Here is a 113564-nt window from a genome sequence, read left to right as displayed (position 1 = left end):
TCATGTTGTAATAGGGGGTATAGGGGGCCCCAAACCACACCACTAATATGCCACCCCCATAGCTGATCATAAAAGGTAGAGTTGGGCAGATGGTGACTATATTGGCCACTTGACTTCCTGTCCCTGACTCTCTTCACTCCTTTTGTGATGAGGTAGAGGGAACCAGGGCCAGAGGGAGCCCCTTATGCCTGAATCCTGTGTTCCTGGCCAAACTGACTGATGTCATGTGACTTTTTTTGGGGGGGGGGGTGCAATTAGGTATTCATTCAAAGCTTTAGTGATAGATATGTATATGGACAGTGAACAAATCATTTGATTGGACTGCCTGTGTCACATGAGCAATTAAGCAGTGTCTCTCAATGGGCACTTCCTGTTTCTCTGTGGCATTTCAGGCCTCAGGTATGAGACCGCAGAATGTGGACTGGCTGCTTAATCACATGACTGCAGTCTCAAACTGTGCTTTGTTCTCTGTTGGACAGGGACAGGCTCAACCCCTTCACTGCTGGAAATGATAAAATGGCCATGGCTACTTAAATAAATGCAGCAATATGGCATCTGTACATGTCTCAAACAGAAGTACAGGGGTTTGGGTCTGTGTTTCAGATCAGATGATTTGACCAACAACATGAAGGGCCAAATCAGCATTATCTAATCATCTGGCACCCAGGCCAACACCTGAACCATAATGATGGCCGCCACAAACCCATCGGGAGAAGATCATATCAACAAACTGATGCGGTACACATGGCCAAATGGGGGTGTAACAAGAGGGTGGTGATGTCAAAAGGGGCGGTGCTATGATGCAACATACTGCTAGAGAGGGTGGATTGAGTGGAGATTAGGAAGAGGTAGGATTTGGGTGGGTCCAGGGCTTAGATAGGCTGGCCAGGGACTACATTTAAGAATATTACAAATTTACAGGCAACTACATTGCCATGAATTTTGCAATACTGGCCCCAGCCTTGGCAGGTGTTTTACCATCTTGGCCGGTAACCCCTACAATCTGCCCAAACTGACTTAACCTGAAATGTTAAAAAGAGATACTCCATCCCTCTCAGCCTGCGCCCTAAAGCTGCTGCCCTAAGCTGGACCCACGGGGTACAATGCAACTCCAGTGCAGCAATGCAACTCTTCCCTCACCTGGTGCTTTCCAAGGGATCTGTGTACCACCCACAATGAACAACAAAGGGTGTCCAAGTCCCAGAATCCCCCACTTCACAATGGAACAAGGTGAGGAAGGGTATGGATGACTCTGTCAGCCTGGGGGGAGGTCTTTGAGAGCAGATGTGGACTATCATGGCTGCCCTTCTATCTGTGGAGTCAGCTATGTCCGTGTAAAAAATATTTATATTTTTGGCAGATCAGATTTCATTTAGTTGACCCGCTAACCTGAAACGAATGGAGTCACCAGCGAGTCTATAGTTCTTTGCTCCAATAGCTATTTTTACTACTTAAACCAGTTGAAAAGGGGGCATTTTGGATTAAAAGGACAGTATACCCATTTGTCCAACATGAGTGCAATAAGTAGGGCTTGTGCTGCACATACTTTTTGCCTATAGTTTTAGTCACAAAAAACATATGGTTTTTATTTCTTTATCTAAACAAAGCAAACACGGAAAATGAAACTGCTCCATGTTTGGTTCTTGTGAGGACCTCAGCCCGCCCCCTTTTCCCTGTGATTGGTGCACACACAGTTGGTTTGTCTGTCCTACACATGCACCAATCAGTACAGAGCGGTACTTCCCCTCCCTCTCAGCTCTGGCGCTGGATATAGCAGTGAGTATCAGACAGCAGGGCTGGAGTATTCATGTAGTTACCGTATAGGCACTAGTGGGCGCCCTCTCAAGCTGCTACTATAGGCACAATCCTACAGGGAGGTGCCTATATGGTAGTATTGTATAGAGAGACCTCTTCTAAATAACTTTTAATTTGGTCTTCACAATTTATTTTGTATGTTTCTTTCATTATTAGCCTTTCCATTTTGACTTTTTCCCTCCGCAGCTGCTATTTGGCAGATGGAGGTCACTGACCCTGGCTACAAAAAAAAAGATGATTGTGAGGCTTTCATTTATTGTTATCCTTATTTTATAATGGCTTAATTGTCTTTACAGACTATTTACCATGTACATTCAATTTTGTTTTTAAAGCTGCTCCTTGGTTGCTGGGGAAATTAACCCTTAGCAACTAGATAACAGAATATATTCCAGGCCTAAGAGCTGCAGAAGAAAACATTTAAACAGTGCAGCAAAACCCCCACTGCTGTTTGCAACATAATTTTGTAATGAGCAATCCCCTTTGGAAGTCGGTAAATGACAGGCGAATCAGACAAGGGAAGTCGCCCTTAAAGGGGTACTCCACCCAAACACAACTTAAGCTTTTTAAAAAGAAAACATAGTAACTTTGCAATATACATCAATTAAAAAAATATGCAGCCTTTTCATGGCTAGTCATGGCTGACTACTTTGAGACTTATATAAAATATAACAGTAGTCGACCATCCTTACCCTGCCTTCAGCCTGCATCCTACCAATCCCACAATTCCCTGCACACGTGATGTCAATAAGGAAAGGAACATCACAGTGCAATGCATTGTGGGTTATGTAGTTCCTGCATGCTGTCTGTAAGCTGGGGAGAAGTTGTTACAATTTGTAACATCAATGTTTTAGTCCCTCCTCCCCTGCCAGGATTCAAATGAAGCAGAAAGAGTAGAACTGTTTTGCAGCTGGATTTCAGCATATAACAATGGTATTTATTCATACTTTTAAAGGAGCAGATTACAGTGGTAGGTATATTAGGGGTTTCTGTGTTGTGTGGGGCTCTATAACAATTTTTGGTTCTGAAGCTGAAGTCTCCTGACCTGAAAATGCATAGCAACTATTTTAAGAGAAAATTCTTTGTGGCTTACAGCAGAAAAAAGGTTAATATTAACAAGGTCTAAAGGAACAGTTTGAATAACATAGGCACAAAGCCCTAAAGGGGTTTCACTATTTTGGCATCAGTTGCACAAAGACACATCAGTTTCCACGTCTCTGATCCCTTAAGATTAGAGTTCCAGTGCCTTTGTCATCACAGCCCCCTTTGTCCTTCCCTGCTCTGTCCTCTCTTTACCAACAAACACATCAAAGTGGCTCGTGATGTTGGTCCCTGCTCCTTCCCGACACAGGGGAGATCGGACCGGTTTGTCGCCCTGCCGGTACTTGTGCTACCTGAGTTGATCAAGAAAGCTGAAGTCTCCCATCCCCTCTGCTGCTCGGATCCACCTATATCAAAGAACAAGTGTTTGGATGAATAACATTGCGTCTAGAAACATCCAGCTCGGAGTAATAACTGAGCGAATGACCTCTGTTCAATTCCCAGCAGGGCTAGGTCATACGCCTTTCAGCAGCCAAGGCCATGTTGCCCCAAACTGCTGTATCCAGGGGCAGGAGAGTGGTCTCAGGAGCACTCATGGACTCTATTTCTGCTAGGGGCATGGACCAACCTCTCTAACTATTCTTCCAGAAGTCTCATTATATTAAAGGGGTTGTAAACCCCACTGCAACACTGTGGCCTGAATTATCTATAGAAGTTGTCTAAAATGTAACTATAGATGCAAAAAAAGTCACCAACTGGAATTCTACTAATATGTCAGGCATCTTGCTGGTACCTTACATATAGAGATAATTATGTAATTTTCTTCATTATATGACACAGGAATCAGACATGGGGATAAAGAACAGACTTGTTCAGTGCTGTGAAACTGTGCTTATTGCTCCCAACTCCAATTGCAGGAATAAAGAACAGGGAGCCTTATTTACACAGATCAGCTGGGATTCTCATTGGAGGATTTTTTTGCCAGTCAATGGCTGCGGAGATTTGGGGAAAAATGTTTTCAAAAAGTTTTATTGTGCAATATTATTTATTGTGCAATATTACATTAGGCATACAACCCTGATTTTGCTGGACTACAGCTCCCAGCATGCCTCAACCTTATTATATGTTACATTATGGTTGAGCAGTGCAGCAGGGTTTACAACCCCTTTAAATAAGTGCTAATTCCGACACAGTGCTCACACAACTCATGACTTGGAAAGAGAGAGAGGTACTGCTATAACTAGCTTCTAACCAAAACGGTGCCACCCCCAAGTCTTAGTGACTTTACAAAGCCATCCTGGGTAAGCCAAGCAACGTATCCACGTCTCCTGTTTGCTGAGCAACTGGAGAACACATAGGACATTACTGTTAATTCGCTACAAAGAAGTGTTTCTGCTGGCTCCTCCAATTTCCCCAAAAATATTGTGTAATATTTCTCAGAGAAGCACTTTGCTGCACTTCCCCTCACCCCCAAAACGTACAGAAATGTATCATAGTATCATACTTCTCCATTGGTACATTGGTCTTTAAACCTCAGCAAATGTCCCACTTGTTTGAATTTAACAGTTCAAACAGAAGCTCAATGATTTTTACTGGAGGAGCCAAATCTATTTTAGGTGAGTTTGGGTGACCGAACAACCAACCCACACTTTTAAGATGATGGATTCTCAGGAGAAGGTCCACGAGACACCACTCCAAGCCCTTTGTTAGGGGCCCACTCATAATTCCTAAAAATAAAGTTCAAGGGGATGGAGAGAAGAGAGAGGAGCAGTTATAGGGTATCTCACAGATAGCTTTTTGGGAGTTGCATAGCAATATTTATAATATTAATTATTTATTAATAATATAACTCTTGTCTTGGCTTCCCTTGCATGGGTCTAGCAAGGATTAGATGGGTCATTGCAAGTCCTTTAAAGCAGGGGTCCCCAACCTTTTTAGCACCACGGCCCGGTAGGAGGCAAAACATTTTTTCCACGGACCGGAGGGAGAGGGGCGGGCGCGGCACAAACTTTAGGCGCGTAATACATGCAACACGCTGGGGGGGTGCGCTCTGGCCCACTGCCATGCCGTCCATGGCCTGGAACTGGTCCGCGGCCCAGCGGTTGGGCACCCCTGCTTTAAAGGAATGGCAATATCCCACCACTTAAGGCGCTATGTCCTGCTATAGGAGCACTAAGGTTGTGTATCAATTGATCCAGTTTGATTGTTAGCTCTGCTAAACCGTGTCCTCTTTACCTTCGGCACTGGTCAGTAGTTGTATGTTTAATGTTTACACCCTGTCATTGCACGGCATTGCGGAATTTATCAGTGCTCTATAAATACAAATAATGATTGTCAATTAGAGTGGCAGATAGTAAAAAGGTTCTCTAGTTATAAAACAGCGTGTCAGTATTTGGCACAACACTACGGCACTGTTTCTGGAGATTTTCCAGTCTGATTAAAGGCATTCTTTCATGATTTTTATGGTATGCTTTTTATTTTTTAAATTACACTGTTTACATAGCAAATAACTCACTTCACCATTTACATTTTTTTTTAGCTGTAATATCGGTGTGTAGGCGCCATCTCAGTGCATTGTGCCTGAGTCTGAGCTTTCAGAAGGAGCCAGCGCTACACATTAGAACTGCTTTCAGGTAAACTGTTTCTCCTACTCCCATGTAACTGGAGGAGTCCCAACCTGGACTTGGATTTCTTACTATTGAGTGCTATTCTGATACCTACTGGGAGCTGCTATCTTGCCCCCTTCCCATTATTCTGCTGATCGGCTGCTGGGAGGGGGGGGGTAGCACTCCAACTTGCAGCTCAGCAGTAAAGTGTGACTGAAGTTTATCAGAGCACAAATCACATGGCTGTGGCACCCTGGGAAATGAAGAATATGGCTAGCCCCATGTAAAATTTTGAAATTAAATATAAAAAAAATCTGTTTGAGTTTTTGAAAAATGGATTTCAATGCAGGATTCTGCTCGAGAAGCTCTAACTGATGTGTTTAAAAACAAAAAAAACATGTATTCCCATGACAGTATTCCTTTAAAGTATCTCCCATTTGATATACAGTAGGTGTGAAGGCACACGTGATGGGCACAAGGTGTCCCTTTTCCCGCTGAGGAACGTGGATACTAGAAGACTGTGTTCTCCTGTGTCCTTATACCTGTGCCATCCAGCTCCATGCTTACAGTACACAAACGGCACAACTGGTGTATACACAGGAAACACACCAATGGCTGCTTCTGCTGAATATTGCTGACACTGTAACCCCTTTGGCACTGGAGAGGAACAAAATATTTGACCTGTACTGGATGTTCCCAGCTGTGTGAGAGTTAAACCAAATGACTGACATAGGCCCCCCCCTCCCCATCTCAATCTGTTGCCAAAAACTAGTTCCCCATTATGTGACATTGCCAGGAATCCTTGCCTTAAATGGGGAGTTTACATGCAATTAGGGTTGTAGCCTCACCTCTTTAATACCAGCCACATATTGGATCCACATCTTGCATGGCTAGTTAGCAATTACTTTAGATACATGCTGCAGTCTAAATCAGTTTATGTGCGGCCATGCAGCATGCATATAAATGAATTGCTAACTAGCCATGCAGGATGAGGATTTAATATGTGGCCAGTATTAGGCTGATGCCACACGTGGCGTTTTTCCGCTGCGTATTTTCTAATTCTCTCGGCGGCTGTAAAACGCCCGATATCATCATCCATAGAAATAACTTGAAAAGACTCGAAGCAAACCACACAATGCGGAAATACGCTAGAAAACGCCTTAGCATGGATTTTTCAAGCGTTGGCCGAAATACGCCAGTATTTGCAAAGCAAGCTATTCCTATGTATACGCAAAGGCAGCTGCCAGACCTAGCGGAAATACGCGGCGTTTTTTCCTATTTCGCACTATTAGCTCCATGGAAACGGGATTTGCTTACGTCACCAGTACTAGGCTGAAAAACGCCATAGTCAGGGGCTGTGTGGCTTGTGCGGCGTTTTTAGGCTGAGAAAAAACGCAGAGGAAAAACGCCATGTGTGGCATCAGCCTTAAAGGGGTGAGGTGGCCACCCTACCTGAAATTAAAAATTTAGCATGTTTCAGAATCACCTCTTCTCAGCCGCTTTTCTATTGGTCGTCATTATTTATTTTGTATGCTTTTTGAATGGTTAGCTTTTCTGTCTATTTCCAGTCTGCAACGAGGTCCCTGACCCCAGTAACCCAAAATCCCATGGTCTGTAGTGCTTTAAATTCAAAGGAATCAAAGAAAAATGTGTTGTGACTTCCAAACTGCTGTCTGGTTGCCAGGAGAAGCCCTAGCAACTGTTGAAATTACAAATCTGAGGGCTGCATAACAAAAAGTGTTTATATTTAAATAAAAAAAAATAAAACTATGAAGACTTATTTACAATAATGCTGTCTTTGCCACATAGCCCAGAATAGTGCTGGGTACAGGGGCTAATGTTGCACAGACAGCACCACCCCGAGCAACGGTTGAGGGTTAAACATTTCGTCTGTGTCCTCATGTGATTCTGAATGTGATTAATTACTTCTCTTTTTAGTTTTTCCTTCAACCGCCACTTACTCACCGTGCTTCCCTATTCATATTGGGAGGAAATTAGGGAGTGATTGGAATAGCAGGAATAGCAGAAATAGGCAACCTTGGTTCCTTTGCAATGATCAAGACTAACAAAGCTTTAGGGCGATCACCCATCAATCAAACTTCGTGCCCTTGTCTGTGCTTGTTTACCAATTACTTTAGGGACTTCACTGCTAGTGTTGCCACCCCCATCCTATAGTATAAATACCCTGCACGGCAGATTAACATGCATCCCAAGATTCTGCTTCAAAGCAAGAGATTACTAAGAAATATTACATACAAGGTGGTCATAAAACCTGTGCAGATGCATTTTAGCCCTATTTTCACAATTGTGATCTGTCACAACAAGCAGGCCTGGACCCCCCCACCAGCCCAATAAATAGTGAGTGTCTATGGCATCTTACAGCAGCCCCTCTGGCATTTCCCAGAACCCACAGATTGCCAGGGTGGGTCTGCCCACAGGAATAAATGAATGGAGTGATGCACATGGCAAACGCAGTTAAATGGCTCTTGGGTGCTATTTTGTAACTGAGCACCTATCTCTCAGAGGAAACCTTGTTCTTCAGAGAAGCCTTGATGCACTGATGCTGAAGAGCATTTCTCTGCTTCTCTAGAGGCAGTTAATGGGCAAGAAGAGATGAAGAAGAGTATTTTTCCTGGTTCTGTTGGAAGAACACCTGCATCCTCTCCATCTATGGTATTATCCCATGTGTTAGAAGCACAGAACCTCCCCACACCTCCAGCAACACAAACAAAAACAGCAATAAGTGTAAAGGTGGCCATACACGGGCCGATTGTAGCTGCCGATATCGGCAGGGGCAGAGACGACGGCCATACCAGACCGATATCTGGCCTGAAATTGGCCAGATATTAATCGGGCAGGTTAAAAGATTCAGCCAGATCGGGGGCCGCATTGGCTCATTGATGCGGTCCCCAAACTGACTGTGCCATTGCGGCCATTAGAACTCGATCGTTTGGCCCCAGAGGCCACATTTTCCCGATATCGCCCACCCATAGGTGGGGATATCGGGAGAAGATCCACTCGCTTGCCGACCTCACCAAGCGAGCAGATCTTAACGTGTATGGCCACCTTAAGTTGTGGTTAAGTGGCAGATCACCTTATCAGGTCCTAGCATCTCTGAGTTAGATAGACCAACATTTTAACATAGGAATATAGGCAACTAGAAAATGTAAAATTCTACAGATATACAATTATTCTTCTAGAAAAGTGGTTGCAAACTTTCTTAGTCCAAGAACCTCTTTTGGTAAGGCCCTCCTAAGCTCCTGGAATCATTTCTGTCATTCAGTCATAGCTTCAAGTATATGTAGCACAGCAAATACATATTCAACCCAAAACCCACCCTAACTAACAGTCAAGCTGGGCATCTAGAAGGGTAACTGCCCATTATCCATCACTCTTTACTTTAAGTATAGGGTGACCACATCACGTGAATATTCACATCTAAAAAATCCAGCTAGAAGGGTTGATTGCAGTTAAATGCAATCAGTGCTGCTCTGCAATATGTATTTATTAGTCGTGCCCCTGAATTTTCGAGTGATCTGGTCACCCTACCCTAGCTTTCAGGGTGAGCCCACCACCTCCCAAAACTGCTACAAGTACCCCCAGGGGGGCCAGACCCACAACTTGAATAATGGAATACAGAAACCCAGAAAAACTGGCTAAGAAGATGGGGGCAGAGGTGGTCAAACCCAGACTGCCTCTTCACCCCCTGCATGTGCGGTGACATTGCGGAGGGGGGGAGGGCAGCATCGGCGGTGGCAAGAGAGCCTGGACTAGGGGTAGGCAGAAAAAGTACCTGCCTAGCTGCCCCCCAATATTTGCACCCTATGTAGGTGTCTCTTCTTCCTACCCCTAGTTCTGGTCCTGGAGGGGGAACATAACTAAGAATGTTTAGAAAAAACAGTGTATAATAATTCATATTGCAAAGCCAAATGCACCATGCAAAGTGCAAAACAAAGCCACAATCAGCCATTTTTTTGCATTTTCTATGCTGTGTTCAGCTGCATGCCAATATCTGCAGGCCTTGCTGCTCCATTTTGAAGCACAAAGACCTGCTGCTCCCCTCACTAATACAGAGCTGGCCCAGTTATTCATTAGGAAGAACAAATGAAAAGTTACCTTAGGACTAGAGCACGTGTGGCATTAGGACTGAAGTAGGGCTCTCGGGCAGAACAAGGGTTCCTGAACAGTGCCCATGTGTCACCATCAGTGTTTGCCATAGACAAAAAAAACTCCCATTATTATAAATGGGGCGATCAAAGGCATTTTGACCAGTGGTTCTCCATGACACCACTGTGGTGGTCAAAATATTACATTACCATAGATGGAGGAGGCTAACACTGAACTTAAAGGACCAGTAGCACCAAATTAGGTTAACACTTAATTCTCCCCAAAGCTGTTATAGTAGTAGGTAAGGCTTACTTCCCCTTGCATTTTTTAAATGTTCAGCTTGCAAAATTGTACTTGCAAAATGCCCCATAGCAGAAAGTAAAAAAGGCCACAGGCAGCTTCAATTCCGATATGCACTGAACCTGATTCAGTTTCTATTTCTTTGGACAGCTTTGGGGGTAATGTTGTGAGCATACATTTAAACTGTGTCTTTCTGATTTGGGATATTTTGCAAGTAAAATTCAAGTTGAAGATTTACAAAATAAGTTGAAGTAAGTATTTCTTATCATTATAGCTCTTTGGGGGGGGGGGGGGGGGGAGATTTAGTATTAAAACATTTTGGTGTTACTATTCCTTTAAAGCTGAGAATGCCTCCTATACAAACCATATATATGCACTTAGGTACAAGCACACACTGCCCTATGTTATGTAAAAATACAGTTCTATGTTTAGTGTAAACAATGCACATTGTACTCTGATGGCCCTATCCATAGGATATACTCAGTCTATTCCCTGCAGAACAAGAAGAAAACCAGATCACCTGTAGAAGCATATATATGCAGTGCTGGTAATAAAGCATTGGTGTAGCCCAGCACCCAGTATAAGAAGCAAACAGAAATAGCATCAGTATGTCCCATTAGGGTCGCTTTCCAAACCTTCATTCACCAGTCTACAACCAGATCCTTCATTCAGGGGTCAAGAAGCAGAGAGGAATTGTGGAGGGTCCCATAGCACATTTGAGACACTGTTAAACAGAAAGTTCCATTAATAATTTAACATTATTTATTAAAGGCAATAGTGTTTTATGTGTTTCTGCAGCACACATTAGCTGCTAATATACAGTATTGTTTTATTGGGATTTTATTCAAGAAGCTTGTGTTCTTTTTACCATTCCTTTAACCCTTGGCTAGGAAGGTTACATACAAGGTAATTCAGGTGGGCCCATCACTTCACATAAATACTGGCGCCAGCAATGCATTCCGGACCCCTAGTGCTCCACTATACAGCCTGTCTGGGTGCTTGGGCCAGTGGGGCCCAACAGGAATGGAGCACACCTGGTATTCTCCAGTACACCGGTGGGTCAGTCTGACCCTGAATAAGGGCTCATTTAAGTGTAAACTGGGAACTATAAATGAAGATGGGCCTGGACCAAGGGGTCTTTCTCTATAGTTCTGTAAATCCCCCGTCCCCAGCCACATTCTTACCTACACCGGTGCAAGTGGTCGGGGAGTGGGGAACGCAAGAGGGAGGGCTAGGTAGGGGCTGCTGGACCCCTCTGAAGATTTTGTTGTGGAGGGGTACCCAGTATGTTGTTGTTATGCCACTAAGCAGGACCTTGCATTAGTCATTTCCTTGTATTTCCTATGATTTCTGGCCAGATCAGCAGTACTTCTATTACCTTGTACAAAGGTATAAAGCATTGTGTATCAGAATGTAAAATGTGCTCTCATTTCCTCTTATCTCTCTATGGCAGGGGCATGTGCCGTATAACCCATTTATTTGCTCATCTATGGGAAGCGAAGATAGGCAACACCCTTGTATACACTCACACCGTTTATTTAACTTAATGGGAAAAAACATTGCAGAGACACAAAATGCTGAGTTTATAGCTGGCAGCGTGTTTTATGGCTACTTGTGTATAAAGATGAACAAATAATAATATAACTGTTCTTTTTCACAAAGGGCTCTCATCTTTCTCAGCTTATTATTTTCAGTGTCATGGACTCAACCACATATACATTATAGGGGTCATTTACAAAATTCAGGGTGCAAAAATGCAAAAAATGGTGCAAAGGGAAGAACACTCCCCCTTGCCCTGCACTCTTTTGAATTGCAACAGATCTCTGCACTCCAAAATAGAGTGCTGGGACCTGTGTGCGTGCCCCATAAATACAGAGCTGCCTGCTTTCAGTAGCACTGCATTCATGGGGCACAAATAGGCATCCTGCTTCTATGCCCTATTAACTTGTGTCATTTAAACAAAACATTTGGGGAGTGACGATGCAATCAGGGCCGGAAGTAGGGGTAGGCAGAAGAGGCACGTGCCTGTGGTGTAATGATGGGGGAACACTTCCACATACTTCTTTTATGACTTATCCCTAATCCAGGCCTTGTCCCTTGCCCATTGACCACTCGCTAGTCACTTTAAGCCATCATTGCGCGTGCGTAGGTTGGCCAGCCGGGTTTCCTAGGATACCAGGCCAACTGGCTGCAATGGCTCCCTGTACTTTTTGCATGCTTTTGTGGCTCATAGCACTTTAGCACTTATTTATAGGGTCATAGTAAATTACCCCTTATATATTGTCTGGCTATCTAAGAACACTTGTGGCCTCAATTTATACTAACCCAACAGACATAGCCAGACAAACTCACCGAGTACATGTGAGCGTAGAGAGCATTGTGCTTTTGTTTTATTGTTGCTCTTTTGTTTTATTGTTGCTCTTGTATAATGCTGTTGACATTGAGAAGGTCTAGTGGTTTCCAAATGAAAAATATAAAAGGCTCTGGGGGATCAAGAAGCCAATACTACTACTATATGGATATGCAGTAACCACTGGAACATTGTGACAGAGTAAGACTAATGGAACCTACATTGTGTTTTGAACAGGAACTCCACCCAAACACAACTGTTCCAAACCATATTATTACATTAAAAATCATGAAAAGGCTGCATATTTTTAATTGATGTATATTGAAAAGTTGCTTAAAATTATGTTTACCTTTTTAAAAAGCTTTGATTTTTAATATAATAATATGGTTTAGAACAGTTGCCTAAGCTTGGACCCCTGTTCTCTTGATCTGGCTGGCTACTTTGAGAAGAAATGTAACAGCAGTCGACTGTCCTCAGTCAGCCTTCAGCCTGCATCCTCCCAATCCCACAATCCCCTGCTCAGTGATGTCAATAAGCAAAGGAACATCACAGTGCAATGCATTGTGGGTTATGTAGTTCCTGCATGCTATCTGTAAGCTGTGGAGAAGTTGTTACTATTTGTAACACCAATGTTTTAGTCCCTCCTCCCCTGCCAGGATTTCAAATGATGCAGAAAGAGAAGAACTGTTTTCCAGCTGGAATTCAGCAAATAAAAATGGTATTTATTCCTACTTTTTAAAAGAACAGATTACAGTGATATGTATATTAGAGGTTTATGTGTTGCGTGGGGCTCTTGAACAAATTAGAGTTTGGAAGCCGGAGTTCCCCTTTAATGTTTATTGGGTTTTAATGTACTCAGAATGAAATATTTGCACATAGAAATTATTTAGTGAAATATATAACTGCACGCTCTATACCTAATATTCTAACTGCTTTCCCACAAGTGCAATGTGAGATTAGACCCAACCTGCAGGCAGCATTAGAATAGGAGTATTAGAATGTCCATAACACAGTAATTAACGGAGCCAACTGGCAAATAAAATAGAAACAATTACAATAGCTGTGTGTGTAACCAGCCTCTTTATACAACAAGCCTCATTCTTCTGACTTGTTTTACAGGTTTTACCTATGCCAAAATCCAACTCTGGCTTCAAAGGACATTACCCTGTACAGACAATGTATATGATCATTCCAGGCTCATTTACTAATAGTGGGTGCTGTGGTGCATACATGCTACTTCAACGTAAAGGAAGTGGGTAAAAGCACAACAAATAAATGGAGCACCCTACATTCACCATGCTGCATATAAGAAAGCTCACATCCTCTGCACTTAGCTGATACTATATAAGCTCAGCCGCTGCCTGGAAACCTGAATGGCCTGGATGTGGGCTGGCAGGTAGCACAGTTTTAGTTTCAAAAGGCTTTAATATGCTATTTCTAGTCATGACACACTGAAAATTGCGAAATAAAGTTTGTTTCCCACTATGAAGAAGAAACTAAAAACAAATATAAATATATAAATTAAATATAAATAATAAATTAAATTTATAAAATAAATAAATAAATGTAAATATAAGTATTTTAAATGCAATAGCTTGCTTTGGTGTTTTACATAACATAGGGTTTCATTAATTAAAAAAGTGAATTAATCTTACTATATATCTGTATATATAATTATGCATCAGGAGAGAGCCGGCACTCACGTCAATCGGGTCACAATAGCCTGAGTGCAGGTCCAAGTGAAGAATTAGATACAGCAGTGAAGAGATCCGCACTCACAGGACTTATAGAATTAATCTGGTGTTTATTGAGAAGACTAACGTTTCGGCTACCTCAGTAGCCGAAACGTTAGTCTTCTCAATAAACACCAGATTAATTCTATAAGTCCTGTGAGTGCGGATCTCTTCACTGCTGTATATATAATTATATATACAGTATAATAGTATGCCTAGGAAGCATGATGGTGCAGAAGTTAGCAGTGCTGGGACCCTGTCATTCCCTAATGTTACTGTGCCTCCTTCTCTGTTCCACCGGTGCATTCCCTAATGTTACTGTGCCTCTTTCTCTGTTCCACCGGCGCATTCCCTAATGTTACTGTGCCTCCTTCTCTGTTCCACCGGCGCATTCCCTAATGTTACTGTGCCTCCTTCTCTGTTCCACCGGCGCATTCCCTAATGTTACTGTGCCTCCTTCTCTGTTCCACCGGTGCATTCCCTAATGTTACCGTGCCTCCTTCTCTGTTCCACCGGCGCATTCCCTTATGTTACTGTGCCTCCTTCTCTGTTCCACCGGCGCATTCCCTAATGTTACTGTGCCTCCTTCTCTGTTCCACCGGCGCATTCCCTAATGTTACTGTGCCTCCTTCTCTGTTCCACCGGTGCATTCCCTAATGTTACTGTGCCTCCTTCTCTGTTCCACCGGCGCATTCCCTAATGTTACTGTGCCTCCTTCTCTGTTCCACCGGCGCATTCCCTAATGTTACTGTGCCTCCTTCTCTGTTCCACCAGTACATTCCCTAATGTTACTGTGCCTTCTTCTCTGTTCCACCGGTGCATTCCCTAATGTTACTGTGCCTCCTCCTCTGTTCCATCAGTACATTCCCTAATGTTACTGTGCCTCCTCCTCTGTTCCATCAGTACATTCCCTAATGTTACTGTGCCTCCTTCTCTGTTCCACCGGTGCATTCCCTAATGTTACTGTGCCTCCTCCTCTGTTCCATCAGTACATTCCCTAATGTTACTGTGCCTCCTTCTCTGTTCCACCGGTTCATTCCCTAATGTTACTGTGCCTCCTCCTCTGTTCCATCAGTACATTCCCTAATGTTACTGTGCCTTCTTCTCTGTTCCACCGGTGCATTCCCTAATGTTACTGTGCCTCCTCCTCTGTTCCATCAGTACATTCCCTAATGTTACTGTGCCTTCTTCTCTGTTCCACCGGTGCATTCCCTAATGTTACTGTGCCTCCTCCTCTGTTCCATCAGTACATTCCCTAATGTTACTGTGCCTTCTTCTCTGTTCCACCGGTGCATTCCCTAATGTTACTGTGCCTCCTCCTCTGTTCCATCAGTACATTCCCTAATGTTACTGTGCCTTCTTCTCTGTTCCACCGGTGCATTCCCTAATGTTACTGTGCCTCCTCCTCTGTTCCACCAGTGCATTCTCTAATGTTACTGTGCCTCCTCCTCTGTTCCACCGGTGCATTCCCTAATGTTACTGTGCCTCCTCCTCTGTTCCACCGGTGCATTCCCTAATGTTACTGTGCCTCCTCCTCTGTTCCATCAGTACATTCCCTAATGTTACTGTGCCTCCTTCTCTGTTCCACCGGTGCATTCCCTAATGTTACTGTGCCTCCTCCTCTGTTCCACCGGTGCATTCTCTAATGTTACTGTGCCTCCTTCTCTGTTCCACCGGTGCATTCCCTAATGTTACTGTGCCTCCTTCTCTGTTCCACCGGTGCATTCTCTAATGTTACTGTGCCTCCTCCTCTGTTCCACCGGTGCATTCCCTAATGTTACTGTGCCTCCTCCTCTGTTCCACCGGTGCATTCCCTAATGTTACTGTGCCTCCTTCTCTGTTCCACCGGTGCATTCTCTAATGTTACTGTGCCTCCTCCTCTGTTCCACCGGTGCATTCCCTAATGTTACTGTGCCTCCTCCTCTGTTCCACCAGTGCATTCTCTAATGTTACTGTGCCTCCTTCTCTGTTCCACCGGTGCATTCCCTAATGTTACTGTGCATCCTTCTCTGTTCCACCAGTACATTCCCTAATGCTTTGTAGCTTTTTGTAGCCTAAAATTCCTGCCCTCGGAACCACAGTTGGACAGCACTGCTGTATAGCATTCAACTAATCGGCCTGGGAGGCAAATGGAGAGACACTGTATTGCTATTGTTACTCTCGGTTAGGCTGATAGCCCCAACAATCACTATAGCATCATCGGGTGCATCCTGGGGCATTGGTAGAATAAATTTTCTATGGAGCATAGATACCCTAGTCAGTATCATCCCCCTAGCTTACAAGTAACAGAAATAGTACAGAAATTCAGTACAAATATGGCCATCTTTGCTGTGTATCCTGCTTCTTTTCATCACTGCATTCCCCACTGTTACTGCGTATCTCACTACATTATTTTGTATTCTTTGTGGTTTAACACTGCATATCTTCATTTTCTGATGTGAAACTGCATAACATTACTGCCTGCTTTAATCTGTAGCCTAATGCATTTCCATTCTTTGATCAGTATACATGCTGTACCATCTTATTACATTGTTCAGTGGGTTACATCTGTATGCTGTGATCATATTCCTTAAATTATCTTTATTTATATTTATACATAGTATTTGTATAGTATATATGGTGCAGCATGCTGCTTTCCTTTTCCTTGTTCACTATAATGTGCCGCCATGCTGTGTATAAGGCATTTTGTGTGACTGCATTTCCTCATTGCTGAATGCATTGCAGCACAAGCCTCCCTCTCTTTACTGCTCTTTTTTGTGACCTCTGTGGGTCAATGTGATCCTGTCCTAGGACAATCTAGTCTATCCGTGCTGAATGGGAGTGGTACCTCGGTCTTACAAGGATAGTCATTTTTAAACTGTTAACAGTCGGAGTCAGGGATGGCTGGGTTCAATTCCTGCTGAGAACCCGTGTCCTTACTGCCCTGAAGAGCTGACCATCTAAGTCTGATGAGCCACTGAATGCAATAAGAGGCACTGAATTAAAAACATAGTGCCAGAGATTCTACATTTTTACCTTGAAATATCTGCATCAGTGTTTCATTTGAAAATTGAAATTAGAAATATTTCGGGTGAAAAACGCTTATTGTCACGTGACAATTTTGTAGAATTCTACAAATACTATGATTTTATATATATATATGTGTGTGTGTGTGTATTTACGTTTGTATATTTCTACACCTCTGTGTTTGTTTACAGTATAGTGTATGTATGTTTGTACTTTTCCATCCGTTAATATTTTATTATAGTGCTTTATCATGTACTGTATTTCTCACATATGTACCCTCATCCATTTGGTGGGGCTGGCACCACCCACCTTAGATATATGTTCAGAGGTGCCTTTGAAGTTAGGGATCTTTAGCAATTGACACACGGCTGTGGATTTTCCCCTCACGCCGCGCATTGATGCCTGGATTACACACATGTAGTTGTCAGATGATCCCTAAGTGGCTTATACTGCAGGGAAAGCCATTGATAAAAGAGTGGCAATGGTAGCATCTAGGCTGCTCAAGGCAAGCAGACATCCCCCTGCCCTCCCATTGGTTCCTCTGCCTCCTGTCTCTTTGCAGCCTCCGCCTCCCCTGCCCCCATCTCTATTCCCTCCATGTCACTCTCATTCTTTTTCCTCCATCCTGTTGTGTTTCCTTTTCAGTTCTATTTCCCATTGCTATCGGCAACCTTTCCTCTTCTCATCTCTCTCCTTGGATTATTAATGCCCTCTTGTCTGTCATTCCCAGAGCTCAATGCATGGAGTCTCACATAGGTTTTCCCATATCTCTTCCTTGACCTCAATTCGGGATGAGCAGCTTCTCCCATTTTATTCACTTGTTTAGCAGCCCCTCCCTCGCCTTCCAGCCTCTCCTTCCATTCTAATCTTGTTTCTGATGCCTCTCCTGGCCAGTTATATGGCCTCCTCCTCCCTTCGTCATTTTTCTTATTCCTCCCTAATATACAATGTTCTACTCTTTATCATTTATTTTTCAGTTGATTTTTTATTTGGCGGGGGTTAAGCCTTCCTAAATGTGTATTATTCTCTGCATATGATTTTATGTGCCTCATATATTAAGGGTTTCTGTGATGGGTCTTGGTATCAAAAAATAATTTATATGACACCAAGATGTTCCTGATAGAGGTCAGGCCCAGACTGGCAATCTGGAGATTCTGGCAAATGCCAGAGCAGCTGCTTTAAGATACCAGAGACTGTCACTTTTTATTGGGCCCGTGGGGGCATTTGTGTATTTGAAATTTTAGGGCCTGCTATGAATCTTAAGCTCCCCACACGGGCAGATTGTAGCTGCCGATATCGGTCCCTTGGACTGATTCGGCAGCTTAGCGGCCCGTGTAGGGGCAGAAACGAGGGGCCTGGCCGACCGATATCTGGCCTGAAATTGGCCAGATATCGATCAGCCAGGTTAGAAAATTCAGTGAGATCGGGGGCCGCATCGGCCTGTTGATGTGGTCCCCGAACCGACTGCCCCTTGCCGCCAATATAATTCGAGCCCCAGGGCCAAACGATCTAATTATTTTTTTTTTAACTACACGCTCCCCAATATCGCCCACCCATAGGTGGGGATATCAGGTGCAGATCCGCTCGCTTGTCGATCTCGCCATCGAGCGGATCTCAGCGTGTATGGGGACCTTTAGTCCAGACTTGATGGAGGTTGAGGGTCATCAACAGCTAAGACACCCCCGGCATAATGAGGTCTGTCAAAGTGTAACCAATAAAAAAATGCATCATTAATTGGCAACTATCCCTACCTTTTAACCTGAGCTAGTGTGCCACTGATATAGGGGATCACTTACTAACAAAAGTGCTAAATTGCACCATTAGTTGCAGTTTAAAATTTCAGTAGTTAACTGGTTGCTATGGTCTTGTATACCTTAGCAACTAGGCAGTAGTTGCACCAGGCAAGAGACCGGAATATGAATAGGAGATGGACAGAAAAGAAAGATAAGGAATAACTCCTCGTGGAGTCGGTGATCCCAGTTTGAAATACAAAAACTATAAAAAAATAATAAACACCAATTGCAAAGTTGCTAAAAATAGGATTCTATAACATACTAAAGGGTTAACTTAAAGGTGAACCACCCCTTTAAGAATAATGCATATTTGCTCACCTAGATACCCTTGAAAACAAAGCTAGAAGGTCAACTAGAATGAGATACGGGGTGACATTTATTTGCTACCTCACAGATTCTATGGCTGAACAACTGGCACATCAACTATTTCCATTATCTGTAACCATGTTATGAGCTAGGTAGGCCCTGAACAAATTCTGTCCCTTTAAGAGACCCCAAGAGGCTTGAGGCTTGAGCTACAAAAGTTAAAGAAGCTGCTAGATAGGTAGGTGCAACTAAATAGGGTTGAGCAAAGGCTGCAATGTAGGGCTAGGATCCCAAAGTGTGTATTTAGAATTTAGAATGTGGAAAGAGTATTTGAGAGAAAGTCATTCAGTACACCAGTATGAGGTGGGAAACTCCTTTAAGGCCGTGTGGTGGTTCATCCCAACAGGTAAAATGACATTTAATAAAAACAAAATAACAAGTCCAGTCCCTGCATAAACTTATGCGCTTACACACTGGTAGCTCCTCTAATACAAACAGAATTAAACTGATTCCCATCGGCACTCTTTATGGATTCCAATGTGAGGAGTAACCGTTTTGGGGCAGTATCTAATTCCTCAAGTGCAACGTAGAGTGTGGTAGTGCACAACAGTCCCTTGGGGACAACACTTACTGGGACTTCCTTGGGGCTTATTACAATTAAGGGGGAACTCCAGCTTCCGAACCAAAATTTGTTAAAGAGCTTCACAAAACACAGAAACCACTAATATACCCATCACTGGAATCTGTTCCTTCAAAAGTATGAATAAAACCAATTTTATAACCTGCAAAACAGTTCTTTTTCTGCGTCATTTGAAATCCTGCCATGGGAGGAGTGACTAAAACACTGACGTTACAGGATTAGGTAACTGTTCCAAACCATATTATAATACAGGTATGGGATCCGGTTATCCAGAAAGTTCCGAATTATGGAAAGCCTGTCACCCCTAGACTCCATATTAATCAAATAATTCAGAATTTTAAAAATTATTTCTTTTTTCTCTGTAGAAATAAAACAGTACCTTGTAATTGATCCCAACTAAGATATAATGGATCCTTATTGGGGCAGAACAATTATATTGGGTTTAATTAATGTTTTATTAATTTTTTAATAGACTTAAGGTATGGAGTTCCAAATTACGGAAAGGCCCCTTATCCGGAATACCCTTGGTCCCGAGCATTCTGGATAACGGGTCCTATACCTGTATTAACATCATAAAAAGGCTGCATATATTTTAATTCGCGAAGTTGTTTGAAATTATGTTTTCTTTTCAAAATGCTTAAGTTGTGTTTGGGTGGAGTTCCCCTTTAACCTGTAGACACTGCATTATCTACTCATGAAAATCATATCTACTTTTAAAATGTAACACTGACATAAGGTTATTTATTTTGGAAAAAAAAAAACATCCATCAGGTTCAGACCTTTACTCACACATGTAACTTTTCATTGATCTAGAGCAGGAAGAGAAACATTCATCCCCCCCCATGATTACAGTTTTGCAGGTCTGTATTTATAAAGGGCAGGCTGGGGGTGCCATGTGGGGGGAACCCTATGGCAGGCAGTAAGGACTGGGCTACCTAGCACTGCACCAGCATAGTACAGATATTCCCCAGATGTAAGTGCATTCTAAATGTGCCCTAAGGGACAACATCTAGCACCCTTATTGCTCTAGCACAGGGGTGGCCAAAACGTTGATTGCGGTCCACCAGTTGATCCACCATGGATTTCTGGTGGACCTCGTCGAAGCCAGGAAGTGCGGCAAGTTTATTGGGTATGCCTACATACGATGCATCCCGTATGTACAAGGGGAGGAGTCAAAAAGTAAATTGTATCTTATAAGAAATGTAAAATCTAAAAATAAAAAACTTTACTTACTTTCTATGGAAGTTGACAACCACATATTGGCCCAACAATCTTACCTCAAGTATGTGCACTGGTACCTAATGAAAATACTGCAGGTAAAGCGTTTAAGCGTGAAGATGGAGCAAAGATGGTGCAAATACAATAGTCTCTATGTATAAATAAAATGAACAATCCACTGCCTGTGGAACAATCACTTATCACCAGACACACACACACTTTAGCCATAGCATCCAGTGTGACAGCAAGCTGCAGAATCTTTTTGGCAATGGGACAAGGGTTCCAAGTTTCCGACCGGGCCTCTGAAGACCAGATGCCTTTTTCCAGATCCATTGTCCCTCCATTTCCATCGTTCAGAAGTAAAAACCGTAATTATGTTAGTAAATTTTGCACCCATGGGCGCATTTGTTGTTTTGTGCTCCGTTTTATATCACAGCAAGCAGGCAGGCTCCATTTTTTGGGCACTGTTATTAAGGCAACTTTGTATAACCTCAAAATCTTGTTTATGTGCCAGAATGGGGGACGTGGTGCAAATACCCATGCACTGGCTACACAATTAGGTGTGAAGGAAGGGGGAAAGAGAGAACTGCAGTGACATCTTGTAAAGTGCTGAAGGGAAAGTTAAAGTAACTGCTGCCTCACCTCTATGCCTAAGGCTGTCCAAGTCAAAACTGCCTGCCCGGTTTTCTTAATTTGAAAACATGAGCAGGACTTTCCTAGATTGACACAGCAATTGGTCTACCATCCCCACCATGATGTCTCCATAATGCTATGTTCTAAAGGGTTAAATCCCTTACAAATGGGACTGATTTAGCCCAAAGTTATTATTTACACCACTCAAAGGAAATCTGTCATGATTTTTATGGTATACTTTTTATTTCTAAATGACAATGTTTACATAGCAAATAATTCACTCTGCCATTTAATATTTTATTCTTGAACCAAGAAATGTATTTTTTTTTAGCTGTAATATTGGTGTGTAGGCGCCATCTCAGTGCATTGTGCCTGAGTCTGAGCTTTCAGAAGGAGCCAGCACTACACATTAGAACTGCTTTCAGATAACTTATTGTTTCTCCTACTACCATATAACTAGAGGAGTCCCATTCCAGACTTGGATTTCTTACTATTGAGTGCTATTCTGATATCTACTTGGAGCTGATTTCTTGCTCCCTTCCCATTGTTCTGTTGCTGGGGTGATATCACACCAACTTGCAGCTCAGCAGTGACTGAAGTTTCAAAATTAAATATAAAAATAATCTGTTGCCATGTGTTTTGAAAAGCGGATTTCAATGCAGGATTCTGCTGGAGAAGTTCTATTAACTTATGCATTAATAATGTGTAGAATCTCATCACTTGCTGCTATAACATAAGCACCCAACCCCTTCTATTTACAGGTTTTGTGACCAAAACACAACTAGTTGACAGATTCTGACCTCTCTCTCTCCAACCACATTCAACTGGCTCTACTGGCTCTTCTGCTTTTGTCTGGGGCAGAAAATTCCAACGTCTATAAATGCTAGCCTTCAGGTTGCTGAAAGAAAGCAAATGGCACTAATCTTTTATAAACTGCCAATAAACAGGTGTGGCAGAATTACAGCTAACTACTGTGTTAGGTTTGGGTCATACTAATCTAACAACAATATCATAATTTAAGCATTACTTTTAGTAGATAATTCACCAAAAAGCGGCATAAACATTTTTTATGCCAAAGCTATTGTACAGATATAGGTTCTTTTATCCAGAATGCCCATACCTTAAGTCTAATGAACAATTACTTAAACATTATATAAGGCCAATAAGGTTATTTTGCCACCAATATGAATTCCTACAGCTTAGTTACCATCAAGTACAGGTATAGGATGTGTTATCTGGACACCCGTTATCCAGAAAGCTTCGAATAACTGGGACAGCCATCTCCCACAGACTCCATTTTAATCAAATAATTCTAATTTTTAAAAATGATTTTCTTTTTCTCAGTACCTTGTACTTGATCCCAACTAAGAATTAATTAATTATTACTTGAAGTAGAACAATCCTATTGGGTTTTATTAATGTTGCAATCATTTTTTAGTATAGAGTTCCAAATTACAGAAAGAACCCTTCTCCGGAAAACCGAGGTCCCAATGATTCTGCAAAACAGATGTAAGGTACTTGACAAACTCTAAAGCTGATATACAATGCCTTATGTTCGGTGTCAGACTAGGTCTCCTATGGTCAACCTGAGAACCTTACACCCTGGGCCAACTCTATCTAAAGATATTAGATATAGGAAGTTTTAAATTGTATGGGTTTTTTCATTCAGGCCCATAGTGGAAATAAGTATGGACTGATAGAAACTGTCATAGGCTGGGGCCCGCTAGGACCTGGGACCAACCTCTGGTAGGCCTTTCCAAATCTGTTTATGTTAGCCCCACAGTTTGTCATGCAGGCGACCCACAGAGGAGGTTGAGTTTTGACCTATAAATGGATTATAGATTATGGACATTAGCTGATTTTCTTGCAGTTCAAATTGGGTCTGGCAAAATATTCTACTCTTGGTACCTACTATTTATTGTTTCTGAATCCCATCCTCCATTTTCCTCTCCCCTCTGCATTACCTGTGATTATTTTACTTTCCCTTTCCTAAAGGAATCCAGGACATTGGTGGGCTGCACATAAGGGCTCTAGCACACGGGGACAAATCGCGACAAATCTCCCTGTTCACGGGCGACTAATCTCCCCGAGTTGCCATCCCACCGGCGAAAATACCTCGCGAGGCAACTTCGGCGATTTGCCGAAATCGCCTGCGCAGCGTGCCATCCCACCGGCGACTTACATTGTCGCCGGTGGGATGCCAATTCAGGGAGATTAGTCGCCCGCGAACAGGGAGATTTGTCGCGAGCCCTAAAAGGGTAATGGTGCAGCTTTTGGCTCCAAAGGGGCAAATAGGCAAGTTGTAATGACTTCGCATTTTGACAGACGCCCTACGGAACTTGTGTGAAGGACAAAAAGCGACTGTGATCTTCCCTGATCTTGACCAGTTAGTGTCTGTTCTTCCAATACTCTCTTACTTTATTACTTTCCCCTAAAACGCAATTACTAGTGTGTACCAAATGCACCAACAAAGGCCTGCTATTTCCAGATGAATCACAGTCAAGACAACTGGTATGCGAACCACAACAGCAAAAAGTGAAAAGAGGCAGAAAGGTTGTTCCTACCTCACATACCTTCAATGCTGTCTGACAGGTATCACTGAATGAAAGATGGCCTTTTACAACCTTTTAATGTTTATAAAAACACAGCCACCTTGATAGCATGCACTGGGTAAAAAAAAATTATTTTACAGGCATCAGACCCCTTATCCGGAAACCCATTATCCAGAAAGTTCAAAATTACAGAAAGGCCATCTCCATAGACCATAGACTCAATTTTAATGAAATAATTCACATTTTTAAAAATGATTCCTTTTTCTCTGTAATAACATAACAGTACCTTGTACTTGATCCCAACTAAGATATAATTACCCCTTATTGGGGCAGAACAGCCCTATTGGGTTTATTTCATGGTTAAATGATTCCCTTTTCTCTGTAATAATAAAACAGTACCTGTACTTGATCCCGACTAAGATATAATTACCCCTTATTGGGGGCAGAACAGCCCTATAGGGTTTATTTAATGGTTAAATGATTCCCTTTTCTCTGTAATAATAAAACAGTACCTGTACTTGATCCCAACTAAGATATAATTACCCCTTATTGGGGGCAGAACAGCCCTATTGGGTTTATTTAATGGTTAAATGATTCCCTTTTCTCTGTAATAATAAAACAGTACCTGTACTTGATCCCAACTAAGATATAATTACCCCTTATTGGGGGCAGAACAGCCCTATAGGGTTTATTTAAAGGAACAGTAACACCAAAAAATGAAAGTGTATAAAAGTAACTAAAATATAAGGTGCTGCTGCCCTGCACTGGTAAAAGTTGTGTGTTTACTTCAGAAAGTCTACTATAATTTATATAAATAAGCTGCTATGTAGCCATGGGGGCAGCCATTCAAAGGAGAAAAGGCACAGACACATAGCAGATAACAGATAAAACACCATTGTATTCTACAGAACGTATCTGTTATCTGCTATGTAACCTGTGCCTTTTCTCCTTTTTTCCAGCTTGAATGGCTGCCCCTGTGGCTACACAGCAGCTTATTATATAAATTATAGTAGACTTTCTGAAGTAAACACACAACTTTTACCAGTGCAGGGCAGCAGCACATTATATTTTAGTTACTTTTATACGCTTTCATTTTTTGGTGTTACTGTTCCTTTAAAGGAACAGTAACACCAAAAAATTGAAATGTATAAAAGAAATTCCAATATAATGTACTGTTGCCCTGCACTGGTACAACTGGTGAGTTTGCCTCAAAAACACTACTATAGTTTATATAAGTAATGCAGCTGTGTAGCCATGGGGGCAGCCATTCAAAGGAGAAAAGGCACAGGCACTTAGCAGATAACAGATAAAACACTATTGTATTCTACAGAGCTTATCCGTTATCTGCTATGTAACCTGTGCCTTTTCTCCTTTTTTCCAGCTTGAATGGCTGCCCCCAGGGCTACACACCAGCTTATTATATATAAACTATAGTAGAGTTACTGTAGCAAACACATAACTTTTTACCAGTGCAGGGCAACAGTACATTATATTTCATTTACTTTAAAACTCTTTAATTTTTTGGTGTTACTGTTCCTTTAATGGTTAAATGATTCCCTTTTCTCTGTAATAATAAAACAGTACCTGTACTTGATCCCAACTAAGATATAATTACCCCTTATTGGGGGCAGAACAGCCCTATTGGGTTTATTTCATGGTTAAATGATTCCCTTTTCCCTGTAATAATAAAACAGTACCTGTACTTGATCCCAACTAAGATATAATTACCCCTTATTGGGGGCAGAACAGCCCTATTGGGTTTATTTCATGGTTAAATGATTCCCTTTTCTCTGTAATAATAAAACAGTACCTGTACTTGATCCCAACTAAGATATAATTACCCCTTATTGGGGGCAGAACAGCCCTATTGGGTTTATTTAATGGTTAAATGATTCCCTTTTCTCTGTAATAATAAAACAGTACCTGTACTTGATCCCAACTAAGATATAATTACCCCTTATTGGGGCAGAACAGCCCTATTGGGTTTATTTCATGGTTAAATGATTCCCTTTTCCCTGTAATAATAAAACAGTACCTGTACTTGATCCCAACTAAGATATAATCAATCCTTATTGGAACCATAACACTCCTATTGGATTTAATCACCATTTAAATAATTTTTTTCTAAGTAGCCTTAAGGAAGGAGATCCGAATTACTGAAAGACCCCTTATCCGGAATACCCCAGGTCCCGAGCATTCTGGATAATGGGTCCCATACCTGTACACATAAATAAATCTATGTAATAATTACTATGCATGAAAACTATTTTCTTCTCAATGGCATTCCTTAAATTACTTTTATCTATATATTGTTTCTAAAAAATGCATCTATAAACACAATATCTGTATGTGTATGTATATATATATATATATATATATATATATATATATAATGAATAACATACACACACCTCACACCCAGACAGGCCCAACGCCACCTCTCAGTACGCTAATGACAAGTGAATGACGCACCTCTCCCCGCACCCAACCTGTCAGACACCGCCTTCCAACCACGACAGGTGCCTGAAAGTGCCATCTTCCCCTAAACCCCGCACCCCCGAAAGCACCACCGTGCAACACCATTTACACACAAGCCAGTAAATAATCATCCCTCGGGCAGCAAATGACCGCCTGCAGTCAGTGGAGCAGAACAATCTCCCATACACCACGGATAATGGAACGTTCCATCATCATCAAATGGGCGGGATCAAAAGTCACAGCTAAGGGAGACGCCGCGTCACGTGACGTGCGACCGGCAGCCATTTTGTGCTGCGGCGAAGTATTTAGAGCAGAGAGCGCTGCTTAAAGGTTTTCAGTGTGAACGCCGCAGCTAACCTGGTTGGAGTGTCCTGTCATTCCCGCTTCCCCTCCTCCTTCCCGTAGCGTCGTGTGCACTATCTCTCTCTCTTTCCCTCCCCTGAGCCCGGCGCATTTCTTTTATTTCTACCGGAGAGTTTACGGACAACTCGTCATCCAGCACCATGTCTACCGACACCGCAAGCGCGCCCGAGTACTCCGCCTTCTTCGCTGTCATGGGGGCTTCGTCTGCCATGGTTTTTAGCGGTGAGACACCCATATCTGCTATACATACACTCACCCATGGACCGCTCTGTGCTATGGGTGCGCAGTCACCTGCTGTCAATAGAGCTGCCGATAAAGAACTACATATCCCATCGGCCCCTGTGGTGCATTGGTAGAATGAGCTGCAGCTCCAGTGGTGGTTTATCCCTGTATAGAAATGTCAGAGGCTTGGCATGGGGTGCTATGGTTTAATCTGAATGACTAGAAAATGATAGTATTGCTGTATTCATTCTTCTATCTTTGTGTCTATGTATATAATACAGAGTGATCTGTATGTATGTAAATCTTTATTTATTTATATCTGCATATAGGATATGAATGCTGGGGAACTTATATATATTATTATATTATATTGCTGGGGGCATGGTGTCTGTCCCTGTATGATATGAATGTTGGGGGAAATGTCTATATAATAGTATTGTTGGGGAAACTGTCTATACAACAAGAATGCTGGGGTGTCTGTCCCTGGATGGTATGAATGCTGGGGTGTCTGTCCCTGGATGGTATGAATGCTGGGGTGTCTGTCCCTGGATGGTATGAATGCTGGGGTGTCTTTGCATATAATGCAGTGCCAGACAGCTAAAGAAGGCATTTCCATGGTGCCTTATACCATTATATAGATATATATATATATATATATATATATATATATATATATATATATATATATATATATATATATATATAATATATATATATATATATATATCTCTGCCTTAAAACCCAGATTGAGAGGCTTTAACCCTTCCTTAAGGAAATATGTATAATATGTGTATATATAATATGAATGCTGGGGTGAAACTGTAGGTGGCTGATCCTTATTCACCCATCATGTGACCGGCTCTTGCTTCCATTTTTTTTTTTTTTTTCCATCTTCTCGGATCACTGGCTCCTGCTTCCTCCTCCCTGTCAGGGTTTCTGCTGCCTTCCTATATAAAAAGCTAGTGGGGCTGGGGGGGGGGGGTTAAGTGGAATGACTAGGGTTTTACCAGTCTGCTGCTAACATGGGGGTGTTTGGCGTGGGAATGGGGGGGGCTAGTCTTTCCCGGTTGCCCAAAGGGGAGCCCGGCTTGCTGATGTCATCCCGGTGACAAGCAGCTGGTGAATGGTCACATGACTGCAGAGGGCAGGATGAGCTCTTTATTGCTGTGCTTATCGCTGGCCGTGAAGCCTCTGCTGTCGAGATGGGTGAAATGTTCCCTTTATCAATGAGTCCTGTCCTTTTTGCTATATACAATTCCTTCCCCTCCTGAAATCCCCTGTTTAATAAAAATGCCTGTATTTTTGTATTTATAATATGTTGACAAAATACATAATGCAGTAGTGTTTTAAATATGATGCTATTTGTGTACCCCTTTTGGAATCTAAGAATTATTTCCCTCTTAATGGTATTTGGAACCGGTCTCACTGGTCCGTACATGGAAGGCTGCTTCATTGTTCTGTGAGTGGCAGTGTCAGGCCGACCTGACGTGTCAAATCTGTTCCAAGCTGGAGGCGACCTCGGCATATTAGCTTCCTTATTACTGGTGTAGGTAGCATGGCCAGGGGGCTGCTGTGTGGAGCCATTCTGGCCCTGTGGGCTTGCATACTGGGCACGGCGTTAGGAGATGGGTACGGGGGTGCTCCTGCTATATCTGCTTTGTTAGCATGTTTTACCTACACTTAATCTGATTTTTGGTACTTGGTGCATCATCTCCCCCCCCCTCTTGTGTTCTTGCAGATCAGCCAAGGTCACTCAGATAAACCAGCCAGCATCATTGAAAACGCGTCTTTTATTGCCATTCAAGGCTAATCCCTCAACTGTTTTGGGGCTACTGAAATAGGGGGGTGTAAAGATGTGTAGGTGCTATTTGTGGTATAGATATGGATGGTGATTTTGCAGTATCTCAGTGCATTGAAGGTCATAGAATTCAGTAAAAAAAAATATATATATATATATTAGTGGGGAAATTTAGGTTTTTTGGTAGGCTGCTTTTTTTTTTTTTCTTGGTGCATATAATCAGGAGTCTGTACCCTTATTCGCTGCTCATGGCAGATGGTATGGTGCTACCCTTCCCCCATACTCTACGTATGGCTCTGCTGAGCAGGAATCAATGCACGGTAGTAGTAGCGATAGCTGTGTATCATTTGGAGAGGTGTATGGTGATATCCTGAGTTAGGCCCAGTGATCAGAATATACATTATTGGATGTTCTACAGATCTGTTTAGATAATGTCTTTATACATCTCTAGCTTCATCCAGAATCTCGCTCATCCAGAAGTTTCTGATGTGACCTTTCTGTGCTGCTGTGACTTGTAAAGATCATATTTATCTCTTATCCATATGAGAATATAATTCAATATATTCTAGCCCTCTGCAAGCTTATATTGGTTTTTAAAGCCATTTGGACTGTGAACCTTTTTTTGTTTAAGATGGGGGTGAGGTGAGAATCTTACAGATGTGTTAATTGGAATGCTAATATAGCAAGGTACTGTTACACCAGGCGACTGTATGAAGGAGATCTAGGCTCTCATTTCAGCACTGACTTGTAAAGAAAATGAAGGATCAGTTTGTCAGGGTGGTTGAATGCTATTTGCTAATCTGGGTAGGCTCTTCCGGCTTTCCTTCAGGCTTTCATTTTAGCAGCTTTGTGTTTTGGGGTTATGATACACATAATGAAATTAGGGCATAACTGCAAAAAGTTTCTGCAGCCCCATGCACATAACAGTTGTGACTATGAGTGGAGGCACCCTGCTCGTCACCCCCCACCCCTGTACAGGAGATGCACTGTGCTAGGCTGCAAGGAAACCTTGTACTTACACCTGCTTTGGTTTGGCTCTAGGGGCAGGGCTTCATTTATGCTCTGGGGATATAGGCACTCCATTTTATTGCCACAGTTTAAAGGGGGGGGGGGGGTTCATTTGGTACCCCTAACCTTGCTGGTGTAGCAGATAATTTTATGCTGCAATTATTAGAACATTATAATTTTTATATTTTTATTTTTTTTTCTGGTCATTTCCCAGTTCGGGAGTTATGAATAGCCGGGCTACAGACAAGATCTTGCAATTTTCTCAAATAATAAATATGCCTTGGTGGGGTAGATCACCGTTAAGTAAAGTTTAGTATTTTATGGAATGGCTTTTTTTTTTTAATTATTTGCTGCCGCCTTACACTCCAGCTTTCAAATGGGGGGTCACTGGCAGCCAAGAAACTATTGCTCTGTGAGGCCACTCTTTATTTGGGTCAACATTACTCTTTACACTGTGAACTACCTTTTTTTAGAACAGTCACTCTCAGTAACTATTATTGGAAATTATTTCTGGCAACTTCATTTTTCTGTAATAAGCTTTTGAATTTAATAAATACATGAAGAACGACTTAAAGTCGCAGTGTGCAGAGACCTGCAAGTTCTGGATCTCAATACTACATGGTTGTTGCTCTGTATAGGCACTGGAATATTTGCAGGCTACCATTAGACCTCCCAAGGCCCTAAAATGGATCATAGGTCCTCATCACATTCACTGGGGCCTTTAAAAGGGCCCAGTTAGCCTGTATGAATGTTTGGTTTCCTACCACACTCCTCCAGAGTACCCATAGGAAACACAAGGAAGAACAGGGAACCTCCTTGTATATCAATGCAGCTGGATAGATGCATTCTATGGTGGGCAAATATTGGGATATGTTGTGCAGTTTAGTGATCAGATAGGTCTGATGGTTGCTGAGTAAAGGTTTGTGTTTCACTACATGAGGTAGAGAATAATGCATGCAGGGATTTGGTGCTGTTTTCTGTTTAATGATTGTTCAGAGTTAATAAGGCTGGACTCCTGTACTTTGGTTATAACTTTATACTGATTTGGATAAAATGTAACCGTTTGTGCTTTTTGCAGCGGGAAAACTTTAATTCACTGTTACAACTTTCAGTCATTTTCTTCAGTGCTGGAAAGGCCAGTCATTATTTTTATAGCACATTAAAGGCCAAATAAACTGCAGCAAGTTGTGCCAGGGTTGAGGGTCTGCTACAGCTGGTGAAGTGCTTGAGGCCATTTCTACCACCTCCCATTGCCATGAATAGACCAACAGCACGGCAAATTATTGCTTTTCAGCCCAAACTGCTCTACTGAGTGTTTTCAGGAAGAAGTGGCTGCCAATGATTTTCAGCTCTGGGGTTTTCTCCAGTTTCCCTCATGCTTAGTAATTGGTTCCTGATAAAGTGACCATTGTGTATAATGGTGGCTGATGTGAATACGTAAAGGGCTGTGGAATATTATTGAAAATAAAGTGCCAGCACTACCTTGCCCCCCCATTAACTTTAATGAGAAGAGCAGCAGTGACTGTTGGGTGCTTCTCTGCTAGCTGAAGTGATGCTGGTGGAGAATATGCCCTGTATGATACTGAACTGAGTTGTAAATTAATCGAATGCTCCAATAATTTAGAAATGTGATTTTGACGCCTATGAAGGGCATGTATGTATTGACTTCCAAAAGCCGAAATTTGAGTGCTCAGAAGCTGGTAACATTTAATGTGGATAGAGCTATGAAGGGGTAACACCAACTCAATTGCAAGATACCTCAAACTCCACCCCCACCCCATGATAATCTGGTCCCTTCATAGCATATCAAAATACTGATTGAATGGCATTCACCCCATCCAGGGAGGCTTCCAATCCGCAAAAATGGTTGATGGTTAATTTAAAGGCTTAGTAACACTAAAATTTGAATCGAATAGTTTTCATTTCTGTGCATGTTTGGAGGGAGGGGGATAAATCTTCCTAGTTCTATTGCAGTGTTTCTTACCTGTGCTGTATTCAGCCATCCTTCATAACGAAAGCCCTACTTGGTATATTCCAAAGAGACTAACATTTTTTTAGATGAGTAGTGGTGGGACAAATTGGTCCAATCCACTTACTTCACCCAGCTCTACCCAAGCACCCATCCAATAACACAGGCTTATGCAGGCCTAATTGGGAATAGACTATATACATTAAAACTGGATAATGTCAGGCAGGCCTTATGTAATGGGGCCACAGAAGGCCATATAATTTCTGCTATAATAGCTGTAATGGGTCATCCACATGAAATGGTGGCCACTTTTTCAAGCTGCCTGCCCAGCCTGGTGTAACTTCAGCTCATTGCCCCCTGATTAATGCAGTGCCTGGGGGGTGGTTAGAAAGCTGAAGTGGCACCCTAAGTAATCTCCATATGGGGGGGGGGGGGGTTAAACTTTTTTTGGTGTTTCATTCATGCGGTGTGATTTAATAGAAATCACGGGCTTGGCGCAGGTGGCTTTCTTTGCCCTGCATGTGCGGCCAGTGTTTGTGCAAGGCTGGAGTTCCACAACTGCTTCTGCTTCCCCAATTCTACTTCAAAACCCCTTACCCTTGTGCTTTCCCACATACGCTGTGGCTTCCACTCACATTTTGCAAGCCAGATATTGTGCAACCAGCATTATTCTTAATTGATTGTGTTAAGGGTATAATATTGGGGATGGGTATATTAAACCGAGCTGTTATAAAGAGGTTTTATTTCAGTTAATTAATATAAGTCACATTTGTCAAAGCTGTGCTGTTCAAGTTTCCCAGTCTGTGTGAGTATCCCAGATTATAAGGTCATACAGAGAAATCCATGACCCTCTTGGTAAGGTATGGACTGTTATACTTCATGGAGGCATCATGCAATGTCATGGACTTCCCTTTGTTTCAATACAATATTAAGATATACAATATTGGTACATGTATGGCACAGCAGAAAATAAATTGTCCGAGGGCAGCCTGTGCACATAATTAACCCTTGGATTGCTGGCATTTTTAACACTGTTTTGTAGCCAGTGCTATGAGCATTGTGGGGAATTCATTGCTTCCATCTCTTACAATTTGGTTTGGGTAATTTACAAACTGGGAATAGTATGCTCTAGAGCTGTGACTGTTTACTCATCCACAACTCCCAACTTTGCAAAATTTAAAACTGCTGACATTTTTCTTTTTTTTTTTTTTTTTTTTAATATATTAATCTGTTTAATATTAATATGAATGTGTAACTGGCACACCCCTTATTGTTATATCCTGTCTCTGGCAGAACTGAAGGACAAGTTTATTGATCCAGGGAGCATCTCCTGTTGCTTCTTTGCTCAGTTCTCTTGCTCTTGACACATTGAATTATATATTGGAGGCATTGTCCTTTTCAGGCAATGACTGGTTACAGTTTGCTAACTTTTTAGGGTCAACACAGTAGCCCTTTTGTGCATCGTAGGTAAGGGCTACCTAAACTGAAGGCCAGATATTTATATTAATATTGGTGTACTGTATGGAATAGTTGGCAACTATTGTCCTAGTTCCATAGTGACTTTCTAAATAGTAAAACCACGAATAACTGCATAGCTTTAGCCTGTTTTAGTTTTGTTTACCTGTGTTTTTACACCCCCCTCTAACAAAGTACTATAAAAGTCTAACAAGGTTGCTGGGTGGGTGAAGGGAAAGTGCACTCCTTATTACCAGTCTGACTCACTGACTTCATTTCATAATTTTCCCCATCAGGCCATTGTCTCTGTGAAATGTTCCTTGCAGTCAGCTGACACTCATGTGCCTAAGCCATAGGCAATAGCTGCAACTTAAATTCTGCTATTGAACATCATTCAGATCACCCGTCTGACTTTACTACTAAGTCTGTCACATGGGATGAATTGTAGCCACTACCACTGTCCAAATAGCCGCTATTGTTTCCATACCAATCTGAGGGCTACTTATTAAGGATATGCATCATTAAAAGGCAGTTTTAGGGTAGTTGCATGTTACAGTCTGGGACTATGTGCCTTAGTATGCATAGAAGCTATGGGAAAATAGTGCTCTAAAATGACTACCAACTGAAATAGATGAAATGAAAATAGCCCTTTATAAGTAGGGTATGCAGTAAGATTGCCCTGTGAAAGTTAAATAACTATTGTGATAGGTTACCTGGCCAGTATGACGCTTCCCAGTTCTCGCCGCAAATGTTTTCTTGCAGTTCTTTAATTTTAAATGCGCATTATGAATCTTCTTCTTCTTTCCACAGCCTTAGGGGCGGCCTATGGCACGGCAAAAAGTGGTACAGGTATTGCCGCAATGTCTGTCATGCGGCCTGAGTTGATCATGAAGTCCATTATTCCCGTGGTCATGGCTGGTATCATTGCTATCTATGGTCTTGTAGTAGCAGTCCTTATTGCAAACTCTTTGACGTCTTCTATCACACTATACAAGTAAGTGCCCAAGTTAATTTTTCCCTTTAATATTATTCCAGGCTGTTAAATTTAGCAATGGCTGATAATTAAGCAGTAAAGGTTTTGTACAATAATATCTGTGCATGTATAGCCGGCTTATTACATAGTGTAAGACATATTAGACATATTGTGCCAATAGTTTGACGACTTCATAATGTGTCTACAGCATATTCAGATTTCTCAGGTGAAACCTGTGCTAAGATGTAGCTGTTTTCTCAAACTTATTTGCTTGTGCTGCAAGTTATCATGAATTTAAAAAAAAAAAAAATTTTTTTTTTTTTTTTAATAGAATGTGGCTTGACAGTGTAAAAATGTATCTCACATAAGCTTGATCAGGGATCCCTAACCTTTTTTACTTGTTAGCCACATTTAGATGTAAAGTGTTGATGAGCTACACAAGCATGAAAAAAAATTATTTGGGGATGCAGAGTGCAATGCTGGCCTGAAATAGACTCTGCTTGTAGTAAAAATGTCTCTGCTTCCAAAATTTGCCTCCAAGCCAGAAATGTAAAAATGGGCACCTACTTTGAGGCCACTGGGAGCAACATAAAAGGGGGGTGGGGAGCAACATGTTGGGGATCACTGAGCTAGATACTGTGCTCCATGGAGAAATAAAATCGTAAACTGACTCTGCAGCTGATGGCTGTGCTCCTAAGAAAAACCAGATCATTTACAGGTTTGCAATGGTGTATTTAGTGCAGTGTCCTTGTACATATACACCCCCCCCCCCCCCCAATAAAAAATGCAGTACTAGGTTATGTGATAAGCAGGAAGTTTCCCCTGTCTCAATACCAGGCTAAAAAATATAAAGCAAATCTGTATTCTGAAACCTCCTTATCCAGTACAATTTCTGTATGTGCAGCCTATACATGCCACTGCTTTCCTTATAACTTCCCAATTACTAAAAAGGACAGGGCCAGTGCCTAATACAGGTATGGGATCTGTTAATCAAAATTTATGGAAGACCCCCTTATCTGGAAGACCCCATGTCCAGAACACTCTGGATAACCGGATGTTCTAAAGCGTTTTTGCTAGGCTAATAGTGCTGCACCAGGATAATTAAACTGGCACTTGGAGTTCAGTGAGTAATAGAGAACCTGTGCCCATTGTTGGCTGCAGGTATGATTAAGGAGAAGGGGTCATAGTTTCATCATTGGCAACTTGAGCGGAATTTTCAGTAGCTTTATTGTCCTCTTTAAGGCTAAGTTCATGAAGAGTTTTTTTTTTTTTTTTTTGTTTTGTTTGTTTTAAACCATTTCTTTAAACAATGTGCTCTTAAAAAAGATTTAAGAAACCTTAATTATTACTGTAAATATGATGCATTGTTATTTACGTAACTTTCCCTCTTTACTTTTTGTAGGAGCTTCCTTCAGTTGGGTGCTGGCCTCAGTGTAGGCCTGAGTGGTCTAGCTGCTGGCTTCGCCATTGGTATCGTGGGAGATGCCGGAGTGCGGGGTACAGCACAGCAGCCTCGACTATTCGTAGGGATGATCCTGATCCTCATTTTTGCTGAAGTCTTGGGTCTGTACGGCCTTATCGTGGCACTTATCCTGTCTACAAAATGAAAAATTCGACCTCTTTCCAGTTCACCTGTTATCCAAAAGTCAACACTTGCAAATAATGGTTTTATCTCATGTGTACAGTCATCCTACACCTGCCCCAAACTCAATATTTTCTCCCCCCCACGATACCTGCGCAGTTGTAAGTTAGTGACTGTTGTGTGTAATCCTTTAGCTATCTTCATCAGTTGGACTTCAGGGCATTACCAGTCCTGACAAGCAGGCTTGTGGGTGGGAAGCAGGCATCACTTCCTCTACCCTCACCTGACTCCTTCCTCTGCGTGCAGTGTGTTTCTCCCATTCCATCTGATTGTTTCCTAACAAGTTCCATGTATAAATATGATCCTAGAACTGTAATTTCCCCTTTACACTTAATGTTTTATTTATATAAAAATTCTTGTTCATACTTCAAAAACAGAGCCAGCTTTTTCCTCCCTTCTGTAACCTATCCTGGTCTCTTTGCTGCGTATATATTTAATCTTTAGCTGTATCTGTGTGGGATTTCCTTGTAAGTGCTGAGAATTCCCTGGATGTAATAATTTGGATTACGATTGCTGTATTGTTCTGATATTGGAGTGAGGTCTCTATATATAGTTATATATTTTTGTTTTTGTTTTAATACAAAAAATTAAATTCCAGCCTGTGTTCAACTGGTGACCAGAACAAAATTTTAAAAGCAAAACCTGGACATGTATGGTAAAGTTACGCCTGCTGCTGGGGTTCAGTTACACATTTCCGAATAAAACATCTCCAATCCATTACAGCCGTTTCTTATTTCTAAAAACTTTTTTTTTTTTACACTGAGTTTTACTTCAACCATAGTCTTAATCATTTTTCATGAGCTGCTGAGGTGGGTGCATTTCTAAACTTGGAAGGCAAGCTTCCAGTCTAGGTTCTGACTTGGGTCCTACTTAAAAAGAACTGTAACTGGGCAGTTGATGTCTGTGTTTAGTATGAAACATGATGCCTGTGTTTAGAGATGGGTTTTTGGATGATCTTAAAGGAGCAGTTCAGTGTAAAAATGAGAATGGGCAAAATAGAAAATGTAATCAATGAAGGCTGGCTTGAGCAGATGTCTAACATAATGGCCAGAACACGAATTCCTCCTTTACAGCTCTCTAAGCTGTTAGCAGTCAGTAACCAATCAGTGACTTGAGGGGGGCCATATGGGACATAACTGTTCTATTAGTTTGCATTTGAATCTGACCTGTGTGCTCACAAACTAACAGAACAGTTATGTCCCATGTGGCCCCCCCAAAGTCTCTAACTAAGAGGTTAGAGAGCTGAAAGCAGGAAGTTGAGTTCTAGCCATTACATTAGACATTTGCTCACTCCAGCCTTTATAGATTTGGTTTTTTTTGCCTAATTATATTACAAATATTTTTTTTGTGGAGTCTTGTCAGTTTCACTTTTACACTGAACTGTTCCTTTAAGTGAAAATCCAGCAAGGTTTGTGTTTCAACCAGAGTATCACTAACATTGCACTGCATGGTTCCAGTAATTCAGGGGGTAAATTGTATTCTGTATGTATAGTTGTGAGGTTGGGGCAGATGTTCCAGGCACAGCCTCTGTGCAAGGAAAGGGATGACTTGGATGTACAAATATTACATTGGGGACTAACTAAATTAACTGGAATTGCAAATAAAGTGACTGGAGATTTTCTGGTCATGCTGTGTAAACAGCTTTGTATGGTCATGGAAAATGTTGCTGCAGTCTGTAATGCACTGCTTTGGATTTGCATACAGGAAGTGTTGGAAGAATTAATCCCCCCCCCCCCCTTCCCTTAATAGAAAGCTCCTAATTAAAGTGACAATCCTCAAAGCAAAGTTTATGGCTAAAAGCTATGTATATAGTTCACGTACAGTGGCTTGCAAAAGTATTCGGCCCCCTTGAACTTTTCCACATTTTGTCACATTATAGCCACAAACATGAATCCATTTTATTGGCATTCCATGTGAAAGACCAATACAAAGTGGTGTACACGTGAGAAGTGGAAGGAAAATCATACATGATTCCAAACATTTTTTACAAATAAATAACTGCAAAGTGGGGTGTGCGTAATTATTCAGCCCCCTGAGTCAATACTTTGTAGAACCCCCTTTTGCTGCAATTCCAGCTGCCAGGCTTTTAGGGTATGTCTCTACCAGCTTTGCACATCTACAGACTGAAATCCTTGCCCATTCTGCTTTGCAAAACAGCTCCAGCTCAGTCAGATTAGATAGACAGCGTTTGTGAACAGCAGTTTTCAGATCTTGCCACAGATTCTCGATTGGATTTAGATCTGGACTGTGACTGGGCCATTCTAACACATGGATATGTTTTGTTTTAAACCATTCCATTGTTGCCCTGGCTTTATGTTTAGGGTCGTTGTCCTGCTGGAAGGTGAACCTCCGCCCCAGTCTCAAGTCTTTTGCAGACTCCAAGAGGTTTTCTTCCAAGTTTGCCCTGTATTTGGCTCCATCCATCTTCCCATCAACTCTGACCAGCTTCCCTGTCCCTGCTGAAGAGAAGCCCCCCCAGAGCATGATGCTGCCACCACCATATGTGACAGTGGGGATGGTGTGTTCAGAGTGATGTGCAGTGTTAGTTTTCCGCCACACACAGCGTTTTGCATTTTGGCCAAAAAGTTCCATTTTGGTCTCATCTGACCAGAGCACCTTCTTCCACATGTTTGCTGTGTCCCCCACATGGCTTGTGGCAAACTGCAAACGGGACTTCTTATGGCTTTCTTCTTGCCACTCTTCCATAAAGGCCAACTTTGTGCAGTGCACAACTAATAGTTGTCCTATGGACAGATTCCCCCACCTGAGCTGTAGATCTCTGCAGCTCCCCCAGAGTCACCATGGGCCTCTTGGCTGCATTTCTGATCAGCACTCTCCTTGTTCGGCCTGTGAGTTTAGGTGGCCGGCCTTGTCTTGGTAGGTTTACAGTTGTGCCATACTCCTTCCATTTCTGAATGATCGGTGGAACAGTGCTCCGTGGGATGTTCAAGGCTTTGGAAATCTTTTTGTAGCCTAAGCCTGCTTTAAATTTCTCAATAACTTTATCCCTGACCTGTCTGGTGTGTTCTTTGGACTTCATGGTGTTGTTGCTCCCAATATTCTCTTAGACAACCTCTGAGGCCGTCACAGAGCAGCTGTATTTGTACTGACATTAGATTACACACAGGTGCACTCTATTTAGTCATTAGCACTCATCAGGCAATGTCTATGGGCAACTGACTGCACTCAGACCAAAGGGGGCTGAATAATTACGCACACCCCACTTTGCAGTTATTTATTTGTAAAAAATGTTTGGAATCATGTATGATTTTCCTTCCACTTCTCACGTGTACCCCACTTTGTATTGGTCTTTCACGTGGAATTCCAATAAAATTGATTCATGTTTGTGGCTGTAATGTGACAAAATGTGGAAAAGTTCAAGGGGGCTGAATACTTTTGCAAGCCACTGTAACTGGCATCCTAAGGCAGAGTTCATATAAGTGTCATACTTTGCGGTTTTAATACTGAAGTAAAGATTAAATTGATGATAAAATCATTTCATTACCACTTCCTTCAGTAGAGAGTTCTATAGGCTGCCCTTCCAGTTATATTAGTAAATTGCAGTGCTGGTAACACCAATATTCTTGGCAGTGCTGAAATATTTCTTTAGTTATTGCGGTAGAACTTCTGTGAAAGGTTGGTGGCGACTTTCTGCATCAGAAATAATTGGAGCGGCTATGCCTTGATGGTTTTCCTCTGAATCTTGCAAGTGATCTGTTGACACAACAAAGGACAGATCTAAAGTTGGCCATACAGGGGCTGATAAAAGCTGCCAGTTGGCATATTACCAGCCTGTGGGAGGTTCTGGATGAACATCTTCCACATTGGTTGGGCGGGTTTGAAAATCTCATCAGGCAAGGTCTGCACTGGCATAGCAATGGTGTCCTCTCCCAACCAGTTTCCCTAGGCCCCCATGGGGGACAGACCAAACCTGTCAGACCAGGTCTGTGCAAACTCCACCCACATCACAGGAAGTACTGCCCCTTTTATAACATGTCAACTAGTGACCCTGCATCTGCATTTCCTACTTGCAAATTACCCAAATGACCTGCTTATAACAGGCATCCAATTTGCTGTAGGAGGATAAGGTTACCAGAGTGCTTCTAAGGACAAAGACACACAAGGGCAATTAGTCGCTGTGTTTGGTGGGTTTTTTTTTATATAGAAGTTGCGGCGACTAATTGCCCTGTGTGTCTTCACCCTAATAAATGCAGGTTACTGGGTACCCTGATTGAGTTGAATGCAACTCTTCTAGCTGGAATTTGTAGAAGCTTAACTAATATCTCCCATGAGCTGAGGCCTGTATGCTGGAATCAGTAACTCCACATCCCCAGAGTGAAGGCATTACATTCCTATCACAGCAATTAGGGGGTGTATACTGAGTGGCATTCAGTTAGAATGGGTCTCAGAGCAGTGGTTTGCCATTAAACAAACAAGGTCCGTGTTAAGAATCTTTTCCAGCATAAACCCCTAATTATTAATCACTTCCCAGGAGCATTAGGGGTTTGTCATGTTATAAGAAACACGTGACACTGCAAAGAATGTCCCCCCACCTCAATTAAACTCATGTGACAGACAGGAGAAACTCGAGTGACAGATCAAACGGGAGCTCCAGGCTCAGCTAAGGACTCTATTTTGTAGTAAATGTACAAATATGTCAGTTTGTAAAATTTGGGGGGGGGAGTCCTCTTGTACAGGGAGATGTGATATAACTATGTCAAATGAATTGCCTTAAGGTAATTCCCTGAACAACTCCCAAAGGCCTGGTTCAGTGAGACTCTCAGACATAAGCTATTAAATGTGCTCCAGCCCTATTAGCAGCAATGAGATGCCCCAATAGATGCATTTACACACAGCCGCTCTGCAGAACAGCACCAGAACTGTCTGCTCCTGATCCCACTGCTTATCCCACCAATCTATAATACTAACTACACACAAGCCCCTTTGCAAAAAGAAACGCATGACCAGAAACATTAAGAAAATGCCTAAAAAGAAATATTAATTAAAGAGAAACTCTACCTGTCCAACACAAGTTCAACTTTACTCCCAAGCAGAACAATGCATAGAACCAATCAGAGATTTAACTTTTGTTTATGTAACTACAACTCTAACACAAACATCCCACATACCTTGCCAGAGGTCATTAAATGTCCCTTTAGTTCACAAGGTGCTGTTGGGTTTAGAATGTTGATTTCTAAAGTAATACAATGTTGCATTACTACTCTATCTATAACATGCCAGGGGTTTTAGACACCTTTTAGATTCAGTTTCTGCTACTTGGCTGTTCTCCTCCTAATGCTCATGCCGGAGACAGTTCACCATGGCCTGGGTATTGGACCCTTATATGCAGTAAATAACAGCTTTGGGGGGTAGGGCTGGTAGAAAAAAGAGAGAAAGGTTTATGTGAGTCTGAAGGGCTCAAATCCGTGCTTATCTGCCTGTGTATGGGATCCCCCAACAGGCCTCCCTGACCAATATCTAACCAAAAATTGGCCAGATGTCAACTGAGCAGGTGTGATTTTCCCATCAGATTGAGGATCACATCGGCTCCTTGATGAAGTCCTCTCTCCTATACCTGTCTTTGTAACTCGATCATTTGGCCCTAGGGCCAAAGGATGGAATTAGCCTGATATCTATTGGTACGATTTTGCCTTTCAGGAGTGTACAATAAGGGCAGTGGCCTATGAAAAAGGTTTATTCTATATTGTAAAGAGAAAACATGGGGAAAAAATACTGTCCAGAGTTATGGGCCACATTTATTAAGCTACCCTGTGGCACAAGTGCAAAAATGGGAGCAATACTGCCCCTGTAAAAATCTAAAGAACTATTTTATGTGCGTAATCATTCAAGGTATGCCTAGTCCCAGCAGTGACCAGAATGTGAGTTCATAGACTGGAAGGCTATGAGCATAGGAGCCATGTAATTAAATGTGCAGAACACTTGTAATAACTAGCAGCCAACACAATAATGTAACAAGCATTATTTGAGTGCTGCCCCCTAGTGTGTTACAATCAAATAACTAGGGAAAGCAAATGCAACTGAAAGACACAATGCAAATCCTACATGCCCCCATTTTATGGCTGTGATGTGAGCAGGGTGAAACTGATCCCAAGGTTGCAATGTACAGTGAAAGGTCTCTGCTTAAAGAACCCACAATCCATAGTACAGAAAGCACTCGTGTATGGACCTATACACTGTGCCCAGTAGGAGTGAGCATTCGTAAAAGCCAACTTACAAATAATATGGTGCCCCTGGATATAGAAGGAGCTAACCCACTCTTACTCCCATTCCTATTTTGGTAATTAACCTCTAAACAGTGCTTTTCCAGACAAATGTTTTGAGAGTATGGGGATGAAGATGAACTAACATGAGAGGTCATTTACAACTTCAGGGGTGCACCCCTTAGTGCTTATTTAACAGGACTTGCTCCCCCTGGGTTGCTGCCCCCTGCCCAGAGTGCCAGATTTCCATTGTCAGGAGACACAGCCCTGCCCTCAGCACCTGCCTTTGGGCATTTAGCACCTGCCTTTGGGCATTGTGAATGACCCCTGTGATCTGATAATTTCAAAACAGAGGATTTTGCCCATAATAGACACATTTGCTGGGGAGTCCCATAGAATGAGCACAGCACTTTTTTTTGGTGCAAAGTGTGCCACCCATTACAACCTATCTTTACAACTGAGAGCCCCATTCTCCTATTTGATAAGCTTATCTGTTGTCTTCTACTTCTGTTATGACATTACTGGTCACCCATTCTATTGACACAGGATAACCTTGGAGCTACCACCACCCTCAACTGCTACAGCAAACTTGCACCTAAAGCATCAAGTGCACACGTAATTACAGTACTGGAAGCAAATGACTCCCCCTCAAGGCCACAATGACCCTGGAATTATGATGTTGTGGGTAAACAATTATGGTGATTGCATCAGAAATTGCAGGAAGGTATTAAAAAAAGATACAGAACTTGCTGACGCTTCGCTGTAGACCAAGGCAGAAGCTTATTGGCTTGTGTCGCACTGAAACAATTATTATTAACATTTATATAGCACCAACATATTCCGCAGCGCTGAACAATAAGTGGGTTTATATATTGGACATACGTAATGACATACAAACCAACCAATAACCAATACAAGAGATGAAGAGGGCCCTGCCCAAAAGAGCTTATAATGGCTTGAATAATTAATATAAGGTTGGAGAGTGGCCAGATATCTATTGGGCAGGTCTGAAAATCGTGTTGGGCAAGGAATGCATTGGGTAGGTAATGCAGTCATCTGACAGGTCCCTATTATTATCCAGGAGTTGGCCTTGGGGGCCAAACAATCAGATCAGCCCACTTTGGCCCAAGTCGAGCAAATAATCTGCTCCTGTGGTAGGCAACATTTTACTTAATTTACATTTTTAAGGTAAATTTCCCCTTTAAACTAGGAGTAGGACTTTTCTAAATGTAGAAAAAAATGAAGACAGATAGCTATGTCATTTTATTGCCTTTTATTCTGAGATGCAGGAATATGGTTACATTTGGTAAGATGCCCTTATAGAACACATTGCAGAACCATCCAGCTAGCTGCAATTATTTCTGTTCCAAAGAATATGGCAAATAAAGCGTATTCAGAAATTCCCATTAATATATTATTCCCAGCATCATGCCTTATACTACTCTAGAAAGAGCCGGTGAATGGTGTATGGATATGGCCAGATTAAGGCTACTATGCAAATGCCCCACATTTACAGTCATTATCTGCACTTCATTCCAAACTACTTACAAGACCAAATGGCCGTTTAAAAATTTTACATTAAAACTGTGCAAGGATTAATGTCAGTAACCGATGCAGTGCATATCTGAAGAATAAAGAAGTCTATGCAGGGATGGGCTACATAATAATTACTATAATAATATAATATGTAATAGAGCAATACCTAAAGGAATGTGCCACCCCAAAGACAGACTGCCTCTATTCACACTCAAATTTGGTCATTTTATTTTCAATTGGAGGGCATTTTACCATTAGAATAAGGAGGTCATCGTTCTTGTTTTTTTCCATCATTGGAAATAATACTATTCCCATAGCTTGTGAGCTTATTTTCTATACATTCATTAAACATTTGGAATGGTTTTAACCATTCTGATTCAGTATCTATCTGGCTATTTATATTTATATTCTCTGCACTTCTATCTCTGGCTCTCAAAGTTTGAAAGCATAACATTAGAGAGCTGCAGTAAAGAGAATACAGAGGGCATTGCAGTCCAAGCAAATGGTAACTGGAAAAAAAAAATAACTGTAGTTGATAAATGACTCTGAAAGCTAGATTTGTCAAGAGCTGGCATTGGCATTAAAGTTAGTGTTAGTTAATGTTAAGTTCTATGAGGATTTGTAGGAATCCTTGCTTTAAGAAGGAATATTCCAATGCTTTTGAATAGAATCGGCATTAATATTGGTGCTGCCTTCAAGCCAATGACTGCCATGTAACAGTAGCCAAAGCAAATGAAGTGCTGCCCCTCCATTCAGTTCTTATGAATGGTCCCTGGACCATGAATGGCTGCCTGTAGCTCTACAGATAGCAGCAACAGCACAAGGAGCGTACTGAGCTCCAAAGCTATATGGCTGAGCTCTATACCGCTGCTCCTCAGTGCAGTAAAAGTTCCCTTTTTTTGTCCTGTGAATTAGCTGGCAACAGCATTCTAGAATGAAAATGGCTGGTCCTCAGCATTGTGATGCTTTAGCATTACTAGGATACCCTTTGTGCCCAGTTGCCTTTGCACTGTTCTGCACAGAGGTATTAAAGGCACCAGCAGACCAGCTTTCCTTTGTGCATCGCCTTAATTCCGAGCTGAAGGTTCCCATACCAGCTTTCCAGCGATGTAGGTGGCTTTAACATGCAGAGAGTCATCCAGCAAAACAAAATCTAAGATAAAAAAATACAAAAGAAAAATTACATTCAATAACCAGCCACAATAACCAGAACAGTAAAAGCCAATCCATTCTAATGATTCATTTGTGGTAATGAGTGTTGTGGCCTACTCTTCTTCGACATAGCAATCCTTTCACTTACAGAGGTTATTATGACTACAGTTTCACTGTTGTACCTGCATCTGCCCCAAAATCCAGAGTCCCTTTGTGATCCTGAATACCCAGAACCTGAGCTGGATGTAAGGATGCGGCCTCCAGCGCTTCCTCTACTGTACAGCCTACAAAGAGATAAATAGTTATCAAGATACCTCTTCCTATAGAAAAATAACATGTCAAATAAATTTATGCTAGGTAACAATTTACCACCATCGGCCTAATTTCATGTAGCAGCTTAGAAACATGAAGGGGAAGTCGTGTTTCAGTAGAAGCCAAGGCCATTTAAGCGGACACTTGGGCCTGGACTGGCAATCTGTGGGTTCTGGCAAATGCCAGAGGGGCTGCTATAAGATGCCATAGACAGTCACTATGTATTGAGCTGGTGGGGGGGGCCGTTTGGGCCTCTGTGTATTGAAAGGCCAGGGCCTACTTGAGTCTACTGGAAGCTCAGTCCAGACCTGCTGATACTAGCTCCTTACTCACTGATATCCAGTGTGCTATGTTACGCATGAGTTAGTTTCTTTCCACGTGGCCTACAAGGAAGTGGAGCTTGTTTGTCAGGATTCTTGGTGGTTTTCGCAAATCGATTATTCCCTTGGCCTCTTTCAGTGGCAGATAGCAGTGCGATGGCCTCTGCTGGCCAAATATGCACACTACAAAAAGGGACAAACCGTGTTGCCCAATTTTTCTTGCAGCATTTATAAGGAAATAGTTTAATGGTGGAATACTGGAGAAGCTCCATTTCGAATAGGGTAAATACCTTGATAAATATACCTGATAGCCAGCAACAACCAGGGCTAGCCAGTGGCACACTAGTAATTTTGATTGCTACAATCTTTCCAAGGAAAGACAGAGAGATATGGCTGCCTTTAACCTCTTGCATCTCTTTTCATTCCCTAAGTCTGCCCTTCCTCATATTCTTATAACAGACTTCTTTTTCTGTCCCGTATCCAAAGAAAAACTATTTAAACCGTGTGACAATTTGATAGTGACCACCTAATATATGCTATAATTCACTAATTATTTGATAGGCAATGGAGTATGACAGCATAAACTATAGCAACTGATGGAACAATGATGGACTTGGCCAATTACTTGGACAAACTGAAAGACTTCAATAACATACATAAATGAGTTATAGGTAGAATCCCATAATAATGCATGGGACTTAAGCCTAATGATGTAAGCAAGAATTACCTGTAGCTTCATGAAAGTGCCTTACACACATATCCATAGTAGCAATGCTGCCGGCCAGAGTATGTGTTCCTAAACAAAGGAGAAGCAGAATTACACTTGCACTTAATATACAAACACTAATGATTGATATTTTAGCAAGAATCTCCCCAAGCAATGTTGCACCGTGCAGAATGACATGCAGTTCCAGGGCTATTACTCCCAAAAGTGCTAGCCACCATACAGTCACTGTTTCTATAGAATAAGTCCTTAAACTGTGGGTCTGTCCCTGTAGAAAAAAACGAAAAAATAAATGGTTGGAGAAGAGGGGCCAGTAAGGATGAGATTTGTGGGCGAGCGTCTATATGCTCTCTGTAAGCATTAGGAAGAGATCTATGGTCCAGGCTGATTTTCTGGCCTGAATACGCCCCCCATCAAACAAAGGCAATGTCATATTTTAAAAAATCTCTGAAACAGAAAGAAAGTGCAATGTAACAGTGCAGAAAAAAGTTATAATTTTTGGGTCACAAAACCTGTATGTAATGCACTATTAGGGAACATTATTTTTACACTTTTAAAACCTGCCAATGACACCAATATGGGTTGGAGGCAGACTATTCTGATTCATCATTTGCAGTAAGAAGTAGAACATTTCCAATGCTTAGGGGGAAGAGAAACCCAATAAGCTCTATGTTAAATGTTTTCTGTTTTGAATACAGCAATAAAATGCAGATGAAATGGTTGGTTTACTAGGGAGACAGCTGTAGAACTTTACTTACCTGCCACATAAGCATTTAGCCCTTCAATCAGTATCTCCTGTTGGCCCAGGGTGTGTTTACCAGGGCCAAGGCCCATGGCTGTGATGGCATCTGTCACAAGAACTAGACCTGAGAACAAGACACCAGGATCAATGCAAGAAAGCAAACATCTATCATACCATGTTATCAAGATGCACTGCTTCTATTGGTCCAGTTACATCATTTCCCTTCCTAGACACACCAAACATTTAACAATATACTCCCTACATAACACTACATGGTATGACACAGAACTTCTACGGAACAATCAGCTCATCATGGAAACACAAAACTACATGCAGACCTTGCTACAACTTGAAAGATCACAACAGGCCGAACCCCCCAGGAGTCACCAAATACCCAGGTTACTATCAACACTTGCTAACTCCTGATGAGTATGCAACCTTTTGCCTTCCAAAGATTTAAGGCTATACATGATTTATTTTCCCATCTGAAAGCATATGTTTGGGGGTGCCATTAAAACAACTGGACCTTCTTCCCCCCTCCTCCCCAAAGAGCTTAAACACAGAGCTATCATCTGAGGATAAGAGAAAGGCTGGGAGTAACTGCTTATAAGAAAGTGTCCCCTGTGTGTTTGTTTTCCTATTACTGCTTATACAGGGCCCTCACCCTTGGGGTGTGCACGGTGAGCAATTCTCAGGGCCGCCGGGTTTGTGTGGATTCCATCTGCAATCATTCCATAATATACAGTCTTTCCCTTTGGAATCTGATCGCTTGTTAGTAACCCCACAATTCCTGGGTCACGGTGATGAAACTATGAAAAAGAGAGAAGCAAATATTCACAGTTACCATTGTGCATTAGTTTGTCAGTAATACATTTATAGAAATATTGTCCCTTTTGGCACACATAAAATAATGTATATTTCCAGTTGCATTATCACCATAGCAGGAGAGTATGAAGACAAAAAAGCTGGGATGAGACCAGAATACAGTGGATGAACAGAACACATGGAACTCCTTACAGCCAGTGGGCACTGAGTGACCCCTGGACTGGGGCAAATGGTAATCATTATAATGAATGCAATGAATATTTGTAATTTATTTGTTAGAATGCAGTCCTGGGAATGCTGGGCATATGTACAACCTTTAAATTAATTGTTGAGTGCTCCCATTTTATAATGGTTTAATGGCAAGTGAAGAAAGGAGGCATTAGATAGGTATACATATAGAGAAGGAGCAGTTTCGGATGGACAGACCTAGGGCAGATTATATTAACAATCAACATGAACAAGGTAAGTTAGGTTAAACCATTAAGGAAATAAATTATATAAGCTGAACAAGTTGGTCAGACAAATCATAGTATGAACACAAGACAAACACACTTACAGGCAGCATGGCATTGAAGAGGTGAGTGATAAAAGAGGCTCCGTGACTCACTGCATCCTCAGCCTGAGACAAGTTAGCAACTGAGTGACCTACCGATAGAGAGTGGGCATTAGTAAGCAGGCAATCTGGGCTGCCATAGTGGTCCTTAATGGTTACAGTAAAGGAAAGTGTTCTCATTGGATTCAGACTAAAACTTTGGCCCTGAGAACATATTCTCTAAGAGGTGTGAGAAGAAGCCCGGCTCTCTTACCAAGGGACACACAGATCCCACGCTGAACCAGTTCTTTGATCACCTCTGTACTCCTCTCCATCTCAGGAGCCAAGGTGACAAGGCTGACATTCTCTAACGTCCCGTAAGTATCCAGGAGATCGGCGAACCCCCTTTCACTGAATGAACGTAGGCAGTGTTCCGGATGGGCGCCTTTCTTCTCCCGGCTTATGTATGGCCCCTCCAGGTGGACACCTATCAATAGTCACAAGTTGGGGAAGATGGGTTACTGTGATTGTTATACAAACACACAGTAGGAAATGGATGGATGCCTAGGGTCCAATGAAATAAGGAGCTAATTGATAATAGAAATAAAGCAGGACCTAATGGCCTTCTGGCTGTGCATCCTGGAAAATAGGAGCCTTCTGTGTGTTACTTCCATGAATATCTAGGACAGTTAATTTGTTATCACCCCAATATACATCTAACTGACCTCCAAACTGTGCTTTCATTTGCTTCTAGAGCAGGGGTGTCAAACTCAATCACATAAGGGGGCCGAAATCTAAAACCGAGGCTAAGTCGCGGGCCAAATTTTTTATTAATATACTTAGTAAGATACTAAGGGGTATATTTATCACAATGTGTAAAAAGTGGAGTAAGACATTACCGGTTATGTTGCTCATAGCAGCCAATAGATGCTTTGCTACTGCTGAAATCTGATTACTGATTGCATGCCTTGGGCAACATTACTGGTAATACTTAACTCAACTTTTTACACAGCATGATGAATATACCCCTTAGTCTTAGTTACTATGTGAGGAAAATAGAAATTGATCAGGCTGGATGGTCAGACACACTCACCAAGGGCCACATAAAACAGCTAGGTGGGCCGGATTTGGCCCCCGGGCCTTGTGTTTGACATATATTTTCTACAATAATAAAGGCATTCTTCCCAAATTTTACCCCAACTGGCCTTTATCCGTATCGCCACCCCAAGGGCAACTAGCGCCGCAGTTTACTAGCCTCTGGTACAGAGGATGGAAAGAATATTTGAATATGCGTATAAGTGGAACTCGGGGTAACTTTAATGTGTATACCATAGGCCCACAGTGAAATTCCTTTCTATGTGTAGATAAATAGCCCTGCTATGCTCACGCACAGACAATCCCATTCTTATTTTATCCTACTATTTTCAAATGATAAAAGAGAAATCAGGCGGAAGCTTTAATATGAATAAGGTACAGTATGGACAGAAAAAGAGAGAAAGATAGAATGACAAATTAAAGCTTTATTACCTAGCACTCCTGCCCCTTCTGGGCCACCATCCCTTACAGAGATCTGAGGAAGAACCTGTGACAGAAAGCCATATGTTGGAGATATAAGCATAAACAATGAAAAACTGATTCTGTTTAATTGTTCAAGATTGTTACTGGTTTCTAAGTTAAATAAGACCCTGGCAACCAGATAGCTGTTGAAATGCCAAACTAGACTGAAAAAAAAAATGAAACTAGCTGAACAAAAAGCTAAATCACTGTAAAACCATGAAAAATATAAAATGAAGACCAACTGCAAATTTGTCTCAGAATATCACTGTCTGCATCATACTAAAAGTTAATTTAAAGGTGAACTACTACTTTAAGCCCTAAATTACAATTATGCATCCTTACTATTGTTTGTTTTTGTTTCCTACCTTGTGATAGATGGATGAGGGAGACGTCACAAGTGTTGGGCAGAAAGAGGTCACTCCGTGCGACAGTATATTTTTGCTGACCACACAGATCCCTGTTTTTACATCGTTGGATTCAAAAGAGAAATCCACCCCAAATCCGCCTGATTTGAAAACGAAAGAAAAAAGAAATAAATATATGCAAAAAAACAACATACTCCCAGTGGCGTAACTTGGTCATGCTGGGACCCCCCTGCAAAGAAATCTTTTGAGGGAGCCGTTCTCCCCTGCCCCCCTCCTGGCCTGCATCACACCGAACCTTCTGGCCCACGAGGCTCTTTGAAAAAAAAGGTAAAAGGGGGGTTGGGGGGGACTTCAATACAGCAGATCCCACGGTCTGGGTTCCCCCACAACTGTGGGGTCAGCTGTATAGGTAGTTACGCCACTGCATACTCCTTTGTTCTCTGTAATGTACAGATGGTTAAAGAAAGGAATGTCGAAGCTAAAACATTACCATTTAATTGGGTGTCGATAAAGCCAGGCGCAATGATAAGCCCACGGCAGTCCACCTGCATGTCAGCATATCCCTTTTCATCGAAGAACAGTTTCTCAGGGTTTAGGACCTTGCCCTGTCGAACCCACAGATCTTCCCTACAGAAGCAAGCAATGCGTTACAAAGTATGAACATGCAATAGGCAGCCCATTTTAACATTAAACCGTTTATAGCCTATAAATAAGATTATCTCTGAGGCAAACTCTGCAGTTAGTGTGGGGCTACATTGGCGGCCTTACATGGTAACTTCCAAAGGTTATTATCTTTATGTTTGTCTTGATCAGTCCCAGTCATTAAATTAGGACTTAAAAGTTGGTGTCTTAATAGCCCATGTATGGTGGCTTACCAACAGCCTGACTGGTCAATATCTGCCATAAAGCTATAGAGCAGGTTGTAAAATCCCACTGGGTAAAATCCCCATTGCCATGTTGATGCAGTCCTCTCCCAACTGGTCTCCTTACACCAGTACCAGTCCATGCTTCCAACTATTGCATCGGCCCAATTGGTCCACTCATGAGCAAATGGTGCCGTGTATGCAGCTTTATGCACCTCCGATTCCATGATGAGGGGGCAGGCACACACATAGAAGTCTCAGTTTAACAGCACCTTATTCACTTACATTGAAAAGCAAGAGATACATTGCAGATAGCCCTTTTGTGGCCACCACAGGGCTACACCGTAGGGCTACATTTGTTTGATTTCATCAGTTGAAGTCCATCTGGAGCTTTGTTCAAACCCCTTAGCTCATAGGTAGCTTACAGCTATAGGGAAATCAATGTATCAGCCATAGTTCCTAGGATATCAAGGACAGCAAATACGGTGTCACCCAAACTCTGACCCAATCTTCGAGCTGCATTTTTTTGGGTGTATCTAGAAAAGCACATGCCAAGCCCTAGGGGTGCTGCCCCACAGTCTGGGAACCATTCCCTTAGAGGAGTTGGCTATGTAAGGCAATGTGGGCACTCACCTGACTTGCACTGCATGGCTCTAGCAACCTTTCAACCAGCTCACGTCATGGTATAACCTCTTGTATTGGTTATTGATTTCTTTATATGTTACTCTGTATGTCCAATGTATGAAACCCACTTATTGTACAGCACTGTGGAATATGTTGGCGCTTTATAAATAAATGTTAATAATAATAATAAAATAGTACTGATTGGCAGCCAAGAAATATGGCCAGACCAGGCTTCATAGTAGACTGCTAAGGGGCCACCAATAGTAAATTAACAAGACCAACAGGGAGAGGAACAGGCTGCTGTTGAACAAGTTGCCCATGCATGAGTTAGTGCAAAGGTTAGTGCATGTGTAACAGGCCTGTTTGTGGGAATGCGGTGCATAGGTCCCTGCAGAAGGCTGTGCACCTCTATGTGTTATTCATAAGCAGTCCTGTTTAGGGGACAGTATTGGTAACCTTTGAGCAAGATAAAACTTCAAATTGGTGCCAACTGTCATTAAACTACAACTTTCAACACTCCCTGATCAGAGAGAGGAGGATCTTACAAGGACGTTTAATGTCACCCACTGTGACCTATAGCACTTACATTTGCCCATTTGTGTCTGTTAGTTACCCCTCCCATATAGATTGTAAGCTCTACGGGGCCGGGACCTCCTTCATCTTGTGTTTCTGACTCTTATTGCAACTGTACCTTGTATTTATTGTTGTACTTTGTATTTATCCATTATCTTTTGTATTTATCCATTATCTTTAACCCCCTGTCTGTATTAATGAATTCTACTGTACAGCGCTGCGTACATAAGTAGCGCTTTATAAATAAAGATATACATACATACATACATACAAGTTTAAAAGGGGACAGGTGCCAATGGAGCAGAAGCTTTGGCTTCCAGGGGGGTACAGGCAGAGTTCTGTGCAAGTTTAACTCAATTTATCAACCTGATTGTTATGCTTAATGGAATCACCTCTATCCCAGGGTCTGGGTCCCATATACATATATAAATGTAAATCCATATCCATTGCTATAGCGCCCCCCCTTTAGAGATCACCTCTGCAGCGTATGGTCCCTCAGGATCCTGCAGTTCCTAAACTGGACGATGGGGGCATCAGACACAGACTTGTTAGAAGGCATCTCCACGTCCCGTTAGTATCATATGGCGCCAGTTGCTTCCAGTTTGCACCCTTTGCCCTGTTCTATTCCACTGCACTCAGTGCCCCTCCATCCTCTCTTTTCATTCAGTTCCCTACACTTTCTACAGTCTGCCGGTCACATGAACTCAACTCAGCTGACAGGACATCCTTCACCCCATCACATGACTAGGCAACCTTCGCCCCATCATGTGACGTGACCATGTTACGCCGCCATCTTGAGGAGGTCGTAAACTGCTCGCATTCAGACAGACGTAGCAGTAAGTAAACGATAGGGGGCAGCACTTCCTGTTTAACAGCGCATGTGCGCGGAAGACACCGTGAAATGTGTATATTTTCGCGGAATGAGTTGAAGAGAATCAGGTGACTGATAAATAATTGAGTGCAAAACTGGGTGAGTCGATATGTCTTCCTTCTCTGTAAGGGCTGAGAGAGATTATAGTTAGAGAGAAGTTATAGGCACATGGGTCTCTGCACTCCCACAGCTCCCTGCTTCGGCTTTAGGGCCCAGAGGTGCACATTCTGACTGGCCAAGTGGCCCATATTTTAGGGACAGTCCCTGGTTTTGATTCTTTACCTAATAGCCAGGGCTGCTGCTCCCTATAAGCAGAGTACTCAGTCTGCATAGGGCACCAACTCCCAGGGGGGCACCATCCCAGCTGCTCAAAAAAAATATAACATACCCCCCAACACTGTCCCGCCGGTTTTTATAGCGCATCCCGCTGTCCCGGATAGTTCAATCAATCTTTGGGGGCACTTACTATGGGGGCATTGTCTATGGGGGATATTGGGGGCACTTATTATGGGGGATATTGGGGGCACTTACTATGGGGGCATTGTCTATGGGGGCTATTGGGGGCACTTACTATGGGGGCATTGTCTATGGGGGCTATTGGGGGCACTTACTATGGGGGCATTGTCTATGGGGGATATTGGGGGCACTTACTATGGGGGCATTGTCTATGGGGGCTATTGGGGGCACTTACTATGGGGGTATTGTCTATGGGGGATATTGGGGGCACTTATTATGGGGGATATTGGGGGCACTTACTATGGGGGCATTGTCTATGGGGGATATTGGGGGCACTTACTATGGGGGCATTGTCTATGGGGGATATTGGGGGCACTTATTATGGGGGATATTGCGGGCACTTACTATGGGGGCATTGTCTATGGGGGATATTGGGGGCACTTACTATGGGGGCATTGTCTATGGGGGATATTGGGGGCACTTACTATGGGGGCATTGTCTATGGGGGATATTGGGGGCACTTACTATGGGGGCATTGTCTATGGGGGCTATTGGGGGCACTTACTATGGGGGCATTGTCTATGGGGGATATTGGGGGCACTTACTATGGGGGCATTGTCTATGGGGGCTATTGGGGGCACTTACTATGGGGGCATTGTCTATGGGGGATATTGGGGGCACTTATTATGGGGGATATTGGGGGCACTTACTATGGGGTATTGTCTATGGGGGATATTGGGGGCACTTACTATGGGGGCATTGTCTATGGGGGATATTGGGGGCACTTACTATGGGGGCATTGTCTATGGGGGATATTGGGGGCACTTATTATGGGGGATATTGGGGGCATTTACTATGGGGGCATTGTCTATGGGGGATATTGGGGGCACTTATTATGGGGGATATTGGGGGCACTTACTATGGGGTATTGTCTATGGGGGATATTGGGGGCACTTACTATGGGGGCATTGTCTATGGGGGATATTGGGGCCACTTACTATGGGGGCATTGTCTATGGGGGATATTGGGGGCACTTACTATGGGGGCATTGTCTATGGGGGATATTGGGGGCACTGTGTGTGGGGCCCCTATAGTAGGTGTTTTTTTTTAGTATTTTATTTTTACTTCCGTAATATTTGGGGGAGGGGGCACAAAAGTAAATTTCTGCTTAGGGCACCCATTTGGCCAGCAGCGGCCCTGCTAATAGCTGAGCTTTAAGGTAGGACAGAGCCTGGGCACCATAACAGGGGCCTATGAGACAAGTTATGGAATTCCCCCCCCCCCCAAAAAAAAAACAGGGGTCCCAAGTTAGATTTAAGGCATGTCTCAGTATGCATTAAAGCAGGGCTCCTCGAACTGTTTAAACAGGGGGCCAGTTCAGGGTCCCTCAGACTGTTGGCGGCCGGACTATAGTTTTTAAAAAAAAAATCAATGAATTCCCACACTGCACATATCCTATTTGTAGTGCAAATAACATGAGACATGTGTAAAGCACAGGGTCCAATCTTACTGCAGGGCAGGCACTAAGGCCACAGATTTAGGTTACAATTCATTAAATATATGACCACAATGTTGTTAGTAAAATCAGCCCCAAGGTATCACACCTACTCTTAAAAAAAAAAAAAAAAAAAAAAAAGTTTTGTCCCAAGATCGTGAACATGATCCATGAATACCTCAGGAGATATAAGGCTCCGGTATTTTGAGACTTTATTATTGCAAACTTTAGAGACCGATACTTGGCCTTAGCCCAGAAACGGTGCAAATACTAAATCCTGACAAAAGTGTTTTAGCTCTTTCTTTGGCTGTTCCTCATGAACTGGACTCTAATTATAGTTTAGGAAGGAAGGAAGAACTAAAACACAATTAAAGAATTTGAATGTCTGTACCTGCATCAGCGTTCTGCTATGCCCCAGCGCGTCGGCACGTAATGCACTGGGGCAGAGCAGGTACTAGCCAGGGAAGACGCAGAGTGGGCAGGGGGCCATATCTGTCCCGCGGGCCATAGTTTGAGGACCCCTGCATTAAAGGAATAGTAAAGGAATAGTAACACCAAAAAATGAAAGTGTATCAAAGTAATTAATATATTAGGTACTGTTGCCCTGCACTGGTACAACTGGTGTGTTTGCTTTAGAAACCCAACTGTAGTTTATATAAATACCCTGCTGTGTAGCCACAGGGGCAGCCATTCAATCTGGGAAATAGGAGAAAATCTAGTTGTCAAAAAATGTTCCCAGCACTACGTCAGGCATCTTGCTGGTATCTTACATATAGAGATAATTATGTCATTTTTTCTTCATTATATGCCACTGGAATCAGACATGGGAATTAGGGACAGACTTGAATTCTCATTGGAGGATTTTTTGCAGATTTTAAAGCAGTTTCTGGCTGTGGAGATTTGGGGAAAAGTTTTGGAAAGTTTTATTGCCCAATATTGCTTTAAGAATACAACCCTGATGTTCCTGGACTACAGCTTCCAGCCTTCATTATATGTTACTTTATTCTGGGGTTTGTAGTCCACAATAACTGAATACCGTTTGGTTGAGCAGTGTAGCAGGGTTTACAACTTCTTTAATCCCGCATTTTCTATCAACCTATTCCTGGAATTTGCTGCATTTGAGACTTGTCCCATTTACACTAGCTATTCCCAGGTCATAATCCCTGCTCCCCATAGAGTTACCCCTTAGAATAAAAGCAGTGAGTATATGTGTGATATATCAGAGTGACTGCAATTGCTGTATGTAACAAAATACATATTTTTCTTTCAATGTAGCCTCAAGGTTTTTGTGTTCAACAAGTATTAGAAGAGTCCCCTCGTGAGGTGAACAAAGAGGCTACTCCTCTGATGGAGGAAGTGAGTATGAAATCTCCTATCATTTCTGCCTTTTTTGCTGTTCTGTCACTGTCATTTGCTTATACATATCTGTTCTCTGGGCCTGACTTTTAAAACATTATCAGGTCTGTGAATCCGCTGCTTTGCAACATTGTTGCAGGAGTCAGAGCCAGAGAGTGCAGAAAATATAAAGCCAGATGCTACTTGCAGTTGCAGCTACATTTACAAACAACATTGTAAATGTATTTGTAATTTCTGTATTAGAATGCTACTTAGAATGATGATTTTTCTTTCACTGTACAGAAATTAGTTTTTGGGTGGAGTTCCCCTTTAAACCCTTTTCAAAGAAGTAAAAAGGCTTGAGGTTGATATTGCTGCCTTTATTATTTGCCCAAGCAGATTCATGGGTCATAAAGCAATTATTTCAAGCCTAATTTAAATCTATTCCCATATGCATTCTAGTTTTAAATGGCTGAGCTCAAGAGTTGTTCACTGTAACACAGCCATACATGGGCTGACCACGTACACTATCTCAGTGAGCAGCCCACATGCCTAAATGATGGATAGTACACAATAAACACAAACATGGTATGGCTGCCTTTCCTCTTCACTCCCTCATCTTCCAGTGCACCATCCATTGGCAGATCAGATATTTCAAACTGCTTGTTCCCCATTTGCTAATCCACCATAAATGCATCAAATATGATTAAGTTTCTATGACTTTATTGGTACTTATGTTGCCTGCTTAACTCTGTAACGCATATGCCGCCTACTAAACTATATTCTGCCTAGTACAATCTATCCCTACTGGGCACATCCATACTGCATTTCTACAGATCACATATTGTTAATCCACAGGCTCCTAAAGGAACATTTGAAGATGAACTGGAATGGTGTATTTCTCAGCTGGAAAAGGGGCTTCTGCACCTTAGTCCCACTGCAAGACAAGGTGTGTAGAGCACAAGGGTTTACAGTTCAGCTACAAAATATATGTACTATGTAATATGTTCCTATAGCATGTCATTGCCTGAAATGTACAAATATTGAATGCAGTCAAGAGCACTATGCTAGGGTTAGCAAAGCAGAATGGGGCTTTAGGAGTGATTTGTTTTCTGCTTTTTTCTATGAACTTACTTTGTTCCTAGGGAGATTCCTACAGTAAACAGATGCCACAACAATTGCAAACAGGGTATAAAGACTTCCTGGATCAGAAATTACAGGAACAGAAACCAAAATCCCAATTAATGCATTTTTTATCTGCTAGAACATTTACCCCCGCCTATACACCTTTGTTTCTGCACTGCCTAAACTGTTGTTCAGAGCTAGGCAGGCACACTTAACAGGACCCGTAGTTGGAACAACTATGCTTAATTACCATGACTTATTATAGGTCCTGTTATAAGTAAGTTATTGTTCCAAGAATATCTGGGGCAGCAATTAACTGTTCAGCCCAAATCTCACCCTAAATGACTTTTAAGCTGAGCTTAAAAGCTTCTATATTGTGCATTACCTAATAATAATAATAAACAACAAAAGTATTTTAAGAGATGCACAGAGGTATTACATTTTAACATGCAGAGCTATGCAGCTGCACTATGTCATAGTAGTAGGTTTCATTAGTGTCAGGCTCTTCTATGAAAATCTGATCCCCCACCCCCAAAAAAACAAAATTGGGTAGAAAAGCAGCACAGAATTTGCCTCTGCTCCTTCATTAAACTTGCAATAAATGTGCTGCAATGTGCATCTAGGAGTTGTTGCAATTCAATAGCCAGACTCTAAAATTGTAACCACCTTCCAGCTGATGAGTGGATATGAAACCCTTTGTAGAAGACCTGGGGTGAATCTCAGATCTGAACATTGCCAGCCAGCATAGCAGCAAAGGAGTTATTTATATGCAAAGATCAGGGGCAAGACATTAAGGAGGAAATGGAAACTGACAACTGGATAGAAACCTGAGAGGCCACCCCTCAGCTAACCCATAAAGAGCAAAGATATAAAGTGATACATACGTAGAGCCTCATTGCTTCTTGGCTTCATACCTTGGGCTGGAATAGTGATGATGTTAGATAAGACATGGCATATGTGCCTTTCTGTAGCCCATGTGAACTACAAATCCTAACATGATGGTAACTGCAGGCCACAATAAATAGGGGCAGGTGGGTTTGCCATTTTTATTTGAGAGAGCGCGCTTACATAGAGAGGGCCTGTGATTGAACATGCCACATTTGCAGGATGGCGCGGCAAATAGGCACATAGGCTGATTTCATATTAAGTCTGCTACAATTAGGAATTAAAAGCAAATACCTGAATAGTTACTATTGCACTTGTTTTGCATTAAAAAAGGGCATTGACTCAAGGGTTGAAAACATAATTTTGCCTCTTTATAGGTCTCTGGTGAGGCCTCACCTTAAGTATGCAGTGCAGTTTTGGGCTCCAGTCCTTAAGAAGGATATTAATGAGCTGGAGAGAGTGCAGAGACTGCAACTAAACTGGTAAAGGGGATGGAGGATTTGAACTATGAGGTTAGACTGTCAAGTTTGGGGTTGTTTTCTCTGTGAAAAAAAGGCGCTTCTAAGGGGACATGATTACTCTGTACAAGTACATTAGGGGGATTATAGACAGATAGGGGTTGTTCTCTTTTCCCATAAAAACAACCAGTGCACCAGAGGCCCCCCTTTTTAGATTAGAGGAATGGAACTTTAATTTTAAGCACTTTTTCACGGTGAGGGCAGTGAGGTTGGGGAATGTCCTTCCTAGTGATGTTGTGAGGGCAGATTCTGTTAATGCCTGTAAGAGGGGCCTGGATGAGTTCTTTAACAAGCATAGTATCCAAGGTTACTGTGATACTAAAATCTGCAATTAGTATTGATGTTGGTATATATGGTTTATTTATGTGAGTGTATAGATAGGCCAGTATAGGTTTGTGTGTGCTGGTGTTTACTTGGAAGGGTTGAACTTGATGGACTTTGGTCTTTTTTCATGTAGCTATGTAATATATGGTGCAGTTTATCACCTGCTGTATTCCAGCCCCACTGAATCTTGTTTTGTATTTCAGTAGCTAAGGTTCGGCCCCTACCGAAGGCAACAGTATATCAATTAATGTGTTTTTGGTGCCAAAAGAGACATATCTGGCAGATCAAACGATTTGATATGGGGTGTTATTTTTATGTATAGCTGATATTTCTGCTGCAGCTTTGTATGTTTGTGTTTTGTATGATTATGCGGGAAGTTAGGCAGTACTTACAATTGGCTGTACAATCCCCTTACTAGCCCTTAAATTGAAGCCTAGGCCTTTAATGATGTCTTGGGGATATTTCTCTTTATATAAAATGCAATAGCCAAGGGTGGGCTCAGACTATAGGAGCATAATATTGGTTATGGGATTCTTTTCCCAAGAAAACCCAAACAAGCATGATGGTTCCAGCCTATGAAATACAACCAGGGGTGATTGGTTAGGGTCAGCAAATATACTTTCCTTTGACGTAGTTATGATGTCTGGTATTTTTGTGACTTAAAGTTCAAGTTTGTGAAAATGTATGAACCAGTGTGTGTTTGTTTTCACATCAGTATCAGACACTCAGAGGATTCTACGAGTCCTGCGCTCTCGAAAAGCTCCCTTCGTAAAGAAAAGATCGGTAATGAACCAAGTCTTCGGTAATTACCGTCTTAAAATGGCAGAGGAAAGAAAGGCCCTAGAGAGCGCTGGTGAGTATCTTCAGCTTCTTGTGGAAAGTAATAATGAAAGCCAACATCTCATTGGTGGATGAAATTTAACTGTGTTGGTAAATAAGTTTCACAGGATCTTCCTATGTTCAGTCTCAGTAGAGCAAATAAACAAGAGCTTTGTAACATTTTGTTGGCTCAAGTAGGAGTAAGTGGGAGGAACTGGTATACATCATACAGGCCTGGGGAGAACATATAACCTTCTTGCTGAGGCTGTGTACATTAGAACTAACATAGGCAGGTTAAGGCAGTCTTGGGCCTTGCATGGATTTTGGGCTGTAGTGGATGGAGGGAATTAATATTCAACTGACTCATTTTTATGGTATTTGGAGTGACAGCTTTGTCACTGTAAGCTTCCTTTTTAAAATCTTTATAAATTAAAGCTTGCCTTTACAGTGTAAGTTGTTAACTATGGCTGTCGATACATTAGCCACATATCAGTTCTGCATTGAGTCAGGGTGGCAGCACACTGATATTCTCTCTAATGTCCCCCTGTCGTTCATGTTATTTTGTTTTTTTTCATGTTATTTCTTGTATGCCCAGCTTACAATATTTTTATCCTTTATATGTATAGTACTGGCATATTCCACAGCGCTTTACAGTTTATATGTCATTCATATCTAGTTGACCTGCTGGTGTATTGAAAATCATTAGTTATAAATTATAAAAAGGCAATTGCTTCATGTGCTTTTTAATGTATCGCCTTTTGTTCATAACAGTCACAATAAATATTGTTGCATGTCACTTTAAAAAAAAAAAAAAAAAGGAGGGGGTGCAGTATAAATAGAAATTCAAAAAATACATTTATTTTAGTGGGATGTTAAGAATAACTGTAATACATCCTAATGTTTCATCATCTTCATTTTCTTAAAGCTCACACCACCAGTCACGCACACATTCAGGAACACGCGGCCCAGGATTCAGGGAGCGTGGCATATAGGAAATGTTCAAAGGAGGCATCAGGAAGTTCTGGTCATTGGTTCACTCCGTCTGACAACAGCTTCCGTTTCGGCTTCAGCCCTGAGGAACTGGATCAAAGTGGGCAGGGTGGGTCTGAGGATGCTGCCAAAGAACAACAAGAATTCCTCAGGGCAGGGGACAATAAGGACTGCGATCAAGGCAGCATTTTGACCAGTAGTTCAGGGTTTGCCTTCAATTTCCAGATCCCAGAGAAGGATGGTGAATGTTCACATATCCAACAAGGTTCTGTACAGGAGGCATGCAATGAAACCATTAGACCGCCATCCCCAGAGGTCAAGAATGTAGCCAAAGAGGAAGAATTCCAAAGCCACAGAGCTGTGGGCAGCACAAAGGACATCAAAAGAGTAGATGCCTCCTCAGACAATAATGTAAAGCCTGAGGTGTCAGGGAAAAATTCAGGAGACTCACCGAGGAAAAAAAAGAAAAAAGGGTCTCATGGGAAGAAACCCACTGAGGCCAATCAAACTGGGAACAAAGATAAAAAAGCAGGGGAATGTGTATGTCCTACAGAGGAGTCAAAGGTGAGATGCTAGGAGAACACACACCACAAAGCTAAATTTAATTATTTTACATTTAAACATTCTAAAAGTGGGGGGGGGGGTAACCCCTGTGGCCATGTTGGGCTTACCTTCTGAGCACATACATCTTGCCAGTATATAAAAGTCTAAAATATAGAGAGGGATTGTTCTCCTTACACACAGCCTTTTCCATAGCCAGTAGATAAATAATAAACCCTGGTTATGTGCCTAAAAGGCTCACTTATGTACTACACAGCTACATCTTAATTAGCTATGATAAGCAAGTTTGTGTGACGCAAAGCCATCAACGGTTTAATTAATGAGGTTATAGAAAAGGACTTATTATGTAATAACCATATATATATTCAGAGAAGAGAATGTTCAGGGATTGTCTGTTCTCTGTTTCAGACTGGCGAAGATGACCTGCGCAGAGAACTTGACTGGTGTGTGGAACAGCTAGAGATGGGACTGCAGAGACAGAAATCTACACCCAAGCAAAGTAAGGGTTAGGGACAGTGATCTGAGGCCACAGCCTTGCCTATTGCTTTGTAGGGTTAGATCGTTTTTATCTAGAAACCTGTTATCCAGAACACTCAGGTTCTCTCCCAAAGAGCCTATTGTAAGCAAATAATTCCAGTTTTTAAAAATGATTGCTGTTTTTTCTGTAATAATAAAACAATGACTTGTACTTGATGGTAACTAAACTGCATTAATCCATATTGGTGACCTTGGGTTTATTTTATGTTTAAATGCTAATCAGTAGTCTTAAGGTAAGTTGATCCAAAATACGGAAAGATCCCTTATCCAGAAAGCCAGGCCCTAAGCATTCCAGATAATATATCCCATCCCATACCTGTATTTTAGGGCCTTGTGGTCAGAGTCTTTTATTCAGAAAGCTTGTTAAAGGAGACATATACCCTCTTCTGAGCACTTTTGCAATTACATTATTAGAATACTCTGAGAAAATTTAGATTGTTAGATAGTAGGGTTTATGTCCCCTTTTCACAGTGTGTGGACTGACTGTGTTAAATGTATCAACAATTGGAAAATACTTAAGTTGCCCTTAAATTCTACTGATCAAAAAACTTCACATATTCCCTTTGCAACACTTCTAATGACAAACTCTTTGATTATATGAGTTGTAGTTTATATACTAGTGTGTAATACTGACTTGCTTTCCTGCAGTGGAAGAAGCCTTACGTGCTGTGAAAATATTGCGTAGCGAGAAAACAGCGTTGGTGAGAAAGCGCCAGGTTATGCGCACAATGTTTGGTGACTACAGGCGGAAGATGGAAGAGGAGAGACAGAAACAGCTGAGGCTGATGCAAACTGGTGGGTGAACCAAAAGTTATGCTGCTTTGTTAAGCTGGTTTGTAAGAGCACACAGGCCATTCTTGAGTGTCTGGTTACCCAGGCTTTCATACTCCGTTGGCAGGGGGCAAAACACCAGAAATCAAACCCTATTCAACTTTCTTGATAGGCAAAAATTTCAAGAAATTTACACTCCATCCATGGAGCAACAAAATGCTCCAAATCAGACTATGTTCCACTTACTGACTGGTATCCTCTTGCTTACTCAAACACTTGGGAATCTGTGCCACCTCCCCCACCCATTATCTTTCTCAGGTTGTTTAGCTCTTTCCAGAGTGGTGCCTGGCATAAAGAGGTAAAGCCCAGCATGTGAGGGTTGATGTGTCTCTCTGCTTTAGGGGACTTAAGTCAGTAGGGCAGGGGTGGCCAATACGAAGCATATAGCAGGGTATAATGCACAGATGAGCAATGCACAAGACCATTGGAACTGCTGATATTTTGCTGCAGATATATCTGTTGTTTTATATTGTGTTTTGCTCTCACACTCTGTTCCTTATTCTCTTCAGCTGCAAAATCTGCACGGATAAGTGAAGTGGCCACAGGAACCAGACAGAACCGGAGTAAAGTGTTTCGCCAGTGCCTACAGAACTCCAGCAGAACCCAGCAAATATGTTCTAGCTCTTCGCCTTCTCCAGAGTCGCTTCAGAATGATTTAACTGCTGGGACATCTAACGGTACCTCCAGTCAAGAGCGGTTTGTTTTCAGGCCGTCTGAGGAGCCTTTCTGCTTTAACTTCATCTAAGCGTAAGGTGGAGAATCAGTGCACTTCAACTCCTAATTTATTATGCAGACTTCAATGCCCATTATAATTTCATTGCCTTCATTTCATTGTTTAGAAATAAGTCGCTGGCAGCACGCAGTGCGCAATAAAAGCCAAAGTGCCACATTTTTAAACCCAGTGGGTTGGTAAAGGTTTCAACTGTGATATATTTTTCTTCATAAATGATTTGTGTTAAGGAGTTTGCAGGTGATGAGGTTGAAAAACACTTACTGTACAATAAACACTGCTCTGTTACCCATGTTTTATTTCTTTTTATATGGTTCTGAATATTCTTCCTATATTTTGATACAGATACCTACTACCTACTGTGATTCAGTATCCCCTGAAGGGCTCATAGGTTACATTATCAGACTGGAAACCATGCCAGGACTGGGATTCAGAATAGGCCCTGGTATATCAAGTACACAGAGGCCAAAACAGCCTCCCCACCAGCCCAATAAATAGTGACTGTCTATGGTATCTTACAGCAGCCCCTCTGGCATTTGCCAGAATCCACAGATTGCCAGTCCAGGCCTCCTGGAACCATCTTTTGATTCCCAGTGTGGCAAAATGTGAGCAAAGATTGGAAGCTGGATTTCTGGAGAACATGTTTTACCTTGGTCAGATTTTTGCCAAACCATGGACCAGGATTCATTTATCCATATTACCAAATAAGGGAGGTCAGTATTTTCTTTAATCATCAGATTTTTAGACTGAAATTTCAGGGCCAGGTTGAAGCTGAAAGTGAGCAGAGTGTGTTCTATGTTAGTCATTCTAGCCAAATGTACATTATTTTAACGGAAATGTAAACCCTCAACATAATTTACTGAAAAACTGCTCAGAGCGCTCTTCTAAGCAGATTTTTTTTCTAGTATTCAGGCTATTAGCAGTAATTAAACTGCCATTATAATGAATTTAGTGAAACAGTGCCACCTGCTGTTCATCTTGACTGACTGCAGTCCACCGAATATTCATTTAGTAAGAAAAGGAACGTCTAGAGAAGAATAGCTAAAACATAAGCTGCTCTTATTATATACCCAGAAGCACATTTCTGCCACCAACCTACCCACTTGCTTGCCCGCTCTCCCCCCAAAACCCACCAAACTTTATCAGTATTTGAGGTTGGTGACTAGTAATTAATAAAACTAATGCAAGCTAATTGGCTTTCTCCCGATTTATGATTTCTTTGCCAATCTTCAATTCCAGTTTTTGAGATTTATGAAATTGAAAAAGATTCAGTGGGATATGGATATTCTAATTTGGGAATTTTGATATTGGATTTTTGGTGTCTGAAAGAGTCGTCATCAAATGGCAGGAGTATAATATCCTTTGATCAAACCAAATACCAATTACTTTATTGATCGGCACAAGGGAGATTGCTTGGCGATTATATTGATAGTTAAAGTTTTTAGCGTTTTCCCCATGGGAGCCAAAGCACTTTGCATCAATCAGAGCATTCATTATAGGGCTTAGGGGGTTATGTAATAAAAGGCAGTAAGTTTGGTTGTTATGGGTTACTGCTCCTGGACAATCAGCAGGAAGCATTAACTGGTCACCTGTTTAAAAGCAAACATCTTATTGGTTGCTATTGGTTACTGCTCCTGGGCAAACTTTCTGCTTTTTATTATGTATGGGGGTTTGTGTGTAGTCATTATTTACTCTAGCAATGTTGGGACACCAGTAGATGAGGTGACAAATCAGTAACCTTCGGGCCAACTTCAACTGCATCTGGAAGTGAGAATGTGGTTCATATTGCCCTAGTACCCTGTATAGTCTGCTGCATTGCTCCCAAGAAACATGTTCTACCATCGCTCAAATACTGTATATATTCTGCAAAACAATAGGTGATAGGACCTTGCTCCTCCCCGTATGTATGGGATCCATTATCCAGAAACCCATTATACAGAAAGCCCTGAATTACGGGAAGGCCATCTCCCATTTTAATCAAAAAATTCTATAGGTCCCATACCTGTATAATCCTTACTTTAGGCAAATCAATCCTATTGGGTGTATTTAATGTCTATAGATAGATAGATCAGTCACCTTAGGTTACTTTATGCCATCACATTCCCAGTTGCTAATCCATAACTGACAGAGCAAAGCTCCAGCAACTGCACAATCCGGTTGTCAGAGAGGTCAGTATTCCAGACACAATTCCAGTTATTACTAGGAATGTCCATTATCAATTTCAAAGGGGTGGTTGAAACCAATAGGAGAATTATATAACAGTCTCCTTTTAATGGCTGGCAGGCAAACACTATATAAAATGTATTTTCCCCATGAAGTCATGTGGGTGGTGTTTAGCTGCTGGGTCATTGCCTTGGCAAACTCGGACTCGAAACCAGAGAGCAAAGGGTGTCCATGGCCAAGATTTTCTTAGGACGTTTTGTGATTGGCCAAAGGATTTTGGCACGTCACCAACTCGTGTCAGCGGGATTTCTGCCTTAAGCTAGTGGGTGCAGCCATTTGGACTTCAGTCTGTCAGGAGGTGCTGGGGTAAATTAACTGTCTACGTGGGGACCCCAAAGGACCCTATTACTAACCAGCTGGAGAAGAAAGGCCAGCAAGACAACAAAGGGAAGACTATTATTTCTAAACATTTTTATATTCCAAAAAGTATTTATTTCGGGGGGAAAACTTGCAACTTTGGACAATATATTATCCATTTTTAACTATTTTTTTCATACAATATTTTCATTAGAGGAGATTTCTACACTCAAGTTCCAATCAGCTGTTTTTGTAAGCTCTTGAGGATCCATCTTATCTACCACTAACCTTCAACCTCGTTAGGAAAATGGATGAGGTCTGGATACTTTCTCTCTGCCTCACACTCTTTGCCTTTTTCATTTTTATCCTGTCTCTGAGGTCCAAAGCAGAACCAGCACCGGCGAGTATCAGTAAAGCGCCCGTGCCCTCGGCAAGTTTCAGCTCTGGGGGAAGGCAGCTGGAGTGCAGCGAAGAAGAGGTGGAAGCCATGATGGAACGACTAACGCATTTGTTGTTTGAGCCCAATATTGGGAAAAAAGAAGTTGTTCAGGAGAAGAGAAGAGCTGCCCCTCCGGAAAGGGCAGAAGAGAGAACCCAGCACAGAATGGATGCTGAAAATACGAATGAAACTCAAGAGTCATTGGGCAAACAGCCAGTGCATACCCAGCCTGCCTCTCAGCTGAGCCACCACAGGGTTCAGGTACGGGACAAGGCTCGGCAATAGAGCTCAGTCAGCAGTGGCCCAGAAATGGAAACTAGATTTAGCAGCTCATGAGTTACGGGTGATAAAATATGTATATACCATATTTGTGATTAAACTGCAGCACAGCATAGGTCCCAATGGGCAGGCTTCATTTTGAGAAAATTTCAGAGAATATCAGTACCAAACCGTGACGGCCACTGTAAGGATTTGCAGTACAGGGATGGGACCTGTTATCCAGAATACTAGGGACCTGGGGTTTTCTAGAGAAGGGATTTTTCTGTAATTTGAATCAACATACTTTAATTTGACTAAAGAATCATTTAAAAATGTAATAAACCCACTTGGATTGTTTTTCCTTCAATAACAATAATATCTTACTTGGGATCAAATACAAGCTATGGGTATATAATAACAGAGAAAAAGGAAATCATTGTTAAAAATTTAACTTATTTGATTCAAATGGAGACTATGGAAGATGGCCTTCCTGTAATTAGGAGCTTTCTGGATAATGGGTTTCTGGATAACGGATCCCATACATGTAGTTCAAGATGCAATATTTTTGCCATTATTAATGTTTATGTCAACCTTCTGGGAGAACAATGATCTATTTAATGTGGCTGTATACTAACAATTGCAAGGAATACAGTGGGGGGCACATCTGTGTACCCCCCAGCACACACCCATCTGGTAAGAATAGCCCAGTGCCTGGTACAGAGGTCTCAGCACCCTCCCAAAAACTGCAAGAATTTTTCTAGAAAAAAAAGGTCAGATACAAGCAGGGTAAATCCACACCCTTCCCCCTTGAAGTGTTAAATTCACTCAGTAAATACCCAGGAGTTTACCCTGCTTGTATCTGCTCCCTTGTGCTGGTAACATTTCTTGCAATATTGTTCATCACCAGCCCTGGGTATATTTATAGTTCAAAAGAAAAACAGAGCTCCCCCCAACTCACCAGATGGAAAGTCCTCTACTCTCATATGGATTTAAGGGTGTGTCTTAATATGACATAATATAATTCTTTCACATATGAATGATGGTTGATATCCCTGTAGTGAGCACCAAGCATTTGGGGTTTTGCTGCGCTGCCACCATTAATGTGTGCATGGTCTTAAAAGTGAGTGTGGTTTAAAAAGGGGGAATGGTCAAAATGTCTTCCATTAGCAGGCCTCCACTATGTATGCTAGGGAAATTCCGGCCCTCGGCACCACAGAAGTTGGACAGCACTGACCTATGGAATTGGTTGAGATTAATGTATCAAAGGGTGAAATAAAATATGCTCTTAAAATCCCATTAAGTTGAATAGATACCAGTGGAATTTCTGCTGGCAGGCTGTGGTGAGTTGTTTTTTTACTTTATGATAAGTGAAAATCACATTGCATTTGAAGGGCCCGTAAACCCCCTTGTTAACAAGTACAAAGAATAGGGCTTGTGTTGAACCTACTTGTTGCCTATTGTTTTAATCATGAAATTCTAGGGGGTTTTGTGATTTCTTGACTTAAACAGGGAAACTGAAGTTACTTCATGTTTGGGCTGTTCCAGTTTGCAAGATTGCTACTGCACCTTGTTCCAGTTCCTCCAAACTAAGCGCTGGCAGAGATGCGCTCCCTGGTCCGACTGGGCTGGCAGACTCAATCCCCACCATCGCTCACCCACTCATCTCCCTTTCCCAATCACGTACGTGCATGGGGGGGAGGTGGCAGCCGTGGTGGGCCCAGGACACCGCAGTCCAACCCTGCAATACGTATCCAATGTGCCCACTTTGAGCCCATACAGCCCTAAAATGGGAAAGTCTTGCTCCCCCTGGGAACTGTAGAAAGGATTTTCTCTTCTTTTCTTTCTTTTTTTCCAAGACTGAAAGGGCTGGCTCTTCCAGGTCTCTTCTCCGGGCAGTAAGATTTGGAACCCTTAAAAGAAGATTTGGAAGATCTGAATGATGCCCTTCTGTCTTAACAATCTTGGAAAGAAATGCAGTTTCCCTGCTGTGGCTGTGGCAATTATTTTCTAGTTTGGTCCCACAAAGCAAGTGACCGTCATTAGGCAATGAGCGAAGATTGTGTTTAGAGGGCTTATCCGCCATGCATTGTCTGAGCCAAGGGAATCTTCTTGTTGCCACAGTGAAACTCATATTCTTGGCAGCTAATTTCAGGACATCCATCTAAGATCAGACTGGGTCAGCAGAACATCGGGAAAAAACCTGGTTGGTCCCAGCACTCATAGACCCCTCTAGCCTGGGCCCACTGCCTGCTCAGGATTTGTGGCCGGATCAGTTTGCCATTGCGGCAAGTTTCCTGCACCAATTCTGGTTGGAGGGGGGGCTCCATGGCTGGGGTGTTATCCCTTGAGGTGTCAACCTCTGTTAAGCCCTGGACACCCCAGACCAATGCTGTATCCATTGATTCTTCTGCACAAACTAGTGTCACCTTTTCTAAAAGTGAATGTTCTCTGGAATGATGAGCTCTGGAAAAAATGTTACAGCACTGTGGGCTTACGAGTAGCTCCAGCAGCTTTTCCAATGGATCTCAAAGCCAGAACCATACCAGGGATGTACCAAATCCACTGTTAGGGGATCAAATCTTTCACAAAGGATTTGGACAAATCCAAAAGCAAATCTCCAACTCTACTTAATATATGCAAGGGTTCAGACTCGGTGCAGCCAGGCACTTGGATTTGTCTGGAATAGGCTTGAATTCTGCCAGATCTGGGATTTGGTGCATCCCTACTTCAGCCACTTTAGGGCACTGCAAGCATTTTCTCCTGGGTGAATTTTCTCTTCTGCTATCCTCTTTCTAATCCTAGAGGCACAGCCTGCAGGAGAGCAGGAAGTAGAGTGGGGGCGGAGCCACATTTTATTTACTAATTATTTCCTGTCCCTCACAGCAGGAGGAAAGCAACAGGAAAAACTACCCCCATGTGTGATCTGAAATGCTATCCTGAATGAAGAAATTTGCCTACATCTGAGGCCAAATGGCACACTAATTGGCCAAATGGCTCTTTGTCTTGAGACAAATAAATGGCTCAGGCGTGCAGTCCTCATTTTTTCCTACATTTCTATTTGTAGTAGAAAGTAATACAACGGCCATCTGTATAGTTTTTTGATTTTCTCTCTATTTCTTTCTGAAAGGGCTTTGCTCTTAGTCTTCCAGGTCTCTTGTCTGTGCAGTAAGATTTGGAACCCTTAAAAGATGATCTGAATGATGGCCTTCTGTCTTAACAATCTTGGAAAGAAATGCAGTTTCCCTGCTGTGGTTTTGGCAATTATTTTCTAGTTTGATCCCACAAACAACTGACCGTCATTAGGCAATGAGCGAAGATTGTGTTTAGAGGGCTTATCCGTCATGCATTGTCTGAGCCAAGGGAATCTTCTTGTTGCTGATCCTAGTGTAATAGTGACAAAATGAGTATACTCTCTGCCTTTGGAGTATATTGTTGCTGTATAATAAATGTTATAATAGTAACGCCCCTACAACTGCTGTCATTTCCAGTCTGTCCAGTAATAAAACTGATGAATGTGGTGACCCCAACATTTTTTTACATTGTGCGGTTTACTAGTTTTGGAGCTATACCCTCCCACAGTAGTAGGCCCCAGTAACTATGGAGCCCACAGCAGGCCAACTTCCTCCCCTCTACTGTTACACCCCAAGCATATATTCTGCTGCCTACCCCTAGTACTGCCCTGATATTTGTATTATATACTATTCCATGTGCAACTTTGTTTCAGTGGTTACACTGATACCAGAGATTTGATTGAATGGCCTACAGTGGTGTGAAAAACTATTTGCCCCCTTCCTGATTTCTTATTCTTTTGCATGTTTGTCACACAAAATGTTTCTGATCATCAAACACATTTAACTATTAGTCAAAGATAACACAAGTGAACACAAAATGCAGTTTTTAAATGAAGGTTTACATTATTAAGGGAGAAAAAAAACTCCAAATCTACATGGCCCTGTGTGAAAAAGTGATTGCCCCCCTTGTTAAAAAATAACTTAACTGTGGTTTATCAATTTCAATTTTCAATTTCAATATCAATTTCTGTAGTCACCCCCAGGCCTGATTACTGCCACACCTGTTTCAATCAAGAAATCACTTAAATAGGAGCTACCTGACACAGAGAAGTAGACCAAAAGCACCTCAAAAGCTAGACATCATGCCAAGATCCAAAGAAATTCAGGAACAAATGAGAACAAAAGTAATTGAGATCTATCAGTCTGGTAAAGGTTATAAAGCCATTTCTAAAGCTTTGGGACTCCAGCGAACCACAGTGAGAGCCATTATCCACAAATGGCAAAAACATGGAACAGTGGTGAACCTTCCCAGGAGTGGCCGGCCGACCAAAATTACCCCAAGAGCGCAGAGACAACTCATCCGAGAGGCCACAAAAGACCCCAGGACAACATCTAAAGAACTGCAGGCCTCACTTGCCTCAATTAAGGTCAGTGTTCACGACTCCACCATAAGAAAGAGACTGGGCAAAAACGGCCTGCATGGCAGATTTCCAAGGCGCAAACCACTTTTAAGCAAAAAGAACATTATGGCTCGTCTCAATTTTGCTAAAAAACATCTCAATGATTGCCAAGACTTTTGAGAAAATACCTTGTGGACCGACGAGACAAAAGTTGAACTTTTTGGAAGGTGCGTGTCCCGTTACATCTGGCGTAAAAGTAACACAGCATTTCAGAAAAAAAACATCATACCAACAGTAAAATATGGTGGTGGTAGTGTGATGGTCTGGGGTTGTTTTGCTGCTTCACGACCTGGAAGGCTTGCTGTGATAGATGGAATCATGAATTCTACTGTCTACCAAAAAATCCTGAAGGAGAATGTCCGGCCATCTGTTCGTCAACTCAAGCAGATCTTGGGTGCTGCAGCAGGACAATGACCCAAAACACACCAGCAAATCCACCTCTGAATGGCTGAAGAAAAACAAAATGAAGACTTTGGAGTGGCCTAGTCAAAGTCCTGACCTGAATCCTATTGAGATGTTGTGGCATGACCTTAAAAAGGCGGTTCATGCTAGAAAACCCTCAAATAAAGCTGAATTACAACAATTCTGCAAAGATGAGTGGGCCAAAATTCCTCCAGAGCGCTGTAAAAGACTCATTGCAAGTTATCGCAAACGCTTGATTGCAGTTATTGCTGCTAAGGGTGGCCCAACCAGTTATTAGGTTCAGGGGGCAATTACTTTTTCACGCAGGGCCATGTAGGTTTGGATTTTTTTTCTCCCTAAATAATAAAAACCCTCATTTAAAAACTGCATTTTGTGTTCACTTGTGTTATCTTTGACTAATAGTTAAATGTGTTTGATGATCAGAAACATTTTGTGTGACAAACATGCAAAAGAATAAGAAATCAGGAAGGGGGCAAATAGTTTTTCACACCACTGTATGTCAGGGACACATTGTAACACCCAGATTCTATATTTGGTTTGTAAAATTAAACTTTTTTTCAGATTGTAAGCTCTTTTGGACAGGGCCTTCTTTACCTCTTGCATGCTCTTATGTCCATTTATTATACAGTGCAGAGAAATATGTTGGCAGTTTTTAAATACGTTAATAATAATACTATTTCATGATGTCATTGCCAATGCTGCAGGGAGTCTGACTGATTTGCTCCCCTGTATCTGTGGCACAGTCATGGCTATTGCTTTGGATTCAGGGGTGCTGCTGCAATATGGTGAGCTCAGAAACTCGCCTCAGGCAGCAGAACCCCTGCCTCAGGGTGGCAATAGAGCCGAAATGCCCCTGTTTGGATGACCAGCTCTGGGTATGGGCTGTTAATAGCCTTTAGTGCAGTAAGTGTTGCCTAGGGGCCCCCTGCAAGGTTTTCCATTGACCATCCCAGCTGACCCCCACCCATCGTGTTGCCACCAAAAGGGAACTTTCCTAACTCAAGTGTTAATGTTCACATATTGTAAATCATTCTGATGACTAGTTGGCTTTAATTCGTTTGTGGAGAAGTGACCGTATTGGTTGCGGTGCTGTAACCCAAGCCCGCACTGGCCGAGTCCAGTTACAGAAGGGCCCTCATAGGAATTCCTGCTGTGATCCAATAAAATATTCATATTTAACTGTGTGTGCCAATAGTCAGACAGTTATAATGCCATGGAGATCAGTTTTGCCACCTTTTAATCAAGAAATAAACACTTTTAGTTATAGTAATTCCAGTTATCTGTATAATACAGCCTCTTACGGGGCATTGAAACCTTTAAGGGCTCTGGTACACGGGGAAATTAGTTGGCCGCGACAAAACTCCCTGTTCGCGGGCGACTAATCTCCCCGAGTTGCCATGACCCGCCATCCCACCAGCGAACATATAAGTCCCCGGCAGGATGGCACACGCGGCAGCGTGATTTCCCGAAATAGTCGAAAAAGCCTTGCGAGTCTTTTTGGCGATTTCGGGAAATCGCGCTGCCGCGTGTGCCATGCGAACAGAGAGTTTTGTCGCGGGCGACTAATCTCCCCATGTGCCAGAGCCCTAAAGGAGAAGGAAAGGTAAAATCACTGGGGGGAGGGGGCTAATGTTGGGCAGTACAGCCTTTCACTTTACTGCCCTTGCGCAAGTGGCGTGTTATGATTGATTGGAAGCAGGTTTTATGGAGTGTAGGGTATTAAGTAAGTTCCAGTGAGGCACAAACTGGTATAAATGATTGTTGGGGTACAAGGTTGGATTGGCCAGCTGGAAAATCAGAATGTATTGTGGTGGTGGGCTCCAGTGAAAAGCATTGGAGCAAAAGATAAATGGTCAAAAACTACCAAAAACACAAGGTGAATGGTCACATTTAATGTGAATCTGAATTATTCAAAATTCATTTTACATATATATATATATAAAAATCTTTCGAAAGTAGGCCGCTCCACACAGGACTTATGGTGAACAAAAAAATGTATTTGTAGAATATAACAATTACTGATGTTTCGGCTGGCGTTCCAGCCTTTCTCAAAGTTGAGAAAGGCTGGAACGCCAGCCGAAACGTCAGTAATTGTTATATTCTACAAATAAATGTTTTTGTTCACCATAAGTCCTGTGTGGAGCGGCCTACTTTCGAAAGATTTTTGTACATATACATGAGGACTGCACCCAGGCAAGTTTAACTTTGAAAATCGTGAGTGCCTACCCTATGGATTCTGTGCTATATATATATATATATATATATATATATATATATAAATAATACACACTATGTTTATTGTCATTTTGTCATTAAAAATGATGGGCCATATTGTGCTTTTTCTTTGTTACACCAGTACAGTTTTGCCAGTTTATAAACATTTTATAAGACTTTTTCACAGGCCTGAAGCTGTATTGGTGCCCAACCATTTACCCCCCACACTGTATCTGTTGTTTTCTTACTTGCATAATCCCACCCCTCCCCCACTGCTACCAATTGCTTCTCCTGCCCTACTGGGCTGCACCTAAACTATAATTATACATGTATTATATATGTTTTTTTTTCCCCAGGAGAGATCGGCCCCAGCCCCTGGGGTTGGGAATATCATGGATGAGATTGGTAAGTATGACTGGAAATATGCCTTATAGCTTGCAAGGATCCATCTCCCCAAATTTTTATGTGATCAGGTAACCCTAATCTATCTAGGCTACAAGGTAAATGTAGTTGTGATCCTACATGGTAGGCTTTACATTCCATCCATGTGTTCCTGTATTACATATGCCATTTACGAAGCATAATGGTAGTACATACTGGTAGTACAAAAACAACAGTGCCTCCTTCACTGGCCTCCCATGCCCATGTGATCATAGCTGGGCAGCACTGAATATCTAACCAGCACTATATCTGTCCTCATGATGTCTGATTACAGTGTAATATTAGTAAGCCAAATCTGCGCAGTAATCTCCCTATGATAAATATAGCTGGGGAGCTGATGTTGCATTGGAGCACCCTCCTGCATCTGTAATGACATTTGGAACACCCACCATGGAAGTGAAGGAGGAAAGTTTAAAAGGGTTGTAAACCCAATCATAACGCTGTCCCACTGTGCCCCCTAGTTTTGCTATAGAAGCTGTCGAAAAACATAATTATTATCAATTTATTATTATCATTATAAATGCAAGAGAAGTGACCAATGAGAACACTTATTCTTATTTTTGCTGGAATCTTACATATAGAGCTAATTATGTCATTTTTTTTTTCTTCATTATATGACACTGAAATTGGACATGGGAATTAAGGACAGACTTGTTCAGTGCTGGGAAACTGTGCTTATTGCTCCCAACTCCAATTGCAGGAACAAAGAGGAGCCTTATTTACACAGATCAGCTGGGATTCTCATTGGAGGATTTTTTGCATTTTAATGCAGCCGCTGGCCCTGGAGATTTGGTGAAAGGTTTTTGAAAAGTTCAATATTGCTTTAACAATACAACCCTGATGTTGCTGTACTACAGCTCCCAGCCTGCCTCAACCTGGGATTTGTAGTCTAGCATTAATTGAATAAAGTTTGGTTGAGCAGTGCAGTGCAGCAGGGTTTACAACCCCTTTAAGCAAAGGTTTATGTCTCCTTTAGGTACTGACAATACAATTCTGTTTACCTTTCCATATCCAATTTCTTGGCTGCAATCTACAGAATATAAAGAATTTTTATAGCGTGCTTTAGGGATGAATTCCTTCAGCGCCAGCGGTCCAATGAGAATCCTACCTGCTCCCCTGGATCATTGGTGGATTTGTATGGTTGTTATTATTAATCATTGCTAAAATGGCCCTACTGATCTGCTGGTCCTTGGGCCAATGCCCCTTTGTGCCAAATATAGAAGCTTCCCTTGGAGGCAAATGATAAATATCCCTGTGATGTACCTCTTGGGCAAAATGAAATACCATAAGAACAAGTTGCTTTGCTTCAGGGACTAATCTTGTTATAACTATTGCTGTTTTCCTTCTTTAGAGCAAGCTGTGCAAGAGACGGTGGAGCCAGACTACTATAGCAGGCGCCGGCAGCACCAGGCCGGCTCTCGTGGAAGGCAGTGGTGGGTACCAATTGGGTCATTTTTACTTAATGAAGAATTATGTTATCTACATGCTCCTCACTCCCCTTCTCAGGCAGCTCTGAAATGGGATTCAAAATAAACCCTGGCATTCCAACTACACAGGGGCCCAAACAGCCCCCACCAGCCCAATAAATAGTGAGTGTCTATGGCACCTTACAGCAGCCCCTCTGGCATTTGCCAGAACCCACAGATTGACATCCACCCACGGCCGAACTGCTCCTCCCATCCCTCAGATCCTGGGTGGGCAGTTAGCCAGGTGGCGTAGGGCCCATAAGCCCACCCCAACCCTGTATGCAGGGGGTGCAAGGTGATGTCCAAGTGCAAATTTTGTACCAGAGCCCATAAGACACTAGTTACCTTAATAAAGAAAGATTTTTCATAAACTTATATTGAAACTACTTATCATTCTTTGCTCCTTCCCCCCAGGATCCCTATATCAGTTGGGACCCTCCCCCAGCAATCACAGGGTCGGCTTCTTCAATAGTTACACCCCTGGTCAAAACAGTAATTGTATCAATGAATATCCTGATGGCTCTGTATTATACTAATAGAATTGTACTTGGCAGGTCTGAGCTGACAGGGAGAACTGACACAGACAGCATGTGAGAAGGTCCGTGCCTTGGGTGAGTATGCACCAATTGCAACAATACAGCACTGCTGAATGTCATTCGTGTTCTCTTTTAGCTTATATACCTAAACCAAATACCTACTGCTCTGTGAGGCTACACTTTTATTGCTTCTATTGCTCTCATTCAGACCGCTGCTTGGTTGCTAGGATAAATAAGACCATAGAAACCAGATACCTGCTGAAATGCCAGACTGGAGAGCTGCTGAACAGAAAGCTAAATAACTGAAAAACAACAAATAAAAAACAGTGGCCAATTTCAGTATTAATTGCTACATCATACTAACATGCTACATCATTTAACAGTTAATTTAAAGGTGAACAACTCCTTCAAGTTTTGGTGCTTACTTTAGAGAGCTGGGGCATGTGAATCCGAATTAATATCCCATTTATTAACACCTCTTCCCTTGTTTTGTCTTTTGGAAAAGAATATTAAGTACCATGCACTTGGTAACCAGCTATTCTCTCTCTTTCCTTATTCCTGTTGACAGAAATATGGTGCTTAACTGAGGAGTTGACAACAGCCAATCAAAATCCTTTGGCCAACTCTAAATTTCATCCGTGTGAAAGAAACCACCATGAATGCTTGATAAATGAACCCTACCCCACTGACGCGGGTATTTCTTGCCTTGCGACTGTGACCGTAATACAGATTAAAGACCCCAGTGAACACCTGACAGCTGCCATCAGTTCTTTTTAAACCATTTCACAGCTAACAACTCACTTAATGTCACTGCAAACACCATTTATTTGTGTATGTATCCATTTATTTATCCATTAGGAACACATAAGACGATATGTTATCCAGATATATTTTGGGTGTAAAGTTAAAAAAGGGAAATAACTTTCCAATGCACATTCATTAAACATTTTGAAGTGATGTATATTGGAAAGGGCAAGGTGCTCAAGGGCACCTGTCACTCTAAAATTGTTAGGGTTATAGTTCTAATACAGCCTGCACTTTTTTTTTTTTTTTTTTTTCAATGGCCCCTGTGAGCGCTAGGCCATTTGTGCTGGGAGGGAGCTCCTGGTGCAGATGGCCATGTTTAGTTGAGTACACGTGCATAATGCGCAATAGCTGTTGCACAATTCTCTGTGCCACAGCATGGCCACCCACGCCAGGAGCTCCCTCCCAGTGTCGCCTACAGCTGGGGGGGGCAATTAATGAAAACTATTGTTTCCTCCAACCAAAGTGCCAGGACTGGGATTCAGAATAGGCCCTGGCATTCCAAGTACAGCTCCCCACCAGCCCAATAAATATTGACTGTCTATGGCATCTTACAGCAGTCCCTCTGGCATTTGCCAGGACCCACAGATTGCCAGTCAGTACCTGGGGTGAAATAATTTTAGGGTGCACAAACTATATAAGCAGGACTCAGGAAATACATTGTAATGTGCAGGGAGTCCTGGCCAGGGAGTCTGACTCAGCAGCTTAACTATACCAATGCTCCTTGGAATGAGATTTATGCCAAGCCTCTAAGGAATCCAGTAACGGTAATGTGACAGGAAAAAGGGGATTATCTGCACCAGCTCCTTAAATTAAATACTGAAGCTCAAAACAAAGAAAAAGCCCCACTACACTCCAACCATGAATCAGGTCTGGACTGGGAGTCAAAATAGGCCCTGGCATTCCAAGTACACAGAGGCCCAAACAGCCCCCCAGCCCAATAAATAGTGACTGTCTATGGCATCTTACAGCAGCCCCTCTGGTATTTGCCAGAACCCACAGATTGCCAGTCCGGGCCTGCCATTAATGTATATACAATGTCCAAATGGACTTTTATTTAGCCTGGCTTGTGTAACTGACCTGCTCCGGACCCATGTAAATTACATAGAAGTCACATATGAAAAGATACAGGGGGGGACAGAGGGATGCTTTGCAGGTCTGAGACTGAGTTTAATCAGTAACAGCAGATGGGCAGAGCTTTAGGTCCATGGCCCATGGGAAGATTAGTTGCCGATTAAATCTTGGCTAATCGTTAAGTTTCCTCCTGCAGGAGGCGATTTACTTTATTGCTGGTCGGAAGGCATTTCGGGGAGATTAGTCGCCCACATTAGCAAAGATTTAACCAATGGCAACTAATCTCAATGTGGGCCATGGCCTTAAGAGGGCATCTCATGTTGGTTAGCATGGCCGGGCATCAGGTAAGTGATTATAATCAGTTGGGGGTTGCATAACATTTGGCACCCTCCCACCAGTGATTATAACTTCCAGTGCAGCAGGGTTTAGTAGCCCTTCAAAAGAATGCCAGATCCTCCAAAGTCTCCATTTTGTGAACAAGATAGGTAAAGGTCTGTGTAAATACAGCCATAAGCACTCACAGAAACGCTGCACTGAATCCTCTATCAAAAGAAACACAGGATTTCTTGTCTCTTTTTTTGTAAACATGATGTTCCAGTGTCTAAATTCCTCTCAGAAACATCCTTAATTCCCATGGCCAGAGTCTGCACAGTTCTCCCCTCTCTCCTGCTCCCCCTCCCTTAGGAATGTGTGATCTCAGCTATAACGGCTAGAGCTGCAGGAAGGAAGCTACTTAAAATGGCAGCTGCTATCTTAACCAAATGGAGAAAGCTTCTAAAGCTCTTTACTCAGGTCAGTGTCTGATTTGAACCCCAGGGGCCCACCAGAAAACCCTAGACCATGGGCCCTCTCTCCAAACTATTTTTCATTGCTTCTTACTCACCATGCTATAATCTTTTCTTCTTAATATTTAGTCTCTTTGTTCCCAAACTTAAGGTGGCCATACACGGGCCAATTGTAGCTGCCGATATCCGTCCCTTAGACTCGGCAGCTTATCGGCCTGAAATCAGCCAGATATTGATCGGGCAGGTTTAAAAATTTAGTCGGAACTGGAACTGCATTGGCTTGTTGATGTGGTCCTCGAACCGACTGCACCTAAACCAGTCGTTCTAATTTTATCGTTTGGCCCTGAATTAGCCTGAATTATCCTGAATTATCCTGATATTGCCCACCCATAAGGCAATCGGGAGAAGATCCACTCCCTTGGTGACCTCGCCAAACGAGTGGATCTTAGCGTGTATGGCCACCTTTAGGCCAAACTGTTAGAATCAGGAGGGCCCACTGACACTTGGGCCCACCGGGAGTTTTCCTGGTATCCCTGTGGGCCAGTCCCACACTGACTCAGGTACAGTAATGGTTTCTGCAGAATAAATATAGTGTTCTAGGTGGCACTACTGTGGCAAATCTATTGGCAGTAAAATGCCAAAATGACTTTCCTTCTCCTTTAAAGGGGATGTAAACCCTGCTGCACAGCACTGCTCCACCAAACTTTATTCAGTTGCTGCTAGACTACAAATACACTACAAAAAAATTACACAATTATCTCTATATGTAAGATACCAGCAAGATACCAGCAATAGTGCCGGTAATCTGCATTCTAATTGGTGAATTCTTTTGCATTTATAATGAATTTTTTGGTCAGTAGAATGCTCATTAGTGAATTTTGTTGCATCTGTAATGACATTTTTGACAACTTCTGTAGGGGCACAGTGGGTCAATCCTAAAAAGGAGTTCAGACAATTGGGAATTTGTCATAAAATAATGTGTTATGCTACTTTTGTGAATCAACAACCCCCGCCCCCCCACAGGTCATGTTACACCACCCTGAAATTCACTGCTCCACAAGTCCAAAAAGTCCTTTTATTTCAGCCATTCATACGCGGCTCTGGATCCCTGGGTCTGTTACATTGCGGGGCTGCTGCTGGGATTCTAGGAAGGTGCATCTGGCACTATGAGGAGGATGAATCCCTCATCAGCATGAGCAGCATCTGGAAGTAATCAACCCCCCCCCCCAAACCTTAACCCCAGTTGGTGCTGCTTCTAAAAAAGTTCCCTGGGAATCAGAGCTCCTTGTACATTAAAGAGGTTTCGGATTTCACAGAGAAGGAGCACACACTTTTTTTTTTTTTTTGAGTAAATCCCAGATTTCTGGGAAAAGCAGTAAGGGAGGGAGGAGAAGAGGGAGCTGGGAAGTGACTGGCAGCAGGGATTGGAGCTCGCAGGATGGAAGCCTTCTGTGTATAAACCTGGGCACTGAATATCTGCAAGAAATGTGCTCTGCCGGATAGTACGGGGCACCGGTAAGTGCAAGGCTTTACTATTCTTTAACTTGCTGCTTCTTGTAAAGTTCTGCTGAGTTTCTTGTTTCATGAAAAGGAAACCTGGGGCCGTGTGCTCTACTCTTACACAAGCCCCCCGTATACACACTGCTGCGCTGTTCTTAGGCTACAAATCCCACTATGCTTTAAAGGCAATGGAAACCCTGCTGCACCGCACTGCTCAACCAAACTTTATCCAGTTGTTGCTGGACTACGAATCCCAGAATATTGTAATACATAATGAAGGTTGAGGCATGCTGGGAGCTGTAGTCCCGCAACATCAAGGTTGTATTCTTAAAGCAAAATAGAACTTTTTCAAAATATTTTACCAAATCTCCAGGGCCAGGGGCTGCATTAAAATGTAAAAAGTCCTCCAATGAGAATCCCAGCTGATCTGTGTAAATAAGGCTCCCTGTTCTTTGTTCCTGCAATTGGAGTTGGGAGCAATAAGCACAGTTTCCCAGCACTGAACAAGTCTGTTCTTTATCCCCATGTCTGATTCCTGTGTCATATAATGAAGGGAAAAATGACATACAGGTCCTTTTCAAAAAATTAGCATATTGTGATAAAGTTCATTATTTTCTGTAATGTACTGATAAACATTAGACTTTCATATATTTTAGATTCATTACACACAACTGAAGTAGTTCAAGCCTTTTCTTGTTTTAATATTGATGATTGTGGCATACAGCTAATGAAAACCCAAAATTCCTATCTCAAAAAATTAGCATATTTCATCCGCCCAATAAAAAAAAAGTGTTTTTAATACAAAAAAAGTCAACCTTCAAATAATTATGTTCAGTTATGCACTCAATACTTGGTCGGGAATCCTTTTGCAGAAATGACTGCTTCAATGTGGCGTGGCATGGAGGCAATCAGCCTGTGGCACTGCTCAGGTGTTATGGAGGCCCAGGATGCTTCAATAGCGGCCTTAAGCTCATCCAGAGTGTTGGCTCTTGTGTCTCTCAACTTTCTCTTCACAATATCCCACAGATTCTCTATGGGGTTCAGGTCAGGAGAGTTGGCAGGCCAATTGAGCACAGTAATACCATGGTCAGTAAACCATTTACCAGTGGTTTTGGCACTGTGAGCAGGTGCCAGGTCGTGCTGAAAAATGAAATCTTCATCTCCATAAAGCTTTTCAGCAGATGGAAGCATGAAGTGCTCCAAAATCTCCTGATAGCTAGCTGCATTGACCCTGCCCTTGATAAAACACAGTGGACCAACACCAGCAGCTGACATGGCACCCCAGACCATCACTGACTGTGGGTACTTGACACTGGACTTCAGGCATTTTGGCATTTCCCTCTCCCCAGTCTTCCTCCAGACTCTGGCACCTTGATTTCCGAATGACATACTTTGGACCACTGAGCAACAGTCCAGTGCTGCTTCTCTGTAGCCCAGGTCAGGTGCTTCTGCCGCTGTTTCTGGTTCAAAAGTGGCTTGACCTGGGGAATGCGGCACCTGTAGCCCATTTCCTGCACACGCCTGTACACGGTGGCTCTGGATGTTTCTACTCCAGACTCAGTCCACTGCTTCCGCAGGTCCCCCAAGGTCAGGAATCGGTCCTTCTCCACAATCTTCCTCAGGGCCCAGTCACCTCTTCTCGTTGTGCAGCATTTTCTGCCACACTTTTTCCTTCCCACAGACTTCCCACTGAGGTGCCTTGATACAGCACTCTGGGAACAGCCTATTCGTTCAGAAATTTCTTTCTGTGTCTTACCCTCTTGCTTGAGGGTGTCAATGATGGCCTTCTGGGCAGCAGTCAGGTCGGCAGTCTTACCCATGATTGCGGTTTTGAGTAATGAACCAGGCTGGGAGTTTTTAAAAGCCTCAGGAATCTTTTGCAGGTTTTTAGAGTTAATTTGTTGATTCAGATGATTAGGTTAATAGCTCGTTTAGAGAACCTTTTCATGATATGCTAATTTTTTGAGATAGGAATTTTGGGTTTTCATGAGCTGTATGCCACAATCATCAATATTAAAACAAGAAAAGGCTTGAACTACTTCAGTTGTGTGTAATGAATCTAAAATATATGAAAGTCTAATGTTTAACAGTACATTACAGAAAATAATGAACTTTATCACAATATGCTAATTTTTTGAAAAGGACCTGTATTGTAGTGCTGGGAATCAGCATTCTCACTGGTCAATTCTTTTGCATTTATAATGAATTTTTGGTCAGTAGTTTCATTGGTGAATTTTGTTGTATCTATAATTACATTTTTTGACAACTTCTATAGATAACTGGGGGCACAGTGTGGCAGTGTTGTGGTTATAACCACAACAATAACCCAAATGAGAGGATCTGCAGGGCCAAATAGTATTAAAGTTCAAGGCAAATGCTACTTAGCTAAGTGCCCCCAAACCAACTGAGCCCTTGGAATGTGTCTCATCTGCCTACCCATAATTCTGGCCCTGCAGATAGGACTGGAAGCTTTCCTGATGAGGCCCATTCACTGAGAAGGAACATCAGGTCTGGATTGGGATTAAAATAGACCCTGGCATTTCTAATACACAGAGACCCAAACAGCCCCCACCAGCCCAATAAATAGTGACTCCCAATGGCATCTTACAGCAGCCCCTCTGGCATTTGCCAGAACCCACAGATTACCAGTCCGGGCCTGTTCTTTGGTACCTCTCCTCCTGCTGTAGGTACAGGGTGGGGAGCTGTGCCAGGACAAGGTGTAGATGTGTTTTGGGTGTAGTTCGGGGGGTCCGATTCTGAAGGCAGCGGTACAACAGGCAAGCAAGTGGTGGCGTCAGGCAGGTCAGCAGGATAGGTAAGGGACTGGGCCAAATAGTAGTGTCTTAGGCACCAATATAACTTGGCCTAGCACTGGCAACTTGTCGGCAACACTATTCTGCTCTGCAAAGGCAGTAAACTTTGGAGTTGAATTGTTGTCCCATAATGCCAGAATTTGCTGTTCCAAATTTCTCCACACAAATCTAGAGTACAGTATACACCAATTTGAAGACAGTGTATGTTTTTTTTGTTTTTTTTTGAGTTATTAGGGGTCATTAACTTTTGGAAAGGCAGTATACAAAAAACTGAAACACCACTCTGCACACCTGCCCCCAGAAATACAGCTGTGCCTGTGCTCTGAATCACTGTATTCATGAGGGGTGGGGAGGCATAAAGGTGTCTTTCCCTCCCCACCCCAATATACTCACCAGGCCCAGACTGGCAATCTGTGAGTTCTGGCAAATGCCAGAGGGGCTGCTGTAAGATGCCATAGACAGTCACTATTTATTGGGCTGGGGGGGCTGTTTGGGTCTCTGTGTACTTGGAATGCTAGTCCAGACCTGATGCTCATTATTCAGATGCTCAAGTTAGGTAGCAGTGGAGGATGCAGGGCCCTGTCCTTATCAAGGCTGGTCTGTTCCTACCAACACCGTATTTTCTTTCCCTAGCACAAGCAGCCAAGCACAGTCATGCTAAGATGCAGGATTTATTTCCCACAAGTGCAATGAATAATTGGTATTTACTCCCGCTGTGCAGTTATTTTCCTAGCAGTGCAGAAATATCCACTTCCTCCAAGCGCACAGATGCTGCCCAGGCAGCCGAGGGGGATGCATTAAGGACGTTAGATTGTAGGTTCCGCAAGGGTAGGGGCTGATAGGAATGCTGTATCATCTCCATAAACACTCTGCAGAATAGGTTGGTGCTAAATAGATAGTAGTTCCATTAATAGAAAACACCAATAAAGGCTCAAATGACGACTGGATTTGTGTCATTAAACGCCCACCCTTATCTGCAGTCTTGGACTGAATGACTCTCCATCATCATTTGATTTTCCTGGTACAGATGACAAGTTGGATAGGTTTCCTGTGACTCAAGGCATCGTGACAGTGTTGCAATATCCCTAAATTCTCTATGTAAGAAAGTCCAGCCATGTGTGTATGCACCGGGTGCAACTAATATAACATTGTTAGGAACTGGTTAGTAATTATCTGCCATAGATACACATAGTACTCTGATTGATTGCTGCGTTGTTTTGCTTAAGGAGGATCTAAATGCTCTTGCTTGCTCTTAATCAACCATATGTTACTCAGGACTACAAATCACATCATAGATTAACATGCTGAAAGATGTAGACCAGCAACAGGGAAACCGAAGCTTTCAAAATATGCTAGAATTTTGTGTAATAACACTTCTGTAACAAGATATAGGCTTCTAAATGATTTTTTTTCCATTATATAAACACATAAATCAAAAACATAAATTATTTTATGCACAAAAATACAACTGATTTTCAAAGTACCATGTCTCCTGAATGCACCAATACCAATTATATAAAGTTTTATGGAGATTTCTCACTTGTATTGGACAAAAACTCCCAGCAGTACACTACCAAAGTTCCAAAGTACTGCTCCAGAAAGCTAATAATTACAGTACAGTAGATCTACCCTTGGAAATAACAGATTCAGGGAATCCATAATAGGTAGAACTGTCTGTCTGCTCCAAAATACCAAGTTGCAATGCTTCCCTAAAGTTATCGGTTTTTATAAAAATTTGTGAAATTTTGAAAAATCGCTTCAAAGCTTCGAGTCAACAGCATCTTATCTCCTACAGGTCACAAATTAACCAGATAAAACATCCTAAATATAAACGCCAGGGGTCCACTATACAGTTTCATGCCCAATGTGTATAGGTTTACCTAAGTAAGTGGCATGTAGGGGCCTGAAAATTAAAATACCATGTGGTGTATCGTTTCTGTCATTTCAGCTCCTACAAAGTCGACATATTTACACCATTTTATCTGGGATAAGGCTACACAAAGTATGTTCACCCCAGAAAGCCATACATTTTTGGAAAGTACGTGTTCCCCCCAGATCCAAAATGGGTACCCATGTCTTTCTACTTCAAAGTACCAAGCCACAAAGCTTTTCTAAAATTGCGATTTTGATGAAGTTTCCATAACCCACCTCAAACCTTCCACAGGTCATAAGGTACCAAGATAAAACATCCTAAATATAAATGCCAGGGGTCCACTGAACAGTTTGATGCCCAATGTGCATAGGTTTACCTAAGTATGTGGCACGTAGGGGCCCCAATGGGAACATACCCCCATATGATCTATCATTTCTGTCATTTTAGCTTCTTCAAAATCAACACATTTACTTACAAAAAGTAAGTTCTCACATATATTGTCGGAAAGTACACGTTTCCCCAAGTCCAAAATGAGTACATATGTCTTTGTACTCCAAAGTACCAAGCCGCAAAGCTTTCCTAAAATTGGTGATTTTGTTTCCATTTTGCAGCATCTTATCTCCCACATATCATTAGGTACCAAGATAAAACATCCTAATACGCCAGGGGTCCGATGAACTGTTTGATGCCCACTATACATAGGTTTATCAAACTACATGGTACAAATTATACCTTGTAACACTAACTTCATGGCTTACACAGGGTTGGACTGGGCCGCCAGGACACTGGGAAAAAACCCGGTGGGCCCCAGCGGCCTAGACCCAATTGATGTTTCCGCTTCCCCCGGCTGCCGATGTCCTCCCCTGACGCGTTTCAGTTACGTGCGCTCGGGGGAGGACAGTGGGGGTTGGGGGGGACACGGCAGGGGCCCCTGCTGTGGGTGCAGGTGATGGGGCTGGAGGGGGCACCTTGGGGGGTGCGGGCCCCTGAAACCCCCAGTCTGAGACTGGGCATACATTTACCTTATTCATAAACACATGGCCAGTTTTATGTGTGGTAAAAGCTGCAAAAAAGTAAGGTGACCCCAGAAAACCATATATTTTTACATTTAGACAAATCCAAAATAGGTAAATATTTTATTCTACCCAAAACTACCAAACACCAAAGCTTTCCTAAAGTTAGTGGTTTTGACAGCATTTCTGAAAATCACCTGAAAATATTGCAATTTGCCTCATTTATCTTGCACAGTTTCTTGCATACAAAGGCAAATCACCCCAAATAGGAACACCAGAGGTCTACTGAACAGTTTGATGCCCAATATGCACTGATATACCAAATATGTATGTGGTATGTACGCATCCCAATTGAAAATTGTGCATATGGATTTTATTTGCCTCCCAAATCAATTTCTGCAAAAAGAGCCCCATGACTGCAAATTATATGTAGTAAAAACCCTGTAACTATACAAAGACCCACAGAAAACCATATATTTTTGGAAAGTACACATTCTGACAAATCCAACATGGGTAAAGAGTCCTTTCTACACCAAAGCACCAATCTGCAAAGCTTTCCTAAAGTTAGCAGTTTTTATAATTTTTTTGAAAATCACCTAAAATTGTTGCAATTTGCCTAATTTATCCCACACAATTTCTTACATACAATGACATGTCACACCCTAAATATGCCAGAGGTATACTAATACAATTGGGCAAATCAATGAAATAACAAAAGAAATTTACGGCAAAGTTAGTGGTTAGAATACCTGATCCAATAGTCAAATTTGAAATAAATAGTTTTTAGGGGAACCAAAAGACAAAATGATAAAATAAAGTACTAAAAAATACAAACAAACAAAAAAAAAAGTTTGTGTGTATGCATGAACTAAAACTTGTGTAAATGTGTATGTGAGTGTGTAAATATGCACTGAAGTGTGCTAAAGCAAAAAAAATAAATAAAAGCTACCATTACTAAAAGGTGTATTGTGTGTGTAACTGCATGTATGTGTGTATAAATTTATGTGTATGGGGAAAAAAAAATTAAAAAAGGCCTTTGTAGTGATGGGGGACCCGAGGTTAGCAGCAGGAAGCGCATGGGTGGGCACAGGGGGGCTGGAGAACAACAGACAAGTGGGCGATTGTGTCTGCTGTTAGAAGTCGGGTCGTAGAATTCGGACCGGCTTGGCAGCCCCCTTGGCTTTTTACCTAGGGTGTTAGGGGGCACAGAGGCCTGGATTTGTGGCATAGCACGTCCTGTCCCCAGTGTTCCATATGCAAGGTAAAAGAATGTGCTTAGACGCGATCCTTAGCGAGGGGATGGGAGCGGCCTCTGGGCACCGTAATTAGAAATCAGGCATTGGGGGCACCATCTGCGCTGGTGCAAAAAGCCAGAGAGAGCCTTTACTGCCAAGAACGTAGGTACTACGTGCTTGGTAGGTAAAGCCTTTACCTTCAAGACCATAGTATTGATGTAATGTTAAATCTAGAATGACTAGTCTGCCCATTCTATAGCTATAACCATTGCAGTCCCTATAATTAGCATTAATCCTTGGTTGATTAGGGTCGGACAACCCTAATTTTGAACACTGTTTTAAGTCAGATGAAGAACTTGCTCTTTTAACCAAACCTCTTTCATAATCCTTCCTTCTTACTCTGTTCCACATGGTATTCAAGGAAAGTGTCTGTAACCTGCTCATATTGTGCAAATTTAGCAAATATCCTGTGAGTCACTTACGCCATGGAATCATCTCAGCCTCTTCTGATTACAAAATGTAAGTTGTTTTTTTTAATTTTTCCACTAGATGTACAAGTCTAGAAGTCTGCCTCCGTCAAACAGCAGCTTCTCACTAGCACCAAAGCCCTGGAGATATAGGAGCAGTCCTTGAAGCTGAACGTTCGGAGAGGAGTGTGACCCAAGGTGTCTTCTGGGGCTGGTGAGTCTGCAGAGAAAGTCACATATGGAACTGGAACAATGAGACTATGTCGAGTAGCGCTGATTTGAAGTAGAAAGGATCCCTTGATGGGTCATTTCATCATTACTTGACCAAAACACTTAATTACAGATGCAGGAGAATTCACCAATGAGAATGCTGATTCCCAGCACTGTCTCAGGCATCTTGCTGGTATCTTACATATAGAGATAATTATATTTTTTCTTCATTATATGACACTGGAATCAGACATGGGGATAAAGAACAGACTTGTTCAGTGCTGGGAAACTGTGCTTATTGCTCCCAACTCCAATTGCAGGAACAAAGACCAGGGAGCCTTATTTACACAGATCAGCTGGGATTCTCATTGGAGGATTCTTTTGCATTTTTATACACTTGCTGGCACTGGAGAGCTGGGAAAACTTTTTATTGAACAATATTGCTTTAAAAATTCAATCCTGATGTATCTTGACTACAGCATCCAGCATGCCCTAAAGGGAATGTAAACCCTGCTGCACTACACTGCTCAACCAAACATTACAAACCCCAGAATAATGTAACATAATGAAGGTTGAGGCATGCTGGGAGCTGTAGTTGATCAACATCAAGTTGTATTCTTAAAGCAATATTGCACAATAAAACATTTCCTAAACTTTTTACCAAATCTCCAGGGCCAACGGTTGCATTAAAATGCATAAAATCCTCCAATGAGAATCCCAGCTGATCTGTGTAAATAAGGCTCCCTGTTCTTTGTTCCTGCAATTGGAGTTGGAAGCAATAAGCACAGTTTCCCAGCACTGAACAAGTCTGTTCTTTATCCCCATGTCTGATTCCTGTGTCATATAATGAAGAAAAATAATTATATAACTATTTCTATATGTTAGATAACAGCAATCAGTGTTCTCACTGGTCACTTCTCTTGCATTTATAATGAGGTTTTTGGTCAGTACAATTTTCTTGCACCTATAATTATGTTTTTGACAGCTTCTATAGCAGAACTAGGGGGCGCAGTGGGACAGCGTTATATTATATATTAAATAGGTGACCTGAAAAAATGTAGCTTTAAAGACAAAGTAAACCCTATAAACAAATAAGGGTAGCAATGAAAAAATGAGGTTCACATGTCATAAGCTGATGCTGCAGTCTTGATTGTTAAACTGCTTTGGTTTCTGAGCTGCCATGTAATGAAAATTTACTAATCACCCTTATATGGTGACATTTATATTCTATATACAGGTATGGGATCCGTTATCCAGAAAGCTCCGAAGAAAGCCCGTCTCCCATAGACTCCATTTTAATCAAATAATTCAGATTTTTTTAAATTGATTTACCTTTTCTCTGTAATAATAAAACAGTACCTTGTACTTGATCTCAACTAAGATATAAATGATCCTTATTGAATGCAAAACAATCTTATTGGGTTTAAATAATGTTTTATTGTTTTTTTAGTAGACTTAAGGTATGGAGATCCAAATTACAGAAAGAACCCTTATCCGGAATACCCTTGGTCCTGAGCATTCTGGATAACGAGTCCTATACCTGTGTGTGTGCATATATATATATATAGTATATTAAGAGTCTGTCCCTAATCTCAGTCAACAGACAGCCGCACAGAGCTAGAATTGCCATCTTTTTGAGAAAAAAGGCATCGGGCATCATTATTTCCGGCCAGACCAGTAAAATACGAGCCAGGTTGCAACCCTACACAGAGCATGTGCTTTTAGATGAGTCGGGGAGCTACTGGGGGTATATTCTGCCACACAAATCTTCACTGCTAAAGGGATGTGGTCGCCTTGGGCTGGTACAAAAGCCCCAAACATTATACATTATGTGCTGCATTTCTAGCCTTCCTCTCTTAGTTCCCCTGTAAGCTAAGTTTTTTTTCTTTCTTGTGTGCAAATCACAGCATATCTCTTGCTCAATACAGTGAAACGGGACTGACTGCATGTTGGGACTCAGAAGAAGTGTCTCTGGAGACATGGAAGCTGCCAGAGCGCTACTAGCGTTACTCCTGTCATGGATCCTGATGGTGGAGTCTCAGAACCTGATTAAAAACAGCAAAGAACAGAAGCTGGAAGGGCAACTCCTCATCAGCGAGGTGAATTCAGATAACCCCGGACACGACACTGCCGAATTCTTAGAGCTCTATCACACAAGTGGGCAAAATGTCTCTCTTGATAACTACACATTAGTTTTTTACAATGGTAAAACCAACATGGCGTATAAAGTGTTAAATCTATCAGGGCGATCCACAGATAAGAGGGGATTTTTCTTAATTGGATCAATTGGGGTGAGCCCTAAGCCTGCCATTATTCTGCCCACTAACACTATCCAGAATGGGCCTGATGCCATTGCTCTATATTTCGGGAAGGGGCCCTACAAGGAGAATATGAGAGTGACCCGTGAAGGCTTAGTGGATGCCTTGGTACATAAAGCAAAGAGCACAGATCAGGCCGATGTTCTGCAAAAGGTTCTCACCCCTGGGGCGGAAGCATTTCTGGAGGACGCCAGCTTTCATACCTCGGATGAGTCCATCGGGCGGTGCTTGGAGCTGGATGGACAGTGGAATTTTAAAATGACACACATTTCTCCTTGGAATCCCAACTTCTGCAAAGGTTTCCCAGAAATCATGATCAATGAGGTTCCCTCTCCCTTTGCACAGGATCTGTATATAGAGATCAAGGGTCCCCCATCTACTCTCCTCTCTGGCTTGGTGCTGGCCTTTATCAGCGGCGAGTCCAATGAGATCTACTACTCTACGGACATTAGAGGTCTGACTGGCCGCAATGGGCTCTATTTGCTTGAAGGTGAAAAACACGACAATCGGGGTAAGTCCATTCCTGCCTTTATTTTTCCCCTAACTTACTATTTCATTTAGTTTAATCCACCCATTATCTGCCACCTGTTTCTACTAAGTATAGTCTGATCAGTAGCAGCAATTGCCCAAAGGTCTGATTTATAAGTGATCCTCATCACTTGGTAACCCTCTGAAAAGTACTATCCATCTCACAAGCACATGCAGAACAAAAATAAACACTAAGCTTTGCCAGGAGCAATAACCAATAGCAACCAATTGCCAGGAAGCATATACTGGTCACCAGCAAAATCTTAATGGTTGCTATGGGTTAGTACTCATGGACAACCTTAGTGCCTTTTATTACATATAAGGACAAATCATCTGGTTTAGAACATACACAACCCCCTTACACAGATTATAATTGCACTATGGCTATTACATACATGTGCATAAACATGCAAGCTGATGTCCAGCAACATGTGGGTATGGTGGGGCCCCAGTTTAACCCCCTTCTTGAGAAAAATCCTGCTCCTACGGTGGCCCAGTTAGTTCTTAGATGATTGAAGGATGAGCATTGGGTTTCCGCTGGCCCACTTCTCATTCATCCCTCATTCTGACACTGGTTGCTTGGGGCAGGTACCATAACAACCAGGCAGCTATGTCAACCCTTTAGGCAAAAGATACAGAACCAAAAAAAAAAAAAAAAAAATGTAAAAAATCTCCCACTGAAATTCATCTTGTCTGTCATTGTCTGTGTGATAAAAAAAAATTAGGTTATCTTTCACTAATTGCACAGCTAAAGACCTAAAATATATGTAGCATAATAAACTCTCTATTATGGGTAGGGAATATATTATGCCATATATATTATGATTAATTTGGCAGGGTAATGCAGGAGTGTAAGTTATTATCAATGACACCTACATTCATAGCCCTGCATTCTGTGCCACCAACTTAGAGTGGGGGGGGAAGGGGGCAAGGGGTCCTAAGTTCTCACGGGGCCCCTTCTCTCTGCTGGCTGCGCTGCAGGATCTCTTTTCCCCTCTATACCCTGGGGGTATTAACTGTACAGTTTACAACTTTAAATAGATCCAGCAGTAATTAAAAAAATATAGGAATATAGGTCTTTTAGCATATACGTCAGGTATTTCCATCTGTTGCTGAACCGCTTAGGACCCCCTGACAGCTTTTATTTTTCTTGCTTAGCCCAACAGACGCTGCCTGATACCGTGCGCTTGATGGCTAAGGGTGGGGGTGCTGTGGCCCTCTACCTGGGGAAGAGCAGCAGGATCCTACCCAAGACCCCCTTTCCTACCAATGGTTTGATCGATGCCTTAGTGTACACTGATTATGAGGGTACGGTTTCCCAGCCCCTCCAAGAGCTGACTGCGGGGCGTCCCATTATTTACTGGCAGCATGGGTAAGGAACGAGGACTGTAATTCATTATTACTTCACTGACGCAATTAATTTTCTCATTGTAAATGGGATGTATAACTTCTTCAAGGGGGATGTAAACCCTGCCGAGCTGCACTGCTCAACCAAACTTTATTCAGTTGTTGGTGGACTACAAACCCCAGAATAATGTAATATATAATGAAGGTTGAGGAATTCTGGGAGCTGTAGTCCAGCAACATCAGGGTTGTACTCTTAAAGCAATATTGCACTTAAAAGCAGTATTGAACTTAAACACCACATAAAGGTCATTCATTGTCTTGCAACCTCTTATGATGTTCAGTTAAATTGCAATATAGAAATACAGGATAAAGAATGTCCGCAGCATTTTCCTCTGCTAATCCATCCTTTCTTACCCCTTGGGCAGGAATAACAGCACTGCTGCAAGCCGCTGCACTGGGCCAGAAGGCAAACTGACTGCCTTTCTGCTTACAAACAGTACTCCGGGCCAGGCCAATGACTGCAGGCCAGAAAGTGTCCCCGATGATGTCCACCTATGTTTTAGGATAACAGGTAATTTATAACTCAACTCTACAGCGCTGCGTACATAAGTAGCGCTTTATAAATAAAGTTATACATACATACATACATTATACATACAACTCAAGCACAACCTTGCATTTACCCCCTGGGCCTTTATTCCAACTTCTAAGGCTGTTTCTTCTTAATGGAAACATAAAAAAATGACTTTTAGCTTGAATGTTTAGATTAATACATTATCCCTTGCATTAACCCTTTCTGACCTTTAGCCTGGGTTCCACATTGCTAGTGACAGTCCAAATGCCCTATCCATGTGTCCATGCTTGTAATTTGAATTAATGCAATGAGTCCTGTCTGTGTGCTCTTTGGGCCACCAAGCACAACTGCTCTGTCTGCTCTATGTGCCTCATCTGAAATACAGACACAGCCTGCTGGGCTGTATGGCACCATTCACAGACCAAGGCAGGTATTTGCTGTACTTTCAGACTGAATGCCAACAGGGCCCTCCTCATAGGGAGAGGCAAGATACTGGGGCCCAGTCCAAGTGGGGGAACTGCCATGACTGCCATGAAAGCGGATGGGGATCAGGGGCACGGCCAGTGTACTGGGCCCCACTATTCTATATGGCAACCCTGCTTGCTAAGGTTTTGCAACCTATTCCTGGGCTATTTCATCTTCTCACAAATAGCAGAATTCAATTTACCAGTCTGTTTAATTAACAGTGACTTGTTTCTTTGCAGATTGTACCGTGTGGGAGGGGGAAAATGTCATCTCTGAATTCCAGGCTGCTTTGGTTCAGTCGCTGCAATCTCTCTGCCAGTGTAATGTCTCCTCCAGCTCCTTCATAGGTGAGTAGATCCCCCACAACCCCCAATGCAGGGAATTTTTCTGTGTTCCAGTGACTTTGTTGAGCTGTGGATCTGTGCCCATGGGATTGGATAGCTGCAGGCTGTGAATGCAAGTTAGGGTGACCAGATCACTTGAAAAATCAGAGACACGCCTAAAAAGAGTGCAGTTTATTTTAAATGCATTCAGTGCTGCCCTGCAATATGTATTAGATGTGTCCCTGAATGTTCAAGTGATCTGGTCACCCTAACCTCCATTCACAGCTTGCAGCTATTTAATACCATGGGCACAGACCTTAATGCAGGCCAGTCATGGGTTTTCCTGCTTTTAGTATTGATGTCCAGTCCCACTGATACAGAACCACAGGACCATTTAATATACAGATTTTATGTATTTTAGTTATATTTTTTGAAGCCGTATATGCCTGCATAAAGCACTAATTAATTATAAAAAAAATATATATAGTTTGTTAAATGGGAGATAATGAGCTATGTATCAACAAACCATAAGCTCAGGCCCAGATTTGTGGTGAGGCTACAAAGGCCCGGGCCTAGGGCGACACAAATGTAGGGACGGCATGCCGCCCCGCCGCAACGTAATTTTGACATTTTGTGGCCATACGGAGCAATGGGGACTTCTTCCCACTGCTCTTTATAGGAGCTTAATGGGGAGGTTTGTTCGCGCTTGCGCCCCAGGGGGTGCTAATGGGGGGCTCTGCCTAAGCTGCAGCCTTTCTTGTGCTTTGAGATAAGGAGCAGCTCATTATAAAGTTGTCTTATTAGTAGACTTGTAAATTGTTTTACTAACTTCTCCTTGGCAAACGGTAACCAGAAAGTGAGACCAGGAAGTGCTAAAGTGGTTTGCTACTATTAAAATCAGCAGGGTTTATCCCGCTAAAACAAATCCTGTTGTGCCGGTATTTTGTGCTATTTTGGAAGTGCTAAAGTGAAGTCATGCAGTCAGATATAATCAAGTCTCATTGCATTATGGGATAGTATGATGGGGATAGTACCCACCGGTTCAATGACTGACCTGTTGGCTTTATATGCAGATGCAAGGCTTACCTGCGACTCCACTTTGCTCACGCTTCACATGCAACTAAATGCCTCGCTGACCCTTCAGAAAGCTGATTTTCAAGAACTTCAACAACATTTTGTGAGCTCAGGAGACACTGTCATTGTTGGTGGCAGAAATGCCACGGTGCTGCCATCGTGTCTTCCACTTATTGCCTCTTCCACATTACCCTCGGCTACAGGTAACTGGTGTTAAAGCAAGCAATACAGATTCATGGCAAGACAGTATTTTCATATGCTACACAAGAACCCTGAATACCCTGTAATCTACAGTATATCCTTTATAAACGGTGCCAGTGATGTAATTTCTGCAACATGACTCTTAAAATGTACGTAAAACACGGTTTCTTAAAAATAAAGTAGGCTCAGTTGAGCCACTGGACAGCAAGTGGAAAGGGTGACATTGGGGGGGTAGAATGATAGTTGGGGGGCAGTGACAAGGAATCCTGCTCGTCCTCATTATTACCTTTATACAAAACCCAGGCTTAAATGGGTCTCTTACGTTTTGTAACAAACCAAATATCTCTTCTATTTCTGTATATAATATACAGTTATGTGGTTTGTCTGCTCTTCCTCTGTGGAAAATTTCCTCATGCAGACAATGCTGCAATTAACCAACAAGGTTATGAACTGTATATTTAATTTGACATCCCCTTTCTTCCTTTTATTTCCTTTTTTTCTCGTTATTGTACTCTTGCGCAGCTAGGCTGAGCCACACCCTATATTTGTGAGGCGCCATGTTTATTTGTGTTGTGACCATACCATAAAGCAAACAATTTGTTGTCAAAGGGGGACTAGAGAGTACAGGGTCAGGCTGGGTCCCACCGGGACTGCAAGCTTAAGTGCCCCCCCCCGTCGTCTGCCTGGCCACCCTTTTCCCTGTGTGGTGTGTATTTCCATTCCATTTTCCTTTACTTTGCAGCTGTAATTGGGGGCTGTGATCAGGGCAGAGGGGCCTGGGTTGGCAGGGCACGCCAGGTTTTTTTCCCGGTGTCCCGCCGGCCCAGTCCGACACTGAAACAGTACCGAAAAATAACAGTGAATCTTTAAGCTTATAAAGTCTAAAGGGACTAAGTACTTGGATGGTTTGCTTTAAAGAAGGAAATTATATCCAACACTAAATAATCTAGGTTAATTATAATATCTGTAATATTGCTTCATGCAGACCCTACTACGGAAGGACCACCTACTTCAGAGGCCCCAGCCTTGTTGATCAATGAGGTCAACCCCAATACACCGGGTGCAGCTGAAGATATGGAATATATTGAGCTTTATCACCCAGGAGGTAGCTCCTTCAGTCTGGATGGCTACTGGCTGGTACTCTACAATGGGAAGAACAACTTGGCTTATCTTGCACTAGACCTTAAAGGCAACCATACTAATACCCATGGTTACTTCCTGGTGGGTAGCAATAAGTTAAAACCTCTTCCTCACATCTCGTTACCCTTCAACACCATTCAGAATGGAGCAGATGCAGTGGCTCTGTATTACCGCCCAGCAAAAGGATACAAAAAGAATATGGAGGTGACGGCTGAGGGACTGGTGGATGCCATTGTCTATGTGTCCGATGTGGGCGATGATGCCAAGAGATTATTAAAAGTCCTTGCCCCAGGGCAGGAGGCAGTCCATGAGGATGAAAGATTTCTTCTGCAAGATGAGTCTCTGAGCCGATGCCATGGGCTGATTTTAAAGGACCAATCCAGCTTCCAGGTAAGTGAGCACCAAACAACACCACTATTCTCTATTAACTGGCACAGATAACAGTGGAAAGCAAGGCACTACCAAACTACTGAGCATAAAAGTGATTGCAGTCATTGAGATAAGAAGGCTCAGTAAGGCCAAGCATTGCTCCATAGCCTTTAAAGATGCAATTCTATGAAAACTGGTTTTATTTAGTGTAGGAAAACAGCCAGAACTAAGTAGAAGTGTATTTCTGAGGACAGGAATTCTACCTACATGGCACACATGGAATATGCCTGCTGATAGGTTTAGCAAGCTGTAATACACTATGTGGTAAAACGAGCATTGCAATAAGGCTCAGTGGTATGAGACCATCCCAGATTAGTCTAAACACTGTTATATAGATGTGTATGGGCCTCTTGGGAGGTAGCTGTACAGGCCATTGTGGTCCAAACAGATTGCACCTGGCTTGTTCACACACAACCTTGCTAGATGATGCTCCTTAATGCTCACTCGAGAGGTCAGTGGTGGGTGCCAAAGTGACTGGGCCCATGCTCTATTTCTGATTCCCTTTGTAGGTTTAACAAGGTGATCAATGCAGTATGGGCATCCACATATGGGGCAAGATTGCAGTCTTCAAATCCTTTTCCTCCTTAAGCTTTGTAGGCAAATTACCAAATCCTATACCCAATAGAAATGGCTCTTCACTCATGCTGAGGTCCCATGGTTTGCTTGTTCAAAGAGTAGGCCACATTGTTAGATGCCAAGAACATCAGCCCATATATATATATATTTCAGTCCTTGTTAGTGTCCGCACTCCAAAGCTTATAGCTTTGTGCACAGCCAAAACGTAAGTATTCAGTAATAAATGTTCTGCGGCCGGCACACCCTTAAACTTTGTCAAAAGTTTATTTTCAACATATTGTTTAAAAAGAATCCGAAGTTTTGGTCCTCAATAGGGCCTTTCTTAATATATATATAATAGAAAGAGTGCCGCACACACAGGGACCTGACACAAAAGAAAAAGTGTTTTTATTGAAAAAATTCCAACGTTTCAAGCACAACCAGTGCTCTTCCTCAGGGACACTAGTTGTGCTCGAAACTTTGGAATATTTTCAATAAAAACACTTTTTCTTTTGTATCAAGTCCCTGTGTGTGTGGCACTCTTTCTATTATATTTTTGTTTTTGACCTGCACCAAGGGCATTTGGACTTGTATAGGGTGTGCTCCTCCCTGTGTACTATATATATAATGTATCTATTATGACAAAGACACAACAACTGTTTGTTCTACATTTTTTTAAGGTCACCAAGATTACTCCTCTAGCAGATAATGACTGTCCAAAAGCAGTTCCCTCCAGCCTTCCCTCCGTGACTCCTACCATGTCTGAGTCTTCTCCCCCAGTTCCTTCCATCCAACCAATGTCTATTGTGATTAATGAGGTTGGCTTGTCCCATGGCCGAGAGCTGTACAACTTCATTGAGCTAAAAGGGCCACCGGGAGGCAAACTGCATGAACTTATTATTGTCCTGTATGATGTGGATGGGAAGGTATATGATCGGTTTATGCTGCAAGGCATGCTGGGTCTGAGCGGAATCTACGTGATTGGCACCAACAGCACATCGAGTGGTACGTCGGTTGTGTTTTTATTAATGAGAATTACTTTTAAAATGTCCAAATCAAGTTATTGGTTATTTTGGCCAATAACTTTATCTATATATTCATATGTATAATCAGGCTGCAATGCTGCAAGGTCAGATAAAATCTAATCCTTCGGCTGGTCCTACACAGAGAGATGTGGCCAGTTCACTGTGAAGGTGGTGGGCCAGATGGGTGATTGATCGTTTGACTCTTGGGCTAAATCAGATTGCAACGTTGTCCAGATTGCAACGTTGCCAGGTCTTACTGATGTTTTAAAATGAAATCGGGTTGGGGTTTTTTTTGGCCATGTAGGGGCAACTTGCTTGGGAGGTTGAGTCAGTAGCCAATGATGGTCAGTGTATGGGCACCTTTGGTCTCGAGTAAACAGTCCCACAATGGTCATTGTAACTCGGAACACTTTAATATAAAGCTTCTTTGGGGTCACAATAGCTTCTTAGCAATGCCTCCTCCAGGTATGGGAGCACCCATGTTTTATAAAGCACAACTTGTAGAAACCATAACTTTCCTAAACTGTGGGGCTGGCCCCCACATGCGTCATGCTTCTCCTTTGGACTTTCAAAGGGGAAACACGAATCAAAAAAGTTTTGTGATTTCACACAATGAGTGCCGGCTGTAACTAACACAAATTCTCACCTCTTCTCTCTACATACAGATCAGCTTCTCCAATTGTTGTCTCGTCCCAACCCTCACGTCACACAGGCCTTGGCTTTGTATAGGGGCACCCTGGAGAGCTTCCCATTGGGCAGCAGCATAACCCAGAAGGGCCTTCTGGATGCAGTTGTGCACTCGTGGGAAGATGGGGCAGATGCTGAAACTCTGAGGGACTTAAGCAAAGACAGGATAACATTACATGTTGAGCAGAGGTTGGTATCAGATGGAAACCCACCTTCACCAGTCTTTTATCAGTCACTCAGTACAGATAGCTCATAGGTCTGATTCACTAAAACAGATGCTGCCTTGTACCAGTGCTCTTAGATCATAGCAACCAAACAGAGGTAGGCTAATAACAAAACCTAACTGCTGATTGGTTGTTACTGGTCATGGCACTGGTGCAGTTTAGCATGTTAGTAAATAAGCACCTTTTTATTTGTTAATAAAACTGATTAAGAGTAATATTTTTCTTGTTGTAGGTTCTTATCTGTCAGTCGGTGTCTTTATGGTAAAGGCTCCCATAGATCAATGCTGCTTCCTGTTCCACATCCCAGCCCTGGCACTGAGAACCTGTGTCCCACCAGCATCGCGTCATTGCAACTGGATTTCTGCATGAAGGACTCCAGTCTAAGTAAATAGGGAAAGAGGTTTGGTGGGGAAAAGGCCATATGGGTTACCCAAATGTTGGAATTCATCTTCATATTCATATACTTTAGCATCGTATCATGCTGGCAGCTATGGTCTTGCAGCATCAAAGATGATTTAATAATGCAACACTGTTTAATAAAGGGGTCTCTAGGGCCACCAAGCACAAGGTACAGTTGTGGCTTAAGGGAGGTCCATGGCTAAATGCCTACTTTAATGCAAAAGCTTCCTCCAATGAAATTCCTGCCAGATCTCTGTCATTTTGCAATCATTGCTGGAGATGTTTATCACATCTGCTCCTTTTGTTTTGGTTCTTGGCCCATTTTGGCCACCCATACCCTTGGCCAAATTGGGCTGATCTAATCATTGGGCTGGGCCAACAAACGGATCATGGGTGGTGCCTACAGGAAGTTGGGCCCATTAAGTGAGAACTGAATTAATCTGCTGAACTTCCAAGCCCCACTAGACCCATTAAGTCTCACTAGGGCTATTACATATGGGGCAGAGAAGTTACCAATACAGAGCTGTCAACCAACCCCATGTCATGAGGGAGATAATGATCCATTCCAGGCCCTTTTGACAGTTCTGCCAGTATCATGGCTAGGGTTGGGCATGGGGAGGGGCAGGCATGGACATGATGCACCCTGATCCCTTTGGATCCCTTTGGATCTGGGTTGGCTTTTCAACCTGAAAATTCTCACTTAAGTGACTCATCAGACAGTAAAAGATAAAGCCATTGGGCCTGATTCACTAAAGTGCGATAAAAATTATTGCACGCCGTTTCGGGGATCTTTCAAAATTAGTACGTAGCGTATTTTCTGCCGAGTGTGATAACTCTAGCACTTCTTTTTTTTTCTTACTTATATTTTTATTGGTTTTTGGGGGGTTTTTTTGCAAATAAACATTTATACAGCACCTCTCTAGCACTCTGTACTCTCCCAGGGCAAAATGTCGCCAGTTTTATGCTGCCGATTGTCGTGTACGTAATGTCGTGACAATTAGCGCATTCGATAAATAGCGTGCATGCGAAAAATACCGCTCACGTTATTTATCGTGTCAAAAATATTGCATGAAATACCGCGCGTAAAATAGCGCAAGTGTACTGATAGTGAATCGTGCGAAAAGTCGCGAAAATTAAGATGCGATAAAAGTTTTAACACGCGCTATAAATAGTGCGCGTTAAAACCCATCTTAGTGAATCGGCCCCATTGTGTGTTACTTCTCTAGGCGGAAGATTTCTCTCAGCCTGCAACAAGACAACAGGGTTAAAAATAATTGATGAGATTCTCTTTGACTAGGGAGAATATATTGTACCGGGCAAATATAGAAAAGACACAGCAACTCACCTGGATGGTTTAAGGGTTAACCCCCATTCATTGTAATGTCCCAGCTACTTGTTTGTCCTTCAGGAGTAAGGTCAGTGGCAGCAATGCTGATCCTGTATATAAGCAGAGAGAGTTGGCAGCTTGTATGTGACAGCTTGTGCCGCCATCTCCAGTGACAACCCCAGTTGATTTCTCTGCAGATTGTTCAGAGTTGGAGCCAGCAGAGCAGAAGACAATGAACAGCCTGAAGACCACCCTGAGCCTGTCCATGAAAAACCACTGTAAAACAGGCTTCACTCCTCCATCCTACATACAAGGTACAACACTGACCCGCCTCATCCTGCAGCTTTCCTGCTTTTGAATATTTGCCTGTTGAATGAACGTGGTCTGCAGAAACGTCCCCAAATAAAAATACCATTGAGACAATATATTCTCACAAAATGGAAATGCATGCTTGCTTCCTGGTGGATGCTTTGGCATGTCTCCAAAATCCTGCAGGGTTACTATGGACTCTACTAAGACTCTGCACAAATGTGTCCTGCAAAACTGACCAACTGTGGTGGCAAGTTCTGCAAATCTCCCTTCAAACGGGGCTTTCATTACTCTTTTAACTGGACTCTTACCTTTAATTTCCTCTTAATACACACCTTAAAAATACAAGAAGGTACCCCTAAACCACTTTACTGGGTGTCATGATTGTACTAATAAGTAAGTCTGTGGAACCCTCTAATCTCAACCTGTGAGGAGAGTGAGGGCACTGGAATAAGAGAAAATATGAAAGTAGAGAGATGGGTACCTGTCTACTGAGTGGGGAAACAAACAAAACTGTGCCCACAGCCCTGCCTATTACCATCTTGTACCCCTAAGGTGAGGGTCTATTAGAAATAATGCCTCTGCCGCTATATTAGCTCGCCCACGTTAGGACACTCACCCAAAGTAAAGACTCCTTCCCTAAGGTTGCAATAGATTGTGGCAGCAACTAACCACAAAAATTACTCTTGCATACCATTCCTATTACTTCTCTGAGTCTGAGTCTTCAGCCATTGCTTGTACATAGATATTAGAAGATGAATTTTACCAATAGCTGATAGGCCATACTGATATAAAGTGTAATAGTTTCTGGTCCCAATATATGCAGGGTCCTAGACAGCCACTCCTATCTGCACCCCTCAACAACAGCTGTTGTAAAAATAACTCATATCTGTAAAATAGTGGTCAGACAAGCCCTACAATGATGAGTCCTATTATAAAAAGATATCTGCCCTCTTCTACTTCATTTCACCCCTTTTAATCTTTGAACCCATGTTTTTCCTCCTAGATTTGCAGCTCACATGCGCCCAGAACCAACTGTCCATCTCGGGCAACATTTTGACTTACCACAATGACCAACAGTGCATCGAGAGCTGGAATGCTGACCTTCTCACTCATCCAGAGCCATTCAAACTGCAAGAGAGATCTCTAGAGCCTCTTACCGCTTGCCTAGTTCCAGAGAAGGTGCAAGGTAAAGAACCTGTTGGCTTTTTTTCCCCCATCATCCTCAGTGATCTTATGGGAGGTGACAGAACAGTCTTTAGCGTAGGCTGATTACCTTTGAAGCCCCTACACTGTTGGGGTTGAGTTCTACCTTATGGAATTGGTTGGTACAGAAGCTGTGCAGCTAGAATGCATGGCAGATCAGTGCTCATAGCTTATCTCTCAGGCCCATCTGTCCTGTGGTCAAACCAGCTGTTGCCCAAACAATCTGCCTTTTACCATCTGGATGGACAGCCTCTTTTCCCTCTATTTCCCATACATACACACATTTCTTTACTGGACATGGACACTAGGTTAGAACAAAACACAGATACCTTAAGTGGTCTCCTGAGATCAGGCTGCTGCACAACACCTTCAGTCTTCAGTGAACCAAGGGAAGAAGAAGGACAATCAAGGATTTATTTATCTTAAATGTCCACTTCTGTCTTGTTCAACCCCTAGCTAATAATGTAGATGGGTGTCACCTGTGACCTCCATGCTGCCTGCATTCTCCACCAGAATCGTTGGGGGGAAATTCATTTACTGGAGACCACCACTTGAGTTGAAAAATAGACAAAATGTATCTGGTGTGAGCTCTATGGATCCTGAACTTACAAAAGAACAAAGAAACACAGAGTTAATATAGACTTTTCCTCTGGGAAAGCAATACACAGGGAGCACAGAGTGGTTACAAGACAGCTATCACTTCACAACACACAAAACAATCCTCTAGATTAGAAACTGCTCTTTCTGTTGATGAGGTGATTCTATTCTCGAGGCCAAGGTGGGAACCAAATAGAAACCAGGGGGGCTTCTTGGGGGAATCTGCATACACAGAAAATTGTTCTTTGTCAGAGAGAACCATTGGGAAAGGAAGTTGGTTAATAGCTACAACTAGAACATAGAACAATCAACCTGATACTTGTTTCTCATTCAGGGACCTTCAGGACGTGGCACATTTCCCTTCTCATCGTGCTCTTCCTCTTGTTGTTATTTGGCGCAGTTGGGCTTATACTTTTCTTGCGGAAAAGGTATGTTACTGTATCTTTAAATAGGCAGTTCACCTTCAGCCTAGTAAGCGGCTTCCGAAGAATTTTTGATACTTGTCTTATTGTTATATTTGATGGGTTTTTACTTTTTTGTTATGCAGAGGCATGGTTAGGCAGCAGTCACTAAAGCTGCTACTTACAGCTGGTTTGCCTGTGTCCTGCCCATGACCCAACAATTTCTACACTGCCTTATGTTGCATTTACTTACTAACATAATTCTCTCTTTTTTTTTTTTTTTATCCCAGGCGCCCCCAGAACTACACCAGCATTGAAATGAATCCCCACCTAGAACTCACATATGAATACTAAGAGAACAAGACGTGGCTAAAAGTTGAAGATCCCCTAGCAATGACAATGGCTGCATTGTGTTTGTTGAGAAACGCGCTACTGCAAAGGGGGACTTTTTATTCATGTTATAAATCAGGGCTCTGAAACCTACAAGCTGGCTTGCTGATCCACAGCAGTTGGCAAAAGTGGTGTTGCTTGGAGGCAAATAACACAGCAGGGGTGTTCTGGGGGAGTTAATGAGTAATGGTGGCTTTGGCTAATGTAAGGGACCTTATAGAGGCTCTTGTACTGAAGGCAGTAGCTTGGCAGTGCCAAATTCATATTGATGTGCACTTTAAGAATGTCCATTCCCTTTGATTTTGCTTATAGAGAAGAATGTTCAACTTTTCATGCTACATTTCTAAAGCATAAGCTTTGGTTCACTCAGAGTGTGGGACTATACGGCAGAGGGAGGTACTTGACATTCAGAATGATACGTTTTACCAGGATCATGCCTTTCTGTAGCTCCCCATTCTCTGGCAGGTACTATGGTTATGCACCTTTAATAATATGGTTCCAGATTTTCCTAGTAACAAGCAATATTGCCAGTGGCTGCCGGCTCTCAAGTTGGCACATTCGAGTCAGCAGCCTATTGGCTTCAAAGTGATCCTGTCATTGGGGCTTTCTAAATATTGATAAGACTGTATAGAAAATGCCAGGGTGGCTTTAGGCCCCAAGCCTGCACAATCCAATCTGATCAGCTTGTTTTGGTGAACCGCTTTGGTGAACAAAACTGGGCATTAATCTGAATGCTTGGCAAAACAAGTGTATTCTAGTCCTACTGTAGGGCAACTAAAGAGTATAAATACACCCAAGCAAATTATTTTGAACCTATTTTCTGGTGGTTTCCCTAACCAACATGAATAATGTTTTCTTTTTCCACTTTGAAACCACATATTGACCCTCAATACTTCAGTACTGTTTTGTAACTTCTAAAGAGCTGTGACAGCTCTGGGTGCAGGGTGCCTCCTACTTTGGTCAATAATTGCCTTGAGTCAGCACCCTATTGGTCTGTGCAAGGGTCCTCAATAATACATACGCGATAGTGTTAGATAATTGATTGCACTGGGCAGAAATTCCTGCTGGCTGAGAACCTCATTGGGTGGTGGAAGGGGCCAATGGCTGACGGCACACAATGTGCCAATGGTGTGACACAGGGACGAGGCTGCTTCCGATGAATCGCACCCGATACATTGATTGTTCGATACTGAAAAACTGTTCCAAAAGCCATGTTTTGTTGTTGGAAATGCTTTTTATATGGAATTTGAGAATTTGAAAAGTTTTGTTTGCAGATTGTCAGATTTTTTTAAATAAAGTTGAATTTACTTTTGTATATAAAAACTGTGGAAAGAGTTCTTTATCCAACATATCGCCAGTTGGAAATGACACCAAAGGACATGAAGGGTTCCCCATAACGGCTGAGAGCGTGCTCGCTTGCCATCAGTGCAGTTACAGAGCTGCCCACTAGGGGCAAAACTCCATGTTAGACTTTGTAGGATGGTGCAAGTTGGATGTAGCCACATGAGTTAAAATATAATGGGACTGATGTGTAAACTACATGAAAGATCTGCCAGCCAACACGACGCGCCTGTCGGAAGGGAGAGCTGCACGATGTGCCTTTATGCGACAAGATAAAATCTGATGGTGCCTGACAGACTTTTCTTTCTCACTGAAATACACTGACTGTCGGATGTAGATGAAGGAACAATACCCACCATCTGACTTTATCTGATCCGACTTTACACTTCAGCCTATGGGGATCAAGTGTTTTAAGATCCTATAAAATCTCACGCTGTTGCATGACTAGATCAGAAAGAATCTAATGAAAATCTCCCATGGAGTTTAGCCTATAACCAAGGGTAGCCGCAGGAAATACTGGGACAGGATATTTATCAAAGGTAAATATGTGAATTTTAGAGGTTTTTTTAATTAAAAATTTTACCAAACTCAAAAGTGTGCTTATTTATTAAACGCAAGTATAAAAAAATAACTTTACAGAATAAAAACAAGAAAAAAACTTTAATGCAGCAAATTTACACTCTACCCATCACTTCCATTGGGTTTAAAACTAAAAAAAATTCAAAACACTCATGAAAAAAAAAATCAATTTTCCATTAGATTTTTTTGCACTGCACCACTCAAGCAAAAGTTACGCAACTGTTGCCGGACTACAAATCCCAGAACAATTTAACATATAATGAAGGTTGAGGCATGCTGGGAGTTTTCCAAAACTTTTCCCCAAATCTCCAGGGCCAGCGGCTGTATTAAAGTGCAAAAATCCTCCAATGAGAATCCCAGCTGATCTGTGTAAATAAGGTTCCCTGGTCTTTGTTCCTGCAATTGGAGTTGGGAGCAATAAGCACAGTTTCCCAGCACTGAACAAGTCTGTTCTTTATCCCCATGTCTGATTCCTGTGTCATATACTGAAGGGAAAAATGACACAATTATCTCTATATGTAAGGTACCAGCAAGATGCCTGATGTAGTGCTGGGAATCAGTGTTCTCATTGGTCACTTCTTTTTGGTCAGTAGAATGCTCATTGGTAAATTTTTTGCATCAATAATTATTTTTTTTGACAACTTCTATAGCAAAACTAGGGGGCGCAGTGGGACAGTGTTATGATTGGGTTTATAACCCCTCTAACAAATATCGAATGTTGAAGTTTTGGGACTCTAATTTGAATTTGTGCGTTTAAGCACAAAAAAATACAAATCATGGTAAAAATTCAAGCCATGATAAATCATCCCGTGTGTGTGCAGATTGATAAGCTTGTTTATTTGCTTTGTTTCCCATCAGACCCCATGTGCAGCTGCCTAGTGCATCTTATGTCCCACCGATGGAGTTATTTCAGGTAACCGCATGGTATGCATCAAAGCTTTTCATGGGTGGGCCTCTCACGTGGGACAAGGTCAACTATTTCTATTTTTACCAGTAAATGCAACATAACATTTCAGAGACCATCCCATTAGATGATGGCACTAATCAGTGCATTGTGACTAAGGCTAAAAAAAAAATGACACCTTTATGTGCTGAACTCCTCTGGACTAGACACTGGACCCTCCTTCTCTGTTCAGCTTTGGCATAAGCAAAAGGTGGCAACCCTGGTTGATGTTCAGTTTACTGTTGGTGTCTTGATGAAATGGGCATTTGTCTGCTTATAAATCTATGCTGCATAAAGAATGTTTGGTTTAGAGTTTACTATTCTTGAGTAATTATGGATTGGCCTTCATTAGAGATGGTGGGTGCTGACTTACTCTTTACCTGCTTTCTGTCTCAGCACGGCAAGGAGGAGTCCAGCCTCACTGCTATACCCTTTCTAATAATATGGCTATTCTTCTTTTCACAATTGTATCTTAACCCTTATGTTTTGTGCACAGTGTTCTCTTGTGGCCTGAAGAAGTCCTCACAGGAACTGTATGGGCTGCTCTGTTATGGGGAGCTCCGTAAGGAAATTGGTTGGTGTAAGTTATTTATTAGCTGTAACTTACTGTATAGGGATTGTCTTTTATATTCTTGTAGCAGTTTAATTTTATCAAAATCAAATTTACCAGAGCAGGGCCAAGAGGGGAGGTACCTCATCCACTGTCTCCTCTACCCCACCAGTCACTGCCTTAACCACCCCCGCTTTTGCTCATCACCACCAGGCTGCTCCCGCACCCACCAGCCCACCTGGTATAGTGGGGGAATATGGAAACCATGCTGCAAATTTTTTCCTGGGAATTGTACCCCACCCACCCAGTTGCATTTAAAGGCACATGTACTGTATATGTTGCCTACCTCTAGTTCCAGCCCTGCAATTAACCAGTTTATATATTTGTTTTCACCCTCCACTCTGGTGTCCTGTTGCCTCCAACATAAAACTCCCTCTTACCCCTGCACTTCCTGCAAAGTATAAGCTTTACACTGTGTCTCTTCCCTTTGTATCAGTGTAAATGTAGTGACATCTCTTTCTGTTTCCCTGCAGGGTAGCTTGGCACCTTGCGATGCCACCTGAGATATCAAGTAAATACAAAGAGTATAGTCTTCAAAAAAAGAATTTATTTTTGCAAATTACATTGTTCTTATTTCATCAGATATAAATTTGGGTTTAATAAATAGGCAAAAGGGACATTTGCGCAGGTCCATCAGGATAGGGCAGCCACAATAAACCATTGTATCTGAAATAACGTGTGAATGCAGCATCACCCATAGATTACTTCTCATATCAATCCGGTGGCATGGCTCTTCAGCTCATCCTGTCATTTCTCCCCATTTCTGGATGGGGTTGCAGATGAGACGCCTGGTGGAGCTCGGCAGCAATGGCTTCTTCCTGGCCGAGGTTCCTCAGAGAGCTCAGTAGGGAGTTACATGAGATTCCCTTTCCCTGCAGCTGCTCCGTCCCATACCTGGAAACAAACAGCAAGAATTACATATAAATGGTCAATAAAGGGAACTATTGTGAAAATGAAAATGTAATATCAGATTCCACTTTTAGTAATAAGAAACTTTTTAAGTGTAATCAATTTAAAATATTATTAGTTTCTGGCAAATCAAAGTCCTCTTTTCTATCCCCCTCTCAGCAATCTGTCTCTTTCCATGCAGGAGTTGGAGGGATAACAAGAAGTATCATACTTATTATAGGTAGAAAGTTTTTAATTTCCATTTTCAAGCTTATATTAAATTTCCATTTTCACAGTAGTTCCCCTTTAATTATAACCCAGGTTGATCTAATAGAAAATGTATTTTGAAAAACTTGAAATATATGAGAGCAGCTCCTTCCTGTCCTGGGTTCCTAGGAGAGCGCAGGGGAGAACTCGATGAGATTTCCTTTGACCGCAGTCGCCTCCATCTCACTCCTGAGAAACAGAAACACAGCAGCAATTTCATCTAAACGCCCATTAAACCTGAGATACAAGTTGGTCCAATATGAAAATACATTTTGACTTGAAATATTGGGTGTGAAATGAAAGAGTTGGTTCTTACCTTGGTACTAGACCTTTTTTGGCTGACGCAGATGGAGACACAATCTGCAACATTTTTGCTGTGGAAACAAATATTATTATTTATAATTTTTTTAAATGATGCAATTATTTGGTTTTATTCAACATCTACTATTGTGTTTTAGTAACTGAACTTATAAAGGGTTTATCTGTAAGAACGTGGGCTCACCTGCAGGTACTGTTGTTCCACCATTAGGCTGTTCCTCCACAACTTGATGTCGGGGAATCTGATATCCATTTTGTACCAATGAGGCTTCTCATGTGTATCTGGGGCAGGCCCAGAGTGGCAATCTGTAGATTCTGGCAAATGCCACAAGGGGCTGTTTGTACTTGAAATGCCAGGGTCTCTTTTGAATCTCAGTCCAGACCTGATATATGGTGACTCCTCCCACTGTTCCAGTCATATAGTTGCCCCTTCCAATAGTCTGTAGCTCACTCAGTGACACTTAAATGACTTTGCTCTTCAGGGCTGATGTACAGATACTCTGGAGCCCACCTGCAGATACTGTTGTTCCACCATTAGGCTGTTCCTTCACAATCAGGTCAGGCGTGGAGTGGCAATCTGTAGATTCTGGCAAATGCCACAAGGGGCTGTTCGGATCTCTGTACTTGAAATGCCAGGGTCTCTTTTGAATCTCAGTCCAGAACTCTGCCCCTTAAGGCTGACGTACAGATACTTTGGTGCTGCCATTAGACTGTTCCTTCAGAAACTGATGACTTGGGGCATCTGATATTAACTTTAAGTCATTGAGGCTTCTGATTTGTATATGGACTGGCCCACCACCCGCCCTTTCCAGCCATATATCTGCCCCTTGCAATTGCCTCTCACTCAGCTGAATAGTCAAATCCTTCAAACAGCTCTTGTGCCTCTGGTGATATCGCTTCAGCTGGTGGCATTAATCCCCAGGCTTGGCATTCAGATTGCCTGGTACTCTCTGTAAGGCCACTGACATCTGGTTTAAATGGAGGCATCAGTTCTCTTTCAAGAAATTCTTCCCAATCAATATCCTGTAAAATAGATGATATTAAATAACTACACACATGAAACATACAGATTACATACAAACACTGACAGATACAGGAGGTATAAAGGGCTGTGCTCATTAGAGATCCTACTGTATTCCTGGCTTGATGCACAATAATTACAATATAAACTTACTTCAAAGAATTCATGGGCTTTAACCTCTTCAGCACCGGCCTCGCTGTATCCGAGGCGATGACATGGATTCTTCTCCAGTAACTACAATAAATGTAAAATCATTGTTAAATTGACAGAACCATCAGGCCCCATCCCAGTCCCACAGCCAAATCATCATCCACTTACTCTTAGTATTAGGCACTGAGCTTCCTCTGACAATTCCTCTGTCAGGGCAGGTTTGTCGTTCCTGATGCTCTCAAATAATTCCATGTCATCTTCTGCATCAAATGGGAACTGAAACATGAATTATTAATCCTTTATTAAACCAGTGTTCTAATTTAATATTATAAGTATTTTAAAATCCCATTTATCATTATAATGGCAGTGATAGCTGATTTCTAGGCATTATGCTTACCTGGAACATGATCATGACATATAACACAACCCCAAGGGCCCACCAGTCAACGGCCCTGCTGTATGCCATCTCATCAATGATCTCTGGGGCCATGTAGCAGTTTGTTCCGCACCGGGTCTTACTGCGATCTCCATATCTGAAACCTTAAAGACAAGAAAACACAGTAAGATGATCTGTATCCCCTATCTGTGAGAGACTTCCCTCAGCTGCTTGCATACATACTGCACATACACAGATATATATATATATCATCCAAATCAACCCCAACTATTCCCTTATATGCTTTGCAATTATAACAAACGTTACCATCTTTGCTCAGGCCAAAATCCACGATTTTCAGATAGCCATGTACATCCACCATTAGATTTTCCAGTTTCAGATCTCTGAATTTGAAAAAATATGAAAATTGTTAAATAGTAGACACCATAGTGAGGGAAGAGAGATATATTAGATAAATCACACCATCTTTTAAATTTTACATTGAATTATATAATTTGTACAGTGCTATAAGAGCTGTAACACTTACCTATGAACAATATTGTTCCGGTGCAATTCCTCCAGGCCGAGCACTATACAGGCAGTGTAAAACCTACATAAAGAGGAAAATAATTCAGTGAGTGATTTGATTCAGGACATATATGTGAGTGCTACTCTATGTGAATGTGATTGTCAGTGTGCCAGGACTCTCTGCCAGTCAGACACCTCAGTATTTCACATGGATCCTAATCCCATCCCACTTACATGGCTTTTGATTCCTCAAATGCTCCTTGATGCTCGAGCAGATGGCACAGATCACCTCCAGGAAGATATTCCATAACAAAAAAGAGGTGATTCTCACTCTGGAATGTGGCGTATAAGGAAACCAGGAATGGGTGCTCTGCGCTGGTAACCTTCTGAAGGATTCGCTTCTCCTTGAATACACTGGGGGAGAGAGTATAAAGCTGTCACTAAATGAACCCTGAACATTTACCACTTTTTGCACTTTGTTGAAAGTAACAATAAACATTAATAATACTGACAATTCTTTGACATTTTGTTGTGCAAAAAAGACACCAAAAGTACATTTTATATGACTAAATTAAAAATATCAGTAGAAAACAGAGAGCAGGTAATGACCGCTCTTTAACTGACCTCTTGATATCATTCTTGGCAATAATCCTCTCTTTCTTGAGGGTCTTTATGGCACACAGTTGTTTTGTGTCCTTGTACTCTGCCAGGAACACCTGGAATGAGACAGTAAGGTCAGTGCCTATGCTTTAGCAGGGTAATAACCCTTATTAGGGACACAGCAACTCACCTTTCCAAAGGTGCCTTCACCCAATACTTTTCCCAGATTGAAGTTTTCCAGAGATCTGGGCATGGCGCTGAAATGAAAAGTTACAGGCAGAGAGTTATAGTTATTTTATAATAATAATGGTAAACAGAATAACAGCAGAATACAAATAATAGTGAGAATATAATCCAAACTAATACCTATCAGAGGGTCCTTCTGCGCCTAGTAGCTCGGTGACTGACTCTGAGCCATTGGAAGCTTCTTCACACTATTAGAGAACAAAGGGAATTATATATCATAAAATGACTGATATATATGTGAATAATTTTTTAAAGAATACATGGAATGTACTTACAGCTGAGGGGACACTAAAGGAGGTGACAGTGAAGTTTGCCACCGTGTCCTCTTCTGACTCAAATCCACCCTCCTCCTGTTCTAGGATCATTTGTCCAACAGTGTGAGACATTCCAACATCAGGAGGCTCAATCACTTCAGGAGAATCTATAACAAACAACATGGCATCATTAGCACTGTACCCTGTGATTGTTATTGTAACCAGGACACCCCCCAAAAAATATATATAATCAGGAAATATTAAACTATAATATTCCCATAAATGGATAAGAGTATTGAGCTATGAAAGATATTACTCAATAGATAAGAAAGATTAGTGAATGCTAAACCTGGTTATTATATATAATGTCACCCCATTTCTTATTGTTTTACCAAAAATATCAATAGTGAATGAGCCAGGAACTCATAGTATAAACATTACAGGTGCATATTAGTCTCTTTATGATCACACTTACCCATTAATGGCACCGGGTGGTCGGGCATCTCTACAGTGGCAATGAATTCCACCGGAGGCTCCAGCACATCAGTAATTTCATGAATCTTCACAAATATAGGTTCAAAATTGGAATAGTTCTGTAAAGGTGAAGACACGCAGAATATTAAATGACAGGCAGAATATTAAACAAACACACAAGGGCTCATTTATATATGTGGGCAATGTGCTGAGTACAAAAAAATCTGTTTGACCATCAAGTGACCATGTTAATTTTTGCCCAGTAAAATATTGTGTTTGCAACTATACACAAGCTATGCTATAACCTAAGTGAAAGTTTTATGCCCGGATGTGAATAGTGCACACTTTGCCCTGTGCCATTATGGGCATTAAGATGGTGGGCATGGGCATTCTCTTACATGCATATATTGAAAAAGAGAAGAGAATCCCTTTACCTTGGATTTAGATGAAATAGTTTGACAGCAACCCATCACCTTTTCTCCTGTAAAAGAAAAGAACATGGAATTAAAAACATCTCATGGAAACGGCTTAATGATGCAGGAAAATGTACTTACAGAGAGAGAGCAGGCAACAGGCAGGGATCTGTAGCTGTGCAGCTAACTGCATCACGGGATATCATTGGAAATCAAGCATCTGATTGGCTGCCATGTGATACTAGACCTGGTACAAACTTTGTGACTATTATTATATTGCCCTAAAAGTGATGCCAAAATGCATTCCCTTTCTTCCAATCATTACCCAGCTGCCCATGTCTGGACTAGTATTCAGAGGTTCAAACAACTCCCCTCAGACCCAATATAAAGCAGCTTACAGCAGCCCCTTTGGCATTGACCAGAGTTTCCAGACCTGCCATCCATTATCAGTAATGGCTAAAGAATAAGGAACCTATAACTCTGATATAAGCAGCACTAATGTTACACTAAATATATTATATAGGGATAATGTGCAAAAAAAATATGTATATGATTAATAAAAATGTATAGAGAAGTGTCAGTATCACTGCAACAACAATAGGGAGTCACGTGCCAGTGAAAGCATCAAAACACGGGCAAAACTGTCTCAGTACACTGGCCCAAGGAC

General features: G+C 42.1%; 5 protein-coding genes across 8 annotated transcripts; 3 read left to right on the top strand and 2 right to left on the bottom strand.

Annotated features, from left to right (window-relative positions):
- Nucleotides 1-26933: 26933 nt before the first annotated feature.
- Nucleotides 26934-36725, top strand: atp6v0c (ATPase, H+ transporting, lysosomal 16kDa, V0 subunit c). The gene is given in 3 exon segments (NM_203562.1): nucleotides 26934-27160; nucleotides 34201-34384; nucleotides 35766-36725. Coding segments are annotated over 3 exon segments (471 nt in total). The 5' UTR covers nucleotides 26934-27078; the 3' UTR covers nucleotides 35971-36725.
- Nucleotides 36726-43484: 6759 nt separating this feature from the next.
- amdhd2 (amidohydrolase domain containing 2) lies at nucleotides 43485-52957 on the bottom strand. The gene is given in 11 exon segments (NM_001126811.1): nucleotides 43485-44915; nucleotides 45097-45198; nucleotides 46274-46342; nucleotides 47029-47136; nucleotides 47677-47821; nucleotides 48394-48482; nucleotides 48644-48856; nucleotides 49897-49951; nucleotides 50292-50431; nucleotides 50782-50918; nucleotides 52828-52957. Coding segments are annotated over 11 exon segments (1227 nt in total). The 5' UTR covers nucleotides 52911-52957; the 3' UTR covers nucleotides 43485-44829.
- Nucleotides 52958-53205: 248 nt separating this feature from the next.
- c8orf33 (chromosome 8 open reading frame 33) lies at nucleotides 53206-77350 on the top strand. Of its 2 annotated transcripts, none has more exons than XM_018097431.2 (12): nucleotides 53206-53290; nucleotides 56449-56529; nucleotides 57367-57457; nucleotides 60076-60213; nucleotides 61105-61733; nucleotides 62139-62229; nucleotides 62916-63062; nucleotides 63608-64541; nucleotides 74510-74558; nucleotides 75946-76027; nucleotides 76615-76671; nucleotides 77165-77350. In XM_018097431.2, exons 2-8 carry the CDS (start codon nucleotides 56521-56523, stop codon nucleotides 63841-63843), a joined length of 1341 nt encoding a protein of 446 aa, XP_017952920.2. In that variant the 5' UTR covers nucleotides 53206-53290; nucleotides 56449-56520; the 3' UTR covers nucleotides 63844-64541; nucleotides 74510-74558; nucleotides 75946-76027; nucleotides 76615-76671; nucleotides 77165-77350. The 2 variants fall into 2 exon arrangements, with proteins under 2 accessions (XP_017952920.2, XP_012826384.2); XM_012970930.3 differs by having other exon boundaries at nucleotides 53229-53321.
- Nucleotides 77351-80506: 3156 nt separating this feature from the next.
- MGC145260 (hypothetical protein) lies at nucleotides 80507-105824 on the top strand. Of its 2 annotated transcripts, none has more exons than XM_012970585.3 (15): nucleotides 80507-80774; nucleotides 88243-88374; nucleotides 90278-91199; nucleotides 92375-92588; nucleotides 92989-93134; nucleotides 93842-93949; nucleotides 94999-95202; nucleotides 96186-96730; nucleotides 98005-98329; nucleotides 99015-99225; nucleotides 99493-99644; nucleotides 101184-101300; nucleotides 102302-102484; nucleotides 103433-103526; nucleotides 103790-105824. In XM_012970585.3, the coding sequence occupies exons 3-15, from the start codon at nucleotides 90317-90319 to the stop codon at nucleotides 103851-103853; spliced, it is 3246 nt and encodes a 1081-aa protein (XP_012826039.2). In that variant the 5' UTR covers nucleotides 80507-80774; nucleotides 88243-88374; nucleotides 90278-90316; the 3' UTR covers nucleotides 103854-105824.
- Nucleotides 105825-108078: 2254 nt separating this feature from the next.
- LOC101732209 (serine/threonine-protein kinase N2) lies at nucleotides 108079-112968 on the bottom strand. Of its 2 annotated transcripts, XR_004220530.1 has the most exons (13): nucleotides 112486-112968; nucleotides 112032-112177; nucleotides 111877-111944; nucleotides 111701-111767; nucleotides 111535-111626; nucleotides 111145-111324; nucleotides 110930-110992; nucleotides 110710-110786; nucleotides 110404-110546; nucleotides 110175-110282; nucleotides 110010-110090; nucleotides 108834-109858; nucleotides 108079-108706 (listed from the first exon to the last, which is right to left on the bottom strand). XR_004220530.1 is itself a non-coding variant. In XM_031893638.1 (12 exons), exons 1-12 carry the CDS (start codon nucleotides 112511-112513, stop codon nucleotides 109676-109678), a joined length of 1236 nt encoding a protein of 411 aa, XP_031749498.1. In that variant the 5' UTR covers nucleotides 112514-112968; the 3' UTR covers nucleotides 108079-109675. The 2 variants fall into 2 exon arrangements, 1 of the variants encoding a protein (XP_031749498.1); XM_031893638.1 differs by having other exon boundaries at nucleotides 108079-109858.
- Between the last annotated feature and the right edge of the window lie 596 nt (nucleotides 112969-113564).

Source organism: Xenopus tropicalis, chromosome 9, assembly GCF_000004195.4.
Source record: "Xenopus tropicalis strain Nigerian chromosome 9, UCB_Xtro_10.0, whole genome shotgun sequence".
Taxonomy (NCBI): Eukaryota; Metazoa; Chordata; class Amphibia; order Anura; family Pipidae; genus Xenopus; species Xenopus tropicalis.
Note: the sequence above shows the minus strand (reverse complement) of the source record. Positions and strands in the feature narration are given on the sequence as shown.

What these genes read in the sequence shown, in the direction of transcription:
- MGC145260 (XM_012970585.3), top strand. Translation starts at nt 90,317, where the DNA reads ATGTTGGGACTCAGAAGAAGTGTCTCTGGAGACATGGAAGCTGCCAGA. An exon ending in ATTATTTACTGGCAGCATGG is followed by an intron (nt 92,589 to 92,988) that starts GTAAGGAACGAG and finishes CCCCTTGGGCAG; the next exon opens with GAATAACAGCACTGCTGCAA. An exon ending in CTCCTCCAGCTCCTTCATAG is followed by an intron (nt 93,950 to 94,998) that starts GTGAGTAGATCC and finishes CTTTATATGCAG; the next exon opens with ATGCAAGGCTTACCTGCGAC.
- LOC101732209 (XM_031893638.1), bottom strand. Translation starts at nt 112,513, where the DNA reads ATGCCCGACCACCCGGTGCCATTAATGG. An exon ending in CCTTTAGTGTCCCCTCAGCT is followed by an intron (nt 111,945 to 112,031) that starts GTAAGTACATTC and finishes GTTCTCTAATAG; the next exon opens with TGTGAAGAAGCTTCCAATGG. An exon ending in AAGCCCATGAATTCTTTGAA is followed by an intron (nt 109,859 to 110,009) that starts GTAAGTTTATAT and finishes TCTATTTTACAG; the next exon opens with GATATTGATTGGGAAGAATT.
- c8orf33 (XM_018097431.2), top strand. An exon ending in AAAGGCCCTAGAGAGCGCTG is followed by an intron (nt 60,214 to 61,104) that starts GTGAGTATCTTC and finishes ATTTTCTTAAAG; the next exon opens with CTCACACCACCAGTCACGCA. An exon ending in GCTGAGGCTGATGCAAACTG is followed by an intron (nt 63,063 to 63,607) that starts GTGGGTGAACCA and finishes TATTCTCTTCAG; the next exon opens with CTGCAAAATCTGCACGGATA.